General features: G+C 37.2%; 2 protein-coding genes across 4 annotated transcripts; both read right to left on the bottom strand.

The window, feature by feature from the left end:
• Positions 1-41,813: 41,813 nt before the first annotated feature.
• LOC131040009 (phytochrome-associated serine/threonine-protein phosphatase) lies at positions 41,814-111,286 on the bottom strand. 3 transcript variants are annotated; one of them, XM_057972878.2, is made up of 11 exons: positions 110,863-111,001; positions 65,068-65,144; positions 64,810-64,956; positions 64,606-64,673; positions 48,801-48,858; positions 43,237-43,347; positions 42,916-42,966; positions 42,676-42,819; positions 42,408-42,503; positions 42,206-42,277; positions 41,814-42,093 (listed from the first exon to the last, which is right to left on the bottom strand). In XM_057972878.2, exons 3-11 carry the CDS (start codon positions 64,861-64,863, stop codon positions 42,010-42,012), a joined length of 738 nt encoding a protein of 245 aa, XP_057828861.1. In that variant the 5' UTR covers positions 64,864-64,956; positions 65,068-65,144; positions 110,863-111,001; the 3' UTR covers positions 41,814-42,009. The 3 variants fall into 3 exon arrangements, with proteins under 3 accessions (XP_057828861.1, XP_057828859.1, XP_057828860.1); XM_057972876.2 differs by lacking the exon at positions 65,068-65,144 and having other exon boundaries at positions 110,863-111,286; XM_057972877.2 differs by lacking the exons at positions 65,068-65,144; positions 110,863-111,001 and adding an exon at positions 86,148-86,257.
• LOC131857063 (uncharacterized) lies at positions 86,355-88,750 on the bottom strand. Its single transcript, XM_059209096.1, has 2 exons — positions 87,383-88,750; positions 86,355-87,013 (listed from the first exon to the last, which is right to left on the bottom strand). Exons 1-2 carry the CDS (start codon positions 87,687-87,689, stop codon positions 86,847-86,849), a joined length of 474 nt encoding a protein of 157 aa, XP_059065079.1. The 5' UTR covers positions 87,690-88,750; the 3' UTR covers positions 86,355-86,846.
• Positions 111,287-136,162: the final 24,876 nt, after the last annotated feature.

Raw genomic sequence — 136,162 nt, forward strand, 5'->3', positions numbered from 1 at the left:
TGGGGGGGAGAATGTATTACCCCTCCTCGTTTGAACTTATTAGACTCATATTTTATTATTGTTTACTCTTAGTGGATACATTACCATGATGTGTTATTCAGACTTATATGACATTATTTCATGCTTTATCTGGATATGTGATGCATATTTTATTTGCAGTATTTTAGTACTTGTGATTTATGGCATTTTATGGATTATTTCTATGTACTAACACTTTACTTTATCTATGCAATGTGAAATTATATGTTGTGTGTCTGCGAGTGTATTGGATGCAAGGGGACAATTTTCCTTCACTCACTCCGGTGAGACAAGGAACATCGTGATTCTCCTTAATCGGTGAGCATGTCGTGTTTTCTATATTGTATATATGTATGTGTTGTTCGGTGATGTAGGATATTGCAGGCACAAGTACCAACTAGGTACGGGGTATCGTCTCCACCTGGCTTCACAGGTCTGAGTGTGCCTTATATTTGTCTGATGGAAGTGGAGGAGGTAGTAGTTGACGCTATTTTACCCAGTTACACTCTTGTGAGTGTCGTCAGTTGGTCATCTTGTAAGTTTGTTCGACCTTTGTATTTTTTCGTTTGACCTTTTTATGAGTCTTTGCTTGGGGTTTGCTTAGTTTATGTGTTTAGTGGATTTAATTAATTAATTAAATTTATGGAGTTATCTCATAGTTGGTATTTTTGGAATTATGTATTTTATGCATTGAGATTTTAAATTTAATTAATTAAAAGAAATTATTAAATTAGATTGCAAGTTGCATTGTATTCGAATTATATCTTATTTAAATTTTAGTGAAAATTAAATTAGATTAATTTCAGTTATTGTTTCCTAGAATTTTAAATAAATGAATGAATAAAAGATTAAATTAGAATTAAAGTATTGCTTTATTTTTTTTGTTTAGAAAATTAATTAATTTGCATGAGAAAATAAAAGAAAAAAAATGATTTTTGCTTATCGCATGTTAATTTATCCCTTTGTTAGGAATTAGAAAAGAAAATAAAATTGCTTTTATTACTAAAGTTAAATATTAGGTTTTTGTGAAAAATATGTGCAACCTAAAATTTTAGGTTAAAAAGAATAGATCTTTCTCTTTTTGGTACGCAAGAAGGAGGCAAAGATTTTGGAAGCAATATTTTGTTGAAGAAGAAATTATCAGAGGATTGTTGGAAGAGGGGTTGGCTTGGAAAACCAGTGCAGGACTAAGCTCTTCCATGTGAATCTTCCAAGAAAGCTATATAGGTTGGGTGGCCTCTTCTAGTTGTTTTTAAAGAAAATATTTTATTTCTTCCCTCTTTTTGAATGATGTGTGTTAAAAATATTTTTCAAATCCAAAACCCTTTCTGGTTATTTCATGTTCTTAGCTAAAATTTCATGAGTGTTTGTAGATTAAATTTTGTGAGGATTTTGGAAAAGTTATTTTGGCAAATTTTGCCAAGATGTTTTACTATGCATAAAAGTTGCAAGTTTTGGTAGAAAACGGGATTTACCAGAGAAAATATTCTCTCTTGTTTGGTATTGGTTTCGATATTTGGCTATAGTTATGCTCTCGATATTTGTACATCTTTGTGTAATTATTTGGTTACTATAGTAATAAATTTAATTTTAATTAAATTTATTGGGTTATTAAAAATTATGGGGAAATTGCTTTATTTAATTATTTTGGGGAAAATTGTATTAAATAAATTCTAGGAAAATAAATTTGATTGAAAACTGAAATTTATAATTTTAATGCTATGGAATTTTTAAATATATATATATATATAAAATTCGGTAGTTCCTACCGATGATAGTACAGCTACCGGGAGTAGCAGTACTACTGGCGGTAGCAGTGCTACCTACAGTAGTACCTGCTACCGTGCGGTAGCAGTGAGTTAATAAGGTTCACTTGTCCCTGGGTTTTATTTTGTATTCCAAAATGTGGTACAATCAGGTTTCGTGCCCAGTGTCATATAATTCGGTTTTTTTTAATTAATTTATTATATATGATCGATATATATATATATATATTCATAAATAAGTTTTTAAAATTTTGGGTATTATATCATTTAAGTATTATTTAATTTTGTACAAATCAATTCATGTTTTAATATATATATATATTTTTTGTAATATGAATATAGGTATATGATATATATACGATGAATATATATATATATATTCATATATTTATATTATATATATATATATATAATTAATTCAGAATTTGGTTATTTCCAAAAAAGGTTATATTTTTTAGATTCTATATTTATTCTTGGAAGTAGATTAGAAGATTAATTTTTATGTGCTTAATTTAGCCTTCTTATTCAAATGACAATTCTGCTTTTCTTTTATCAATGAGGTGTATTTTTTGCTTTTTTGAAATATTCGTATTTGCAAGTAATTAATGCTTTTTACTGTTTTAAAAAGATTGCCTATTATAGGATCTTTTCAATAAAGGGTATTCTCTGGTAAAAGCATATTTTGTTGTAAATTTGATTTGAGTTATTGTCTTGTTACTAAGGTTGTTTTTACCTCTTGTCAGGAGTTGTTGTGTAACCTTGTTGATATGAGCCATTGTGTGTTTTGTTCCAAATGGTCAATCCTGGGTTAGTGATTGTGTATCCTTCGCCTGTGGTTTTTCAAGATTAGATATGGCTGCCAGTTTCACCATAGAGTTCTCATAGAGAGACCTTTCCTGTTAGTGTCCTATGAGAGAGAGTGGCTTTTGAGTGGGGGCCGCGCCCGAAGTTGATGGCGGGATAACCCCTCGAAAGTCAGTTAAGAAGTGATAACCTAATAATTGATTAGGGGGTGGGTAGATTAAATATTAATTAAGATAATTTGCCTCGCACATGGTTGAGTTCTTATATAGGCTCAAGATGTGGTGAGAAGGCCTGGAAGGGCAAACCTATCACCTTGTCTTCACAAAAGAATTGGTAGGGTCCGCATGAGGCTTATATGGAGCCGGAGGTTCGGGAGAGGTTACAAGGATAACCCAAGATGGGGGCTAGGACCTATGGAGGCCAACCAGGGTAACCACCTTAAGCCATGAGATGAAACTCTCTCCTTAGAGTCACTAGTGTTTGTGAGTTGAGTCACATGGATGTTTGTGAAGTCATGTAGTTCTATTGTACTTGTCTTATTTTGCTTGCTTGAGGGTCTTCTACTATCTCCTAGCACGGTGGGGTGGTTCCATTTCGGGATCACATGGTCGGGTGGTAGTGCCACTTCCCATCGGATGTTCTGGATTGTATCTTCAGGCGAGGAAAAGCTTTGCTGGTGTTACTTGGTTTGTGTTTCATGTACTAGCACTTGTTCATGATCATTTTTCAGTTGAGACCTTGTGGTCATTGTATCAAACTTTTATGTAACCTTTATATTGTAACTTTTGGATTCCGTGGTATTTTTGGAAGCCATGTATTTATGGATACTGTAATATTATATCAATGTAAAGTATGTTAATTCAGTTGCTTTAATCTTTTGTATAAATGATCTATAGAAAAATAAATGCATTGGAATACTTGGATTCTTTCATTATGGAAATTAGATGTATGAGTATGCTTTTATTTAAGCATTTAATTTTCCTAATTAGATGAACAATTGGATTAACCATGGTGTTAATATAATGCGCGAATTAATCTTCGTTGGTAACCCTTAGGAAATCATGTGTTATACTTTCGTTGTGTTATTAAACATTCTATTGTTAAAATTAATGCACTTAATCTTTTAAAAAAAAATATTTCACCCTTTAGTTGCCTAGTTGTGTTTTTTTCCTTTAGGGTTCCTAGCGAGGCATTAGATATTCCTACATCTTGTAAACTTACCTTATTGGGCTCCTGGGATACTAGTTGTGAGTTTCCATGGACAATTCTAGTTCTGGTTATATTACCCTTGAGAAACCAAGGAGTGGTGTTCCTTGAGATATTTTATGATAGATCCAGTCAAGTACAAGTCTTATGTACCTTTGGATTTACAATGCTATAAGACCTATTCCAAGGTGGTGTATTTAATGTAGAATTTCTTTTATGTTATAGGAGGCCAATATAAAATAACAACCAAAGGATAATTTTTTTGTTTTGTTGCATTTAAGGTTTTCATACTTATTTCCATTCTAAGACTAGTCCCTTTTTGAAATGCTTTAGTATTATAGAGTTTGTGTCCTCTATATCCTTTGAGATGGATTTAGTACTAATAAAAAAGTTTGTTTTTCCTATTGTTTGTAGGTTACATATTCATTGTTACATCAAGGCCTGGTGAATTAATTCATTCAAATGGACTCAAATTTGGTATATATTGTGATGCTGGCATGCAGTCCTAGGATCATTGTAGCTTCCATATAATATTTATTGTCTATGACTATCTTTATGTTTCTTGCAATCATCTCCATATCATCATAATCCAATGGAGATGCACTTCTTACTTGTTACGATAATCATCATTGCCTTGATGGTGTATTCTTCATCTTGAATTCTATCTTTCTAATGATATGACTTGTATTCGAATGTGTTGGCTAATGGTATGGAAGAAGTTACTTCTTCTTGATGAATCATTTATTAATCTCTTTACTCCTTAGTGTGATGGATATATTCAAGGCCTTGTCTTTAAGATCTTCCTTCCTTTAGGCATTCCTTAATATGATGGAGACAGATGATATTTTGTCTTGGTGGTGATCATCTTTGGGGTTCAACCCTTATTTACCTTAAGAAACCATCTTATTTATAAGACTCGATAGTTTCCTCAGTTATTATTATCTTACTAATATTTAGTTATAGTTACTAACTCCTAAATGCTAATGGTGTCCAAGGACTATCACTCCTTGTCCACAAATGTACCTTAATGCTTTAGTGGGAATAGTTTAAGAATGGAGACATTACACAGCTCTTTTATTTCACATGGAATTTCATTTAATGCATCAAAATCATATAGTTTACCTACATCCCATATATATAGGGAAGTCAACCTACATAAAAAAAATTGCTACATTTTTTTTTTAAATGTTGGGGAATGTCGGAATTTCGATGAACACCACAAGACAACCGACGAGGTTTCCATACCTATGGAATTCTTGTCATCGCATTTTTCATCGTCTTTCCGACACACACAACCATTTATGTGATGAGGATACCATAGCTATGATGACAAAAATATCGTAGGATGCAGCCTCGTCAGTGGTCGTAGTCATCAAAATTCCAACCTCTCCTCATCGAAAAAAGATGAGTGTTTCCTATGTCTCATCGTCACACATGCATCAAAATTCAAACATCTCCTCATCAAAAAAAGAGGAGCGTGTCCTACATCTCATCATCGCACACACATCGGAATTTTAGCATCTCGTCGTCGAAAAAAGAGAGGTGTCTTCTACGTCTCATCATCGTATACACGTCAGAATTCCAACGTCTCCTCATCAAAAAAAGAGGAGCATGTCCTATGTCTCATCGTCACACACTACACGTCGTAATTCCAACGTCTCCTCATCAAAAAAAGAGGGGTGTGTCCTACATCTCATCATCGTACATACATCAGAATTCTAATGTCTCCTCATTGAAAAAACATGACACTACTCCATAGAAATTTCTGGCATAGAGAATTCAGATTTCTGACATGCAGACCATTGTCGGAATTTTCGACCAAAAAAAGCGACGAGGATTTTCTCCTGATTTTGTCATAATTCTGATGTTTTGTTGTCTAAACTTCGACAAACGCTCGTCAAAAAATGGCCCCAAATGTACTAGTGGTAGTGACCCTCTTGAACCTTCATCCCCATCTTCTTCTTCTTCTTCATCCTCTTCATCTTCTTCTTCTTCCCCCAAGAAGAAACAACCTGTACAGTCCAAATCTAACTCACCTTTGTTGAAACTTGATGTAAAATGTGAATTGTCAGCCTATAATGGAGAACTAGATGTAGAGAAACTTGATAATTGGATAAAACAAGTTGAAGTTTATTGCAGGATTCAAAAGTTTACTGATGATGCTTCAAAGATCCAGGTAGCCACTCTTCGCCTAGGAGGCACAACCTTAATCTAGTGGGAGAGTAGAACTCAAGAAGATCTTAGCCGATATGGTAAAATCATTTCTTCTTGATTTGAGTTTGCAATTGCACTTATGAACAATTTTATCCATTAGGTCACATGCAAAAATTAGTAATGAATTAGCAATCATTAAGGAAAGAGAAAGGACAAAGTGTGTAGGAATATACACAAGAGTTTCAAAAAAGAGCTTTAATTTTGGGCATTCTTTTATACACGCAATAAACTTTGTTAAATTATATAGGGGGATTACATGATAATTTGAGGCATACAATACTTATGTTTAAGATAACTAACCTTGATGAAGTTAGTGTGCAAGTCATTCATCTTGAAACAAGCTCGGGGAATAGCCATGATAGTCTCTTAATGGAATCCGGTAAGCACAAAGGGAGCAAGAAAGGGAAGGAGAAAATGCAGCGAACAGCTTCCGTGAAGAAAGAGTAGGAGAAGCCTTACTTCTCACACTGTAAAAGGAAAGGGCACGAAGATGAAAAATGTTGGAAACTACATCCTGATCAGAAGCCAAAGTGGTTCAAAGATCGAAAGGGTAAGTAGAAGAATGCAACTATCGTACAAGATCTCGGATCAAATTCTGATGATGAAACCAAGATAACAGTTGTGGGTATAAAAGATATTGTTCATGTTGCTAGTACTAGGTCTCATGCTTCTTTTATAAAGTGTAATGAGGTCCCTGTTGAAAGTAAAAGGAGTGAATTGTTTCATATAAGGGTTATTGCAAAACTAAGTAAAATTGATACACTCATAGATAGTGGATCACAAGTGAACTTAATCTCTGAACAAGTTGTTAAGCAATTGGGATTAAAAACAACACCTCATCCTAAACCATATATCCATTGGGTTAGGCGTATGATAATACTCTATTACATGTATCAAGACAATGTAAACTCTGATTCACAATCACATCCAAGTTTGGAGATGAGGTAGAGTTAGATGTAATTCCTCTTGACATATGTGGGATGGCTCTAGGAAGTCCTTATTTGTATGATAGAAAGTCTATTTATTACAAGGAACATAACAGGTATCATTTGTTTAAAGATGGAATTGAATTCATTGTGAAAGATCATCACATGAAGAATTATAGATCTGTTGTAAACACAAGGCATTTGAAGATGATTGTAAATGTAATCAATGCTTTAACCCTCACATCTATAACAGCTAGTGATAATAAGAATAAAGATTATATTCATGACAAGGCATCACAGATAGCACAATGTGAGGAGAAGTTGCAAGAACTTTTAAGCCTTCAGCCTAAGGTGGTAAAAGAGGGTTTGAATGATTCATTTTCTAATGATGTTCATGTTCAAGAGATCCAACATGTTGATACATTTTCTTCCATATCGTTTATTCAGTATTGTTGTTTTTTATTCTACTAGTTAGTTCTATGTGGATGGTGGATGCGACAATACATATTAATGATAATAGATGTGAAAGAATGGTTAATTGTATTAGCAATGCTATCTCATTTTTCATCTTGTTTGTGATGAGTTAGATGTTCACAATTTCAATAGGGTGGACAGATGATATCGGGCAAGTGAGGCAACAATGCGTTGGCATTGTATGAAGATTGCATTAGAGAAGTATAGTGTTGTCATTGATGTCAATAGCAACCAGTAATGAAGTAGTATAGCAACCGGTAATTAAGTAGTAAAGCAACCGGTAATGAAGCAAGTGTTGCGACCAGTTATGTTGTAGTGAAGTTCAATCGGTAACCCTAACCGATGGAGCTTGGAGATCGGTTGTGATGATCTATGACCGAATCATGATCGGTGATGAAGATGTCACGTAAGCATGTTGCACGTGATGAGTTTTGAAAAGGTTTTGGCACGTAAAGATAACCGTTTATCTTGGGAATGATAAAATGCATAGTATGAAGTGAAAAACGTGTGATGTGCTACAAGATTCAAAGTGCGATGATCTAGGAGTGGTTGTAGATGCTTAGAAGAATGTAAAGTTGATTGCATATAATCTAACGGTCAATATTGAACCAATGTGTTTGTAATCTCTATGAGATTTGTAGGGTTTGTGTTGTGTTACCGACCTGATGTATTTTCTTATAAGGTCGATGATTTGATTCAATGAAGTGTTGGCAAATTTGGTTGTGTGTAAGTGATTGTTGTCAAACCAAGAGGTGTATCTGCAGAATGATGTGAAGGAAGATAAGAGTAGTAAAGGATTTGATTCAGCAAGGAAGTGTTATTTCCAAATTAGTCAAGAACATGTTGTTCTCTAACCATTACAACAGGAAAATCCCTTAACCGGGTAAGCTTTAACAGGCTTGTTGTTAAAATCCTCTACCTAGGTGATCTATTAGCTTGGATTTGAAATCCTCCACCGAGATTACCTTTAACAAGGTATTACCTTTAACGGGGTATTTATAGTCAATCCCTTAATCGGGTGGTCCTTAACTGGATATGTTCCTAACAAGGCATTATTTTATAAGATTCTAACAAGGCTTGGCTCCTAACAGGGTGAACTTCAAAAGAGCTCAAAATACTTGTGGGTATTCATCCCCACCATGGTTTTTTCCATTTGGGTTTCCACGTGAAAAATCATTATGTCAAGTGGTGAATGATTTTGTGGATGTGTTTTTTAGATGGTTGATATGAATGATTGGTAAATCTGCATAGATATATTTACATGATTGAAAATGATCTGAAACATGTTATGATTGGTATTATTGAAGTGGTTTAAGGTTTTGGTCAAAGGATAATGAAGTTTTAGATCTGTGCATTATATCACTACTAAATTATTAGGTCAATCGGTAAGGTTTAGCAGTATTGTTGCAGATTTGTTAAAGTGTCTAAACCGGTAAACTTTGTTAGTTGTTTTTGAGTTGGAAATAAGTTTGGTGAAAGCCCAGTTAATTTTTTATCTACTGATTCACCCCTCCCCCTCTCAGTATTTGATTGGATCTTTATAGTTTCATCATATTATCACAACACCCTCACTCAAATTCTATGTTAAAACAGACCTTTTGGTGGTCCAAAAGCTTCTCAATTGAGAGGAATGATCCGGGAGGATCCAAAAAATGTGGCACCACTCATCTCTCCTCCAGTTTAATGGCATGTTCATTCAAAAGCTACTTGGAGTGATTTGAACCCCCAACCACTCAATTCCTATTCTCAAGCACAACCGCTAAACCAACCGCCTTTCTCAACAATGTATGTGGGGCGGATTCATTTTGTTTACTGCTTTTGGTGGCAAATTATTTAAAAAAGGGTTGGACGGTTTCAACCCCCGACCTTCCAATTTCAATAGTTGCGTGCAACCTCTAATCCATATGCCTAGTTTAGCATATAGCTTGAACAAAATTTGTCTTAATTAAATTCTGAGATGAGTCGTGAAAGAAGGGGCTAGGGAGCTCTCCCATAAGATCTTTTAAATCTTAATATAGCCAGCCCGATTTGTTTTCAAAGATAATAATAAAGGTTCTTGAAACAATAAGAGCCACACATCAAGATTTTGAATGTAAAATAAGGATATACATTGTTATAAGGGCTTAGTTTAGGGGATTTGAAAATATTATTGTTTAAGCCCTTAATTAGCATGTAAAATTTTATATAAGGGAGAGTATTTGGCTTGTAAAAGCAAGGAATTTCTCTTGGGAGATGAATTAGAATTATCTAGAGTGAGAGAATAAGAATCTTGAGGATTCTTGTTGTAAGAACAAAGACATTTCTCAATTGGTAATACTCTTAAGTGTAATTGGGTTAAGAGGCAATTGAAGCCTAACCTAAGAAGGAGAGAATGTGGGTGTCTTTAGGTGCAAGAGGAGATTGTGAGAGAACTTTTGTTGCGGGTTAAAAGCTTTGATGATGTAATAAGGCGATTAATGCTTGGCATAATCAATAAAGTGGTCCTACATTTAGAAGCAGACCCAAAGACATAACTCATATTGAGCGAACTCAGTTACCAAGCTCGTGATCTTCCTTCTTCTCTTCTATCTTCTAGTTCTCTTTTGTTATTTTCATATTTGATTCCTTCTTTGAGATTTAATTATGAAAAATTGAATCAATTAGTTAATGTCATAAAGTTGCAATTGATTAAGTGAACCTAACTCTGTATTTCAATAGTTAAAGACATGGCCACGCAATTCTATTTGTGATCGGGATAAATTTGTAAGTTGAGTGAAGTGCAAATTTAATCTATAAGCCTTAATTACAGATCATCAACCATGAGAATATATCCACCATGAAGAAGTAAAATAGACCCCACATATATTTATGTTGCACTTTCACTTATATCATTGAAGATTCATTCCTCTATTCCTCTTTCACTGTGCAAAGCTTCACCAAAGTTTTTAATTTCTCCACGTGAACTATGGAGTTTATAAAATTTACAAAGTAACTTATAATTTATAAAACCATTTGATAGCTGCCCTAAAATCAATTTTTAAAATTGCACTATCTAAACTATAGACAAACTATAAAATATTCAATTTCTCTGATAGCCAATCTATGGTAATTCTACGCTGCCGACAAATCAGGCATCCTAAGAGCCACGAAAACTCTATCATAATTTAAATGAAATAATGTAGCAAGAAAATGTGAACTTTAAAATAATATATCAAAAGGATTTAGATTTTGACAAAATCAAATCTGGAGACTCTTAAGACCATACCAAGAGCCATGACGTTCTTTGATTTTTGAATTTTGCACATTTGAATGCCAAATCTAGTTTGAGAGAAGTCAAGAAACAATTTAAAAGCCTATCAAAAATCCTTCGGCCTCCATGAAATTGAAAAGGCATGCAATCATATGTACCAAGAAACTTTCTACCACATGAAATCCCAATATCATTTTTGTCTTTCAAAATTTTAATTGTCAAACTTGGTGACTAAAGTGTTTCAGCAACTTGCACATGTCAGAAATCATTTGAACCTTGCCAATTTCATGGTTTGAAAAAATATCAAACTTCATTCTGGGGAGTTTTCACTTGGTGAGTGAATTCATTAAGGTACAATGAACATATTTTTAAAGGAAAATTTCATAATTCAACTTTCTATGCAAGATATCAATGATCAAAGTAACCCTTGTAAAACTTTCAAGCAATAAACCTCTATAAACTCTCTTTATTTTTAGCTTTGAAAAAATACCAAATTGTATGTCGGAGTTCTGAAATTAAGCTAGGGAATATATGAGCATTGTGGGAATCACAAGAAGCAATCCATTTCACTTGACAATCAACCAGATTTAAAATATTGATTCTCAAAAGTAGGTCCTCTGATAGACCTTACAACAAATTTCAATAAATTCAATTTTCTTTGGGATTGTGAAAAATAGAAAATGAAGTGTTGTGGTTGTTAAAATGGACATAGTAGTATATGAATATGAGCGGAATATCAAGAACCAACCCATTCAACATGATAGTCAAATGGTAGTGAAATATTCATCCTCATAGAAGGCCACTCTGGCAAATCAACCAATGTGCAAACAACAGAACTTTCTCTAAACCCATCAACTGAAGGCATCAAAAATATATCAAACCTAATCATAGGATTTTGTGACTTAGTACAAATGTTCTTTGTTATGACATGTGAACATATGCTCCAAGATATTTTGCATGACAATCAATAAATTCCAAATTATTACCCTTCAAAGTAGGTCACTTGAGAAGATTAAGCAAGGGTGTCCAAGAGTGTGTTGACGCAAACTGAAGACAAAACAACACTTCAAATTGAAAAAAATTGAAGGTGCCAACAGGTCCCAAAGTTATTTGGCCTTGTGGACGTTATTTAAAACATTCATTCATTCATGACCCAAAAATCTCCACATCCTTTTAAGATCGCTAAGGCAATAATGAGCCACTCCTATGCCCCTTGTTTGGTAAATAATCACATCTTAATGTCTGGATCTTAAAATTATTTATTCTTGTACATTAGTTAGAAAAAAAATATGTTCATTTGAAATTAATAATTTTGTACAAAAACATTTACATTTCCCTGGAGCTTGAGAGAACATCCATACATTGTAATGATAACTATGTCCAGTTGATTCTCTCTATTAAATATTCAATAGTCATCTCCAAGAAACAACAAAATCTAAAACAAGGTTGAGTTGGTTTCATTCATGAAGCTTACAAGTTTTATGTCTTGCACTGGAGCTCCCAATTGTTCATTTTCCTTTTATGAGACTGTTAGCAAGAAATCTGAGGGATGAAAACTAGAATTTTGTACCCTAAGGATTTCTATCCTTGTAGTCTTCTACCTCGGACTCAATTCTATTGAAGCAAACAAGGAAAGATATCTAGACCTAAACTTAGTTGTAAATTAGGATAACAACATCATATAGTAATATTGGGAAAATAGGTATTTGCTAATTTAGCTATGTTACAAAGAAGGAATGAGTCTACTTCCAATACTAATTGCATTCAAGGAGCAATGAAATCAATAGATTCGACCTCAAAGAGTGAATGTTGATTGATTTTTGTTTCTCCTTTTGTTTGAGTTGAAAATGAGTTATGGAAAGATGTGAATTGAATGCTAGATGCAGGCCTAAAGGTGTAAAATTGGCATAAATCAACATACATAAGTAGCTTTAGATTTGATGTGCAGACATGTGTACAAACCGGGAATAAGGAAACTAAGAAGAACCTATGTTTAAAATTTGGGCCTTTAAGTGTGGGACAATGGTGCTCCGGACAACCTTGTCCTTAGAGTGTCTCATGCGAGCAATAGGTATATTTCCCAGATCAAAATACAATTCTGAGTGTTTTCCTAGAGTTTCACCCAAAAGTTATCAAACATAGGTGTGTGGGGTGACCTTGTCCTCCAATTTTTGCCTCTAGAAAAGTTGAATCTAGTTGTATTTGTCTTCTCTTTCCAAATCTACAACTATTTCTTCATATCTTTCCACTGGTACATGCAAAACAGAGAAAATAGTGTTGTGGATAGGGTTTTTCTAGGGCAAACCTCAGGTGTGGAATTAACCCTTGAGTTAAATTGAAAATGCTAAAGTAAAATGTTGAATTTTATACCTCAACCTTGTTGAAGTTGATGAAGGTTGATGATGCAATTCTCTTTGATTGTGATCACAAGTGTTGATGCAATAACATGACATGACATAAGTGACTCAATCATAAACACATGCTTGCGTGAAGATTGATGTAATTTGTTACTCCATAATGTCCAGATCTTGAATAATGCTTAAGGATATGGTGGGATGAAATTTTGCCTTGATGCTTAATGAATGCTTGTGGATGTAGGTGGATGATCATCAATTATAGATACTTGTAATTGATTAATTGTGTTTAAAGTTGATTGATGTGTATATGTAACTCAAAAATCTATTGATCTACCTCTAGGAGTGTATTAGGTATCTGAATGTTCTTGAATGTAGACAATGCTTGAAACATCTTGATTTCTTCTAATCGAGCTGCCAAAGAAACAGTTTCTACAAAATCAATGCCTTCCACTTGCGCATAGCCTTATTTCTAATCAGTTTTCCAATCTTCATTCAATTTATTTTAAAATTGGGTACCTAAGTGTCCTTGAGGAAATTTTGGGCCTCCTAGAGTATTCTAGTAATGTGGGATAATTGTAGGCTAGCAAACTCTCTTAGTTGTTGAAATATTTTTGGGGATTTACCCCTTTGTCCCTAGACTTTCTAGTAGTGATCATAAATATCCTCGATTGCTACTCTTTGGTTTCCATCCAGATTGTTTAGGGCATCATAGTTTCTTGAGGTGTGGAGCACCTAGAGTTCCACGTTGTCCATTTGAGTCTTAATAGGGCCTACAATGGTTGGTCATTGCAAATAGTCTTGGTATAATTGATTGATTTCTATCTATGTGCTCTTTTCTATACTGATTTGAGCTTCAAGGGTAGACAAGGTTATAGAACAATATTTCCTTTCTTAATCCATCTTTGATGTTTGAAACTCTATATGTGCTTCTTGTTTAAGATTTTCCTTCTACAAGGTTGGATCCTATAACAATTCATCCACCAGTATTTTTAACTATGTTGGATCTGGTTGACAAGGATCCCCTTTGAGGTAAGGGTATTTATTCTCTATCTCCTAAATTGCTTCCTCTATTCATTGTTTAGTCTACACATGTTGCTTTAGCAAATCATTTTGGTTCGTTTGGTGAAATATACACCCTAATTAAAATTTCTATAAAGGAGATATGCTCCCTATAGCTACTTCATTTCTAGTTACCAATAGTTGGAACAACCACGATGATGCCATCAGTTGTATTTCTTGTTGTTGGGAAAGGAAATTTTGCATGTGCTCCATTGTAGAGGATGTGGATATATAGATTCTATTGATGTTGTAGATTCTATGTTAGTCTAGGGAGGTGGAGGTACAACTTCTTTATGTTTTTTTTCTTCTTTACATAATTGATTGTATACTTTGGTAGTCACCTCCATTATCTCCAATTGCACACATTGTATTACCTATGATTATTCCAACATAAGATTGTCTACCCTTTGTTTTTTCCTAGAGCTCTTTGTTCTATGTTTCTTTAAGCTTTTGTAGTTTGGGAGGTGTCATAGCCTAGGCCACCAATTGAATAGCTATATCCTTCAACTTCTCCTCTTCCTGGGTTGCTTTTATTTTCCACATCTTTAGTGTAGCAATCTTTCCATGAAGTCCTCCGAGGTATAATTATTTGCTGACATGTATCGGATTAGTTCTATCTCTATAACCTTCTTTTTAGATGGTGACATAGCAAGGTACTCCTCTAGTGCCTTTGTAAAAAGTCTTTGGTCATATAAGGCACTATATAATTGGTCTTCATGCGACAAAGGGATTTCTTTTGATTTAGATGTGCTCTCTAGTCTAGCAATCTCCTCTTCAATGATTTCAATCTCCTCCTCAATATCATCTGACTGATTCAAATTTTCTTTGTTCTTGTTATTTCTTCCTTCATTTCTTGTTTGCACTCATCAAAAGTATGGCTTTTGTTGCCTCTTGTTCTGATGACCCTTCTCTCTTCAATGTGGTTGATAGCTTTCTTTTTACCGGTTGGTTGCTTTTGTCTTTTGCAGGTTTTCTTAGGGAAGTTCCCATGTGTAATCTTACAGACCTCCTTCTAGAGGTGAGCACGTTTTCCACTTTGTGCTCTTATTCTTCCTTAAGGGTATTTTCCTTTTACTCATGTGCTTTTCCTTTCTTCTTTTCTACCTTTCCTATTTTTTACTCCTTAGCTAGTGAGTCAAAGAATTCCTTGGTTGTAAGGTTCCTTTTTGCTTCTGGATCTTTTGGCAATCTGAGCAATCCTTATGCATAGGATTCCACTTTTGCATCTGATACCTCATAGGGTAGTGGGAGTATCCATGAGGTTTGTATCTCCAATGCATCCCTTATTGTGAAGTCTTTGTCAACCTGAAATACTATTTTATGGACTATGGAATGTGACATCCTCAACTAGTCTTGCATCCTCTTATAGAAACCCTTAAAGTATCCATCTAAAAATTTTACATAAGTGTTGGGAGTGGTAAAATTTATTGCATGTTCTAAAACTAGGGTGGCTATTTGTTTATTTGTGGCTCACATCATTCTTTTATACTATGGTCGCTCATGCATAAAGTAAAAAGCTAAGCAAATCAATAGAGTTTCATATTGAATTGGTATCTTGATTTCTTCATTCAAGATGTGTTCTCCAAGATCTCCATTCTTAGGAATTCACGTACATTTAAATCCTTTCCCTCAATTACCATCTAATGTGCCATGTACATTGCAATTGTTATAGTAGAGCCCTCCTATTTTGTTAAGTAGACTTTGTAGGATATGACCTTGGTGGCATATAACACTGCTTTGTTTATGATATTGTTAATGTTCAAGCTTCTGCCATCAAAAGTAGGTGTAGTCAAATTCTCCACTTATGTATTTTTTATCCCTTTTTTAGGTGGGATTTCCCCTATCACCACTAATCTAGTGACTACCTAGATGACTTCCTTAGTAAAGAAATGTGGATTTTTGAGATAGATATATTCATCATATAGATGGTTCAACACCAACTAGACATGTTGAATTGGTTGAAAGGACTGGAATAATGAGACGGGGGTGAATCGGTATTCCCACAATAACTAAAAAATTTATTGATGTACCAATTTCATCAATTAAGCTTATCAACATGAAATAGCAAATGCAAAATAAATAACATAACCACAAATGGAACACTAGATTTTATAAGTAGAAAACCCAAATGGGAAAAAACATGGAGATAATATAACTAGTTATATGGTGTTCACAAAATGGGGTGGCTCACAACCGATTGGCTCACTACCAAATACAAAAAGTGTCTCACTGACAGAATGCTCACTGCAATATAAAGGAATTAAACTGAGAGAAATTGCTTCTCCTAATGCATGAGGTCAGTTCCAGATTAAGTTCAAATAACAACTCACAAAACTAACAGGAGATCCAGTAAGGGATCATTGTTCTATTGTCCATAATCACTTGCAAAAAATCTAGTAAGGGATTACTGCACCACTTTGCCAAACCAATCACTTGCATCAAATCCAATAAAGGATTACTGCAACACTATCTTCACTCTAACTCTTCTATATGTATTCCTTCGCTACTTCTCTTATTATAACTGCTTCGCTATCCACAACTTGCACTTCTCTGACTCTGCTAAATTATACGCATGTTGCACTTACATCCACCATACCACACCTTACATCTACTAAATGCATATATGTATATATATACCGGAAAGCTCATACACTGAGATAATGTTGGCCAAGCACAAATGATTTACATAGTAATATACTACTCGGATCAACACATTATCCAAAAAGCCTTAACCAAAAAGAACATGATAACAAAGTCAACCTTCACTTGATCTTCCACACACTTCCTTCACATATTTCATTTATGGACGCATACACCTTAATTACCAGAATAGAACAGGGATCTACCAAACCCATAGATATGAACCCATAAGCACAAAATTCCAACTCCTACCTCCAAAATGCAGATACCACAAATGTCAGATCATGAGCCATGATGGATACAATTGCATACAACTGATATAATTGATACGGAAACTCACACAGTTGATACTGGAATAGGATAAAAACCAAAATAAGCACAACTCAAGATTTCGAAGATGAGGATCTTCCAGAAATAACTCCAATAGATCAATTATGCTTTACTGCTTCATATCACATTGATGCTTGGCTACAAAAACCAAAATTTCTTCCAACAACATACACCATCCAGTCCTAACTGGATAACCAAGTTTGTCATCAATGACAACAATGACAATATTCACACAAGTCTAACAGGACCCACTTATCCTTTGTGAAGTCTAGGATATTTTTCTAGACATCAAGATTATTTTCTCCCACCAAGCATACTCCAGTGAATATTGGTTAGTGCCTTTTCAGTAATAAATCTGGACATAGCTCCTCAAAAGTTGTGTGGTCAGTCTCCTCCAAATGTGAGTGAATGTACTTCCTCGTGTCCTCTATGTATGACATCAGAGGGAACCCTTGAAAACACCCTATTCGAGTCTATCTCAACTACCTTATAGGGGAAACATTTTCACTCTAGTTGAGGCTTCTTTGTAGCAAAGACAAATTTTGGGGTGACCATGATTGTGAGCTAAACTTTGAGCTAGAGAATGATAGATAGGGTTTTGCATAGGTAATTGAATGCATGAGAATATGATTGTTATGAGAGCACAAATGAGATAAAAGTGAGTGAGTGTGAGGATAGGGACTTGGGTCTCTTATAGTGTTTTCTAGGTGGAGGTAATTTATTAGTATGGTCATTTCTTGTCTTTTCCCAATAGTTTCTACTCGTTTCTTTTTTACAGCTAACCTTTTCTAGCTTTTACTTTTCCTACTTTGTTTTATAATACGGGTATGTGCAAGATCATGGGGAGCCAAAAAGTGGCAATCGAAAAAAATGTGTTTTAAACCTTTCCAAACACATCAAAATCCGCTTTGACTTTTTGTTTGGGTCGGCCAAAATTTGAATTTGGTTTGGTAATACCAAACCAAATCGAATATTCGATTTGTGATGTCACTATTGTGATGTCGCCATCATGATGTCACTATTGTGATGTCATACTTTTCCAAATCGGATATCCATTTTTCTCAACATAAAAAATATAGTTTAGTAAAATGGGCATAATGTTTGCGTTCCTTATCGAAATTTTGATTTTTTACAGGTGTTGGAAAGGTAATTCAGAGACCTATCAAATGCATGAGGTAGTTTGATGATATTATATAACAAAAATTAATTATAATCATTTCAAGTTATTCCTTCAATTTTAAAACTTTAAATACTCACAAATTTTGCATACAATGTCTCATTTTTTTCTTATCACCTCCTTTACCTATCACTTGTCTATCTATACTTATATAATATATTTTATCTATCTCTTTCTTTTCTACTTATGTCACTTATTTTTTCATCCCATCTAGATAAATAAATTCCCAAGTTACATGCATCTTTGCATATATCTCCATCTTTCTATTCCTATCTCTCTCTCTCCCACTCCATCATTGTCACTCCTTATTTATATACTTCTCTCTAATAATCTCTCTTCTCTCTATTTATCTACCTCCTCTACCTTATCCTACCTATACTTATATATTACTTTTCTCTATCACCTCCTTTCTCTCCCTATCTTGTCCCCTCTATCTCTATATCCCTATACATCTGTCTTCATGTATATTTATATATCATTATCTCTAAATCTCACTTATTCACTCCATCTCTCCCTCCATTTGTCTTACTCTCTCTTTCACTTTCTATCCATATCTATCTTTGTCTCCATCTTCACATCTTTATCTTTTTCCCTATCAATCTCTATTTTTACATGTTCCTCTATCTTTATATGTCTTCCTCTATACATGATTAATCTACTTCTCTATCTCTTCCTCTATCGCCCTCTTGAAGTATCTTTCCCTTTCTCTACCTTTATCTCTTTATTTTCTCCATCTTTATATATATCTGGCTCTCTCCCCACATCCTTCTCTATAGTGTCTTTATATATCTCTATATCTTCCTCTTTCTCTCTCTCCCTCTCTATCTATCCCTATCTATAATCTCTATCTCTCTTTCTCACTCTCTTGCACTATCTACATCTCTATAGCTATAGATATTTCTCTTCCTTTATATCTCTCTATCTCTTTCATTTTTATCTCTCTCTTTACCCCTCTCTATCCATTTTTCTCCATCTCTTCATATATTTATCTTTGTCTTTACCTCTCTCTTTCTCTATATCTATTCATCTCCCTTTATCTTCATTTTTTTATGTCTATCTTCCTCTCTCCTTTTTAATATCTAGATATGTCTACCTCTTTCTATCCATCCTTGTCCTTTAGTTTTTCTCCCTCTCACTTCATACTCCTTAATATCTATATCTCTATTTATGTCCTTGTCCTTTAGTTCTTTTCCCTCTCTTTAGTTTCTTCATCTCTCTTCACCCTTATATCTCTCCTTATTTGAAACTTAGTATATATGGTTTCCTAATGGGTTATATTGTGTCCTAAGGGGTCATAGAACATCATATGAGCCCATAGGACACAATATGACCCCTAACGACACCATATGGTCACCTAAGGGGTCATATGGTGTCTTAAGGGGTCATAACACACCATATGACCCCTTAAGACAAAATAAGACCCCTAATGACACCATATGGTGTCCTAAGGGGTCCTAAGACACCAAGTTACCCCTTAGGACACCATACGACCCCTAATGACACAATGTGGAATCCTAAAGGGTCATATGGTGTCCTAAGGGGTCATAGGACACCATATGACCCCTTAGGACACCATACGACCCATAGCACCATATAGTGTCCCAAGGGGTCATATGGTGTCCTAAGGGGTCATAGAACGCCATATGACCCATTAGGACACAATACGACCCATGACGACACCCAAGGGGTCATAGGACACCATATGACCCCTTAGAACACCATACAACACCATATGGTGTTCTAAGGGGTCATATAACACCATATGACCCCTTATAACACAAGAAGACCCATAACAACATGATATGGTGTCCTAAGGGGTCATATGGTGTCAGGATACACCATATGACCCCTTAGAACACAATATGACCCTTAACGATACCTAAGGGGTCATATGGTGTTCTAAGGGGTCATATGGTGTCAGGATACACCATATGACCCCTTAGAACACAATATGACCCCTAACAATACCTAAGGGGTCATATGGTGTCCTAAGGGGTTATATGATGTCCTAGGAACCTTTAGGACATAATATGATCCCTTAGCACATCATACAACCCCTAACGACACCATATGGTGTCCTAAGGGGTCGTAGGACACCATATGACCCGTTAGGACACAATATGGCCCCTAACAACACCTAAGGGGTCATATTGTGACCTAAGGGGTCATAGGACACCATATGACCCCTAACGACACTACATGGTGTCTTAAGGGGTCATATTGTGTCCTAAGGGGTCATAGCACACCATATGACCCCTAACAATGCAAAATGACACCTAACGATGCCTAAGGGGTCATATGGTGTTCTAAGGGGTCATAGGACACCATATGACCCCTTAGCACACCATATGACCCTTAATGACACCATATGGTGTCCTAAGGGGTCATATGGTGTGCTAAGGGGTCATAGAACACCATATGACCCCTTAGGACACCATATGATGCATAATGACACTATATGGTGTCCTAAGCGGTCATAGGACACCATATGACCCCTTAGAGGACCATACAACCCATAAAAACATAATATGGTGTCTTAGAGGGTCATAGAGCACCATATGACCCCTTAGAACACCATACGACCCATAACGACACCATGTGGTGTTTTAAGGGCTCATAAGACACAATATTACCCCTTAGGACATAATATGACCCCTAACAACATCATATAGTGTCTTAAGGGGTCATAGGACACCATATGACCCCTTAGGACACCATACGATCCCTTATGACACCATACCACCCTTTATGACACTATATGGTTTCCTAAGGGGTCATATGGTATCCTAAGGGGTCATATAACACCATATGACCCCTTAGAACACAAGAAGACCCATAATGACATGATATGGTGTCCTGATGGGTCATATGGTGTCATAAGACACCATTCGACTCCTTAGGACACAATATGACCCCTAATGATACCTAAGGGGTCATATGGTGTCCTAAGGGGTTATATGATGTCATATGAACCTTTAGAACACAATATGACCCCTTATCACACCATACAACCCCTAACGACACCATATGGTGTCCTAAGGGGTCGTAGGACACCATATAACTCGTTAGGACACAATACATGACCCCTAACAACACCTAAGGGGTCATATTATGTCCTAAGGGGTCATAGGACACCATATGACCCCTAAGGACACTATGTGGTGTACTAAGGGGTCATATTGTGTCCTAAGGGGTCATAAGACACCATATAACCCTTTAGCACACAATACAACCCTAACAACACTGTATGGTATCCTAAGGGATCATATGGTGTCTGAAGGGTCATATAACACCATATGACCCCTTAGGACACCATACGACACATAATGACACCATATGGTATCCTAAGGGGTTATAGGACAACATATGACCCCTTAGGAGATCATACAACCCATAACAACATAATATGGTGTCCTAGAGGGTCATAGAACATCATACGACCCATAACGACACTATGTGGTGTCTGACAATATGACCCCGTAGGACATAATATGACCCCTAACGATGTCATATAGTGTCTTAAGGGGTCATACAAAACCATATGACCCCATAGAACACCATATGGCCCCTTAGAACACCATACGACCCTTTGCAACACCATATGGTGTCCTAAGGGGTCATATGGTGTCCTAAGGGGTCATATGGTATCCTAAGGGGTCATATAAAACCATATGACCCCTTAGAACACCATATGACCCCTTAGAACACAAGAAGACCCATAACGACATGATATGGTGTCCTAAGGGGTCATATGGTGTCACAAGACACCATATGACCCCTTAGGACACAATATGACCCCTTAGGACACAATATGACCCCTTAGAACACCATATGACGCCTTAGAACACAAGAAGACCCATAATGACACGATATGGTGTCCTAAGGGGTCATATGGTGTCACAAGATGCTATATGACCCCTTAGGACACAATATGACCCCTAACGACATATAAGGGGTCATATGGTGTCCTGAGAGGTTATATGATGTCCTAGGAATCGTTAGGACACAATATGACCCCTTAGCGCACCATACAACCCCGAACGACACCATATGGTGTCCTAAGGGGTTGTAGGACACTATATGACCCGTTAGGACACAATATGACCCCTTAGCGCACCATACAACCCCGAACGACACCATATGGTGTCCTAAGGGGTTGTAGGACACTATATGACCCGTTAGGACACAATATGACCCCTAACGGCACCTAAGGGGTCATATTGTGTCCTAAGAGGTCATAATACACCATATGATGCCTAACAACACTGTACGGTGTCCTAAGGGGTCATAGGACACCATATGACCCCTAACGACACAAAATGTTGTCTAACGATACCTAAGGGGTCATATGACACCATATGACCCCTTAGCACACCATACAACCCTTAATGACACCATATGGTGTCCTAAGGGGTCATAGAACACCATATGATCCCTTAGGACACCATATGACCCCTTAGGAGACCATACGACCCATAACAACATAAAAATGGTGTCTTAAGGGGTCATAGAGAACCATATGACCCCTTAGAACACCATACGACCCATCATGACACCATGTGGTGTCCTAAGGGGTCATAAGACACAATATGACCCCTTAGGACATAATATGACCCCTAACGATGTCATATAGTGTCCTAAGGGGTCATAGGACACCATATGACCCCTTAGGACACAATACGACCCCTTAGGACACAAAATAAACCCTAACAAAACCTAAGGGCCAATATAGTTTCCTAAGGGGTCATAGGACACCATATTACTCCTTAGCACACTATACGACCCCTAACGACACCATATGGTGTCCTAAGGGGTCATAAAACACCATATGACCCCTTAGGACACCATACAATGCATAACAACACCAAATGGTGTCCTAAGAGGTCATATCGTGTCCTAAGGGGTCATAGAACACCATTTGACCCCTTAGGACACAAAATAAACCCTAACAACACCTAAGGGGTCATATAGTTTTCTAAGGGGCCATAGGACACCATATGACTTCTTAGCACGCCATACTACCCCTAATGACACCATATGGTGTCCTAATGGGTCATACGGTGTCCTAAGGGGTCATAGAACACCATATGACCCCTTAAGACACCATACAAAACATAACGACACCAAATGGTGTCCTAAGGGGTCGTATGGTGTCCTCAAGGGGTCATAGGACACCATATGACCCCTTAGGAGACCATATGACCCATAACAACACCATATGGTGTCCTAAGGGGTCATAGAACACCATATGACCCCTTAGGATGCCATATGACCCATAATGATACCATATGGTGTCCTAAGGGATCATAAGACACCATATGACCCCTTAGAACACAATATGACCCCTAACGACATCATATAGTGTCCTAAGGGGTCATAAGACACCATATGACCCCTTGTGACACAATATGACCCCTAACAGCATCATATAGTGTCCTAAGGGGTCATATAGTGTCCTGAGGGGTTGTAGAACACCATGTAACCCCTTAGGACACCATATAATGTCCTAAGGGGTCATATGGTGTCCTAAAGGGTCACGAGAGACCATATGACCTCTTAGGACATAGTATGACCCCTAACAAAACCTAATGGATCATATGGTGTCTAAAGGGTCATGCGATGTCTTATGACCCCTTAGGACATAATATGACCCCTTAGCACACCATACAACCCCCAACGACATCATATGGTGTCCTAAGGGGTCATAGGACACCATATGACCCGTTCGGACACAATATGACCCCTAAAAATACCTAAGGGGTCATATGGTGTCCTAAGGGGTCATAGGATACCATATAACCCCTTAACACACCATACAACACCACATGGTGTCCTAAAGGCTCATAGAACACCATATGACCCGTTAGGATACCATAAGACTTATAACAACATCATATGGTGTCATATAGTGTCCTAAAGGTTCATGAGACACCATATGACCCTTTAGGACACAATATGACCCCTAACGACATCTGAGGGGTCATATGGTGTCCTAATGAGTCATATGATGTCCTATCACCCTTTAAGATACAATATGACCCCTTAGCACACCATATAACCCCTAACGATGCCATATGGTATCTTAAGGGGTTATAAGATGCCATATGGTATCCAAAGGTGTTATAAGATACCATATGACCCCTAACAACACCTAAGGGGTCATAGGACACCATATGAACCCTTAGGACACAATATAACTCCTAACGACACCTAATGGGTCATATGGTGTCCTAAGTGGTCATATGACATCCTACGACCCCTTAAGACACAATATGACCCCTTAGCACACCATACAACCCCTAACAATGCTATATGGTGTCCTAAGGGGTCATAGGACATTACATGACCCTTTAGAACATAATATGACCCCAAATGACACCTAAATGATCATATATTGTCCTAAGGGGTCATAGGACACGATATGATCCTTTAGGACACCATATAATCCATGATGACACCATATGGTATCCTAAGGGGTCATATGACACCATACATGACCCCTTAGGACACAATATGACCCCTAAAGACACCTTAGGGGTCATATGGTGTCCTCAGTGGTCATATGATATCTTATGACCCCTTAGCACACCATACGAACCCTAACGACACCATATGGTGTGCTAAGGGGTCATAGGATACCATATGACCCCTTAGGACACCATACGACCCATAACAACACCATATAGTGTTTTAAGGAGTCATATGGTGTCCTATGTACGACCCATAACAACACCATATAGTGTTTTAAGGAGTCATATGGTTTCCTATGTACGACCCATAACAACACCATATAGTGTTTTAAGGAGTCATATGGTGTCCTAAGAGGTCATAGGACACCATATGACTCCTTAAAACACTATATGGTGTTGTTATGGGTCGTATGGTGTCCTAAGGGACCCTTTAAGATATAATATGAACCCTTAGCACACCATATGACCCCTAACAATATCATATGGTGTCCTAAGAGTTCATAGGACACCATATGACTCATATGGACACAATATGACCCCTAACAACACCTAAGGGGTCATATGGTAAAGTTAGAGGTAAGGATAGGTATGACAAAGAGATGAAATTTGGGGAAGAGAGAATTATAGAGAGTTGGGGGTAATTAGATGTTGGGAGGAGAGGGGGGGTGGGAAAGTATCAACAAAGGGAGAGAGGGAGAGATGAGGAGAGAGGTTCAAAGAGAGAGGTCTACAGAGAAGGTAATTAGGGGAAGGAGAGGAGGGAGAGAGAGGGAGGGAGTATCAACAAAGAAAGAGGGGGGAGAGATGGGGAGAGAGCCCCCTGATTACCCTCTCTCTAGTCCATCTCTTTGGTAATACTTCCCCCTTCCCCTCTACTCCCGCTAATTATCCTCTCTCTATCACTCTCTTCACCTCTTTGCACATCTCTCCCTCTCTCCTTTTGTTGATACTTACTCTTCTCCCTCTCTTCTTATCTGATAATTACACCCAACTCTCTCTCACATTATTTATTTCCCTCAATTACCCTTGATCACCTCTCTCCTCCTATGGGTTTATAGATACTTCCCTCTCCCCCTCTCCCCACCCCCTAATTAATCTATATGTCTCTCTTCAGCTTTGTCCCCATCTCTCTTCTCTCTTTGTTGATACTTTTCCCCCTCCCCCTCTCCTCCTACCCCCTAATAATCTGAAACTCTCCCTCTCATTCTCTCTTCACCCCAATCACCCCCTCCCTCTCTCTCTTCGCCTTCCACCTAATTAACTATAGCTCTCTCTCTCTCTCTCACTCTCTCTTCCCCCCAATTAATATCTCCTTCTCTCCTCTCTCCCCCTCTCCTTTTTTTGATACTTCCCTACCCCTCTCCTTGTCCCCTCTGAATTTTGTTGCTAGAGATGAGAAGGAAATGCAGAGAGACTAGTCTAGATCTTAGGGAAGAGAGAGTGACATAGAGGAGGAAATTATGAAGAGGTAGAAATATAAGCACCTTATAGAGATTGAGAGATTGAATGGGGTATTCATTGACAGTTAGAGATATAGGTATAGAGAGAGATGTATAAATATGGACAAAAGAGAGGGAGGAAGAAACAAATAGGTGGAGCGATAGGTTTAGGAGAGAGAGGTGGAGAAAGGAACAAAAATAGATAACATGGTTTATCAAAATTTATCGAACTCAATAAAATTCATAAATTTTCTATTATTAATTAATTACACATTTAGTTTATTTTGAGATGATTGTTACAAAAATTCATGCAATAGGGAAATCATATGAATAAGTCATGAGTTTTTTATGTTTTAAAAATGAAGGATGAATTTAAATGAATTATAATTATTTTTTAAAACAAATAATTGAAAGTATACCTATTCCATATCCTAGAGCTCTTAATTACCTTTCCAACGCCTATAAAAAATCAAAATTTTGATATAAAACGCAAAAGTTATGCCCAAATTATTATAAAAAAAAATTGTTTTTCAAAAACGGATATCCGATTTTAAAACATAAATTTTTCCCTCCATCTTTTGGTTCGGGTTTTCTTTGGGATTTGGCTTGGAAGTGACAAGCCTGGAAAGTCAACTAAAAAAACGTGTTTTTCAGTATTCCTTGATTTTCCAGACTTTACACTGGTGGCTAACGACTTTTTTTATAGCCAAAATTGATAAAACGAAAAGGGTTTTTTAAGGACGTTCTCAACTTTCCAACAATATAAGGCTTGTCTTATTTCAACTTTAATAAATATTTATTATCTATTTTCTAATTGCATTCTGACAAAAGTCTTGATTGATAGACTGATTGAAAAATACTCATAACTTTCAAATCGCATAACATTTTTTGAATCTGAAACATGCGTCACATCCTATGTTCATCTACTATAGGAAAAAATTAAAAACAAAATGAATTTCATAAGTTTTTGACCAAATTAAGGTGGTCAGACGTAGGAGTTTCTGAATTTCTAAAAAGATGTAGTAAAAAATTCATAAATAATTATTTACTTTATAAAAAATTATTAAAAAAAATGTGTCACATCCAGACATGAGTCTACTACTTATATTATAAATCTTATAAAAAAAATTATGATTTGATTGTGATTAGGGTGATCAGACATACACCTACTTCTTATCTTTTTCCTGAAATTTTTGTACAAATTTGAGATTTTCATCAAATAGGATTTTTTTTTCAAAAAAAAACTAATAGCTTAGAAGCTACATTCAATTTTCGATAGATTCTCTTCTTACATATTTTAAAAATAATGTTCATAACTTATTCAATTTTCTATGTCAAGTTGCATAACTCTGATTTTTTTAAATTTCATTGCCACTTAAGGGCCTGTTTTGGCACACCATGATCCTGCACATACCCATACACTATAATATGAGTATTTCACATGTAAATGTGCTTATGGTAGGTGATGGTTATCATATTTTCTCTTAATGCCATGTTAGATTTGTAACCAGTGTTAGGATTATAGTTCTTATGTTACATATTTTCATCCAAAATAGTCTCCTTATACTTCTATGTTGATCAAATGTCTATTTTCTTATCATAAGTACCCTTATAACCATTTTACCTCTTAGCCAAAATTGCCAAGGTCTAGTCTATTTTTGCTTTGTGATTTTACATTTGTGTTTCACCTGTAGCCTTCCAACTATTTGTTGGTATTCTAGGGTGCTTTGTCCTAGTTTTAGTATTTTTGTGTATCAAGAAGGCTCCCTGAAATCCTAAACTCTCTAAAATGCCAATTCCAGTTCACTTTTCATCCATGCTTCAAGACTCATCATTCTCAATGTTGCAATTATCACTATCTAATTAAAGTTCTTCTACACTATTTAGATTTTCTTCTTCCTCTGTATTTGAAAGTTTAAAGAATGACTATAGATTTTTTATATCTTCCCCTTCATTATCATGTGCTACTTCTACAGGTGAATTATCCTCTTGTTCTCCTAATGGGACATGAACAACTCTATTATTGTCTGCAAATGAAATCTACTCCTTTCAAGAGTCTATAGTCATTAGATTTAATATACCATCTTAGGCCTAATAGGGTTCTAAACGTATTAAAAGGATCCTTTGTAATAGCCTGCCCCTATTTGGCAAATCTAGCTTCCCAATCAGCCTTGTAGAGTTTTGTCAAACAGTTGATGTACAAAAACCTGTGAACTAAATTCTTGCTCTTACTATATTGTTTAATGGTTTCGTTGTCACCCAGTGCGTTTGTTGTTTTTTGGAAGTTTCATTCATATACATTTGCCAATATTTCATATATTAACTTGAACAAACAATACATTTGCATTTGCATTGAACTGAATAATTACAACGAATATTAAGCATGTGTTTTTTTTTCTAACTTGCATATACTCCTCACACAACAAACTTATAAGGTATTACAACCTGTAATTTGACAATTCAATCAAGGAAATAGAGTCACACAGTGGAACCTGTTGGAGGTCATCTGCACTCCACATTCCTGACTGGCAGCTACAATAATTTCTGCAACATCCTAATCTCCCCGCCCAGGAAGATTGTCACCAACCAAGCCCTCGGCCCCTGTTAATTTCCACCCACCCAGCTCTCACACACACAACAAATATAGAACCACGCCCAAGTGTTTGAACACGGCCAGCAAGAAGAAATACCACGCCTGCCAGTATATAGATAGTTCACGCACAACAAAGGATGGTATTCACGCCAAACAAGGTCCTTTTCACGCCCAGCCAAATGGTTATGTTCACACCCAGCAAATGCATTATTCACGCCCAGCTAGATTAGTGTTTTCGCCCAGCCAAAGTAGAAACCTTACGCACAGCTGGGAAGAGTTTTTTCTTTGACTCTCAGCCACGAGATTGTGCCACGTCCATCAGAGGAAACTATCGCAAACAACAGAAATGGTGACCAAGCTGCCCCACGATGGCACAAGAAATGAACTCATTTCCACCCCAAACTTGTCGCATAAGTTTTTATTCGCGCCCAATAGAAATTTTGCAATACACGTCTGGGCTGTGTAATGCAGCTAATCGAATCTCCTGTGTGTTCCCAAAAGGAGTGAACTCTAGTATGTCAGTAAATCTCCCCTTCCATTACACCCAGTTGTAATCTCAGAGTTGCATTCAAAGCTTCTATGTCTCTAAACCCTGTGAATTTACTCTTCCTGGCCATATTGTCTTCTACTTGAAATTTATAATTTTCTATAGCAGACAAGAATTCCCTTACCAATTAATTTCATCACTGTTATTCCTCCATGGACGACCTTCAGCCTGCTAATTCAAAATGCCATAAGTCCCTGCAATTTTATTTAAAAAGATTTCTTAAATTTGGTCTTCCACAAACGTGGGAAATGTTGTCAATGAGGGTGTACATCCCCAAAAGCCAAGAAATTTCCATATTTCTCCATAAAACACAAACTTCAATAACATTGTTTCCACGATGATCTCCTTCAGCATTAAATGCACTTATTTATGAGTGAGAGGCCCAGTAGGGGGCCGGCATTAGCCTGTTAATTAATCAGTTCATTAATGCGCTCCATAGGGCGAGCCATTCATTAATGCGCCCCATAGAATTGTAGGGCGAGCGGCGAGCAGCTCGCTAGGCCTTTCCCTACAATTCTATGGGGGCATAACCGGGCTGCTAGATTAAGCTAGAATACGCTAGATTAGATAATCGCCCATAGAGCCATAGAACTCTAGCTTGGGGGGGATAGGGGGGCCCTCCAGTCAACACTCAATAGTTGCTCAAATAGTTATAGAATTGAGCATGCAGGAACTAGAGTTTCCCACCCACCCAACAACTATTCTAAAGCAGGGGGGGGGGAGGGGTTATATTGCCTCCCACCCACCCCTGCGGGACCGACATAAGTAGCATAGGCAGTTCGACAGCCAATTCCAGATCTTCCAGCGGCCCACTGCCATCTTGCCCAGCATCCTTGCCCGGTCCATGCATTCCTTTGCCCGGCCCCATATCCCGCCCTCAATCAGTTGGGAAGCGACCCTGTCGAAGACAAACAAACATCAGTTGTTAGGTAGAAATCGATACGCCCATAGAATAGTAGGGGCCCACCCCAGTTTTCGGAAAAGATTCTATACGTAACATGCCCAAGCCTACCTACCATTTAATGGGGTGGGGGGGCGAGGGATAGTTGTCTCGCGGACATGACTGTGCCCTACTATTCGGCTGGGGACCCGAGCCCCACCTCCAGGGGAGGGAGGGGAGAGGTAATTGACTCGAATGAATTGATAAAAAGTTTAGGTCATATGGGTCTTTAGACACTTGACTGCGTCTATATCTCCCACCCAACCCCGGGGTGGGAGGGAGCCCTTTAGCCCCCCACCCATCCCCACACACGAGCACACTTTCCAAGGCAAGGCCAATGTGAGATAAATGAAAAATAGAATAAAATATTATTATCCCCTTATGTCTCCACGAGGGGTACTTTTAATTTTTCAGTTTTAACATTAGCTTCAACATTAAATAACTATTAAAGTTAAATAATTAATTTTTTAGGAACTTTTAATTTATTGCTCAAATAAATAATGGTTCATTAAATTAGCAATCGGTATGAAGAAATTAATGCACCAAATTACTGACAACCAAAATTGCTACCAAAAATCACTAGACACTACTGACTTGCTATGAATAGTAAGTATCTAAATAACCCAACAAAACACCTCCGATTGGCCTGAAATTGAAAATGCCTACTCCAAATCCTCCACCGATCCCTGTAAAGTCTTGGTTAGCCCTCGAGGCCATGGCAAAATGGGCTAATGGCAAATCACCTCGTAACTGCTAAAAAAGGGACATTATAGTCCGCCCCCTTGAAATTGCTTGTCCTCAAGAAATCTCAACTCTAGATGTTGCAAAACATACTCACCCTCCCAAGTAGCATCCTCAACCGACAATTTTTTTCATTTAACCAAATACTCCCGGATGACCTATCTCCGTAAAGTATGATACCTGGTATCAAGAATTGTCTCAGGAACCAAGATAAGTTTCCTCTCATCATCAAGAGGAGGTAGCTCTGTTGAAGGTACCACATTATGACCCAACGCCTTTTTAAGACGAGATACATGAAACACATTATGCACCTTACTATCTGTCGGCAACTCAAGCTCATAAGCCACCTCTCCAACCTTTCTAATAACTCTAAAAGGCCCATAATAGTGTCGCTTCAACTTCTCTGCACCACTCCTTTTGAGAGTGGACTGTCGGTAAGGCTACAGTAGAAGATAAACCATGTCACGAACCTCAAAACATCTCTCCACTTTGTGCTGGTATGCATATTGCTTTTGCTAATTCTGAGCTTTTTGCATATTCTCCTTCAAGGACCTCATTATATCCTAGCTCTCTTATAAGAGATCCTTAGCCTTAGGTACCCAGCTGTCACCAAACAAGTCCAAAAAGTTTGGAGCCTCATAGCCATAGAGAGCCATAAAAGGTAACATCTGAATAGATATATTATAAGTGGTGTTATAACAGTACTCACCTAAATGCAACCACTTCACCCATGCCTTATGCTGCCCTACAATATAATTATGGAGGTATCCTTCCACCCACTTGTTCACAATCTTAGACTGCCCATCTGTCTATGAGTGATAGTTAGTGCTCAGTGTAAGCTCTATCCCACACAACCTGAAAAGATCCTACCCAAAATTGCCCATGAACCTGGTGTCCCTGTCACTGACAATGCTTCGTTGCAACCTATGCAACCTGAATACCTCTCTAAAAAATATCTTTGTTGTTTGAACCATTGTATAGGTGGATGAAATAGTAAAGAAATGTGCAAACTTTGTTAACCAATCCACCACAACATATATGCAATCCCTACCTTGGACCTTAGGTAGGCCCGAAATAAAATCCATTGACACACTGTCCCACTTCCTCTCAGGAATGGGAAGGGGTTGCAATAATCCACCAGGAAAAGAGTACTCATGCTTATTTTGCTGACACACATGGCACTCCCTCACATACTATAATAGCTCAATCTTGAGCCCTTTCCATGTGAAGCGCTCTCTCACCTGCCTGTAAGTTTTGAAAAACCCTAGATGTCATGTTGTGGGTGAGTCGTGGGAAGCTCTCAATATCTTATGCTTCATAGCAGATCCAAGCACTAAGAAGTTCCTCTACTTGTAAATGATCAAGTCATTTATCACTATGTACCTATCATCCTGAATAGTGTCATCAATGATTCCAATAGCCCACTTGTCCTTTGCATACTCTGCATAAATCAACTCCCTCCAATCATCCTCCAATACTCCCAAAGCACACAACTGAGGTCTCTTGGATAAAGCGTTAGCAACTATTCTTTTCTTGCCTTTGACAGAAACTATGTCAAAATCATATGCCTGTAGCTTGCTGACCCACTTCTACTACCTATCATTCAAATCCTTCTGCCCCAAGAAATGTCTCAAACTATTATGATCCATCTTGACTATAAACTTACTACCAACCAAGTATTGTCTGAATTTAGCCAAGGCATGCATTATCGCCAACATCTCATTGTCATATATATTGTAACTCCTCTCAACACCCCTCAACTTCCTACTTTCAAATGCAATGGGGTGTTTATCCTACATAAATACCGCACCAAGGCCTTCGCCCGAAGCATCATAATGCAACTTGAAAGATCTACTAAAATTAGGAATGGCCAAAACTAGGCATGTGCTCATCAACTCCTTGAATCTGTCAAAACATTGTTGAGATTTGTCTAACCATTTGAATTCATCTTTCTGAGTCAAATTTGTAAGGGGCGCAACAGTCTGATAAAAACCCCTCACAAAATGACAGTAGAATCCACACAAACCAAGGAATCCCTTCAGCTGAGAAATATTCTTCGAAGGCGGCCAATCCATAATAGCCCTGATCTTCTCCAGATCCACACGAACACCCTCAACACTGATGATGTGCCCCAAATACAACAACTTTGTCATCCCAAAAGTACATTTAGACATCTTTGCGTACAAGGATTCACGTTCAAGTATACTCAACACAATGTCTATGTATTTCAAATGCTCCTCCCAAGTCTTATTGTAAATCAGTATGTCATCAAAAATATCAGCACAAATCTCCTCAACTGATCTCTGAATGTCTTGTTCATACAGGACTGGAAGGTAGTCGGTGCATTAGTCAAACGAATAGGCATGACTAAGAACTCAAAGTCTCCATAATGACACCTGAAAGTTGTCTTCTCCCCATCATCCTCCCTAACCCGAATCTGATGGTAGCCTGATCTCAAGTCTATCTTGGAGAAGCAACGAGCGCCATGTAACTCATCAATGAGTTCATCAATACGGGGCATCAGATATCTATTCTTAATTGTTTTCTTATTCTACTCTCGGTAATCAATACACATCCTGAAAGTCACATCCTTCTTTTTAACCAGCACAACTAATGAAGCAAACAGACTCTTTCTAGGCCTGACGTGTCCCATCTCAAGAAGCTCTCTATAGCCTTCTCGATCTCACCCTTATACCTTTTCCGATGCCTGTAGGGTGTAGTAATAATAGGTTTATCTCCCTTCTCTAATTATATAACATGCTCAATGCCCCTATCAGGAGGTCTACCTAGAGGTATATCACCAAACACTTTGGAGCATTCGGTCAACAACGACTAAACCTATGAAGGATACTCCTACTTTTGTTGTCATATCACCTCTAGCATCACTAAAATCCCAGCAGCCCACTACACCTAGTCATGATGAATCAATCGTTCCATCTGCCTAAGTGATACCACTCTAAGTCCACCATCTAATAAACCACGAATTACCACTTTCCTGCCTTGATGCTCAAATCTCATTTCTACCTTCTCCAAATTAAATGTAAACTCCACTAGAGAAGTCATCCAATTCATGCCTAGTATGACATCATAATCTCCCATGTTAACTACATAGAAATCATCAACTAATTCATAATCACCAATCCTCATATGCAAATTAGAAATTTTCTACGTACATAGGAGTTTGTGTCCACTAGCCACCATAACTCTGAATCCCTCATGCTCTTCTGTCTCTAACCCCCATTTTGCCACAACCTAAGCATCAATGAAATTATGAGTAGCACCAGTGTCAATCAAAGATATTACTCACTGCCTCTATGTCACACCATGCACCTTAAAGGTAATTGACTTATGGGTCCCTATCAAAAATGCTATCACCCTATCATCACCACTGTCCCCTCCAACTGCTAGTTTACTATCGTTGTCCTCAGAAGTAGATGAATTTTTTGAACTCTCGGAGGTTGTCTCCTCAGCTGAAAATTACTCAATCTTCTTGGCCTTATCCTTAAGAGGACATTTATGAGATGGATCACATCGCTCCCTATAGTGAAAACACAGTTTCTTCCTCCTAAGTTCATGCAACTGGTCACTATCCAATTTCTTAGTACCCTCACGTGGCTAATGTGAATCCTCTTGGAATGTTTTCTTATCTTTGTCCTTCCTGAAATGAGAATCCTTAGACTAGAATTTACTCTTGTAGGATGATGGTTCCAAGTCCTTAGCCTTTTTAATAGCCTCCTATAATGTCAAAGGATCATGTCCCTTGACCCAACCATGTAATGGATCTGAAAGACCATCCATGAATAAAACAACAAGCCTCCTCTCTGAGATATCAATCACTAACAAAGCAATCCTCTGGAATTCTGCAATATATGTATCTACTGACCCCAATTGTCTAAGTTGTGCTAGCTCCTTGAAATGCAACTTGGAATCCTTAGTGTCAAACCTCTCAATCAATCATTCTATAAACTCAACATAAGAAGTAATTTGTCCATGTCATGGTGTCACCACTCATGTGCAACTCCATCAAGGTGTATAGAAGCATATTTAATGGCTTCTTCTTTAGGCATAGGATTTAGCTAAAGGTAAGTATCCACCTTTTGGAGCCAAGCTCATGTTGTAGTTTTTTCAGAAGCATCAAAATATGGTAAAGACAACTTCCCTACTTTCTTCCTTAACTCATAGTTTCGATTCTTGTCTCCTGCACAAGGCATGTGTCTCATCCTCATGTCAATGTAGTCCCGTAGAGTTATAGCTGCCTGAAAAATCATGTCTTCTACTCTCCCAATCTCTCTGAAACTGATCATGTTAATCTACAATATGTGGCTCAATAGTTGGTTGTACTAGAACTCTAGGTGGAAAAGTGGGTATGAGAGTTCTAGAGCTCGTTGTCCTAGTGGGTTGCATTGCATAACCAAAATTATCAACCACCCGACCTCCTCCATTTCTGTTGTGCCCCCCATTGTTACCTCCATTCTGTCTATTATTACCCCCTTGTTGGTTATTATTACCCCCCTATTGATTGTTACCGGCATTACCACCACCTAAGTTATTCACATTAATACCCATCTATCGTGTTATCATCTGTGTCAACAAGTCCAACCATTAATTCTGTTGTTGTGCCCTTTGTTCTACTAATTGTTGCCCTTGTACCAGTGTGTCTTAACAGCTTTATAAACATTTCCTCACATGGGTCTCTTCTCTCACCCATATTTCTAGCTAGAAAGGGATCACTGATTTCTTCAATTACAGGTGGATCTTCTAGCCCTGCTCCGGTTTGATTATTGAGGTTATTGTTGGATTTATTTCTCCTCAAATAATACTAATGATGAATGAGTTTTAGACCTTCATGTTGGCAGAATTTTCTGCTCTGATACCACTGAAATAGGCTCCCCCTATTTGGCCAATCTAGCTTCTCGATCAGCCTTGTAGAATTTTGTCAAACAGTGGATGTGCAAAAACCTATGAACTAAATTATTTCTCCGACTATATTGTTTAATGGTTTTGTTGTCACCTGGTGCGTTTGTTGTTTTTTAGAAGTTTCATTCATATACATTTGCCAATAATGCATATATTAACTAGAACAAACAATACATTTGCATTCACATCGAATTGAAGAATTACAACGAATATTAAGCATGTGTTTGTTTTTCAATTTGCATATACTCACACAGCAAAATCATAAGGTATTACAGCTTATAATTTGATGATTCAATCAAGGAAATAGAGTCACAGAGTGGAACTTGTTGGAGGTCATTTGCACTCCATGTTCCCGATTGGCAGCTACAATAATGTCTGCAACCTCCTAATCTCCCTGCCTAGGCAAACTGTCACCAACCAAGCCCTCGGCCCCTGTTAATTTCCACCCACCCAGCTCACACACACACACAACAAATATAGAACCATGCCCAAGTGTTTGAACATAGCTAGCAAGAAGAAATGCCATGCCTGCCAATAGTAGATAGTTCACGCACAGCAAAGGATGGTATTCACGCCAAACAAAATCCTTTTCATGCCCAACCAAATGGTTATGTTCAAGCCCAACAAATGTATTATTCACACCTAGCTAGATTAGTGTTTTAGCCCAGCCAAAGTAGAAACCTTACGCACAACTGGGAAGAGTTTTTTCTTTGATGCCTAGCCACGAGATTGTGCCACGCCCATTAGAGGAAACTATAACAAACAACAGAAATGGTGACCAAGCAGCCCCACGATGGCACAAGCAATGAACTCATTTCCACCCCAAACTTAGTCGCAAAAGTATTTATTTGTGCCCAACAGAAATTTTGGAATTGTACATGTCATTAGATATCCAGCAATAGACGTCTAGGTTCTGTAATCTAGCTAATCGAATCTCTCATGTGTGTTCCCAAAAGGAGTCGGCTCTAGTATGTCAGTAAATATCCCCTTCCATTACGCCCAGTTGTAATCTCAGAGTTGCATTCAAAGCTTCTATGTCTCTAAACCCTGTGAATTTACTCTTTCTGAGCCATATTGTCTTCTACTTGAAATTTATAATTTTCTACAACAGACAAGAATTCCTTTACCAATCAATTTCATCACTGTTATTCCTCCATGGATGACCTTCAGCCTGCTAATTCAATATGCCATGTCCCTACAATTTTATTTAAAAAGATTTCCCAGATTTGGTCTTCCACAAATGTGAGAAATGTTGCCAATGAGGGTGTACATCCCCAAAAGCCAAGAAAAATCCAAATTTCTCCAGAAAACACAAACTTCAATAACATTGTTTCCAAGATGATCTCCTTCAGCATTAAATGCACTTATTTATGACTTCTTTTGGGCACACTTCCCAAGGCACCACCAATGTGGGATAAATGAAAGGTAGAATAAAATATAATTATCCCCTTATGTCTCCACAAGGAAGGGGTACTTTTATTTTTTTCCTTTTAACATTAGCTTTAGCATTAAATAACCACTAAAGTAATTAAATTTAACTTTAGGAACTTTTAATTTATTGCTCAATTAAATTAGCAATCCGAATGAATAAATTAATGCACCAAAATACTGACAACCAAAATTTCTACAAAAATCACTAGACACTGAGTCATAACTGACTTACTATAAATAGTAAGTATCTGGATAACCCAACAAAACACCTCCGATTGGCCTGAAACTGAAAATGCCTAGGCAAAATCCTCCACCAATCCTTATAAAGTCCTGGTTAGCCCTCAGGACCATGGAAAAATGGGCTAACAACAAATCACCTCGTAACTGCTAAAAAGGGGACATTACATCCTTCATCTCAACCACCTCAAAAACAACACATTGTTTTATTCCCTATACATTGACCTCCACAGTCTTCCATGTCCCTAAGGTCTCCATTCTAGAACCATTAGCAAGGCTTATGTTCATCAATGTTTTAATCAATTTAAGCTTTCCTAATTTCTCCCAAGTAGTTGATAGATGATATTCAAATATACTCATAAATTCACCATAACATATTTTACATTTCGATCATTAAATGTACATTTAGCAGCAAAGGTTTGTTCTTCCAATTTTGGACTTATAGAAGTTGGTTAGCTTGTTTTTGTTTATTCCAATATTTTCCCCATTGTTTATATTTAACCACTAAATCCTTTTGTCTTCCAAGGGATGTTATGTCTTTCAGCATTCTAACTTCTTCAATAAAACATCCCACTTCTTGTTGTTGTTGTATGATTGTTTATTTACTTGCTATACAATTTTCTCATGCTAACTTTTGTTATAATGGAAGGATTCTAATTCTTCTTCTTCTTCCTTTAGGTTGTATTCATTATACCCATCTAACAACTCCTTTTGTTTGTTTCTACTAGTATCAGTTCCCTTTTTAGTTGCCACATTTGCTTTCTTCTTTCCTCTAGATTACTTTTGCTTCTTATTCTCAACTACTAGCTCTTCTCCAAAATGTTCCTCTATTGAAGATTTTGAGGTCCACACGTCTATTCAATGACAACCTCTGATTCCTTGTTGTGGTACTCTCTGGATTATCCTTGCTTCACTTTGTAGCTCATCACTCTGGGAAGGTTGACTAGCATTCTGATAAAATATTCTAGCATTCTTACACTTGAAAATAACATGAGTATCTTGTCCACAAAATGCATTTTTTTGTTTCTTTTTAGTCTAGCATTCTAAGGCATAATGTCCCACTTTCCCACAATTAAAAACAATTTGCATCATTTCCCCTCTTAGCGTTCCTACCTCTTCCTCTACCTCCTCTATAGTTTGATTGTCTATTATCACCTTGATACCCCTATTTTTTATTATTGTGCATGGTACATACGTTTTGGTTATCATTCTAGGGTGGTATATGCTATTTGACATCATTCTTCTCATCTACATTGCAACTATGACTACAACAGCATTGATTTCCTTGATTTCCTTGGTTTCTCAGACTAGAGGTTTATTATCTAGGCAGTCACGTGTCAAATGAGCATCCCATTCCTTGTAGAATGCATAGTACATAGAATTAGGTCTCACTGATTTGACTGCAACTACTCTTTTCTCTTCTTCGTCCTTAAGGCATTCATTTCAAATGTGCCCTTCTCTGTTACAATAAATCCACCAAATTTATTTAAGCTTCTTAGGCTTACTAGCCCTAAACTCCAACTATACTACTAAACTTTGCACTTTCAATTGTAGATCTTCTAGTTGCTTCTAGAATTCTATCTTTCTCTAGCCTTCTCCATGGTTGTGCTTCAATTTGGTATGTCATGGCTGTTAGGTCAATGTATTTATCAAAGATTCTTCCATCCAATCCCACTCTAATGTCTTTATGTAATCCAAAAATGAGCCATTTTATATATGCTTCTTTGCTAGTTGTTCTTCCAACCTTCTACAGATATCTTTGAATCTTTTATCATAGCCTTTTACTGATTTTGTTTCTCCTTGTACTAGATTTCTCATTTGGCTTACACTCTCGATTGGAATTTTTGGAGTTGCAAAATTTGCCAAGAATTCTTTTTTAACTTCCTCCTAAATGGCTGCAAGTTAGGGATAATTTTTCATGTACAATTCCAATTCTTCTTTTCTCAGTGATCCAACAAAATCCAATAATATGTCCTTATCTATATCACATATCGATTCCAAAAGGAATACAAGTTCTAAGGTTTCTATAGTATCTATCTTAAAGATTGGAAGTTTGATTGATGTATCCATAGTGTTTGAGTTTTGTCCCAATTTAATATTTTTTGTCTTGGGCTTTTGGTACAATTTCCTTTTCAATTTGGGTGTAGCTAGCTTCGTTTTTTTATTTGTGTTAATCTTAGGCTTGGTTTCTTTGTCTTTAACTCTCTCAAGTTTAATATCAAAATACTCCTAGCCTAATATCTCACTCCAAGGGATATCCTTCTCTTGTTTCTTTTTTCTTTAGCTTCTCTTCTTTCTCCTCTTTGTGGTAATACTTCTACAACTCTCTTGCTTTTAGACCTTAAGGGGGATGGATCCTAGTCTAGAAGTTACGACTTTTCATAACTTATTTTCATCTTTTTGTTTGTAATTGAAATTTGATTAGTTAACAGCCTCACTTCTTCACCCAAGGTTAACTCCTTTCTCCTTCTCTTTTTGTTCCTTTAATTTACTTATACTTTTGATAACCATTCTCTCTAAATAATCATCACTCAAGGAAAGGACCTTAGCTAGGGTTTGTAGGAACTCTTTAAACCTGGCATCTAACATAATTGTTATGTTAATTAAATCAAATTTTTGCTTAGGGTTTGTGGAAGGTTCTAAAAAAGAAAGAGCTCTATGCTACAACTTTCCTCTATCGACAAGCTTTTAGGTTCTTGATTATGTATGATCTTTTTGAAACTACTTGATAGCCTTACGATTTCTTTCAATGATAAACTTATATTTTCCAAGGTCTTCTCCTTCTTTCTTCTTTCTTTTCCTCTTTTTCCAATAGCAAACATGTCGATAGGCTTAGCAAAACCCCCAATGGTGCACTCTAACCTCAATTTTGTGGTCAATTTCATTATTTTCTAGTGTTTATCATCTCTTTCCATCAATTGTCTTTGTCTTCTCTCTTGACCGATTGGGCTAGCCATTGTTCCTTGCCTTTCTAAGACAATTTGCTCTTTGATTTCCCATGAATTTCTTGTCTCCTTTGGCCATGGATGTTTTTGGTTTGGAATTGCATCTCCTTTATTTTTTCCTATGGTCGTTATCCAATAGTTTCCTCAACAGTCACATCTCTTCATAGGTCTCTTCGAACCTTTTCCCCCTTTCCATTTCACATCCTCTTGGCACCTAACACGTCTCACAAAGTTGATGTTAAGAGAATAGAATTATACTTTATCAAATCTAGTTCATCATCTGCTTTATGCTTCTTGATCTAGTGTGAGTTTTATATTTGAAATTTTTTCTAGTAAACCTCAACAAAACCTAACTAGGGTCCGGGCAACGGAACCAATGTTAGCTAGAAATCTAAGAGATGCAGGTCAGAATTTTGTACCCTAAGGATTTCTGGTGTTATAGTCTTCCACCCTAGACTCAGTCCTATTGAGGCAAACAAGGAAAGATATCTAGACCTAAGATTAGTTGTAAGTTGGAATAATAACATCATATACGTACAATAGATCAGAATTCAAAATTGCATTCATTATATCAATAAATATTCATTACATTCCTTATATCTCATCTACTATATCATGCATACTTCTTCATACAGTTGGTGAATATATCTTTCTATCCACTTATATTTACAATAGGGGATGTGGCCCTTAGATAACATCCCTAGACTATATTCTATCTTACAAAGCTTTTGTTCTGGATTCTTCTTTCTGGTAAGATATGTCAGCTTCTCCGTATCAGTATTTGTACTCTGTTTTCTGGCCAATAGAGATATCAAAGGACAAACATAAAAATATATACCAAAAGTTAATGAAGGTTACAGCTTAGAGGGGCCAATTATGCTCTTTTGCATTCTTAATGCCAAAGCAAGTACATCAAAGGCAGCTCTTAATTAGCATTTTAGTAGAAGAATTCAGTTGCATACGTGACTTGTTCCACTTGATTGGGCTCTCTATTAAATGAAGCTGGTTAGTAATTTTTTTAACAGACTTAGCATTCTGGATAGTTTCTCTTTCAGTATTTTAACAAATTTGGATTTTCTAACTATTGATGCTCTAAACTATCAAAATTGATGTTTCAACTGACCATTAAAATGAATTGTTAATGTAGTCTCCCATTTAAGCTTTCAATATGAGAATGGTTAAACAAAAAATAAGGCTCATCTAGTTGTCACTTTGTGAAATATAACAAACACAATCAGATTCAAAACAAATACTTGAGCAATGGGCGTGAAGAGAACATGAGCCAATACACCAGAATTTGCTCCCCTCTACAATGCAAGCAATATTTTACCAGCATTGATTGGAATCACAATGTGAATTTGAAAAAAGTCAATATGGATGACATTTATGAGCAAAACCAGTCTCCCAAAACAAATGTACACTAAAATACAACCATTTAGTTACCAGTCACTTCAATATCTCAATGATTAGCCTCTTTTATTTGAGGTGAGACTGAATGGCCTCAGCCTAACTGTCACCTCTTCAAGCTGTAGAAAGGTATAAATTGATTCTACAAAAAATATGGAACCCCACTTCTTGGGCCCATCATGGCATTGTTCTCCTGAGTTTCAGTGAAATAATTTACATCCCTTTCCTGCATTCATAGACTGCAAATTAATTGGCAACCAATAATAATAGTATTCAAGAGTCTAAATACAAAGTTGAAGGAAATGTGTATGTCCACGACAGTACACACCCTAACATACCATGTTTTCATTAAAGCTCAAAATTGAGGCAACATTTCCACAACGATAACAATAGTTTGGTGCAGACCATACCTGTCATTTCTCCAAATGGTATGGTTATGTATCACAATTAAATATCGGATGAAAGCTAGCAAAAATGAAGCTTCAAAATTTTCATTATTCTATGCAGAAAAAAATTAATAGTGGTAATGCAACAACACACCGTCACTAAACTCTTGTCCTGAAACATATATTTAAGACCTTCCTGAACCAGTTGATGTGCTCGGCAAATAAGTTCTAGGTTATTGATATGATTGAACTGCAGACAAAATCGATTTGTGAATATTTAATCAAATAATTGGCTCTTGCATTTCTCCATTCTTGCCAAACCCTCAATCTGACAACAATAAAGAACTAGATATGCCATCTTCAGACTCAAATTGGACTGAAGTAATATAAGAATAACATTGATCAGTTCAATTTTTTCTTACTTCAGATGTAACTCGAGATCCAAAAAGCCACCCAGCACCACGAGGACTGACTGCCCAAGTTTCAATTTCTTCTGGATCACTCCACATTAGATCACAGAAGGGACCTTCATGTGGTATTTCACAATTCCTCTCAATGAGTCTCATCTGGAAAATGTAATAAGAAAATAAATCAAAAAAGAAAATTATCAACCATGCTTCAAAAAATGTACTAATGACTTTCAATCGGTTTTTCTCACTGACCTGATCAATTGTTCGTACATCGGGAGAAAGCCCTCCATGCACGCAAAGTACCTACATTTCATGGAAACTATTTGTATTGAATTCAAATTAAAATGTTTAATCTACATGATTTTGAAACTCAAAAATTGAGAAGTCCAAGCGAAGGGTTTGTCAACTTGAACTGAAACTCTATATCAAACTTTATATTTATGAAATTTATTCATGTCACTTCATCTTTCTGTGCACCAAACATTATCATCCTTTTACCTACATTTCATATTTGCATGTCTAAATAGTAAATAAGATAGAGAGTGCATTGAGCTTATTAGTATTCTACCTTACCCTTGCATCAATTATTGCAGAGAGAGTGAGATAATCAAATACATCCGTGCAATAACGCCATGCATTTGCATTCCCATATTTACGCTGGCACTCATCATAGAACCCATAGACCTGAAAAGCCATAGCTTAGTTTCGTGACAAATATAATAGCTTATAACATAAATAATCTACATTTCTGTATTTGTGAAGGAAAGTTTAATAAGGAATGGATATTTACTTTTATTCTAGTAGAATCTTAGCTTTAAAGGCACAATATTTGATTACACTCAATAAAATGTAGTTACGATAATATTTCTGAACAGAAGCCATATTATATATACCAATGTGTATGTGTATATGACATATGAAGCTGCAGAATTGATCCCAAAAACCATCTTATTGATGACATTGTTAGAAATTAGAATCATTTTTTTTTTTGCAGAGAAGAAAAAAACTGAATTTTTAAATACAAAGGGAATACATAAAAAAGGTAAATGGAAGACACGGAAAGCTGGCGGCCATGAAGTATCCCGGTATGTATGTGTATATGACATATTATATATACCCATGTGTATGTGTATATGACATATAAAGCTGCAGAATTGTTCCCAAAAACCATCTTATTGATGACATTGTTAGTGTAAATGATATTCAAATTTATGTTCAAGTCTGATTTTATATATATTATTATTTTCTTTACTGATATTTTCTGTTTCTTATGTCATAGGTTGCTCAAGATAAAATTAATTATTTCGATGCATCTTCAGCACTTCATTTGTATATACTTATAGTTCTATGCTTCACCAATCAACGCATGCCTTGATCGGGCATGTCTTTTTGTCTTGATCAGTGCATAGACACCGTTTCAGTTTAATATAACCACTTACCATGTGTTATGCCGATAACTATCGGTCATGTCATTTCTCTTTATCGTGTGTTATACCAATAACTATCGGTCACGTCATTTAACGTGCTTATGCCGATAACTATTAATAATCGGGGCAACGTGAAGTAATATAGTTACCCGATAAATGACCGGGATAAGTCAATCATAATCAACAAATAAATGATCAGTATTAACATGCATTTTAGGATGATAACTATTATAGTTATCATATGATAGCATCAATCGATGCTATCATATGATAGCTATGGTAGTTATAATTCTGGTCTGATCACAGCATGAGTAATATTATCGATTATGCATATAAGATGATTATAACAAGTTCATTTATTTAATCATGACGTCTAAACTTATATTGTAGTTATATCGATAAGGTAGATGATTGAATGAGAGATAAATGAAGTCTCTCATTCAATCATTTATCTTACCGAAGCTACTAAGTTTCAACAGTTAGAAATTAAAATCATTTTCTTTTTGCAGAGAAGAAAAAAATCTGAATTTTTAAATACAAAGGGAATACATAAAAAAGGTAAATGGAAGAAACAGAAAGCTGGCAGCCATGGACTATCCTGTTATGGATGCTCTCATGCCATATAACTGTGCACTGTAAGGTTTTGTGTGATCAACTTCCAAAGCAAAAAATAAATCAAACAAACAAACGTCATTTGTATCCAATTAATGTTTTGGTATGCTCATACTAGGAAAGTAAAGGTCACAACCATAAGGTTTTGTGTGGCCAATTTCCAAAGTAAAATATAAATAGAAGCAAACAAAAGCAATTCATATGCGATTATCTTTTGGTATGCTCACAAGTAAAGGTCACAAGGCTTCAAGAATAGTAGCATATTCACACTAGGAAGGTAAGGGCCACAAGGCGTCATGGATATGTATTTTCATCTGTCTCCATGATCATTGAATTTTTACTTTCATCAGTGAATTGAAATTCCTTATTCTATTAATTTAAGACAACTGACCAAGCCACCATTTTCTTTCAATCATCCCGGCATTTGATTTCCTGTATGAAGGATTGGTCCTCTTGATTTGTGGTGCAATCTATTAAGATTGACTCCATCAGCTGGACTGAAACTACATAGTTCTCAGCCAATCATTCTCCAGTGTGGACAGTGTCTCTCTTGTGATTTGATTTGATTGTTCACTTCCTTTAAACTTAATACTTCAAACATTTGAGCTCAGCAACCCATTTAAGCACTTTAGTTTCTCTATGTTTCTAGCCCAACCATCAGTTTCCATCCATGGTGAGCATTAGTTCCCACTACCTGGTGTTCTGCTGCTACTTTATTTCCATCTACTAAGCAAAGAGAACAAGAATACTCATGTTAACTTTCTAGATGTTCAATGTTTGTTATATCTAAACTTATGCTACAAGTTCTTAATCTAGATTAAGGCCCCATCCTCATCTTGCCAAAGGCATATGGCCTTATACTTCCACTATTCTAAAATTATCACTTAGACTGCTTCTACCGTGGCTTGCACATCTGCTCTAGCACATATTCAATTCATGCTACCAATAACTCCTCTCCTCTATCACTGATGCTATTGCCCAGGTTTTTGTTTTCATCCTCAAACTCCTACAACTTTTCCGTTCCACTTGGGTCCTTCAAGTTCAGGCCCCCAATCTAACTGTTGCTTTTTTGCTGGACCCAGAAAATTCTTGGTTTTGATTGAATATGCTCTCCAACAACTTCAGAATGTATTTAGTAAACAGCCAAATATTCCTCATTAAGTAATAGTAAATACGGAGCAAAGATTACAAAGCTAGAGTTCAAGATCGATTGCATGTTCCATAAACTGGACACTTTGCCTAGTGCAAATGACTTTAATTTCCTTAAATTACCATCAATGTGCTTCATGATATTTCAGTATGGTTAGCATTCTTTACCTACCACTTACCAGCACCATCCAGACAAATTTCAATATTCATTTATCATTCACAACCAGAAGCTACAATCGTATAGCAGAATATCCAGCAATTGTGCATCTGATGTACTTTTATCAGCAATTTCAGACCCACCCTTTTGCTCAAAAACATGGAAAAAAAATCAATACTTTCAACAGCTCATTCACCAGAAATCCCACTATAATCATAAGTTGTAAATGATTATCACAATCTGGATATTGTGTCCTCACTGGAAGCTTTGGGATTCCATGTAGTCAGGAAGTTTGTCTGATTCAGTTTTAACAGTGTTTCATGTGGAGCCCGCACAGGGAGCGGAGTTGGCTTGGGCCATGGGTTTGCTCCCTATTGGTCTTGGGTTTGACTCTGGGGCCTGGAATCACCCAATGCACCTGGCTTGCGGGCGGCTTGGTACATCCCCAGGGGATTAGTCTCACCCCAGCTCGCCCCTTCTTGAACCCCAACTTCGCAATATGTAAGCCCAAGGTAAGGCAGGTTGGGCGCTTGGCTGGGTCGCAGGGATACCCCTGTGGCAACAAAAAAAGTGTTTCATATGGACACATCCACAGAGTCCAAGAGATGTTCAAAACATCCCCGATGTCCTGGGGACATGGACAACTGGAAGAGATATCCTCCTTTTTCAGAATCTGACAGCCTCTTACTTTTGGTGCTTAAAATTATAAGAAGGTAACTGTAGACATCTAAAAATGGTCAACGCTTGCGGAGTCATACTTTAACATTTGCGCATTGCCTAATTTTAGGGTTTTTGCGTCGCATTAACATTTCTTCTATGTTGTGCACTTGGTCTTTATCATTTGCGAGCATCGAGTCCTTCTTCTGCATTCTTCATTTTTCTCGCTTTCAAATTTGGTCTTGTCGATAACAATCTTCAGTCATGATTTTGGTCGATCTTATCCTATCGCATCAATGTGTGTTCTCATTTGTCATATTTTGACATCGTCAATTCGATTTCATTTTGGACATCGTCAATCCTAATCGATGATAGAATTAGGGTTGTGTCCTCTTGTCAATCTTGTCATCTTGCGATCGATTCGTCATCGATCCTCGTCCTTGTCAATCTTGTTATTTTGCGATCGATTCGTCATTGATCCTTATCTTCTTGTCAATCTTGTCATTTTGCGATCGATTCGTCATCGATCGTTGTCCTTTTCAATCGTGTCAGTTTGGATCAATTAGTCATTGTTCCTCGTCAATTGGTGCCTATCAATTTGATCTCCTTGTCAATCTTGGTCAATTTGTCATTGATTTTTGTCAATCAATCTCAATCAATCAGCATTGGTCCTTTGTCAATCAAAATCAGAATCATGATCGACATCAATTATCTTTTGTCAAAACCTAATTGTCGTCCTTGCATTTCTAATTCATCTTCTAGGGTTTTATGATTTGTTCATTTAATCTTGTTTGTCATTTTCTCTCTAGGTTAAATAATTTATTTATTTATCCTAAGTCTTCTTGTCACAATTAAACATTTATTTAATTGGCTAATTAATTCCCCCTCTTTTTGTGAATTAATTAATGAATGAAAAATTATTGATTAATTTACCTAATTTTCATCAATTTCTAATTTCCTAATTTCCAATTCATCATTTCTAACCTAATTTTCTATTTTCTCCTATTTTTTTAATATTTCCCCTAATTTCATGGGAATGACATGGCAATCTTGTCAATTTTGTCATAATTTGTCAATCAATCAATTTTGCATGTCAATCTTGTCATAATTTGTCATATTTGTCATTCTTGATTTGAAATTTCCTTTCAAATCTCTTCATGCTAATCTTGTCATCTCTCCAATTTGTCTATAAATTGGATGAGTTTCTTCAATCAAGGGATCAATTAATCACATTATCAATTAATCACATTATCGAATCTAATCACATTTTCAGAGAAATCAATCACGCTTCTAGTATCCTTATGCTGCCATTTCATCTTGTCAATCTTGCTTTCATGCTATGCCTTTGCATTTGTAGGTGAGATCCACAAACAAAGCAATTTGAAGGAGAAAGAAGGACAATGGAGAATTATGGAGGAGATATTCGCGTTTGTAATGGTTTGCATTTGGTTTGATTGTCTTGTCTTCATATCTCTTTTGGATGTTTTTAGGATTTCCTATCATTGCAATCTAGTTTTTGTGATTGAGCTAGTTTAATATCTATTGCTTTGATGATTTCCAAATTCCTATCAACAGTAACTTTTTAGGAAAAAATGCTAAAACCCTCTTTAATAACCCTCTTTAATAGGTTAAAGAGGGAGGATTGCTGCCATTGCAAATTCAGCATATTGCATTTACTTTTTAAAATTTTAGCTTCTCTTAGCTTGTTTAATTTATTACGTAGCCCTCTCCCGGCCACCCCAGAAATTTACCAGAATTCTCGGCATCCCCAAAACCGTGTCCACATGTCCTTGCATTCCCCCATTCCATAAATTTGGAGAAACGTTGGTTTTACATGTTTTTATGACAATTCTTTTAGTATTTAAGCAATCTCTCAGCACATTAAGGACTATACCTTAAGGTTTCAAACTTTTGATTTCTGCCAATGTCATTTTTGAGTGTTTGGAAAGGCATGTTGAAATCAGTGTCAGTTTATCTTTCATTTTGGAGCTTTTCCATCTCCTGCAGATCTCTCTAAAGGTCTCAAATTTGTAACAATTTTTACCATACAATAGAACTTACTGATAGAAAGAAGAAAAGGATGCAAAGCATGCATGCATTCTGAAAAATTTTAGGCCATTGATATGGAAGGATACCTGTGTGATTTGCCTGCTCTCATGATTACCTCGGAGAAGAGTTATATGTGCTGGATACCTGGACAAGGAATTTGCAAACAAGAGTAGAAATCAATCAAAATTCAATATTGGAGGATATAATGTGAATCAATTTAGGTAAAACTACTAAAAAGAATCACATGATAGAACGCCTCAATAAACTGACTATTAATAGAATTAAAATGATATGTTTTGGTAGTCCTTTGACTGCAAATTTTCTTCTTGATAATTGATGAACCACGCAGTTTCAAATATTGGTTAACACAATGACATTAAAAAAGGGATTTGCATTAAACTTCTGCATCTAAAGTGCAACAAAGAATGTAATACAGACATTACTCCAGTGTCCAGCTTTTCAAAGCATTCCAGAAAAATATGAAATTCCAAAGGCATTCTCAGTATTGATAGTCGAGAAACTAAATAAGCTAGTAAGGTTTAAAACATAAATCTTGGGTTATATAATTAGGAAGAACTAAAAGAGAAGCCCCTCCCCTCACTGCCCCCAAATAGAGAGATAAAAAGACCCCCCAAAGTAGAGAGAGAAAGGAAGAACTAGGTAGTCCATCCCCACACCCTCTTCCCCCTCACCCCCTCCCCCTCAAAAAAAGTAGCCCCCTATACCCCTAACAAAGTTCAAAAATTTAAGAAACTTGCTTTTTGTAAAGGATTTGATGAAGATGTCAGCAATCTGCTAAAAGAATCAATGAGTATCAGAGATCAATGACTTGTCCATGAATAAGCTCCCAAATATAATGCATATGAACCTCTATGTGCTTAGTCTGCTAATGGTAGACCCAGTTTTGATAATTCTAAATAGCACTCTGGTTGTCACAAAAATAATAGCTGGCCTTGTAAACTAGATATCAAACCTAGTGAAAATGTGTTGAAGCCAAATGGCCTCAATGGCAACATTCATAGTCCCCAATACTAAGCCTCAATGGAAGATCAAGCAATAGCATGTTCCTTCTTGCTCAACCAACATATAAAGCCTGAACCAAGTGAGAAATTTTAGATTAAACTGGACTTAGAATCTAGAGAATCACGTACCAACTCTAAATCAGCATACCCTACAATGTCAATATCATACTGTTGATGTGTTTTTAGGCACATGCAAACACAGAATAAAATACCCAAAAGTATCTTAGCCTCTCTTGAACAAAGTTACTCAAATGCTGAAGATTAGCTTAAGGATCACTTGAGATAACTCCAAGGTTCTTATATGTCGGGCCACGACATGTGGATGAGCTCGTTGGTTTGATGTGATTATGCTGGAATCACAAGGGGACTTACATAGAATACTTGAATTGGAGTGAATTTCGCTCCTACTAGGGAGCACTTGAAGTAATTTTCGCTCCTACTGAGGAGCCCTTGAAGTAATTTGAAAATGCATCTTTTGAGTTGAATCTCATCATTTATATCTTAGTTTATGCTCCTATATACCAAAAGACCTCAAAACTCACCTTGGATGTGGCTTCACCTTCTACCTGACTCATTAGAAGTGAAACTCGCTCTGAGAGAGGGGCACTTGAAGTGAATTTCGCTCCAGAAGAGGAGCACTTGAAGCATCCTTAACTATCAATCTGTCTTCACTCCTTGGTTGAATTCATGATAAACTTCACTTCTTCTATGATCAAAATGTTGTTAAAGGCTTATAAAATCACTCATTTCCCTCAAATGCTGCTCAAGAAGTCTACATCACTCCCAACAATGAGCAATGGAAGCAGATTTCACTGCAAACTAGGGAGCACTTGAAGTTGCCTACATACTTGACCTGATCCAAGGTTATTGATTTTGCATCGCATTCCTTGTCCGAATTGAGACATTGCACAATGATTAGAGGCATCTTGAGTGATTTGGAGAGCTTGGAAAGGATTTCCCTCCTACTGAGGAGCAATAGAAGCAAAATTCGCTCCTACTAGGGAGCAATTGAAATTTTTATATACTCAGTCAAATTTTTGCTCCTGAAAGTCACCTCTCACTCGGATGCATATAAGTCACTCGGATGACCGAAGAAACATTAGCATTATTGATTAGACTTGTTCTTTGAAGGTTCCTCCATCAAACCTCTTTCTTTGTGTGCTCAATTTGACCTTTTCACCATTTTGCTATTGTAAACCTTAAGCAATCGAGCCAATGACCCTCCTTACCACTCACTCACTCATCTTACATCACTTCATTTCACACCTCACAAAGGGCTATTCACCTGACTCTTGGCTTCTTGACGAACTATACCTCTCCAATGCAAAGGTTAATAGCAAAAGACTCGACAACAACCAACAACTAAGCTAAGACAACTAACCTAGAAAGCGAAAAAAAAGTGGGGGTCCCCATTTGCAATGGGGCGATGTGTGAAAACATCAGAACATCTAGCGCCACCTCGAATAAATGTTCCTAAACATTTCAAAGATAAAGACTCAATCCATACCTGAACCTCCGAAAAATTCAACCCGACCTATCAAGAGACTAGGAAACATACTCAGAAAGGAAGAAGAATCCCAGACCGGATCAAGGTTCTTTGTCTTTGATTATCCATGTGTGTGCAAATGTATTCATTCCCCTCAACAAGAACAATATGACTTCCAAGTTCCATCGTGATTAGCTATGTAATTTGTCTAAACTTCATAAGCATCCTAGATAGAGCCTCACTGCCAGTCGGACGTCTATAGCCCCGACGAGGTTATCGCTGTAATCTCACAAATATTGCTCCATTGCCAGCCGGGCATCCATAGCCTCGATGGAGTTACTCGCATGTTCCCATAGCCAGTTTTGATATTTCATTTCATTCTACTTTTCTTTTTCTCTTGATTTTTCTTTATCAACTTCTCATTTTCTCTCTTTTGATATTGCTTTCTTTTCTTTTATTCTGTCAATTCCTTTGGCTCGTAAGCAATGAAGCTCACTTGGGTTTGATGATTACAGTGGCACTTAAGCTAGACTTTGGATTTTTCACTAATCATAGCTTCGCCTGAAAACCATAATGACTCGGAGTTTATTAGTGTGTAAAGATATTGTAATCAAAAGATGTAGGTATCAAGACATAGAAAGTGATTCTCTTCCAAGTAAAGTACAAGTCCTAACTAAATGATAAAGCTAGCGATGAATAACCTCGGATTCAAAGAACTTAATTAATAGATATCTAAGAAATGAACCAAACATAAGATCCAAAATGTTGCTAGTGCATGAGCAAACAACGCAAACTCCCTTCTCACAAATGGAGGTTCCCACTTAGGACATCAAAACTAAGCAAAACGACTGACTCTAAGGAAAACCGACACAGGCAAACTAAGCTAAGACACACAAAAGCAAACTACACTAAGGCAAACCAAAAGGAAACTAAACTAAAGAAAGCAAACAATTAACTACTTGAGCCACTTAAGAATCATGAGTCAAATGACTCAAGGCAAATTAAGAATAAGGCTCAATAAGACCCCTAATTTTAAACACGTGAAAAGAAACCTACTCTAAGCTATATACAAGGCTCCTAGACTTGACACGACTCGAATAAGCAACATATGTACATGACTTTACATGATTTATCAGAGTATGCAACATGAGCATGGAAAAAGTGATAGTTCGCAGTCGAGCAAATTCATATTTAAATATGGAAAAGCAAGCTCTCACCATGCATCTCTCATATTCAAGCAAGGTTTCATGTAGGATAATCAATTGAGGCAACTGATTAGGACCGTGATCAATCCAGATGCAAGTTGTTTTTCCTAACCCCCTATAATCAAAATTAAGATAACTTTCAAATTTGAGAGCAAGGAAAGAGACGACCTGGTGTCATTTGTGCTCGAATGGAAGTGTTTACTTGCCATTCAGTACATTGTCGGAAGCAAGATCATCAGCTGCTTCAAGAGGTTGCCATTGGTGATGTACCATTCCACGTTGATCCTCACTTGCAAGCTCTTCTTGAAATAAGCTTAGCGCCCCTTCGAATGGCTCAATTTTCTTTACTTTCATCATGACATCTTGCTCATCTCTATGCATAAACCACGCATCCTCGTGAAACTTTGTAAGCATATATTCGAAAATGAGAGTCTCCTTGAGTGATTGATCTTCAAAAATTTCTTCTAGCGGTTGTTCAAATGCAAACATTGATGGAAACACCAACTCAAAGTGTCTTTCACTTTCTAGCTCCATTTGTTCACCTTCAAGGATGCTTGAAAGTTCTTTCTTTAGGATGACTTGACATTCTTCATTTGATTCTCCTTCTTGTAGTGAGGATGGATGCTCACCAAGGATTTCATCATCTTGAATGGTATAACACTCAATTCCTTGTTCTTGGGATGGTGAAACATCAAATGCGTGATAATCTCTCAAGTCATCTATGCCTCTTGCATCATTTTTATTCTGGCAAGAGTTTGAGTGGAAACATAGACAAGGCTCGTGAACTATGTGCAGATTCAAATACAGTTGGTTGGTGTGAAACTCATCCTATTATACCCGTGGCCTGAATGTCTTGGTGGATGGACAGGATCCGTGAACTATTTGACAGAATGCCTCGAAGAAATGTTGTGCCACGAACTGCATTAATTGGAGGAAATGGATTTGTTAGTAAGGATTTAGATACAAGAAGAAGTGGGTCAGAGAGAAGAACAAGAATAGTTAAAAAAATAAACCCTTAGTAAAAGACCAGCGTCGTACCTGGAGGCTAGGAGGAGTGTTGAGTGTGAGAGGAGATAAGATACCAGGCGTAGAGGAACAAAAAGAAAGGTCTCATCGGCATAGGGAGAGACATAGTCAATTGTGTTTGGCTCGAGTGTGCAGACCCAAGTAGGGGTTAAAATATGTAAAGCAAGAACAGAGCTTTCAAGCAAAGACAAATGCTTAAAATAGAGCACATAGCAAGGTGAAGTAAAATACTACACAAGGAAAGGAACTTGATCATGTGTTGTAAAGAAAGGCCAAGACAAGAAAACTACAACTACGTAGGAAGCAATTGGAAAGAACTTGTAAAGGAGAGAATGAAATTGAGAACCATTTTACATTCGATAAAGTTTAAAAGGTTTTCTCTTTAACCAATTTTGTTGATTATAAGTTGATTTTATTATCTAAACTTCAAATTTCTACAATTTTACTCTGTTTGGAAAACTCAGTATGATGCTCCTGCATCACCTTACCATGATTCAAGTGTTAAGTACGAGAAACTTCAAAAGTCATTCACGCAATATAAGCTACAAAGCTAATTAATCACATTTACAAAATCTTTCCTGAATTCTTCTATATCAAATGCCAAACTATATTCTCCTTATCAATTTGATGAATCCCCTCTTAGACATTCTCTATAGCTCTGTTTACGACTCAATGGTAGTTTTTCTCAGACTTATTGGCTGTGAAGGAGGTTCACTTGGAGATCATTTTCAGTACCTAGTTCTCAGTCAGAGATGCTGTCACTCAAACAATAGATAGAGGTATTCAATTCACCTTTCATTTTTCCAACATTTGTAAAAACTATTCAAACTTAAGACAGAAACAAAGTGAAGCAGAACAATCCCACAATCCCTATTGTTTTCAATAACAAAGTAGACATTCAAAAAGACATTTACCAGCATACTCCCAACCAGTTCCAAAAATGAAAGCTTAGAACAATCTATAAATGATTATCAAAGGAGGGTAAAGGAATCTCATAGGATTGTGTCATTAGCGAACATAACAGTAGAATGTCACAATCACTTACCTTAGGCGACCAAGCCCTGCGTCAATCCAAAAGATGGAAATAGCTAAAAGCAATTTAAAGGCCACATAAGTACAATCTGTCAGGAAACTGGAAAAATATAGGCATTGTTAGCCTTGATGTATACATTGGCGGTGACTAAGGAAGCGACAACAAACAGCGAGGCATGCATTTACTGAAAACTCTTCTGAAAGATCAAATAAAATCTTCCTACCAATCTACAGCTGGAGATGATAAATGGTAGCCATCAATGAAACTAATCCAACGATACTGCATTTATTGCAAACATAAAAATCTGATTTACCCCAACTGAAAATATTTTTTAATCCTTGAAAGTTGTTTAATGGAATTTCTAATCGTTCGGAGCTTGTTTTCTAGGCAATTTACAGGATAGGAGGGTTTTGCAGCGTGAGATAGGTTTCGACTGAAACCTCACACTATATAGCCCATTGGCTAACAAGTGTTGTTTATAATTAGGGCCTGGCAGATTCCAATTGCCTTGGGCAACATTGGAATCCGCCTAAGGGGGCCAGCCCCTTCTCCAATACATAGGGCCAGGCCCTATACCTTTCGGCTACTCCAAAAGGTCCCCACGCTACACCTTGATAGGGCCGACCCTATCCTCTGCGCACAAAAGAAATTAAATAAATTAATTGACAAAATTAAAAGGTTCAAGCCGACTTGATTAGAAGTGTTTGCTCTCCTATAAATAAGGCATATACTTCTCAAAATATCATCAATGCAGTTTCAAGTAAATGCGAAATATATTCTCAGGTAGCGAACTCCTTTGTAAGCAACAAATCACAGCGAACTTCATTCATATGCACCAGATTATCAGTTAGGTCACAGCAAACTCCATTTATGTGCAGCAGATCACCAATTAGATCACACCGAACTTCATTAAGACAGCAAGTTATCATCAAAGACAGTGATCTCCATTGAAGGCTCAAGCAAAGGACTGCGAACTAGTTGAAAGGTGCAGTTAACCCTTGTTATGCACAGCAAGACAAGTTAGAAGGACTGCAAATCATGATCACTGCCAACAAGCTAGTTGTGTAGTCTTCTATATCATCTTCCTTGTGACTGCAACTTCTATACTCCAGATAAGTGTGTAATTGTCAATTGAATCTAAAACCATAATCAGATCTGAGGATCTTTTCTGGCTGGGTTTTTCCTCCTGGGAGGTTTTCCCAAGGTAACTTTGTCTTGTCCTTTTGCATTCATTTCTTACTATGCTTAAATTTGGAAAAACAATAAATCTAATTAACCTAGTTAGAAACAAATTCTAATTTTCTGAGTTTCATCTAATCTGAAAGTACTAAAACTAACATGGTATCAAAGCTATAGGCTAGATCAAACTTTCAGATTTAAAATTCAGTACTCCTTTATTTTCAGATTGTTGTCGCATTTGCAAGTTAGGTCAATGGGGCTGAAAGTTGAAGATAGGCTTGATGGGAATCTCAGTTTTACTGCATGGAAAGTTCGAATCAAGTTGGCTCTAGAGGAAGAAGATCTTCTCCAATTCATAGAAGCGAAAGAGCTAACTGCGCCTACGGATGCAGCCGAGTTAAAACAATTCAAAAGGGATGCTATCAAGGCCAAGAAGATTCTCATTGATTCAGTCAAAGACCACCTAGTCACCTCTATTACCTCATTTATCACTGCAAGGGAAATGTTCAGCCATCTACAAGGTACATATGAAGTTAACAATCTCAGTAGGGCAATTACTTTAAGATAGCAACTACTTAATATCAAAATGGCAAAAGAAGATTCTGTTATTTCCTACTTTATGAGAATTTCAGAACTAAAGAATTAGCTAAGTTTAATTGGCCATAACATGGAAGACAAAGACCTTGTCATGATTGCCCTAAATGGTCTACCTCACTCATGGGAGTCATTTATCCAAACCATAAGTGGCAGGACTAAGTTACCTACCCTTGATCACCTTAAGAATGATTGCATCCAAGAAGAGTCTCGCCTCATCACAAGAGGGCAAACCAAAAGTCCCCATGTAGATGATCATCACATGCTTGTTGATCAATGCAAGAAAGGGGGAAATTGGAAGAAGCCTTATCCAAAAAGAAATAGGGAATTCAGACCATTTAGTTCCCAACACCCTTGGAAGAAACCAAAAGATACCTCACGTGTCTGATGCTTTAGATGTGACAAATTTGGTCACTATGCTAAAGAATGTCAGAATAACCCTAACCAAAGTGAAGCCAACCTAAATGAAGTCTAAGAACAAAATGATGACTTCTTATTCATCTCCGCCCTGTCTAGCAGTGTTCCTTCAGATAGCAATACGTGGTTGATTGACAGTGGTGCCTCCAGACACATCACAGGCTACTGTGATCACCTTTCAAGCTTAGTAGAAAAGGATACCAGCCTTCACGTGGTAATTGGTGATGACGCTCGTTATTCGGTAAGAGGTTCTGGCTCTACTTCTCTAAATTTAGACTCTGATATTTCCTTGCACCTCAGTGATATCTTGTTTGTTCCTGGAATTAAAAGAAACCTAATTTCCATTTCTGCTCTAGAAGATAAAGGTTATCAAATTGCATTTTCTAAGGGAAAAGTTCTTGCTTGGCCTAAGAAAGCTAGTTTTAAATCTGCTCGTATAATTGGTCATAGATATGATAGTCTTTATAAGCTCTCTACTAATCCTATTCAAGCCCTCATTAATGAGGCTCCTGAATTCTGTGAGTTATGGCATAGAAGACTTGGACACTTGCATTATCAAGCTCTTCCATCCCTTGAAAAGTTAGTCAAAGGTATGCCTAAACTCAGTCAAATCCATGATAACACTTGTAAAGGTTGTGCTATAGGTAAAAATGTTAAAAGTCCTTTTCATAAAAGTGAAAATAGAGCTAAAGACAAACTAGAACTTGTTCACTCTGATTTATGTGGTCCTATGTCTATAGCATCTCCTAGTGGATTTCTTTATTACGTAATCTTTATAGATGATTTCTCTAGGAAAACTTGGATCTACTTCTTGAAATCTAAAGAATCTGATGAAGTCTTAAATAAATATAAAGAGTTTAAAGCATTAACTAAAAACTCCTCTGGTAAAAGAATTAAATGTTTAAGATCTGACAATGGAGGTGAGTACACCTCCGGTAGCTTTTATGATTTTTGTGTTGAGTCAAGAATTAAGAGGGAGTTTTGTGTTCCATACAATCCTCAACAAATGGTGTTGCTAAAAGAAAGAGTAGGACTATTGTGGAGGTTGCAAAGGCTATGATTCACGATCAAGACTTGCAGACCTTCCTATGGGCTGAGGCTTCTAGAACAGCAGTGTATATCCAGAATAGATGTCCTCATCGTGTTCTAAAGAACATAACCCCGAAAGAAGCCTTCATAGGATCCAAACCTGACATTAGTCACCTCAGAATTTTTGGAAGTCCCGTTTATGTTCATGTGCCCAAGGAAAAGCGATCAAAGTTGGAACCCTCCGGAAAGAAAGGCATACTAGTCGACTACAGTGAATCCTCAAAGGCATTCAGGATATACATCCTGGGTCAAAGGTATGTTGAGGTAAGTAGGGATGTTACATTTGAAGAAGACATTGCTTTTAAGAAATCAAAAGGTTCTTGTGTTATTGATGAAGCTAATGACAAACAAGATATAAATGTCGATACTAACCCTGAGATTCAGAGGGAGCAAGTTGAACCTCCACCTCAAGATGAACATGATGATTCACCAGAGCCCATGAATCCCACTAATATTCCTAGTGACATTGTCATTACCAAAAAGAGGCCTCTTTGGGTAAGAAACACCATTCAAGAAGTTGAAAGATTTGCTGCTCCCAGTGGCACCTTCCGTGAAACTAAGAGACCTCAGGTATTCTCCAACTACATTGCTTTGATGTGCAATCTCATTGAAACCGAACCTTGCAATGTTGAAGAAGCCTTGATTCATCATGCCTGGAAGCTTGCTATGGATGAAGAGTATCAGTCTATCATCAAGAATGATGTGTGGGACATTGTGCCCAAGACCCAAAGGTAAATCTGTTGTTTCCTCTAAATGGTTATTTAAAATTAAACATAATGTTGATGGTAGTATTGAAAAATATAAGGCTAGATTTGTAGCTTGTGGTTTTTCTCAAAAGGAAGGCATAGACTATGAAGAAACATTTGCTCCTATTGCTAGATATACTTCTATTAGAACGATAATAGCTATTGTTGCTGCTAGGGGTTGGAAACTACATCAGATGGATGTTAAGACTGCCTTCCTCAATGGTGTCATTGAGGAAGAGGTCTATATTGAGCAACCTGAGGGTTATGAGATTCAGGATAGATTAACCCATGTGTGCAGGTTAAAGAAAGCTCTGTATGGCCTTAAACAAGCTCCTCGTGCTTGGTATGAAAGAATTGATAAATACTTGCTAAGTCTAGGCTTTTGTAAAAATGATGCTAACTCTAACATATACCTTAAGGTAGCCAATGATGAAATGCTAATTCTAGTTCTTTATGTGGATGACTTATTCCTTACTGGTAAAGATGAACTTATTATTAGATGCAAGAAAGAACTAGCTTCAGAATTTGAAATGAAAGATTTAGGTCTTATGCATTATTCTCTAGGTCTAGAAGTATGGCAAAGATCTAACGAAAATTCTCTAAGTCAAGGAAAGTATACTATTGACATTTTGAAAAGATTTAGAATGATGGATTATAAACCCATGTCTACTCCTATGGAATCTAACTTAAAGAAGTTAAGTGTTTCTGCAACTAACTCTGATTTTGCAGATCCATCCGAGTACCGGCAGTTGATTGGATCACTGATATATCTAGTTAACACTAGACCAGACATATGTTTTGCTGTGAATGCTCTCAGCCAGTTTATGAGCATGCCCAAACATGTTCATCTTGTTGCAGCCAAGCATATCCTAAGATACTTGTGAGGCACAGTTGGTTTTGGACTGAAGTATCCCCTTAACACTTCAATAACCTTGGAAGGTTATTCAGATGCAGACTGGGCTAGAAGCGTCAAAGACAGGAAAAGCACCTTTGGTATTTGTTTTAGCTTGGGATCTGCAGTGATCTCTTGGGCTTGCAGAAAACAATCCTCAGTGGCATTGAGTATTGTTGAAGCTGAGTATATTGTAGCAAGTGTAGCTTCCAAAGAAGCAATGTGGCTTCGTAAGCTTCTTGCTGGGCTGTTTGGTTAGCCATGGGATCCTACAGTTATTCACTATGATAACCAGAGTTGTATTAAAATGTCTATCAATCCAGTGTTTCATGACAGGTCAAAACATGTGGAAACCCACTATCATTTCATTCAGGATATGGTGCAAAGAGGTGCTATTCAGCTGAAATATGTCAGCACTGATGAGCAGGTTGCAGATATTCTTACCAAGCCTCTATCCAAAGTGAAGTTTGTGTACTTCAGGGGCAGACTTGGTATTATGGAAAATGAAACCCTAATTGAGAGGGAGTCTCAATCTCTGTGATACATTGTGTTGTATCAAACCACCCTCTGCGGGCAATGTAAGGTGGTATTGTAAACTTCTCAGGGAGAAGTATAATTACTAACCATCCTCTGCGGGCAATGTAAGATGGTATTGTAAATGTTAACCATCCTCTGCGGGCAATGTAAGATGGTATTGTAAATCTTCTCAAGGAGAAGCGTAACTGTTAAGCCATCCTCTGCGGGCAATGTAAGATGGTATTAGTGTAATTGTTGACCATCCTCTGCGGGCAATGTAAGATGGTAGAAAAGATCCTCTCCACCCTCTGCGGGCAATGCAAGGTGGATCCAGTCTATGCTCGTGTGCAAGCTGGAAAATTATGATTATGTAGTTCCATACTTTGCTTGTGTGCAAGATGGAAGATTATGTTTATGATTCTTTGCCCTAATTAAGAGGGAGTGTTGTTTATAATTAGGGCCTGGCGAATTCCAATTGCCTTGGGCAACATTGGAATCCGCCTAAGGGGGCCAACCCCTTCTCCAATACATAGGGCCAGGCCCTATACCTTTCGGCTACTCCAAAAGGTCCCCACACTACACCTTGATAGGGCTGACCCTATCCTCTACGCACAAAAGAAATTAAATAAATTAATTGACAAAATTAAAAGGTTCAAGCCAACTTGATTAGAAGTGTTTGCTCTCCTATAAATAAGGCATATACTTCTCACAATATCATCAATGCAGTTTCAAGTAAATGCGAAATATATTCTCAGGTAGCGAACTCCTTGTAAGCAGCAGATCACAGCGAACTTCATTCATATGCAACAGATTATCAGTTAGGTCACAGCGAACTCCATTTATGTGTAGTAGATCACCAATTAGATCACACCGAACTTCATTAAGACAGCAAGTTATCATCAAAGACAGTGATCTCCATTGAAGGCTCAAGCAAAGGACTGCGAACTAGTTGAAAGGTGCAGTTAACCCTTGTTATGCACAGCAAGACAAGTTAGAAGGACTGCAAATCATGATCACTGCCAACAAGCTAGTTGTGTAGTCTTCTATATCATCTTCCTTGTGACTGCAACTTCTATACTCCAGATAAGTGTGTAATTGTCAATTGAATCTAAAACCATAATCAGATCTGAGGATCTTTTCTGGCTGGGTTTTTCCTCCTAGGAGGTTTTCCCAGGGTAACTTTGTCTTGTCTTTTTGCATTCATTTCTTACTATGCTTAAATCTGGAAAAACGATAAATCTAATTAACCTAGTTAGAAACAAATTCTGATTTTCTGAGTTTCATCTAATCTGAAAGTACTAAAACTAACAAGAAGCATCTAGTTCTTGAGTTTTATTAGTGGCCTGCTACATCAAAGCCTTTGAATGTCACATTGTCACGTATGTTGATGATTTAGGGTTTATAATACTATCATTGATTTGTGGCATTTCAATTATGTTCTACATTTGATTTTTGTGTGTACTCTATTTGGCATTTTTCTTATCTATCTCTAGGGATGCACAAGTAGACTGTTCTTCAGTGGACTCTCTATCCTCAGCTACACAGCATATAGGCAAGTTTTTAACCTGCCACAATGAAAAAGGCCTCTCTATCATCAATTTAATTGTAACTAGGCCAAGTTTGATGGGATTGAAGACCATATGTGGGAGCCCAACAGCCACTTGATTAACCCTCTACTCTAGGGGGGCATGGACTCCCTTGAGAAGCCTTGTCAAAATAAAGCGTCTTACAAATAATGTCCAGGACTATCCATTAAATCCAATACATCTAGCAAGCTTCACTACTGGCCCCATTGTTTGAGAGAACAAAACCAATACCTTGTTCCTCTACTATTTAATCACAAAGAAAAGGCATAACCTTGTCCTTAAATATTTATGCCTTAATTACAATTCTCTGTCTAGGTAGAGAATGACAACGCTAGTCTCCAAATGACAAAAAAGGGAAAGAGATAAAAAACAGAATATTGAACACAAGGAAATGAATATGCATGACTCAATATGTAACTTTTGATAGATATACCCGCCAAGTGCAATATGTGGCAATACCATGAAACTATTTGGATTAGCATGCAAAAGTAACAAACAGGATATCAAACTATATGGGAGAGAAGCCAACATCTGTGAAGCAAAAGAGTGTAAGCTACTATCTAGTCAAGAAAAACCACAAACATGTGAAGCAAAGAATGAAAAAATAATTGCTTAAAACAAAGTGGTTCAAATCAACTTATATCAGCTTCTAACAACTTGACAATAGATGAGACAATCTGCACCCAAAAAGTGTCTTCTCAATTGAATGGCATTATGTGGTCTTTCCCTTACTACATTGTTATTTCTAAAGATAGCATGTCTCTAATATTAGATGTATGTACCACTAGATATTAGACTGCAAAGAAGGGAAACAGTTTGAAGAGAATCTACGATCTGCTACTTATACTGCTAGAAATTGCTTTGGTTGCACTAGGTTGGTCTTCTAAAAGGAAGAACACCAACCAGCTCAAAAGTAGAGGAAAAAAGGATTCTGAAGAACTATACAAATACCCACCGGAAAGAATGATCAAAATTTAGTTTATTACCAAGGCATCAACCATCATTCTATTTATACCAAAAGATAGGAGGAAGTAAGAGCTGGAACTAGCCATCAAATATAAAATTCAAAGCAAAATAAATATTAGGAACTATCCTTGGTAATTGTTATATTGTGTCCTTATCCTCAAATTTTCATTATAAAAGTCACACATTTGTCTAGTCCCTAAAGGCCCCAAAAGGTGGTGTAACAGCATTGTGTGTGAAAAAACCACAGCATAACATGTCAGTGGACCAACATAGAAAGGTATAGTATAAGCACGCACTTATCTAACGTGAGCAAAACTTAAATAAAATTGGAATTTGATTTCCAAACCAGAAATGTCTGTTTTTGAAAGTGAAGATGACCTATTTGACTTTAATGGGAAATTTGGATTAAATGGTTATATTGAAAGTTGTTTTGACACACCACCAGTCCGCCTAATAAAAATTGATTGTCCAAATAAAGTCCACTAATTGATCAAGATCTCACTCATACAATTTCATCATGACTAAGTCTTGACCAAAATTAGCTTAGTGTTCTCGTGAATAAGCCCCATAACTCGGCATCATTCCAAAAAAACCTTTTCACTTAGTCTCAAACTAGAAGTATGAACTTGTAATGTTACAGATAAAGTTAAAGAGAAAAGAGATGAAGCCACAAAAAATAAATGAAGAAAATAAGAAAAATTAGGTAAGAATTGAGAAGCACATGTGGTAGATAATTGAGAAAGAAAAAACAAAAGGATCTGTGAAATCATTCATACAAGCATAGGACATAGGATCTGTTGCTTGGGGATTACTCCCATTTAATAATTCATTCTGAAAAGGATAAATGTACAAATTTAATAATCCATTCCCATAATGCAAGGATATGGCCATAAATGCAATCTATGTTTGTTGATACCGATCTAGGGGGATATGTCTAATGGACATGTATGTTAATAATTAATGTAATGTACTAATAACTATATCTATATTTATTTAGATATGTATAATAAGATATGCCTTGAGAGAAATGTTGAATGATTTCTAACTAATTTTGAACGTCAGATTTTAATACTCTTACTAGAGATGAAGACCTTTCAGAACTGAGTTCTGCAAAATCATTATCTTGTCCTGATTTTCATGTTTCATCAACTTAAGGTTTGGTGTATCTCTATGACCTCTTAGTTTCCATTGCCTTTATTTCAAGGCATGGGTATAAGCGATTATCACCAGTTTTACTTTTCTCTCAATTTCTGGAGATTCACTGGTCTTGGGTGTTGATTTTGAGGTAATTATCCTACTTCCTGCTAGAATTGTCAACCTGCCCTGCCCCCATTAGCCCAGGAAAATCTCCTCTAAAAAGTATCAGATCCTCCATCGATCCTTTTATGGTGGTGGATGACAACCCTGCAGTTTTTCTATCTATACTGTTGAGTCCGCTTCTGCTCCAGATGTTGATATAGACATGTGAAAGCATAGTGTTGCAGCCTTCAGCTTCAACATAGACCTCCTTTTAATCCCTCCCTCCCTTTTGTTCTCCTCCCTTCACATGGCTAATTATTATTGTAACTGTACATTATGGCTAATTTTTAAATCATTCCATTTACATTCTATAATTTTGCTTTCAATGTTTTGTTCTATTTTTTAGTTCTTGGTACATTTTTCAGGTTCATGGGTTCCTTTTTAGCCTGGAACCTTTTTACTCTACTTGGATGTATCACAAGTTCCATTGACCACCTCTTGTCACTCATGGAAATTGATATAATTTCTCTCTTTTTTTCCTTCTTTATATATAAATTATTGGCTAGATGAACTATCAAATACTTGATTACAACTGTCCAATTAAAATAGTTTATGTGTCACTGGATGATGGTACACTTTCAGATAAGTTATCTCATCAGCATGCTCCATAGATTCTGATGAGCTTTTGGTTTACATATAGAAAATTCCTTCCAGTTCCAAAATTGAAACTAAAAGATTTTGGTTTACTGTCTGAGACTGAGAATACATAAAGAATAAGGGTCATTTTCCCAGAGAATCGAGACTAAGTAGGCTGTTAAAAAAATTCATATGTGAACAGAGGGCAGTTAAACCCCAAAAAATGTCCATATAGAAATCCATTTATGGTTCAATGTACCTTGCTTTTAATAACAAAAGAATACTAAATACTTCAAGACTGTTGTAGCCTCGATCAACAAAATCCCCCTGTTAAACATTCAAACAAATTAAGTTAATGCAAATGTGAATGACAAAGATGAAGCCAAAGCAACTAACAAGAAATAATCATCTATTCTTATTTTTCTTAACATTCTAACAGTTTCATATAATGGGGATAACTTGCCATAAAAATATAGTTGGTTTCTGGCACATGACCCCCTGTCTTGAAAAGCTTCATTAAATCATGGAACTGGCCATGGATATCTCCACAAACAGTCACTGGACTATTCACAGGCTGTACATTTGATTCTTCCACAAGTATTTCTTTGACCTGGGTGATGTAAAATCATAGAGATCATATTCAGATATTATATCCTGTAAAATAATTAGATATATTAAATACTTGTAAACGTCAAAAACATACAACAGAATTGGAGCTTACGTGTTGTGGTCAAGGCCCAATTGTATTGACAAAGGATTATCAGTGTTATAAGAGTGTATTCACAAGTTACACAGACTCTGCTGAGAAATAAGCTATAATTATTGTCTTGTTTGTAGAATTGGTCTTAGCAAATAAAAAGAAATTGATTATATCAATATGCCTACATGGACATAGTTGTTACTCCCAGATTACATAGGACATTACTGCAAGTAAACTTACTATGATTGCAACTCCAACAATACTTAGTTCAAAGCAACAATATTTCTGCAAGACATTCTATTAGGATGAAATCTGTGGAAAGGCCACAACAATTTTGTATACTAAAATCTATCAATAGATAAAAGTTGCTTCAACTTGGATACTTATATGTTAAATTATCTCTTTGATCTGATATTTGTGCAGTTGCCATTAGAAAAAATTATAGATAATTAATGTTGCTTCAGCTTGGATGACCGCTAGGCTAAATGATTTCTTTGGTCTGATATCTGTGAAGTTGCTAATAGAGAAAAAACAGATAGTTAAATGATGCTTCAACTTGGATAATTATTAGGTTAAATTATATCTCAAAATTATGTAATGTCCCCTTTCTGGACCACTCTCTATTGTGCCCTAAATTCACAAAACCAAATGAAACGAAGCATATGATATAGTTAGGGGTACATTTTTGAGTTAAAAATACGATGAGTTAAGCCTGTTCTGGAAACCTGCAATCAAGTTAGGTAACATTGCAAACACAGTTAATGAACTAAATCTATTATTAGAGCAAGGAAATCATATATTGATCAATATGCAGCATGTCTGATTAGTATGTGAATCTGAGTCATAGAGGATAAAAAATGAGGCATGGAAGACTTCCTTAAGACAGCCGTTCTCTCCCTTCATGCAACCCCCCTCCATTCTTCCATGGCTGGAGAATCTTTAGGTTCATCAACAGTCCCTCAACATAGGGGTTGGAAGAGAAATTGCAATAGGGTGCCCTTAGCCGATCTCTCCCTTTCAGTGTAATAGGGTGCCCTAATAGTTGTTCTCTCCATACTTGCCACTGTAGCAGGGTGCCCTAAGTTTTTCTCCCTTAATGCAGATTTCCTTCCTTTCCTTTGGTGACAGACTATTGCAGTGCCATATGTATCGTCTGAATCTGCAATGTTTATTAGATCCAATGCTTATCTTGTCTACGATGATCACTTGATTCATATCATATATATACTTACTAATTCAAGGCTGCCAGCCATGAATCAGATTTCTGTTTATATGTATTCTATTTCCAGATTCTAATTCAAATGTTTATTTTATTCAGGTCAGATATATTTATTGATCCTTCATGGGATGCCTTTTCCAAGTGATTTGCCCTTCCTCTTATACATTCAAATGAAGAGAAGACACACCTTTTCATTGAGTCTATTGCCTTTGCAAGGGTTGCAACCCTTCATACTTAATCGTTGTTTATTTTCTTTTTATCAAATTGTTAAACTTTCTAACAAACTCTATCGCTGCCCTTTTTTCCTTAACATATTCGCTGCTTTTTCCTGCACATATTTTGTCTTATATTAATTTTGTTCTATATGGATTTTGTCTTATATGACTTGTCTTCTATCTCCACCTTTTTCCATTTAATCATTTATCTACAAGAAATAAATCGCTACCTTTTATAAAGGTAATTTCTCTTCTGTAATTTTCTGCCATTAAATATAATCTTTGTTTATTATATGATAGTTACTGTTCATTGCTTCTGCTCCTTGGCGATTATCATAATTTCAATCTGAGAAAAGATATCTTTCAAATCTGTATTGATGATTTACTGTGAGAAAAGGTCTTTGTAAAAGCATACTGTGTGTAGTTGCAACTAGATACAGAGTTTCCCATGATATCTTTGATTTATTCCATGCAGGTTAGACAAACACCATCATATTTGTTCTCTGTTTAGGCGAGGACATGACATATTACTATTAGAGAAAGAGTAGATGGTTCTATATTACTTCAATTTGAATAATTATATGGTTAAATGATTTCTATTGATATTGCACCAGGATTAGACTAATCCTCTGAATTGTTTCTCAAACGATATGCGCTTCTGTGGAATGGCCCCTGTAGCTCATAGCATTCCAGTGATCAGAATGTAAGGAGTGACTTTTTTGGCTGGAAAGGTCTGGTTGTACTTGAACAAAGGAGAAATTATGCATATGATCAAGGGACATTTCCCACATCCTACAAATTCCGGGATACCCTAAATACAATCAGGTTTGTTTTTTCACCAAGCAATAAACATAAGTTGCCAAGAAGGTTGACTAAATGTAACCAGCCTAAACCACTCTCCATGGTTCGTTTGAAACTAATCCTAACCCAACCCATAAACACAAAAAAGAAGAGTCTGAAGTTGAAGAACAGATGAGAAGACTGAGTTACATGTTTGAGAAGGAAAAGGACCAATTCAAAGAAAGCACCTATAACAGATGATAATTAGTAACATCAGAGGAAAACATCCAACTTGAAGGCAGATATCTCATCTCTTCTTTTCTTCCCATACTTCATATTTATTTATACCCTTTTTTCTTGCTCTTCAAACATCCATCAAAAAAGTTTCAAAGGTAAGAAACTCAAATACTGGAAACCTCTATTACCAGTTCGCTCAGAAAAAACTCCAGATCCTAGTCCAGTTTGTTCTAGGTTTTGGTTAGCAATCCAGTCTGATATGAGTTTGAGCAGGCAATAGATTTCGGGGCCCAAATTCACTAGGGCACATCAACCAGAAAAACCCCCAGATCCAGGTTTACTTTGTTCTTGACCCAGGCAGATCCAGGTCCAAATCCCATGCCAAGAGGAAACCTTCTGTGAACAACAGCCTTTTTGTTTTACTTGTGTCTTTTGTTTTTGCTTTTTTTATTTGCACTGTAATATTTGTTTTTATCATCAATTTCACAGAAAGAATAAATAAAATGGTTGACAGGAGGGAACTTGTACAGGTAGCTCCATGACAGTTAGGAAGCCAAGAAGAATGTTGTAGGAAAGCCATCATTCCCATGCCAAGAGGAAACCTTCTGTGAACAACAGCCTTTTTGTTTTTACTTGTGTCTTTTGTTTTTGCTTTTTTTATTTGCACTGTAATATTTGTTTTTATCATCAATTTCACAGAAAGAATAAATAAAATTGTTGACAGGAGGGAATTTGTACAGGTAGCTCCATGACAGTTAGGAAGCCAAGAAGAATGTTGTAGGAAAGCCATCATTCCCTGAGGCTTCTACTTCTATTTACTTCTCCATCCAATGATGACAAATGAGTATGTGCATAAAAATGGTGGTGTTTTGGTGGTAGTGTTATTATTGTTGTTGCCGCTGCTATTTTAAGTTTGTATGCTACACTTTTCACTTTTTTTCTTTTTTATTTATTTCAGTTTTGAAGATTTGTACAGCTGTTGGAGAATTTTATGGTTTGTCTTTAACAGTAACCATTTATGCATTACCATAGTTCCACGAAGTTTCCTGACGGGGGGATGGGGGGATAGGGGGACAGGTTTCAGTGATGGAGGGACCAAGGGCCTAAGGTTGGGGATGGTTGTGGCGCAGATATACATATAGTACTTGAAAAAATAGTTGTAAAAAGATGTATCAGATTTCAATTTTAAATTTTCAAATGAAACTTGGGCACATTGGTAAAATACTAAATACTATATACTGAAAACTTGAATACTATTAAAATTTGAAGTGGGCATTCAACAATAATAATGTATCATTGAAGTTTGAACAATGAAAATGTCAAATTCGAAATTAGTATTATATTTGAGATTTCATAAAGAAGATTACAATGAGTACAATGATGTCAAAATAGCAAAATGTAATGAAGTGAGGCCTCTAATCATCCCCAAACTCCTTATCACTAGAGCTAGCAGACTCCACATGGTCAAGCTCCGCTAAACTAATACCAACCAGCCCTGCCTTTGTAACTGCAGAATCCTCATCAACTTGTGCTGGCTCCTCTAGCTCTACATCCCACCATGCTATTGGACTCTTTGTACAAAAGTGTCTTGCAGTCAATGAGACACAAAGCAATATGTACAACCAAACGCTTTGCTGCTCTCCTAAAGGTAAGTTTGTTCCTCTTAAGAGAGTGGATGAAGCTATAAGTAGACCAATTTCTCTCAAAAGCTGAAGAACTACAAAATTGAGATAGCAATCGAATGGCTAGAGTGGTAGTCAAAGAAATCGGTTCATGGCAACTCTACCACAAAATTGGGTCCTCATGCACCATAGTTGCCATATCCATCTTGGCCACCTTAGAATAACCCCTAAGAGTGGAAAATTTTGTCCACTCAGTACGAATGATGCTAGCCTATATAGGATCATACATCTTTTCAATGGCCCTAAAGAACCCTGCCTCCTCCTCAGCATTCCATATGGGTGTAATTCTACTAGACCTATACTTGTACCACTTGGGGTTCAATGCATAGGCAGCCATGTGCAAGGGATTGTTGAGCTTCTCCCATCTCTAATGAATTCTTGGTTGAATGTGCTCATTGTAGAATGCTAAATGTGGGGTCCTCTCACACGGCAGCCCTCATTTGGTCAAGCATACTATCAATGCACTCATACACCTCTCCAAGTTTAGGTGCATTGGAATCCCCATATCTAATGACTTGGAAAACTAGAGTAATTATGGAGATTGTATATTTTACATCACCCCAAAACAACATCACTCTTCACTACGTCCTTCACCCTCCTCCCCTACTTTGTCTTGGACTCAGTCCACCGATTCCATTTTGCTATCATAACCATTAGTTTCAACACCTCTTGCAACTCAAGCATTCTCTTCAAGAAAATTAAACAAGATGCATGTCTAGTCTCAACAGGTTTCAAGAAATCCTTCTTAGAGAAGCTTCTAAAAAGTGCAAGTGAAATGTGGTGGTTGTAGATAAACATTTGCACATCTCTAGCATCATTGACTGGTAATTTGATCCAATCAATCTTTCCCATGTCCTTGAGTGCATTTTTCATAGCATGCACACAGCAAGGAGTTTACCAAATATGTCTATATGTTGCCTCAATCAATTTCCCGACTGCTTTGCACAACTGGGCTACATCTGTCACTACTTGGACCACATTTTGTGGTCCAACCTTCTCAATAGCCTCTTCGGGATCTGAAACTAAAAATAAGCATCTTTGCGATGCCAAGAACAATCAATTGCCTTAAGAAAATATGGGCCCTCTGTACATGTAATCATGGTATTGATGAGTGGACAATGTCTAATATCCGTCCATCCATCCACGACCATACTACATCATGTTGCCCCCCAACATTCCTTCATTTTCTCCATTAACACATTTCTCTTGAAATAGTTCTTATCCAAGATTGTGGTCCTCAATTTTGTCTCCCCTGCTGGCAAATATAATGGTCCTCCCCTTGCTACCATCGCCATTATCTCCTTATAATAAGGAGAACAAGACACATGGAATGGAATGCCATCGGCAGAGAAGAATTTGTCAATGGCATCATCTATATCATCTTTCAATTGCACAATGAATAATTCAACTATCCAGTTAGAAGCTGAACTTATCAACATGTGTTTGCCCTAGCCTCTATTGCATGGGCTCCTGAAAAACCTGGCATATGTGCAACTTGCCTCTGCAAAGTAGAAGTAGAACCGTGTGGCTGATCCTGATGACCCTGTGGCCTCTAAGTCAAAGAAGCATATATAAGTGCAGCTAAATTGTCTTCATTGACACCCCATAGCTTATATATCTCCACTTTGTAATTCAGGTTTGACGTTCTTCCTATAAATGTACATGCTTCCACAATTTTTCCTTAGATATGAAGGAGGTGGGCATTAACTCTAGTCATGTTGCCAAAAAATTTAAGCACACAAAAGTGGCACTACCACAACCTTGTGCCCCCATATGTCCCAAGCCTGCTCACTAATGTTTTTGCAAACTATTTTAAAGGAGACTTACAAACAAAAGGACCCTTGGAATACTCTACCAATAATGTGGAGGGGCAATTAATAGAACTTGCGGTTGCACCCACCATGGAAATAGTGGTTGGGATTTCATCCTCATGGTCATCCCTTGCAGTCTCAACCTCATATGCATAATTAGATTCAATACTTTCACTATGAACCTCAATCTCATCCTCACTATTGTTATGAGAACTCATTGTGACACTGCAATTAACAATATAAGGTTTATAAATTTATAATTTTAAAATTAAAATTCAAACTATGCATCCAAGTTGCAACAACATAATGCAAAGGATTAAGACACAAAGATTTTGTTTTTATTTTTGTTTTGAGTTCATGAGAGGAAGAAGAGAGAGAGAACATGAATACACACTTTGGTGATCCATGAGAAGAAAGGCGAACAAAAGGAACCATGGACATCTCACCCCTAGAATTAGGTGATCCATGGAGAAAAGAGGACATGGAAAACTAGCCCCCAAATTTTGTCTAGGTGATCCATGTAAGGGAGGAGGACGAGAACACCGTTAGTTCCACTCAACCTCATGCGCGTGTGTGCAAAAGAGGTTCGAAGCACCTCATAGGAGTCTATGCCGAGTATGCTACAACCTGTATAAGATGTATAGTACAAATGTCAAGAAAGTGGCGACATCTCGCTCTTAGAGTGCCCTCTGGTTCCGAGAATAACCCACTGTATAAAAGAAAAGTGGTGACATCTCGTTCTAAGAATGACCCACTGTATAAGGGAAAAGTGGCGACATCTTGTTCTAAGAATGACCCACTGTATAAGGGATACAATGCACGAGAGAAATATAATACAAAAGGAGCAGTGTGGGTGCCCCCCCCTTAAGATGTCAACATAGTTTAATGTTGATATCTTAAGAAAAGTAGAACAAGGATACCTACCTTCAACAGAAAGAAGATATCCATCATGCAACAATGTCATAGATCCAAGCAAGAGAGGGAATACTCTTCAAGTAAGGATAAGATAGTTGAAAAGAGATATCTTGCTATAAGTGTAAAGGAGATCATTAGAGAAGAAGAGATCTTTGTTCAAAAGACATGTACCCCCAAGAGGAGTTGTTTTAGACAAATATAACATCTTCTAGAATAAAGCAAAGAAGAGAGCAAGAATTCAATCCTTGCTCCTATTGCTAAGTGAAAGGGATTCTTGATGAAGGATAACTCACTTTTATCCCAATGGGGATGGGTGAATTTATTATAGATGTACATTACCAAGTGTGAAAGAGATTATAGTCAAGGACTTGTATAAGAGAGAACCCTTGCATGAACAACAACAATTCCATCAAGTGATAAAACTCACACCATCCACAACATAGGAAAGAGTGGATCCTTAGAGAAAGAGAGAGGGAGAGAGATCATTGCCCCCCGAGTGTAGGACAATGAGAAGAATTACACAACTTCTAGAGAGAGACTACTCATAAGAGACGTACCTTTTCAAGCAAGAAATACATCCTAACCAAGGAACATACATGCGCTCGCATGAAGGATAACTCCATTCAAGAAAGGACATCAAATTCTAAATAACACAATAGAAGAGGTAGTTTGCAAAGAGAGAAAGAAAAAGATTCACAAATGTTCTCTAAGGAGAGATTGTTCATAATAGACGTATTGTTTCAAGCAAGGAGAAGATCCCACTCACGGAACAAACATGCGCTCGCATGAAGGAGAACTCCATGCAAGAAAGGACATCAAGTTTATGAATAATGTACTCCATAAAGAAAATAGCGAAACCTTAGAAAGAGGAAAAGGAATATTCTTGTCCCCCAAGCATAGAGGCGAGTATAAATAAACTATTACGTTGCTCACTAAGTATGTTTGCACCTGAAAATGTACCACCATGAATGACACGGAGCCCCCAATAGGTAGGCTAACTATGTCACATAGTGAGGAGCAACATAATAGGAACTTGAATGTTATTTTAAATGATCATGATGAATATGCCATTCATTGTCAGATGTTATTTTTAACATGCCTGAATCAATGTAATGTTGTATTTTTGTTTTCAAAGCTTGACACTCATTAGTAGAATGGCCATGGGTATGATGATATTTACAAACAGAAGAATTTTGAGAATGTTGTTTATGTTTTCTTCTTCATTTAGGACAAAGAGGAGATATTAATTTGGAATTTACAAGATTGGTCAACACATTTTCTTGTTGTACCTCAAAATTAGAATGAGAAGGTATCGATTTACGGGACAATGGAGAAAAAAAAAGTTGACAAAGGAAAGTGTGATTTATCATAACTTTGTTGCTCACATTCAAGCATTTGTCCATTGCATCCATGTGTATGTTCAAAAGAAGTTCACTCTTAGGGGGAAATTGGATTGAAGTTTAAAGAGGCCCAATCAATGTCAAGATTTGTGTTAAGAGAAAAATTTGGAATATGAAATTCAGGCATCTTAAACTTTCTACAAAAGGGAAGGAATGAAATCTAAGGACCCCCAATCATAAGAGTTCTTATTTAGGAACTTCTTTGGTAGGAGATGGTGTATTTGAGTGAATTGAAGAGAGGATTGTAGGAACTAAGACAGATTTGAATTACAATTTTGAAATAGAAATCAGATCTGAAACAAGCAACCAAAATGCTATACTGCACAAGCTTAATTTCCTCAAAATGAAAAATTAGGGTTTTTATGCAATTAACCTCTAAATTTTGCAAAAAGATCAAACTTGGAAATAAGAAATCAGAATTAAGATGGAGGACATCGGGTTCACCAAAATGTAAAGTGGAAAATTGAACCCTAGTGATTCCCAACCTAGGAGAAAGAAAGGAAATCACTACGATGATTTTCACTTGGGAGATACTTTACATTCAAAAGAGGGGTTGAATCCACTAGATCCAAATCCAAGGGAAACAAGAATGTGAATTCTAAGTGGATTGCAAGTGTTGGAATGTAATTTGCCCTCTTTTGTAAGTAGAAGAGTTGACTTGTTGACCATGCTGAAAATGAAGACAAAATGGGTGAAATAAGGAGCTACCGATTTGAGATCGTGTTGTAACTTCGGATCTGAGGTATTTAGATTGATATGGACCTGCCCTGCAAATTTGGAGAAAAATTGTCAGGACCGGGTTGAAGTTGCACCCGGTCCTCTGAAAAATCCATGAGTCAAAAAGGGTTTTTCCGTCTCTGCAAATGAAGCCTAAATCTGCAATTACAATTGCGCACCTGCAACCTCCACACAGAAAAGAAGAGAAGAAGGGTTGTGGGAAGGGGTTTGCCTTAGTCAAACCTTGGTTGAGGAATCAACCTTCAAAGAAAGTAATTGCAAATGCTTAAATGTAAATAATGGAAATGTATACCTTGTAGATCTGCAATTTGTTGATGATGGTTGCTTTGCTTCTTGAATGTAATCACAAGTGTTGCATGAAATGGCATGTAACATGACAAAACCCTACCACACACACATGCTTGCAAATGAATGTTGTAATGTTGCTCCAATGGATGGATGAAGAAGACACATGAAGAAGGAGACGTTTGAAGACTTGAACAATTGAACACTTGACGACGATAATGAAGGCCTCCTCCTGAATTTTCGCTTATATACCTTGCTTATCTAATTTCTACTTATGCAAATGAGAGGACTAAATCCCTTTTTTATACTTGCCTTGGAGGATTAATTTTTATCTCACTGAAGGCAGACATAGGAGAATTTAAGTCTCCGGGGAGCAAATTAGGTCCAAGGGTCAAATGGACCCATCTTAGGGCCACCCTAAAAGGAAGGACAGGGGCACCACGCCCCTATCCTGCCCTACTTTGGGGCCTAGACAGGGTCTCAAGGTGATGCAGGGGCTGGAACAGGAGAAGATTTGGAATTATGATGCAGAGAGGGGTCCCAATTGAGTAGGAAGATGCAGTCGCTAGGGTGAGGACCTAAAATGTGGTCAAAATTGCAAGGGTCGCAATTTTATGACGCTACAGGTAGATAGTCTTATAAAAAAATTATGGTTGTTTTGTTTATTATATATATGTTATGTGGACATTATACTTAATTTCTGGTTTTAGGCTAAATAATGTATATATTTATGAGTTTTTTTGTTAATTGTACAGACGCACCCAAAACTTTTCCAACTCCTCTAAAAAAATGTCATACAAGCATACCATAATCCAAACCAAACTGAAACTAGTAACTTAGCTAGAAATATTTAATGCATTACAACATACAAAAGCGAATCTTCAAGGAGGCAACCATGAGCCACTTATAATTTGATGTAAAGAAACAACTTGCACAATAGAAGAATATAGTAGGAAATTAGCTTCAAATACTTGATAATACTAAGCCACTTTGGGGGGAAAAACCTCCAAAAGTCTCCAAGAACATAATTCACAATATGATGATAATAAACTAACAACTATCTCCTATATATACCCTACTTATGCCTTGGATGTCATCTAAGCTGACATAGATACCTAACTCTAGCATTTAAGATGGCCTAATTATCTAAATTAGAATATAATAATGATCATATAACTTAATTATGAGGTAAAGTAGCCATAAGCCAACTCTTCTAACCCTATGAACACAATACGATTATTGGCATAGCATGCCTCCCTCTTTAGAGAAGCATTGTCCTCAATGCTTATCGATTATGAATGCTTATGCACAAAATTTTCATCTTCCCATGTGGAATCTTCAACTGAGAAAATTTTCCACTAAATGAGAAACTTGATGATTATCCTAATCCTCAACTTCTTTGTGCATTTTTGGAGAATTAACTTTGAAACCAAGATGATTGTTCCTTCTTCATCTAGCTTTGGTAACATTGTCTATGTAGGGTCCTATTGACCAATAACCTTCTTTAAACAACATAAAAAAATAGATGTATCTTTGTTGTTAAGGTAACTCAAGCTTTGTCGGCTACATTGCCTATCTTCTACATCTAATATGGACCATAATATTTTGGTGATAGCTTGCTATTCTTTATTTGTTGTTTCAAGGGATTTTCTTATAAGGTTGCAATCTCAAGAAAACCCAATTGCCTACTTAAAATTTCCTTTCTCTACAATGTTGGTCAACCTGTTGTTTCATTGTATTTTGTGTGATAGCCAAATGTTCCTCAAGTCCTAAAAGTACCTATTGTTGAAGATTCATGTGGTCTTCCATAACTTAAACTCTTGGTGTCATCTTCAATGATGATGTGATGGATGGAGGATAGTATCCACCATAAATGGAGACATTTTTGAAGAAATATGTAATGAAGTGTTATACCACTATTATGCGAGTGGTAGCCACTCCACCCATTGAGAATATTTATCTGAAGTGAAACAACATATATATCCTTCCAAGAACTTATTGTCAGCCTTAGTTTGCGCATCTAATTGAGGATGGTATGAAGAGCTACAAGCCAACTGAGTACCTTGTATAGAATTTACTAGTAAAGCTAGGATTAAAATCACTAAAAATAACCCTTGGGATAGCATGTAACTTTTGTATATTCTCCTAAGTTGCAAGGTTTGCCCCCCTAGACCCCTGGTACTGGTCTGGTTCGGTCCTGGTCTGGGGTCCTGGTCTAGTCTGCCTATGGTCCGGACAGGGTCCATGATTCACAAGCTTGGTTCGAACCAGGTTGAACCCAAGAGGACACAAGTCAAACCCAAGGGTCCGATGGCCCAAAAATGGTGTTTTTTTTTAAATCCACCACATAAAAAATTAAAATATAATCCTAAAAGTGAGTTTTAAAACATAAACTTGGCTCATTTCACACAAGCAACATGACTACAAGCAAGGGGAAACGAAGATGTGGGATATAGAGCCAGAGCATACTGATTTGGATGCTTTCACTTCTCAACTTGTTGCATTTGATGACTCGGATAGCGAGCAAACTTATAGTGCAAGTGCAAGTGTAAGTGGCATTTGGCATTGGTTCATCTAATGCCAATGTCAATGTCAATGATGAGGAGAATGAGGATGATGAATTAGGGAATCCATTTGATAATTAAACTTAAAATTGTTGAAAGTTGAAACAATGATACTTGAATATTTTGTCATTTTGATATTAAGCTTTATGTATATGATGTTGTTATGGTATGTTAATGATGCTATGTAACATGCTAATCTTAATTCATGCTTATAGGCTGCATACACACACACACACACACACATATATATGTGTGTGTGTGTATGTATGTATATATCTACATGTGTATATATATATCTATGTATGTATATATATGTATACATATATACATACATACATAGATATACATACATACATACATACATACATACACATATATGCATGTATGTATGTATGTATGTGTATATATATATGTATGTATGTATATGTATATATGTATGTATGTATATTGACGAACCCAAACCCCTTTTCAAAATTTTGCCGTACCGACATACCGGTTCTTCGAACCTGAACCGATGCCCGAACCCAAACCGGCAACTTAGATATTCTCCATAAATGTTTTTTCCATTGTACTTGCTATAAAAGGATAGATTAATGTAATAAAATGGGTGTATTTGGTGAGGCAATCCACTAGTACCATGATAATACCCTTTCGATCTTGGAAGGCTTCCAATAAAATCCATAAAAGCCTCTTCCCATTGCTAACTAGGAATAACAAAGGGCTGCAAAAGCGGTTTCAGGTCCCCTCAAAACCTGTTTTTGCTTAATCAAAAACAAAGGGCTGCAAAGGACCAAGTTTCTTAACTATCTCCCCATTATTTCTTTCACATATCAAACATTCTACCACAAAAATTTTAACGTCACCTTTAAGCCCTTCCTAAAAGAAATCTTGATTAATAAAACAATGTCTTCAAAAATCCTCAATGAGCCCTAACTGGAGAACCACAAAGCTCTTCAAGAATCTTGTATTTGAGGATGGAATACTTGCATAGATAAAATCTCTCCTTGCACCACAAAGACTCTCCTTTCCAACAAAACTTATCTAAACTACTAGGATCATTTTGCAACTGTTGAATGAGATTCCTTGTAGCAACATCATTTTGCCACTTGACTTTGGCTTCTTAAACCTAATCTGCTTGTAATATTGAAATGGCAAACAATAATGCCTCGTCATTCTCATCCTTCCTTGATAAGCATTGACCATAATATTCTCCTACCCTTTGTTATAGATAGTCTTAATTACATAACCGAACATCTTAGTGACCCATTTTTTGTCACATTGTAGAGGATAATTGCTGCTCCAAAAAAAAAATTTAGGCTATCATGATTTATCTAACTCATCAGATATGACCTCCATTGTTTCATTGCATGAAGAATAGTTAATGTTTCCTTCTCATAAATGGGTTTGAGTTGATTTTTACCCCTCAATTAATGACTTTCAAAAGTAATGGTTTGACCTACCTACTTGAGAACTACACATGCAGCATTTCTTGAAGCATCACACTCCACAATAAAATCTTTGGTGAAGTTGGCTAAACTAGAGTAGTACATATAGCCTACTTCAATCTCTCAAAAATCATTCCATTGAAAAGCATCCTTCTTCAACAAAATTGTGAGGGTTGTTGCTATGTGGCCATAGTTACTACAAATCTTCTATAGTATGCAATGCATCCTAGAAAACTGCTCAAGTTCTTAATAATTTTAGGAATAAGACACTCCATTATACACTTGATTTTGTTCAAATCAACCTTTACTCCATGAGACACTGTGACTCAAATATTCCACCTCTTTGAGACCAAAGCACACTTGGAAGGTTTAGCATAAAGTTGTTGTTGTTTGAGAGCTTGTGATGCTTGATTTACATGGAACAAATGGTTTTCCCATGTCTTGCTATATATCTATGTATAATCCAAGAACACCAACACAAACTTTTTTTTATAATGGAGTTCATCAAAAATCGAAATGCAAAAGAACTATTAGCAAGACAATGTGACATCACTAGAAACTCATAATGAATCTTGGAGTCCTAAATGTTGTCATGGGAATATCTTCTTCCTTAATTTAAATTTGGTGATAACCCGATCTTAGTTCTATTAGTTCATCTAGTAAATCATAAATGACTAGGATAAGAAACTTATCTTGGTGTATTTGTTGCACTCTCTAGTCTAGGCACATAAGCAAAGTGTCATCCTTCTTGTGTATCATCATCATTGTAGAGGAGGAGGCAATCCATATATGTCTAATAATGCTTGCCTCTAGCATCCCCTAAACCATCTTCTCAATCTCAGTTTTTTTACATAGGGGTACCTGTAGGGCCTTAGGCACTTGGCTCCCTATTAGTAGCTAAAAGGCATGATCTTGATCCCTTTTTAGATGCAATCTTTTTGGCATATTTCCAAAAACTACTAAATACTTATCTACAACTACTTGTAAGTCTAGTGGTGTAGAAGCCTTTGATTGATATGCTTCTAATGAAAATAGTTGGGCCACAAAACCATTTTCTCCCTTGTTAAGCATCTTTCACATTTGGTCAGAACTTCATATGTGGAGACTTTGCACGCAACACTCGTAGTTCTATTGTCCTCCCTTCTAAATGAAAGTGCATAAATAGCTCATGGAAGTTCATCTCAATTGCCCCAATGTAGTAGTCCATTGTAGTCCCAAAACAATATCTATAGCACCCATGGAGCTAACAAACATAGGACAATAAATTTTGTATTCTCCCATGGAAAACTTAATTGTACAGTATTTCCCTATACAACTAATAGTGTCCCATATGCAATCATGACCTAAAATTCTACAGCTAGATGGATAAACAATTCAAGTAAGCATACACACACACACACACACAAGACCACCCCCAAAGTTGCTATTAGTGCCTCAAGGCGTGGAATTGTCAAGTCTTGATAAATGTGCACATCTTCTCATGAATTGTCCACGCTCTCTAACCTACTCAGGATAGCGGAGCCAAGTCTTCCATAAATTTACAAGCTGAAGTGAAGATGTCCTCTACCCATTCCTTAGAGCACTGAGCCCTTTTCCTTATTTCTTCAATCCCATCCATGGATTCCTTCGGAAGAGAAGAGGGAGGAACAAAAGTCTAATCTTCCTCTCTGAATGGATGCATCAAGCGCTGCACATATTCACATAAGGCTTTGTTTTCTCTCTTCAACTTCGTGTTTTTCTCTTTTACTCCTTTCATCTGCTCCTTCAATGCTAAGGAAGACTCATCAAAATCTTCAACCACTTGTGCCTTGGAGACACGCCCTAAGTCGACTGTTGTAATATCATACTCATCAGGAGTAATCTCATTCCTGTCTTTGTCAACTCTGGGTACAACTAGGTGTAACGTCCTAGATCCAAATTCATCCCTTGTAACCTTGGAGAATTTCTTTGTTGCCTTCTTCGGTTGGCTTGCCTATCCTGTTCAGAAGTTCTTCAAGTTCTAGCGTAGGATCCATCTCTTCATCTAGCTCTTTCCTCATTCTATCCTTCAACCAATCTGAAGCGGCTGCTTGTTGATCCTGCATTCCCAATTATACTTGTTCCTATGAAACTTCCTTAAAAGTTCCTAAGTCTCCCACGTCTGTTTCCCTAAAACAATTCTGAACCTGTTGTTCTGGATTCGGAGGAAGTTCCTATCTTTGACTCCTCTACTGAACAAGTCTCTGGGAGGCGCTGACACTGAGAATATCCTATGCTTGTGAAATGTCATGATCATCCTCTTGTGGCTGATTTCCTGCAACTTCTTCTATGAACATTTCAACTTCATGCATGCTGGAAGAGCTAACAAGTGACTGTGCTTCTTCTATCATTGGCTTCTTTTGTTGTGGTTCTTCCTGCTAAACTTCCTTTCTCTTCCTTGCTTGTGAATTCCAAGGAACACTTTTCTCCTTCCCACGTTCTACTCTTTCCTGTGGAATTTCCTCTTCCCTGTCCTGGGCTCCTGATGACCCTTTGGTTGCTTCGTCATGGGACTCCAAGTCTCCCATTAGATTGTAAGTCAAGTGGTTATTCTTTGCTTTCAGCTTTGCGATATGCCATTCAACCCAATGCCTAGTGAACTTCAGAATTGGCCTACTTAGGACATCTAAATTATCAACTTCTGGTTCTAACCAATTTGGCACCTGAATAGGCCTATCCTTCTCCTTTTCATGCTCTGGCAAAATAGTATTTGCATCCTCTTCAATTTGATCCGACAGTTGTATAGCTTCATAGATTCTTATCAGCTTGAGAGGCAATCTGGAGAACATCCTCCTTCTGACTTCAAAGTCATCCTTGGCATTCGCCCAATAATCTTCCAACTGAAACTTATGTTTGTGCCTTACGCCAACAACCATCCTTATTTTATCATATGGATCAAACAATGTCCTTGAGGTATGAGGTGCCAGGTGGTAAAATATTAATTCATCTGCTGACTTTTCTGTTGCCGCCAATGATGGACACATTTCCTCATAATCTCCCACTACAATTGGAAATTGAAGTCCCAACTTCTTCTTCTTTTGGACTTTGCAATAAGCGGTCAACTATCTAGTAACCTCTAATAGCACCATTTTGTCCATTGGATATCTTGGAAGCTTATATGGCTGGGCAAAAAATCCTTGGATCCAAATATAAGTAAATTTTGGAAATTGAATGTACCAGGTTCCATACTTCTTTACTAACTTCCTTGCCTCCTACGGCAACCTCGTGTGAAGTCCTCCTTGCAAAGACCTAGTGATGTGCATAGTGAAAGTGTCGCTTTCTTGAAAGAAGTAGGATCATATAAGTGCAACTGTGGATAGCACTCATGGACTTTCAGTTGTCCTAGTCTGCATCACATGGGCCCTTTGCCTGGTAACCCACTGAATTTGCCCATTCTTGCCAACATGTAGACAACATACGAGCTCATGTAGAAAGATTGAGATTGCTTTAAATCCCTCAATTGCTAGTCTAGGTTGTGGCTAATTATTCTTGCCCAGTCTACCACCTTTATGCCTTCCATTACTTCGCCAATGAAGTAAAACATCCAAGATTCAACAAGATTCAAATATGTAAGCCTGAGGACATCCCATGAACCGGCTCATCATCAGCACAAGATCAGCATATTCCTGCTTGAAATCCATGCTGGCAATCTGCTTGGGTAACTTTGAAATATGAGGCTTTGGCTTCTGCATCCACACCTTATTGATTATTCGAGCACATCTCTCAAAGCCAGAATCATAAATCAACGTTGCTCTTTCCTTGGTCTTATATGTCATGGACTGAAATGTAGGAATTCCAAAAGTCTCCTCAATTGCTTCAACTATAAGATTGGCCAAGAGTTTGCCATCGAGTGCTAGAATCGCCCTTCTTTCAATGTTGTAATGCTTCGCACATTCCAAAATCAACTTCGGGCATTGGATGGTAGGAGGGAAGCCGACAGCTGCTACAATTCCACTTTTGACTATTTTACTAGCAATGGTTGATGGAGGACACTCGTTTGTTCCAAATGCTCTCTTTTTGAACTCTCCCAACTTGAAAGTTCCCAAGTTGGTATCGCTGACTTCTCTCCATTTTGAAATGATTTTTGTCTTCGGGAGAAATCCTCTTTGTTTGTTGTTGATAAGTGCCTGCTAGGAAGTATTTGCCACCTTGCTGGATTCCGCCATTCCTGCAAAATAAATTAATTAACATTAAATTCCTAATAAGAGAATTCTAGAAATCCATCAAGGGAAGAATCCCGTGCTATCAAATTCCAAACTTCGAATAAATAAAAACCTCCAAAATAAGAACTTCTAGAAAATGATAAAAAAACTTCACTCTAACTTTCTTCACTTTGATCTTGCTTCCAATTCTTCAAAAAACGTTGTGAAGAATGAATTTCCAAATCTTTGCTTAAATAGCAATCATCCACTAAGTTGCTAAGTTGGCGAGGGGATAAATTTAGCAGTTGCATTAATTATTTTCAATCATGCGTCATGTTTCCTTAGACGACTTGCCATTCTAGTGGACCCCACCATTATCTTTGAGTTCAAAAATAGGAACTTCTATAATTTTCCAAGTTGTGCTTCATTAATATGGAATATTCTTTTTACATGTCGCCAACTCATCCTTTACAAGATTCTTTCTATCCTGGGCATACAAGGAAGATTTTGGAAGTTTTTCTTGCCTTGGAGAAATTTTAATAATCTTTTCCATTTTTAAGGAATTCTTGAACGCCTGTTAATCTTGGAGAGAGAAAATTTTCCCTAGTGGAATTTTGCCTTGAAGGAATCTTTTAGATGCGCGTGTATACTCTATCCTAAAGGGATATTTTTCAAACAACCAACCATTTTTTTCATGCCCAAGGAATTTCATTCTGTCTGGAGTCTGGAGGAGAGAAATTCTCAACACTTAGCCAATTTTTCTTGTTCTGGAGCTTTGCCAACTTGGGCGTATTTTGGCCCTGAGGAAAGAATTTTGCTGAGGAGGAAAAATCCTCCATGATATGGAATCCACACTCTCTCCTCTATCCTGGGTGCAAATGAGGGGTAGTGGAGGAATTTCCTTGGATTCCTCCTTCACTTGATTTTGGTGCCCATACACTGTCCTTGAGCGCCATTTAGAGGAGGTGGAGGAATTTCTTCCCCAAGGAATAATCCTCCTTGACTTGGTTCTTGCGCCCTGGAGCCTAACTTGGGTGCATTTCTGGGGGGGTGAAGGAATTCCTTGGAGAGGAAAATTCCTCCTTAACATGGTTTTGGCACCCTAGAGTCCTCCTTGAGCGCATTTTTCCTATGAGGAAGGAATTTTTTGAAAGTTGAACATTCCTCCTTGACCTTGGTTTTGTTAATTTTAAGTAATCAAATGTTAAACAAACCAATTGACTATAATCAGACCGTGAATAAACAGTAATAGTAATAGAACACAAGACACCAATACCCTGGGAAGACCTCCCTCTTGGAGGTGAAAAACCCAGCCTTAAATTATGATATGTATTATCTCAATGATAGGCAATTACAACATAGCAGACTTATCTCTGATTGCTGTCCAAACAGCAAGTTGGCAAGATGATAAAGGATGCAGCCCTAATCAGCAGTAGATGACCAAAGGAGCAGATCAACAGAAGATGACTACAATAGGCTTGAGCAGAATCGCAAAAGATCTTGACAACTTCGCACAACAATGTCCTTGACTGAGTTTGCACAAGTGAAGAGTTTGCTAAAGAGCAGATCCCATTGCTAGTAAGTATGGTTGCATGAATGACTTCATCTTGAAATTGATTATATATCATCCTTTTGGTGGTAGACATCCTTAAGTCAGCTTGCAACATTATTTAATTAATCATACATTCTTCTCACGTTAGGTATTTGGGTCCATCCCAATAGCCTTTCACGTTACATTTAAGCCTAGCTCAAATCATAGTTAATTGTTTCCCCACATTACATTTGGGTCCAGCCTAGTAACAAATAAATTGAGCATTGATTGAGATAATACATATAACTTTTGATTGTCATTTGACAACATCGAAAATTCGATAATCAGATATCCAAACTTAGCTAACATTTTCAACACTCCCTCTTAGCTAGGGAGGATAATTGCCACATGTCATGATCCATTCATGACTTTCATCTTGCATTGCCCGCAAGAGTGAATGTATAAGCTTCATAGAGTATACCTACAGTAAAACACATAAATATCATGAACTCATTTCATGATGTCCATCTTACATTGCCCGCAGAGGATGGACCCACCTTGCATTGCCCATAGAGGGTGAAAGAGGTCTTACACCTCATCCTTCTCCCAGAGAAGGACACACTGTCACCTTGCATTGCCCGCAGAGGGTGGAAGATGCAAACTGAATTGCATCACTAAGATTGAGACTCCCTCTCAATCAATGTTGTGTTCTCCACCATTCCAAGCTTCTCTCTGAAGTACTCAAACTTCACCCGAGCTAGAGGATTGGTGAGAACATCAGAAACCTGTTCATCAGTGCTGATATATTTCAGTTGAATAGCACCTCTTTGTGCCATATCACGAATATAGTGATAATGAGTTTCCACATGTTTTGACCTATCATGAAACATGGGATTGTTAGACATTTTAATACAACTCTGATTATCACAATAAATAACAGTGGATTCCCAAGGTTGTCCAAACAACCTAGCAAGAAACTTGCGAAGCCAAACTGCTTCTCTAGTTGCCACACTTGAGGCAATGTATTCAGCTTATGCAATACTTAATGCAACTGAGGACTGTTTCCTACTGGCCCAAGAGATCATAGCGGAACCCAAGCTGAAACAGATTCATGAAGTGTTTTTCCTATCAGATACACTTCCAGACCAGTCAAAATCAGAGTAGCCTTCCAAGTTGATTGTTGTGTTGATTGGATACTTCAGCCCATAGCCAATTGTTCCACGCAAGTATCTCAGGATGTGCTTGGTTGCCACCAAGTAAACATGCTTTGGCTGGTTCATGAATTGGCTAAGTGCACTCACTGCATAGCAAATATCTGGTCTAGTGTTGACTAGATACATCAAGGATCCAATCAATTGCCTGTACTCTGAGGGATCTGCAAAATCAGAGTTAGCTGCAGAAATACTCAACTTCTTCAAGTTAGTTTCCATAGGAGTAGACATAGGTTTACAATCCATCATACCAAATCTTTTCAATATATCAATAATATATTTACCTTGACTTAGAATAATTTCATTAGATTTTTGCCACACTTCTAACCCTCGAAAGTAATGCATTAGACCTAGATCCTTCATTTCAAATTCAAAAGCTAATTCTTTCTTACACCTAATGATGAGACTATCTTCACCAGTTAGAAATAAATCATCAACATATAAAACCAGAATTAGCATTTCACCATTAAATACTTTAAAGTAAATGTTAGGGTCAGCATCATTCTTATAAAATCCTAAACTAACTAAGTACTTATCAATTCTTTCATACCAAGCTCTAGGAGCTTGCTTGAGGCCATAGAGAGCTTTCTTCAATCTGCACACATGAGTCTCTCTATTATGAATCTCATAACCTTCAAGTTGTTCAATATAGACTTCTTCCTCAATAACACCATTAAGGAAGGCAGTCTTTACATCCATTTGATGTAGTTTCCAACTTTTGGCTGCAGCAATAGCTATGATAGTTCTAATAGAAGTATATTTAGCAACAGAAGCAAATGTTTCTTCATAATCTATGCCTTCTTTTTGAAAAAAACCACATACTACAAATCTAGCTTTATATTTCTCTATACTACCATCAGCAGCATGTTTAATTTTAAAAAACCATCTGGAAGAAACAACAGACTTACCTTTAGGTCTAGGCACAACATCCCAAACATCATTCTTGATGATGGATTGATACTCTTCGTCCATAGCTAACTTCCCTGCTTGTTGGTTCATAGCTTCTTCTATGCTGGATGGTTCAGCCTCAATGATGTTGCACATCATTGCAACATAGTTAAGGAGCTTCCGAGGTCTCTTACTTTATCTAAAAGTGCCACTAGGAGCTGCAAATTTTTTGCATCTTGAATTGTGCTTCTAACCCAAAGGGGTCTTTTCTTGCTAGCTGCAATATCTCTAAGTCCATCAGTTGGAACTAGAGGCTTAGGAGGATCATTATGCTCAATAGGTTCAGGAGGCACAATAGTCTCCCTCTGAATCTCAGGGTTAGTATCAATATCCATATCTTGATAATCATTAACTTCTTTATCATTATCAATAAGAGAACCTTTAGATTTCTTGAAAGCAATATTTTCTTCAAAGGTGACATCTCTACTTACCTCAATGTACCTTTGACCAGGAATGTAGATGCGAAATGCCTTGGAAGATTCACTATATCCAACAAGGATACCCTTCTTCCTAGAAGGCTCTAACTTAGTCCTCTTTTCCTTTGGCACATGAACATAGACAGGACTTCCAAAGATCCTTAGGTGGCTGATATCTGGTTTGACTCCTGTGAAAGTTTCCTCGGGAGTTATGTTCTTCAGGATACGGTGAGGACATCTATTCTAAATGTACACAGTAGTCTTGGATGTTTCAGCCCATAAGAAGATCTGCAAGTCTTGATCGTGAATCATAGCTTTAGCAGCTTCAACGATGGTTCTATTCTTTCGTTCAGCTACACCATTCTGCTGAGGATTGTAGGGAACGCAGAACTCCCTCTTAATTCCTGTTTCTGCACAAAAGTCATTGAAGCTACTTGAGGTGTATTCAACTCCATTGTCAGATCTTAACACTTTAATCCTTTTACCAGACATATTTTCAGCTAGAGCTTTAAATTCTTTAAACCTACTTAACACTTCATCAGATTCTTTAGATTTTAGAAAGTAAATCCAAGTCTTTCTAGAAAAATCATCTATAAATGTAACATAGTATAGAAATCTGCTAGGTGAAGTAACAAACATAGGTCCACATAGATCAGAATGAAAAAGTGCTAGTTTTTCTTTAGCTCTACTTTCACTTTTATGAAATGGACTTTTAGTGTTCTTACCTAATGCACAACCTTTGCAAGCATCATCATGAGAATGATTAAGTTTAGGCATACCTTTAACCATCCTTTCAAGTGAAGGAAGTGCCTGATAGTGAAGATGACCGAGCCTTCTATGCCATAGCTCACTAGATTCAGGAGCTTCATGAATGAGTGCTCGAATGGGGTTAGCTAAAAGCTTATACAAACTATCATATCTATTTCCAATAGCACGAACAGATTTAATACCAAATTTCGTAGGCCATGCAAGTACTTTACCCTCAGAAAATGTTATTTGATAACCTTTATCTTCTAGGGCAGAAATAGAAATTAAATTCCTCTTAATTCCAGGGACAAATAAAATATTACTAAGATGCAAGGACATACCAGATTCAAAATTAAATAAGTACTACCAAAGCCTCTTACCGAATATTGTGCATCATCACCAATTACCACAAGAAGATTGGACTCTTTCTCCATCAAGTCTGAGAGATGCTCTCGATATCCCGTGATGTGTCTAGATGCACCACTGTCGATCAACCAAGTGTTGCTATCAGTTGGCACATTGCTGGACAAAGCAGAAATGAAGAGAGAGTCTTCATTATCCTCTGAGTTTGTAACTTCATTCAGGTTGGCCTCCCCTTGCATGGGCGAATTCTGACATTCTTTGGCATAATGTCCAAACTTGTCACATCTGAAGCAACGGACATGTGAAAGATCCCTTGGCTTCTTCCTTGAATCAAAAGCTAGAGGTCTAAAGTCTCTATCTCTTTTGAAGTTGTTCTTCTTCCAATGGCCTCCCTTCCTTCTAACATGTTGAGATGCAAGCACATGTTGATCTCCTCCATGAGAGCCTTTATGCATTTCTCTGGCAGCTAGGCGAGACTCCTCTTGAATGCAATCTGACCGGAGGCGATCGAAGGAAGATAATTCAGCTCTTCCACTTATGCTTTGAATCAAGGAATCCCAAGAGTCAAGAAGACCATTCAACGCAATCATGACAATATCCTTGTCCACAACCTCGTTTCCAATGGCGCTGAGTTGGTCCTTCAATTCTGAAATCTTCATGCAAAAGGACATGATTGAATCTCCTTTGCACATTCTGACTTGAAGAAGTTGTTGCCTCAGTGTGAGTGTCCGGCTGATGTTGTTGATCTCATATATCCCTTCTAGGTGTTTGAACATCTCTCGGGCTGTCTTCAATTTGGAGATGACTGGAACAAGATGATCCTTCACGGAATCAATAAGGAACTTCTTTGCTTTGAGGGCATTCTTCTTGAATTGCTTTAGCTCTTCCGGATCCAAAGGTTCAGTCAGATCCGTATCTTCCACAAACTGTAATAGCTCTAATTCTTCAAGAGCAAGGAGGACACGAACCTTCCATGATGTGAAATTTAGGGCACCTCCAAGTCTATCCTCTACTTTCAGACATCTAACCATCTTGCAAAACTAAAACAGCAAACTGAAAGTGAAAAGCAACTAATAATCTAATTATTTGAATGAACCTAAAGCTCTGATACCATGTTAATTTTAAGTACTCAGATGTTAAACAAACCAATTGACTATAATCAGACTATGAATAAACAGTAACAATAATAAAACACAAAACACCAATACCCTGGGAAAACCTCCCTCTTGGAGATGAAAAACCCAGCCTTAAATTATGATATGTATTATCTCAATGATAGGCAATTACAACATAGCAGACTTATCTCTGATTGCTGTCCAAACAGCAAGTTGGCAAGATGATAAAGGATGCAGCCCTAATCAGCAGTAGATGACCAAAGGAGCAGATCAGCAGAAGATGACTACAATAGGCTAGAGCAGAATTGCAAAAGATCTTGACAACTTCGCACAACAATGTCCTTGACTGAGTTTGCACAAGTGAAGAGTTCGCTAAAGAGCAGATCGCATTGCTAGTAAGTATGATTGCGTGAATGACTTCATCTTGAAGTTGATTATATATCATCCTTTTGGCGGTAGACATCCTTAAGTCGGCTTGCAACATTATTTAATTAATCACACATTCTTCTTCACGTTAGGTATTTGGGTCCAGCCCAATGGCCTTTCACGTTACATTTAAGCCTAGCTCAAATCATAGTTAATTGTTTCCCCACGTTACATTTGGGTCCAGCCCAATAACAAATAAATTGAGCATTGATTGAGATAATACATATAACTTTTGATTGTCATTTGACAACATCAAAAATTCGATTATCAGATATCCGAACTTAGCTAACATTTTCAACAGGTTTTGCACCCTCTCTCTGTCCTCTCTCTTTGTCCTTAGGCGCCAATTTGAGGAGGTGGAGGAATTTTGAGAATTTTGGAAAATCCTCCGTGCTAGGTGAAATGCGCCCACCTTCCTGTCTTGATCGCCATTTTGTGGTAGAGGAGGAATTTTGAGTGAAAGATGAATTCTTCCATGCCTTAGAATAGATTTTCATGGGTTTGCCATTTCAAGAAAGAATTCCAAGACTTAGCCACAAATTTTATCGTCCACCAACTTTTTCAACTTTTCCGGATTTAGAACTTGGATTTTCAAGAATGTTCTGCCATCAGTGTCCTGTCAATTGCTAGAGATAGACTTGCCAAAAATACACTTACTAAAAATAGTAAGTTCTTCCAAACATCAAATTAGGGCAAACTAGGGCACGGGGACACTAAAAATAGTAAGTTTGTTTAAATGCAAAATTAGGCCAAACCAGGATGCAGTGAAACTTACTAAAAATAGTAAGTCCTCAAAATTTGCTCAAATTTCATTGGTAGCTTCCTTGAAGGGTTCTCACTTCATTGCTTCATTCAAATTTCTCAAAACCCTAAGCTATTGACCTCAATTCTAAGTCTGAAGGGTAAAAACCCTAAAATAGACAATACAAGCTCCAGAATTAGCCAAATTCACTCAAAAGACTTGCAGACAACCAAAATTTGCCAAAACACTTGGGGACTCGGGGAGATCGAAGAAATTGTTGCCAAACAACCCAAAAAGCCACAACCAAAAGACCAAGTGGGCCAAAGTGTAGGGGGTCCTCTTGTGACCATTTCACACATCGCCCCATTAGAATGGGGACCCCCTCTTGTTCGCTTTTGTTTTGCTTGTTCTTTTCTCTGTTTTTAGGGTTTTTGAGTGAGTGAGTTGTCTGCCTGGGCTAGGGCTAAACCTTAGGGGTTTCTTTCGGGTGTTATTCAAGCTGAGTCCAGTCAAATTTTGAAGGTTATTAAGTGTCCTCCCAAAGAGTTGAGACGATTGAAGTAAGGTAAGCCTTTCAGGGGAGTCAAGTAGGTCTTAGGTTAGGTCTAATCAAGGTTTTTTTAGGGTAAAAATCCAAATTTTGACTAAGTGTTAGCATTTTGAAGGTGAAATTGTGTGTTCTTGCCTAGGTAAGTTTTGATTAAATTTTGGAAGTAAGATGATGCCTGAAATAGAGAAATCGCTCCTGACCCTTGCTGAGGGCACAGGGCGAAATTTATCCTGAGTGCAATTTCTTCTTTTTGATAGGCTTGCTAACTGGTTCCTGACCTTGAAAATGACCTGACTCTGCCTTGTGAAGTGATTGGAGACTTAAATTTTGAATAGTTTAGCCAAAAAGGGCAAAATCGCTTCTGACCCTTGCTGGGGGTCCAGGGCGAAAATGTTATTTGAGGCATATTTGTCACTGACTTTTCTAATTTGTTTTGTGCAGGGTCTCCAGGAGGGATGATTGGACGTAGTTTGATGCTTTTGAGGATTTGAAGGCATATAAAATGATGAATTTTGAAGGTTAAGGGAAAAATCGCTCCTGACCCTCTCTGGAGGCCCAGGGCGAAATTTTGATTTCCCTCATCTTGCAGTGAAAAGGAACCAAGTGTTGGACATGAATGGAAAGTGAATAACTTTCTCCACCTGCCTGAAGCAGTTTTAACTCGAGATGATAAAGGATTTTGTTGGAATCATCAAAATCGCTCCTGACCCTCTCTGAAGGTCCAGGGCGAAAAAATTTATTAGTCATTCCTGACCTTGTTTGGTCAAATTGAGATATCAAAGGCGTGGTGGAGGACGAAATGAGCATGATGAAGCATCCAGACTTGATCGAAGATAATGAAATGATGGAGTTTTGCCCAAGAAGGGTAATTTCGCTCCTGACCCTCTCTCAAGGTCCAGAGCGAAATTCTTTATATGCACATTTTTTAGACCTTTCTTGGACTTGAACTTCTTCATAGTGTGAAACAAGATGAAATCTTCCCTAGCAAAGACATTTCATGGTGAAAAGTAAAGTATTTTGGTCTAGAAGGCAAAATTCGCTCCTGACCCTCTCTGAAGGTCCAGAGCGAAATTTTCAAAAGGCACATTTCTTGCTAGATCAAAGTGATTTTTTATGATTGGAATAGATAAAGGCAAGTGTGTTTTACCCATTGAATGTAATTTGGACGATCAACAAGGAGGCAATCAAGCCAGGTTTGAAAAATCGCTCCTGACCCTCTCTAGGGGTCCAGGGCGAAAAACCTAATATCCAGCCTTTTCCTCCAAAATTAAATGAAGCTAAGCCTGGACACAAGTTTGAAACGATGTTTGAAATGCCTTGAGGTGGAATTGAGATGCTAAGATTGCAAATGTTGAGGACAATAAAGAAAATCGCTGCTGACCCTCTCCAAGGGTCCAGGGCAAAATTTCCAAGTATGCCCACTTTCCTTGCATTTCGAGATGATATTTTTGTTTCCGAGACTCAAAAGGGAGTGGAGAATGATGTTCTACGCCTTAAGAGTAATTTGAAGTTGGAATGATCAAGAATTTGTGCAAAAGACTCAAATTCGCTCCTGACCCTCACTGAAGGTCCAGGGCGATTTTTACAAAACCAACAACTTCCCTTCAAGATTACGCTAAGGCAAGGTTGTGCAAAGGTGGAAAAGGTCTTCTAAAGCATGGTGAACAAAGATTTGACTTTAAAACTTGATAATCCTAGGCTAAAATACAAAAGTCGCGCCTGACCCTCACTGGAGGCCTAGGGCGAAAATCTTTGAAGTCCTTATTTTTGCATTGCAAAAGCAAATCAAGCATGCATGGAACGAGTGAAGGAGATCATCGCTTATCCCACAAGGAGAGTTGGCAATTAAAGGATGAAGGATTGAGAGCAAAAGTGAAAAATCGCTCCTGACCCTTGCCAAGGGTCCAGGGCGAAAAAGTCCTAATAGTACTTTCCTCCTAGAGATCAAATGAAATCAAATTCAAAACTCCAATTAGAAATGCCATTTAAATGCCTAGATGAAGTTTTGGACAAGAAAAATGAGGAATGCAAGAGCAAAATTGAAAGTTCGCTCCTGACCCTTGCTAAGGGTCCAGGGCGAAGTTAATAGCATTCTTTATTTTTACCATATTTGAGCATTAATATCCTCCAAACTGTATTAAATGCCAAAATTGCTAACTTCGAAGCATTTGAAAAAATTAAATTAAATTGGCATTTAATAAAGGACATATTGACATTTAATAAATTAATTTTGAGCCTTAAAAAATCGAACTTTTATTGTTAAGGCATTTAAAATTAATTTTTATGAAATTAAAATTAAATATGGAGCGCTTAAGGTCTTATTTTTATTTATTTTATCAAGTCGGCCCCTCCTTTTTGCTATTTTTTAACCTCTTTTTGCCAAGTCGGCCTAGAGGGAGCAAAGGGGTGGGCGCTCTATATATTGGAGGTGTTTTTTCATCATTCAAATCATTCACTCATTGCTTCAAGTGCGAATTTGGAGAGCAAGAAGGAGGTGCGAAATCTGGTCTATTTGGAGCGAATTTATTTCAAGTGTTGGAGACTAGAAGGAAGTGGAATTGATTCTTGTGAAGACTAAAGGAGGCGCATTTTATTCAAGGGAGAGCTTTGATCTACATTTTGCCTAGCAAAATTCACCTATTTTTTGCATCATTTCTTAGAGTTAGTACTCAAGAGGAGGTATGGCGAAATCACCTAACACCATTGTTGAAGATTTGAATTTTTAACTTTGTTTTGAAAATTCTAAGTTTGGCTTAGTTAATTAGGAAATGATAACTCAAGATTTATCATGAAGTTTCCTAATTAAAATCCTAAATCTTCCTTTCTACTCTATATTTCTACGCTTCAAGGTATATTACTAATTGTGAAATGTTGTGTAGGTGTCAAGATGGCGACTCCAAAGGCAGGAGCATCTACTAGTCGCCCGGCTCTCATGAAGGAAGATCAAAAGAATGAAGAATTGGAGACCAGGATCGTGTCCAAATGGAGCAATATCGGAGATACCAACTTGGGAATCTTCAGTATGAAGAAGTTTCGAGAGGTCCCCTACATTGGCAAGCCATCACCTGTCGCGAAGAGAATAATTGAAAGTGGCATCATCAAGGCGGTCGGTTTCCCTCCAGCAGTCCAGTGTCATGAGCTGATGATCGAGTGTGCCCGCCATTATGACTCACAATCAAGATCGATCGTATCCAAGGAAGGAAACACTTTGGCTTACCTTTCAGAGGAGGCTATAAGTGAGGCTCTCCATCTTCCAGAGCATAAAGATATGATTTACAAAAGTTTAGAAGGAGCCAAGTCAATGTATGAGGATGATCCCGACACTTGCCTGAATCTCATCAATAAGAATTGGTTGCTCAAAAGTCGTCCTCGCCTGAGCAAGACTCCTAACACACCACATAGGATCGACTTCCACGAGGAGTACAGAGATTTGATAACTTTGTTCAATCGAGTTACAGGGGCTCCCCAAGCCTTCTACTTCAAAAAGTGGATGTTCCACTTCATCCAAGTGATAGTCCAAGGAAAAGGAACGATTCATTGGGCTAGAATTATTAGCCATTGTCTAGATGTGCAGTTGAGAAGGCCAAGACTTACTAAATCATTCCACATGAGCTCATATGTCATGTATGCCTTGATCAGGAGTTTCGAATATGCAGGGCTACCTCACAGAGGAGTGATCGGAAGAGGACCCGGAGAAGTGAGAGTTTGTGACTCTTATGTTCATTTGCATCATCCTCCCAGAGGTGACTACAAGTTAGTCAATGACACCTTCACGATGAACATCACTAGGATATTGCAAGGTGGGATTCATAATAGACTATCTCTGGATGCACAAGAACTTGTGAAGAAGTATGGTGCATGGTTCATCCAGTTTCAAAAGTTTACATATATCAGAATTCATGGGTGTCCTTCACCTCCCTACATGTTGCCGAGGTATCCGACAGACAGGATAGTGCTACTTGAGGTGACTAGACAGTTGGCAGCTTATGCAAAGGCATTCAGACACAAGCATGGAAATGGAATTCCCGTGCCCATCATATTGGGGAATTCAGTTGAGGTATGTCCTAATACTCAGGCCTTGGAGGATGCAGAGAAGGAATTGGCCTTATATTCATTCACATTCTTTGCCTCGAGGGAGAATTTTGATCCTCATGGTTATATGGAGGAGACAGTTGGTAAGAAGTACAAACACGAATTTCAGGTAGAGGACTTTTGGATGAATCTCTCAAGTGATTTAGAGGTTAAAAGAAAGATGCATTCCAGGCTACCCTTAGATCTTATCAGGAAATGCAAAGTTTATAGGGTAGCAAATCAGGCACAGGATAGCGGTAGACATCTCCAGTCATCTTATGACAGAGAAGACAAAGCAATGAAGATAGATTGGAATGAACCTGAGGTTTTGGACTTGAGAGCTTTGATGGCTCCAGTTTTGTCATGTACTCGCAGATGGGTGGATGTACAACATCAGAAGCTAAGAGAGCAGAGCATACCAATGACTTTTACTTTGGAGGAAAGACCAGAAGAAGGAGGAGCAAGCGTAAGTGAAGATAATTCTCATCCTAGAGGCGCAAAGAGGAAAGAAAGACCTGAGAAAAGAGAACCCTCCAAGAAGAAGCAAGAGGCCAATCGAGATCGCTCATCAGGCACATCTTCTCGACATGGAAAGAAGGCAAGTCAAGCTTAAGGACAAGAGAAGACCGTGCCTGAGGTTGATGAATCTATGGAGTCCATGGTACAGAATGATAAGCCTGAAAAGGGGCAGACACCTCAGCATTCATCAAGTCAATCTCCCCAAGTTGATGAGCTACCTGAAGGGAAGAATGATGATGAAGCGACATCTCCTCTCCGAGAAGATGAACCATTGCCTAAAGAAATACAAGAGAGACGAGATCTGCCATTCCAGATTGGTTAAAGGAGAGACTGACGAGGGTGATTGTGGTTGAAGATGAAGATGCTGTAATTGACTTAGAGAGCCTTATAGGAAATTCTCAAGAAGTAACGGAGAAGAAGGCCACCAAGATGTCCAAGGTGATCAGAGATGAGACAGGATCCAGGAAATTGCAGATAGCTACACCAGTAGTGGACAAATGTGAAGGTGAAATCCTTGCAGATGAGTATGATGTAGAAACATTTGAGCTTGGTCCGCTCACTACTGAACAGGCACTGGATGAGGCAACCGATTCATTTGAAGCACTTAAAGACAAGCTTAAAGAAGAAATGGAAAAGAATAGAAAGCTTGAGAGAGAAGTCGGTGCATGGAGAGGCTACTTTACCCATCTCAATCAGCCCTTGGGACGTCAGGATCCGGCAGTATCTCCTATGCAAGCACTTCCCCTCGAATCAGTTGGCGAGGCAGAAAGAGTCAAGAGCTTGGTTCAGCTTATGAGCTCTTGGATTGACAAATCCCACATGGTAGCTGTTGAATTTACAACAAGAATGATGAAAACAATCCACCGAGCTATCCAGGTCCTTGAGATCGTCCACAATCTAATGATAACTGTAGCCGCTTTCGCTCACACTAGAGATGTTATCATTCTTGTTCTCCAAGTAATCAGGCAAACACCAAGGAAGATCCTAGCACAAGAAAAGATAATGGATGGAGGAGCTCATAACCTACTTCAGTGGTCAACTCTACTCCAGATGAAAGAGGTTCTCTTCGAGGACATCAGCACCAAATGCAATCAAGTTGAGGGCGTCATCCATCCAATTCAGGATAAGGTGTTTGAAGTGTTATGTACCATTCTCGGCAGGAGGATCGAAGTTGAGACGGATGTGAACCTCCAAGAGTTGGATGAGAGAGTCAAGATCATCTTTTGCAAAGATGAGAATGTCATCACAGATGAGCAACGGGATCTAATGTTCACTACTATGCTCCTGATTGAGAAGATCAAGGAACTCGAACCTGGATGGGAAGCTGCTCTTCTCACTGCCTTTGATCAGGTTATCCACTTGGAGGAACGCATGAGGAATCTTCCCGAGATTCCTATTGCTGAAATTGAAGGAATTGTGTCCAAATTCGTTGCATATGCTAGGAAAGAACATTGGAAAGGGAATAAGGTTCTAGAAGAAAGGTTGTTATAAAATGATGTGGCATCTTAATTATCATTGGTCTATGTTCCCTCGACTTTTGTGCCAATTAAATATTTGGCTATGCATTTAATAATGTTCATCTAAAAAGGGAACTTTTGTAACAAACCCTAATTAGGGTTTAGGTGTCAGAATCTCAGCCGTCGATCTTCTTTTGATCTAGGCCGTTCATTGTAATTGAGGATGCTATATATACCCTCACTCATTTTCATTTTGTCATTAGGAATTAGATGTGAAGGAGATAGATAATAGGTAGAGCTTTGGAGAGAAGAAAGTTATTTTGTAGCAAGATTGAGTAGTGAAGAAAGAATTTCGAACAATTGTTGTCTATTTTGGCTTTGAGATCAATAAAATATTGAGGTTATGGTGTTTTATTGCAATTCTTGTGGCTATTTTCATGGTTGTTTACTTTCTTGAATCATTCTCAGTCGAAGTAGTATTTAAGTTCGAAGGACTAAGTGTTGCGCTTGATCTTTGGTGAGATTCACGTTCCAAACCACAAGCTTCTTACTGATTGTAAGGACGCCTTGTGTGGTCAACTGGAGATATTGAGATTGTTTGAACCTTCAATCATTATTGAAATATTGATATGTATATTTATGGTAGTATATATAATTCTTGATGATTTGAAAATCACTAATCACCTTAGAAGATCGCATCAATTTCAATGGAGTTGTAATTCCTTGGCAATATTGAAATTGGTAGAATCTTACCAAGTCTAGCCTACATTGAGTCATTCTTAGGATTAGATTAGTATCCATCTTTTGAAACCCTATCTTTTGCTATTTTTTGAGAACCTGTTAGCTTTAGGAAAATCCTGTTCCTGCAGATCGAAAACGTAAGGCCCCTTGAAGAAACAGCATTCACAACTACCACAGAGAGCTTATCCACACGTAGAGATCCTACAACGAAGAACCTTGAAGTCACCCTGATTGATCCTTTTTCGCAATATCTTCAGCATTCAGAGGCTTTACTCAAGAGAGGATAAGGTACCCTTGGGTATTTTATTCTGTGTTTGATAGTGTACAAAAAACACGTCAACAGGTCCCCATTTGGAATGGGGTGATGTGTGATTAGGTCACAACAAGATGGACCTAAGGGTACCACATGGTTGGATGGCATTGCAAACCACCATTGGGGACCAATGGACTTGGATTGTGATTGGCTGAGAGTGATATACCACCATCCTCAACACTTGTTCCTTCTCATTTTATCTTCCTTGTAGGATTGTAATAATATGTATATCATATCAAGTATTGTAAGCATTGATTATATATGTATTGAACACTCCAAGAAAAGATGGATGTATTTGTAACATATTGTATTGGTATCGGTATCCTTACATGCTATGGTGTTGAAGTCGAGCATGACCTATGCTCTTGTATGTTCTTCATTTCTTCATGCTTCATGGATATGTTGTAGTTACACTTCTATTGGTGCTCTAAAATGAACGTAGAAGTGATTGGTGTAGTGGTGGAGGTTGATTTGATCATCTCCAATTGTGGTCATGAGATCTTGACCAGTCTAGTGTGGTTTAGAGCATTTCAAAGCCATTTTGGGCTCAACCAGGACTACCCATGGGGTGTCTCAACCTTGTTTCTTGGTGGATTAGGCATCCCTGAGTATTGTGAAATCAGTTTTGGGAAGTTATGGGTGCAATGAGTATGTTTTGAGTTCACCCGATCCCCGACTAGTCTTGTAGGTGTCACCCGGTGACTTGATGGCATCGTTCTTGACTCATTTTCTCACCTTTTTGCCCAATTCTCTCAATTCAAGGATCATATGGGTATTTTGACTTCACCTAGGGGTTTTAGGTGTTTGGCACATCAAACTGTCCAACCAAAAGCTCACTGGTCCAGACAAACACGTGTCTTAGAGGACGAAAATGTAGGTCCACCAGTCCCAGGGGCACCAACGTGTCTCAAGGACACTAGCACATCTCAGGGACACCAATGCGAGTGGAGGACACTAGCACACCACATGAGTGTCCACCTAGCATGCAAATGTCCTCTTAGGTGGCTTGGGTCAGGTCCGCAAGCCTATGTTCATGCATTCAGTCTAGGAATGAATCTAAGAGCTAGGGATGTCAAATTGACCCTGTTTCGGATGCATTACGGAAGTAGCGATGTCAAGGAACCCTCAGAGGTGGTTTGAGTAGGTTTTGAGTTGGTTTGGATGGTGTTGGGGGCGTCCATTTGTGACTAGGGTTTTCTCGAAGCTCATCCGTCACACCTAGGACCTAGTGGTTGGTCCTGTTCGCCGTTTCGAGTTTTGCAACTTTGGGGGTGGTCTTGTGTGGTCCTAATCACCTCTTGGACACTTCCTAAGGTTAGGGAGACCTATTCCCATGTTCATTTGGAGTTTCCAGGTGTTTAGTCTTTTGCATGTGCATTGTTGATTATCGATAGTTTGATCTAATCTTGATCTTTGAGCGTGATACTCGTATATGTTATGCAAGATGACACTTAATTGCTTCAAAAAAAATATTTCCATGCATTATATGTGTATTTTGCTCATATCATCTATGGTTCCTTGGTGGGGCGTTACATGATGATTCACCTTTGTCAGAAGCTTTACCAGTAGAGTAGGAATTCTTGCCTCCACTCTAGTTTGTGGTCTACTCATATAGTGCAAAATTTATTTATATTTTTGTTGACCAAAACTTGACCAAACGATTTAAGAAAAATTCAGCCCCAAAATTAAAGTTTCAACAATATGCCCCTAATAATTTTTTCCAATCATTCCAAAAATGTTTAAAAGTCTGAAAATTTCCATGAATTGCAGCCTATAGAGAAAATTTATTAGGAGACCTAAAATTGAAAAAACTACAAACAATTTTAGGTGCCTTCAAATCAAGACTATTAGTGGAACGATGTGCCCTTGTTCGACCAACTAGAATTTAAGAAAAAATCACTGATTTGCAGCCCTAGCAATGAATTTGTGGAAACCCTAATTTTGCAATAACTTCTTGAATTCTGCTCCAGATAACCTCAAATCTAGCTTCAATATGGCCTTGAAATAACCTTTAAAAATCAACAAAAAATTCACCAAAATTAGCGAGGAACTTGCCAAAATGACCTCCAAAATCCAAAAAAAAAAGCACTTTGTTTATTGCCTTCACAGTGCCCATATATCCTTTGATACCAGTTGTAATGAAACAACTTGCACAATCGATGAATATAATAGGAAATATGCTGCAAATACTTGACAATAATAAGCCAGTTTGAGGAACACAATTCACAATATGATGATACTAAATTAACCACTATCTCCTATATATACTCCACAAATGCCTTGGATGTCACCCAAACTGACTTAGGTACCTAAATATAATTCCTAAGACGACCTAATCATCTAAATAAGAATATAATAATGATCACATAAATTAATTAATGGTGAAAGTAGCCACAAGTCGACTACTCATAACCCTATGCACACTATAGGATTAAAGGCATGGCATTTGAGCTTTACACTTATGTCTAAACCTTCAATTTTGCTATTTTTTCATTTTTAATTTTCATTATTAAAAAGAAATTTGATAATTCAACCAATATAGCATGTCTAATTTGTCTTGGATACATATTTGGTAAATTCAGTAGTTATACAAATACAACAACACTTTGAATAATATTTAACCTCTATATTATAGGAAGAATCCTTTAACATTTCCTAAATACATTCTCTCAACACCCCCAAACAACCCTCCCACTAACATTCCTAAATCTTGGGGTTGAAAACTAAAATGTTTTCTAATTTGTAAATGATTCCATCATACCGGTGATCTTCCATCAGATGCTATGGATGAGTCAAAATCATGCAAAAAAACAGAAAAATTGAAATGATTAAAAAATATGTACAAGAATCATACATATAAACATCAAATGGTTTGCATACAACCAAAGTCAAAACTCACTCAAGACTGAAGAGCTAGCTACCTAAAGAAGTCTTGAAAAAGGTGAAGTTGACTTATCTGATATCTTGAAAAAGAAGGCATAGCTTCAAAAAAATTATCAAAGCATGTAGAAGAAATGTATTTGGTCAGATAGAAAATGCATATAACAAGAAGGGTTGATAGATTGAGATAAGCTAAATGTTAAGAATGTAACACTCGACATCTAAGTGATCATCTTACCAACATATGATATTAAACTTATGGTAATATAAGTGATCAAAGGAACAAAAATTGGCATTAGAGAGTTAAGTCATGAGGGGTGATTAAAACTTAAGACATACCATTTACATATTATAAGAACCAGACTGTAAGGTGGGTGCATTCACAATAAGATACCAAGCAAAGAAAACTTAAAAAATATTATCTTATTCAACACACAGACAAACCAATCTGACTTATACAAGGCATCTGTACTCACCAGCCAATCCCTGGATATGGGTTAGGGAAAGTAACCAATTAAAGATGATTTTTCACACAAATCAATGACCACTATAAGTTTCAGGTGATGCCTCTTTAGTTAATCAATGCTCGGGTTTCTTTTCACAATGGGTCATATATTCCATTCTTATTGAGGAAATTCATTCATATTTTGTCAGTGGCAATCTAATTTACTAAGAGTCCATGGAAAAGCACTATATGAGAATTGTTTCAGAACCAATTTGTAGTTAAACTTTCTGAGTGAAGAGTCAATGTGTTATTTTGCAAAAACTAAGCTTCCGTACTGTTGATGTGTCTTTTATACACGACCAAACACAGAATAAAATACCTAAAGGTACCTTATCCTCTCTTGAACAAAGTTTCCCGACTGCTGAAGATCTTGCCGAAGGATCAGTCGGAGTAACTCCAAGGTTCTGATATGTAGGTTCTCTATGTGTGGATAAGCTCTTTGCGGTACGATGTGATTTTGCTGGAATCACAAGGGGACTTACTCTCGACGACCTGAACGTCTGATTTGCTTTGGATATTACTGGAACATGGAATTTCACCGGCCCTTGATTTTGAAAAAAGGAAAAAAGGATAAGGGTTGGAACGGGATCTATTCCTAACACTAAGAACGTAAGAGCAATGAATGACCTTTGATGAAATTCTAACTAAGTCTTGCTTTGACATCCTAGGATCATCTCCACAAGATTAGTGCGATCTTCTGAGGAAAGCTTTATGATGTTTAGATCACCGCTACAAGCATGGACACCGTCAGGTTGATGCATATCAATGAAGAAGCGATAATTGAAGTTAAGCTTAAGCTAAATGATTCCAGTTGACTACGCAAGGAAAGTCTGCAATCAACAAACCACTAGTAGTATGGATATACGAATTTCACCGTTGATCATACAAATTTCTTCCATTCACCTAATAACATGAAATTAAATTTGAGAAGTATAGAGACCATGCAAATTGTTGGATCAACCCATAGAATTCACCATTTCTTCAATGAAATTTACAAGTCTTTTGCAACAATGTCTTGGCAACAATCTTTGCCTTCTCTTTCTACTCTACTCTAAAATGCTATCTACTATTGAGCTACTAATTATTGACTATCTCTCTAACTATTTTCTATTCTCTGACTATTAACCATTAACTAACTATTAACTATTAACCCTTACAAATGAGGAGCTAGGGCTTTATATAGAGAACCCTTTACAAACAAACGGCTCTGATTGTCTTAGAATCAATGGCTAGGATTACAAGATAGAAACCCTAATTAGGGTTTGTTACAACAAACTTCCTCTAGCCAATGAGAAAATTACATTCCAAGAGTGAGGACCAATAGGAAGCATGGGTAGGTACATTGAAGTTTGTGCCACCTCCGATAGATTAGATACATTGAATCTGGTCCTACTGAGGTAGACCAATCCGACCAGAGGAATGATGACTGGGATGCCACCTTGTCTAACGCTTGTGACTTGGTTGATCCTCCTCTGTCTCTGACATGATAAATGATGTACTTCCTTTACTCCCATGCTTGATGAGGTTTCCTTATTGTCAAGTCTTCTTGCTCCGGTAGCATATCTCGCCTTGAAGTGCTGGCAAAGCCTTTCTTTGTCATCTTGTGGTTCCTTAGTGTGGCGAAATGAAGGTTTTGGAGATGGCTGGAAACTTCTTGAACACCTGAAGTCTTCCAACGCTTCAAAACACCTTGAGTCCACCTTTATGCCTTAGGAATGTCCTTGATGATGATGGACTGGAATAGGTCATCCTTGTCCTGGCTTGGTCTCCTCCTATCTGCAAAATAAATCAAAGGATGATTAAGTACATATGACATATTCATTTCAACATAGCATTTTTCACCTTAAATCATTAATGAGAAGACATCAAAATGGAATTTCACTCAATATCTTCTCCAGGGACAGGCCCTATTAGAATTTCGCTTTGGACCCTTTGGAAGGGTCAGGAGCGAAATTTACATTTTAGCTTAAATTGCATCATTTCTTCACTCCAAAATGCCTCCAAGACAAGCATATGCTAGCTTTCTCTTTCTAAAGCCTAGGAATCCACAACTTGGCCTTCATCATGAGCAAATTAGGTGAAGTTGAGAATTTTGCTCTGGACCCTTTGGAAGGGTCAAGAGCGAAATTCTTGACTTGCTTGTTTTCCTTCACCTAAGTCTACTCTTTTCACTTTTCATACCTGGACTTCCACTTTTGAATCCCTCTCTCAACATGGCAAAACTTGCTTGACCCTCAAAATGGCTAGAAAGGAGAATTTCACTAAGAATCATGGCTAGGGACAAGACCTATTTAGGATTTTCGCCCTGGACCCTTTGGAAGGGTCAGGAGCGAAATCCTAGTTTAAGCTCAAAATCTTGATCATTAGTGGCCACAATCAATTCAAAGGCATGCCTAGGGGTCCTTCCAAGCTCAATCTACCTTGATCCACACTTAGCTTGACACAAAAATGGAAGGAAAAGAGGGATTTTGGGAATTTTGCTCTGGACCCTTTGGAAGGGTCAAGAGCGAAATTCTAGTTTTGAGCACATTTCTTCATTTTTTCAACCCCAATCCACCTCAAAAGGCAAGGACACATCAACTCACTTCCATCCACGCCATAAAAACCAAGGATTTGACCTTCTCCAAGGGAAACATAGGTGTTTGCAACAATTTCGCTCTAGACCCTTTGGAAGGGTCAGGAGCAAAATTCAAGATTTAGGCTTGATTCTTCATTCCCTTCGCCCTCATTCACTTCCTAAGGCAAAAACATGTTGATTTACTTCCAAATACGCCCAAGGGACTAAGATCTTGGTCCAAACAAGGAAGAAATGGGTGTCTTCTAGGAATTTTGCTCTAGACCCTTTGGAAGGGTCAGGAGCGAAATTTGCATTTTAGGACAAATTCTATCACGTCTCTCACTTCAACTCACCTCAAAGGTCAAGGAAACGTTGCTCCAGTCTTCCCTAAGCCATACAAACCAAAAGTTTGACTTGATTTGCAAGGGAAATAGGTGATCTTAGGAATTTCGCTCTGGACCCTTTGGAAGGGTCAAGAGCGAAATCCTAGTTTTTACTCAATTCCTTCAAATTTATTGATCACTAGCAACTCAAAGTCATTCCTAAGGACATATCCAATCCTATCTCACCCTGACCCACACTTGACTTGGCACAAAACTGGGAGAAAAGAGTGGTTTTGTGGAATTTCGCTCTGGACCCTTTGGAAGGGTCAGGAGCGAAATTCCTACTCTAGGCTTGACTCTTCATCTCTTCAACTCCAATCTTCTCTGGAAGGCAAAAATACATCACTCTCCACCCAAGGAACAAGGTTTGTAGCCTAAGCAAGGGAGCAAATGAGGTTTATAATGAATTTCGCTCTGGACTCTTTGGAAGGGTCAGGAGCGAATTTCATCCTTTAGGCAAAATCTTCATCTTCCAATGCTTTCAACCACCTCTCAAGGCAAGAACACGTCAATCCACCTTCCAACATGCCTTAGAAACCAACACTTGGCCAAAACTAGGAAGGAAATGAGAGTTATGGGGATTTTCGCTCTGGACCCTTTGGAAGGGTCAGGAGCGAAATTCTCATTCTTGGTTGATTTTCCACTTCATTGATCCAATTCTCTCTCAAACTTGATCAATTTCAAGGTCCTTTCATCATAATCAAGGCAATCCACCATCAAACTAGCTCCAGACAAGGCTAACCTAGGGCCTAAGGCAAAAAAGAAGGTCAAATGGAGGATTTCGCTCTGGACCCTTTGGAAGGGTCAAGAGCAAAATTCTCCTTCCAGGTTGATTTCCATCATTTCATCGCCTCAAATCTCCTCTCCAAGGAATATGAATTTCGCTCTGACCCTTTGGAAGGGTTAGGAGCGAAATCCTAGTCTTAGGTCAAAATCTTCATTCCTCAATGCTTTCAATCACTTCCTGAGGCAAGAACATATCAATCTACCCCCACCATGTCCAAGGAACAAGGATGTTAGCCCAAACAAGGGAGAAAATAGTGTCTAGGGAGAATTTCGCTCTGGACCCTTTAGAAGGGTCAAGAGCGAAATTCACATTTAGGCTCAAATCTTGACTTCATTTCTCACATTTCTTCATCCAAACAAGTGTTTTGCCCTCAATAATGCCTGGGAATGAGTTAGTTCTAAGTTTGGGTCAAAGTAGAATGTCTTATGGAGAATTTCGCTCTGGACCCTTTAGAAGGGTCAGGAGCGAAATTGAAATTTGCTTTGGACCCTTTGGAAGGGTCAGGAGCGAAATTTGACATTTTGGTCTCTCCGTCAAGATTCATATATGGAATATAACATTTAAGTTCTTATACTTTAAGTTATATTCCATATATACTGTCAGGATGTTTGAGAGTGGTTTCGGACCTCCAGGAGTTATAATGCAAAATCTAGTTTTTGGAGGATTCTTCAATTTTCCAGACTTAGTCAAATTTCAGGATCAGGATGACATTCCAGACAACGAAATTTCAGGACATTTGAAGATCAGGATGACATTCCAAACTTTATCACTCACCAATTTGACCTAACTCAAACCTTCAAAGATGATATTCACTCATCAAGCTTCATTGACCTCCTCAAACTCAAACAAGACACAATTAGCAACAAGAGCATAACCTTGTCCTAAGGAAGACTTTCAAAGATGACCCTAACCCGGAGCATCCACTGACTCACCTTTAGCAAAAACAGAGCCTGCTCTCTTAGTGATCCCTCTGGCAACACTCAACATGCAAAAGGCTAATAGACAAAACCCTAAAAGACCTAGAAACAAACCCCAGAAAGCGAAAAAGGAGGGGTCCCCATTTGCAATGGGGCGATGTGTGAATACGTCACAACACGTACCTAGGCATATTATCAGTGAGGAATGAGTAAAAGTTGTTCAAAGTTCAAACAATGATCCTTCTCATTCTTGACTTGCCCACACACAAGAACCACCTCAATTGAAGGGGCTATGTTTTCAGGATTCTAGATAGCTATGATATGAAATGCATTATAGATTTTGATGGCACTGCTCACTGATTCGACCAAAAGGACCCAATTCAAATGGACAAAGAAAGCAGAGGCTGCATTTCAAACCTAAGTCACAGGATACGGCGATTTTCATGGATGAGGTTCGAATTTAATCGAATTTCAAACTTCTATAAAAAAAAATCAAATTTAATCGAATTTCCTCTATAAAGCACTGCTATCCACCTCTAAGCACAACTCAGCTGGTCGTGGGTATTCTTTGTATATGTTTTGTATCTATTGGGTCATGGGTGTCTGCAACTGCTGGGTCGCCCTCGGATTTTCTCCAACAAGGGTCGCTATTCTGATAATTTATTAGAAGTATACATATATTTAAAAATAAACAAAATTATAGAAGGCGAATTTTATCCGAATTTTTTTTCGAATTTTTCCCTTGTTGAATTTCATCCGAATTTCATGGCTGTCGAATTCGAATTCGAATTCGAACCTTGTGACTTAGTTTCAAACCATGAATATGGTAACGGCATTAGCCCTTGTACTCACACTCACCGAGTTTTCACAGCCATTTGTCAGAGAATGTCATGCACAAGCCATGGATGTAGGGGCTTTTCTGATGCAAAATCAGTGACCAAATACCTTTTAAGAGCAGAAAACTCAATGATACAAAGATATTATGTATTTATGACAGCGAAATGTTGGAATAACACTTATTCATCTGCACTGATTGCCAAAGCTTGAAGTATTTCTTATCCAACAGACCTTCACAAAACAACAAGCAAAGTTGGTAAGCAAGCTACAGGGATTTGACTTTGAAATACATTATTCCTTGTCTCAAACACCCTTGGATATAAGCAATTTCTACAGCTAAACCAGTATAGAAAGAAGAGACTAAGATATTAAAGGAATATGCCAGGCATGATAAATCTCTACTGAACAAAGTCAAAATGCAAGAAGTGGACAGAAAATATTTATTTTCAGGTGACATGATTTTCTACAGCAACTGTATATATGGTGTCAGATTCTGGATTGAAACAAAAGATTTTATCTGACTGTCATTATGCCCAACACTAATGACATAATTTTTCCAAAATCAATTTCGAACAAATAAGGTATTATTCTGGGAAGGACTCAAATCAGATGTTGAAAACTTTGTTGCAACATGTGAGACTTGCTACAGAAACAAGACAAAGATTGTGAAATGCTCTAGCCTGCTCAACATTACCATATTCCTCAAAAACAATTTAGTGATCCATCAAAATGAATGTTCTTACATAAAAAGAGAGACTAGAGAAAACTCCAATTTTGCTTTGGTTGATCAATTGACTAAATATGCCCACATTATTGCCATCAATTTCAATGATGACCTCACAACATCTGTTGTTCATGCAGCATATGTGGAGAGTACATGGGCTTAACGAGTGTTGTTCATTATAGATATCCAAAGATTATAAGGATCTTTTGGAAAAATCTATTTAAACTTGTGATAGCCACTATAAAACCGAGCACCATGAATCATCCTCGAAACTGATGGGAAATCAGGTATTGCGTATAAAAGTCTAGATTGCTACTTGTTATATTATGTTACAAATCAACAAATGTCACAGCGAAAATAACTATACTTGGGAATGCACATTTACATTAAGAGATCATTATTTAATGCTCTTTACAATAATGAGCCCCCTGTGTCAATTCATGAGACAAATTAAGAGACCTGTGTACAAACAATAAGATATTTCCTTGAATAAAATCAGAAAAAATTAAAGAAACTGAAAAAACATCAAAAGAGTGTTTCAAGATAGGATGAAGGCTCTGCAAGATGATAAACATATTGAAAGCGAGTTACAAGTTAGTGATAATGATTTTCATAACGCCACAAACACATACACAAATATTCCTTGGAGGAAAAGCAGTGCAAAATCATGGACCAAAGTATCACAGACCTTATGATTCGCCAAAAAGAGGAAAAATTGCATGCACTCTTTAACTTTCAGCAATTGCCTGTGTACATGATCTATTTCAGATCTTATGTTTGAAGAAAGTAATAAGACAAAGGGTTGAAATCTCAAAGACTCTGACACATATAAATAATGAAGGACATCTCACTTAATCCTTGAACAAGTTCCAACCACAATAGATAAGAAACAGGGAAACAAAATATTGTTTGAGCACCTTGATCGCTAGAAAAGGAAGCTACATGGGAGGAGCCACAAAAAATTAACCACCCGGCATTAAAATTGCTTTGTGACAAAGCAATTCAAGGAGCGGGAAACCATTGGGATACCCATTATAAGTTAGAAGACCAACTCACCCTCTAGTCAGTGGGTCAGCACACCGTTTTAAATGGTAGTTTAGTCCACTCAGTCTTTCGGTAGGTTCAATGTCATATTGCAGACCATACTGTAGGGTTTGGAAAGGATGAGATGAATAAATATCTCATGGTAAAGTCTTTAAGAAAATTGCTTATCCTAATGCAATGTTTAGTCATGTCTGCGGGAGTCTTTGCTTTTTGCCTTTGGCAGTCTTGACGACTGGAACTCCAAATAGCTGACCTGTGTTGGAAATCAAATCCTCTCTATATATTGATAATTTGACACTCTGCTTTTAGCATGTTTTGTCAATGTATTTTATGTATTTATGACATGGAAATGTTGGCCCTTACACAATTTAAACTTTAAGATAAAGCCTCCATTTCTATGAATATATTAACACTCAATAATTTCATGTGTATCAGTTTCAACTGTTGTAAGTTAAGGTTTGAATTCTTCTTTTCTTTTCAAGTTATAGCTTCACTTTTCAGTTGGTTTAATAGAAAGAGTCAATTTAGTCAATGTAGCTACAATCCTTTTCCCAGATGAGCAATTACGTCCATTATTTGATGTTTAAGTGTAGTTATGCCTCTTATGGACATAGGTACAATACAGAAAGTCCATCTAAAAGCTAGCCCAACATGGAACTAGATGCAACACTACAGAAACGATGTGACTGTCAAGAGAAAACAAAAAGAAAGTAACTCCTAAATTGGTTTCTGTGAATGACGGCTGTTAAGTCAGTTCCATGAAAAGATCCAAATCTCATCATAGTTGTATCAAAGGCCTGAATATTTGGTCACATATGAGCCTAAACCACCCCTTTTAACCATTTTGGAACATGTGCATCAAAATTCTGAAACAAGCAAAATAGAAGATGGAACGTGCCTACTGAAAGAAAATTTTCTAAGGCACATGTGCAGCATTAAAATCTTTCTGTTTACGTTCAATGTTCCAGTACACATACATGGAGATAGAAGCTTGCTAAGGGAATGTTACCTGGAAAAACATTTTAGCATCATTGGAAACAGTAACCATAATATGAGGTATTCTCAATTTTTTCCTCAACATTACAGTACACAAATACAGAGATGAGATTTTGTACAAGAAATGTTGTCATGCATGTTCTTGGTCCCAGGTAACAAACATGTAGTGAGTTCTTCAATCATATACAAGTTTCTTTGAGCTTGAATGTTAGGAAAGCTTCTCATTCTAAACAGTGGGAATGATTTGTGGCCACCAAGCACGACCAAGCAATGCCCTATCTGTCTAGGCTGTTCTCAGATTTTCTTCACCATTGAATTTGACTTCCCGCCTCAAGAGACATATACGACCAGCCGTGTCCACTGGACATAGCAATTCCTTCCCAGTTTTGCATCACTATTGATTGGACATATACTTTTCTACTCTTGTATTTAAGCATTTATATTTTGCTTGTGGAGCTACCATCTGGTTTTGGTTTCTCCTGGTTTAAATTTTTCTAATCTATGTGTACCTCAGTACAATTGACCTGCTTAGGTCATCTGCAAGCACTATTATAACATCAAAATCAAATTCATTTTCAGTTATGCTACTATGTGACGTGCACCATCTACTGAAAGACTTGACACTGCTCCATTGAAGAAAGCCGCAAAACCAATTTAACAGTTGTTTTCCCAAGCACCATCATGACCCATCAACATCAGCAAGTCACTTGAAAACTTATTGCAAGATCTCACCCTTCCCTGCATTAGTTTATTATACCATTCATTTCACTTAAAATTCTATTCTGCCGCCGCTGTAAATGCATAGAGAATTCACACTTCATCTACATTTGATCCCACTTACCATACGCGTGGCATGCATCCTCCGATAATATTCGACTCCCACTGAGCTAGTGCGTCCTTACGGTGGTGATTGCAGGGTTGATTATCTTTATTTAATGATCAACTCACTGCCATCATGCCAGCCCAATGTAGGAATTGAGATTCTTTAAAACTAAAAATTATGGTATAAATACCCTATGTAGGAATTGAGATTCTAAAAAGCTAAAAAACTTGGGTACTACACATGGGAGATGAATTGTAAGTAAAGACCATATCTAAACATGTCTGTTTTCCTTGAATTCATGAGGATGAGAATTTCTGTTAGTCAAAATTTTGATTCATGGGCAGATTCATGAAATCCCTTCTGCCCTGCCAAAATTCGAGTTTAGTAGAAACTATTAGACCTTTTTCCAGTTATCAAGCAATTGGCAACGCAACTTTTTTGTAGATGTCAAATTTTCATGAATAATTACAGGCAGAGTTAGTGTATCCAATCCTTCAACAATCCATGTTTTGAGTAATCTTATCTTCTATGACCAATCTCTTGTGGGTTAAGTAGCCCACTTGGTGGGCATTGCATAAGCAAATGCGAAGCAATGGGATTGAAATTAACAAACCCAGCAATTGCATATGATAGCAAATGATCCATCGTTAGTTCGCGGTAAATAAGGAGATCTGGAAGAGAAGAAAAAAACAGGGGAGCGAAGGGCAAAATTCATCTGGGTTAATCTGGAAAGACACGAGAAAGGTAAGGAAAAATACTCACATATTCACAGAGGAGTTTGAGCTGGTCTTCCATGAGATGCTGTCCTTCCTTGACCTTGACAATCCATTCATCCAGATCCATGGAGCTTCACTGCTATTATTATTAATTCTAATAATAGATGGATCTGCAAGAGGATTCTAGAGGAGGCCTCAGAGACATGAGAATGGAAAAGCTTGCAATGTATAGATTCCAGAAGAGGCACAAAGCTTTTGCTTTCAGTTGGAAATACCACTAAAATATTGTTGATTCCTTGCCAAGGATATTTTTCACGTACCCACTTTATTTCAAGTCCATTCATATTAGGAAAGTCATCGATTGGACGGCTTATCTTTTCGAAGTGCCTGAATTGGCCCAAATAACTGTTGTACAAGGAGGGTTTAGATACTCCAACTGTTTGGAACGAATAAAATACCGTTTATTGTTGAAGATATATAAGCTCTCGTTTTTTTGTTCTTCAGCCATAACCAAGACGTCTTTACATTTTCTTTTATCTCCTGCGAGTGACCGGGAAATTTTGAGCTTTTCTGAATGTAGAAGTCAAAACAATTGAATTCAACATAATTGCATCATTATATATATATATTTTGTTATTTTGAGCTGTAATTACATTTTAGATGTAGCTTTTAAAGTATCATTCATATAGTATTAAATTTAAATTTGGAATTGTCTCTGAAATTTATTTTTTTTTAAATTAAATCTAAAAGTAATTGTAGATTCAAGTTGACTTGTTTGTAACTTTTTTTAATTGAAAATGCAAATTGCAAAAGAATTGTCCCAAAAACTTGCAACAAAAACTAACCAACAATTATGAAACTAGAATGTAGACATAGGAGTTACATGCTTGAATAAGCACAAGCCAATGAACCTATTTGTAATTAGTTAATATCCTTTGATTTAAGAAAAAATATTAAAATTGACATGTTAGAGCGTTGTATTAAAAATTAAATTTCAATTCATTTTAGATCATCTAATCATCATCTCATAACATTATTCTTCAATCATATAGTCTATGTTGCATCAATATCTAGAATCATAAGGGCAAACATAAAAATGTGCATTTTTTTGTGTGAGTCTACAACCTTGTTCAAGTCATTAAATCAATCAAGGGGTGGCTAAGGTATAAAGTGAAAATCTACTTGACTTCCCTTCCCTAGCATAGAAAGTTCTTGTTCTTTTAAGCACATATCAAATAACATAAGAAAATAAGAATTTAATTTAGAGACTCGAAGTGTAAGAAGGTTACTTGTGTGAGATTGGACCAAAAGGAGGCGAAGGTAAATTTCTAGTATGTTGAAATCTAACAATCACAAATCCGATAGAAAAAAAAATAGAGTCGGATCATAAAACACGCACTAAAATAAATTATCCACTTGTCACACATAGACCTAAGTACAATTATCTTTATTTCTTTTTTTCTATTGATATTAATATGTTGAGAAATTACTTAGTTATCCAGATTAGTCAATGTATTGGTTATTTAATTAATTAGCTTGGATATTTTTTAAATTAGCATTTGATTTTCTTTCATTTTGATGAATGTTAGCAAGAAATTTGGGACACGAGCTGGAGCACTTAACCCTAATGACTTTCTAGTGTTGTAGTCTTATACCCTGGACTCAATCCTATTAAAGGAACAAGGAATTAGATCAGGATAAAACATTATATATTTAACAGAATATTAGGAACATACACAACACATCGTATGGAGACCCAAAAGCATTTGTATTATTGATATTCATTTAATACATTATATAAACCCATATAAATCCTTATATACTCTCATACATTCATATCATATACATTTGTTCTTCATATTCTATCTTTTTTTATATATCTATTATACCTCTCTATTATATCCTTTATGTTAGTGATCACATCCTATAATATATTTGTATCTACAAGATGAGACATGACTTGTACTTAGTGTCCCTAATCTACATATTATTTCCAACTCCTAAGCTTTGTAGGCTTGATGTAGAAAGATGAAACCTGTTATCCATATGTTTGTTCGGCTACTCTTTCCTTGTCAACATCATCCCCCTTCTAAACTATGACTTGCCCTTAAGTCATCTTTGTCACATCAAAAGTATATCATTATGTATCTCCTAAAGGTTGTCAAAATTGTTGTCCCATCGATTATTTTCCAACCATAGTTGTTGTGTGGGCACTTGGAGTTGTACCAAATGATTTTTTGTTTTCAAACTATGGGGGGTATTTGGATGTTTTGGTATAAGTGTTGTGCCTCCTGAAGGATGCCAATTTAATATGATCCAACCTCAAATTAACAACCTCTCTCGATTGATGAAACTAGTGTCAGGTCTTATTCCTTTGATCTTGTCATTCTTGATATTGGGCATGCAAGGATTCTATGCCTACCCGGTCTTGACCATCTAGATCATTCATTACATCATAATCACTTGATCTTTTAATTATTTGAAGCTCCAAGTTTTCCATCTCATCTTTGAGTGACCTTTGCATCCTTTATGGCCTTCTTTGGTGGAATGTCCCCTTGTTCATATAGCCCAGTTATTGCTTGAATCACTTCCTTAGTGATCATGCAAAGTTTGTCTAGTTAGAGATATTTATCGTGTAACCAACTAAAGACCATGCAGACCCATTTCTCCTATGTTGTAAATTCTAGGAACTCCTTCTAGGAATTCAACTTCTACTTTTCTATTTGGCCATATTGTGGCAAGTAGTTTCTTGTGTTGGGTTGCAACATAGTTACCCTAAGCTCTTCAGATTTCATGTGGTCAATCTCTACCATTTTAGTGTGAATATAACATTGAACATCCTGTGTGTATACGGTGTCTCTAAGAACCTTAGAGAATGTGTCAACTAAGTTGACCTTCATTGCTTTTATAGGGGAACCTTTTATACTTAGGGTGGAGTTTTTGTGAAGAATCTACAAGGATAGGTGTGGCCATGTCGGTAGTCTTGAAGTAGAGTAATGAAGGAGCAAATTGTAGCTATGGTTTGGATGGGAAAAGCTAAGTTCAAAAAATTAAGATGATAGAAACAATAAGTATAGAGTGAGAGTGTGATATTAAGGGTTGATATTTATAAGTTTATCCAAAGGTGATGCATTTATTGTGATAGTCATTTTCTTCCTTTTTCAGTCATTTTCTACCTGTTATTCTTGCTAGGCTTCTATTTTCTGGCACTTTATTCCTTATATCTACTTTATAGTACATTATGATACAAATATATGCATTTGGTTAAACTTAAGTAAAGTTAGGTTTAGTACTCGTTTTCCTATAATCAAATCATATTAAGGTTGGTATGCAAGAGTAGGATTTTATTCTTTAATTATCCTAGAATCCCCTTGTACTATATCCTTGTAACTAAATAATGTTTATAGGATTTTCCCTTGGTGATTATGATTGTGATGCAGAGGCAACAAACTAGAAGGATAACCTTGAACCAACCAACCTCTAAGGATCGCAAACTCAACCAAAACCCTACTACCAAAGGGTCCTTACACAACACCAAGTCAAGCAATGGTTCAATGACACTAAGAAATGCCTTAGGAGACTCAAGAGCTCCAATATGTCCACTTAAAAACAACTAACACTCTCAAGTCTTGTGTGACTACACACAGCATTGCATACATGAGTGGGCTACCACTAGGCTTTAGGGGTTTGAATGGCCCACTTGACTAATTCAAAACAACCCTTCTAGGGGTGTTCTCACAAAACCTTAACATAAATGAAACTGGATTTCATGGTTTAGACCCACCAGAACATCAGTTTTGACTCACTTGCCCACAAATAGAACCAGTTGTAATTAGGCCTCCATTTGAAGGAATCGGGTGATAACTTTTGACACCCTGAGGATCTAGGCAAACAAATTATATTTTCAGATACCCTTTTGGGATTTCTCAACAATATCTTTGTTTCCAGTACCAAACCAACTTGCAGATATCCCAACCAATACTGCACTAACAAACCTAATAGGGCTATTAGGCCTATTTCACTGAACACCTGTCACAAACTTGATTGGTTCTCCTAAGAGATGACAATCCCTGACCATGAAATATTGTCTCAACCTCCAAAATACTCCTCTATCACATTAAATCCCCTTTCCAGTGCTCTACCACTCAATTCTCTCGCACTGCACTCATCAAATCAGTCTATCACATAGAGATGCTAGACCTAGGGTTAGTTCTCCATCCTCTTCGTCCTATTGTGTCCTCTTAATAGCTCTTGGAATTGACATATGATACAGTGGCCTATCATCTCCTATAATGGCAGAGTCTTCAGTTAAGGATTGATAGGCCAAAACCCATTATTACAATCAAACCCTAGGGGTTTGAGGGTTTTAGGCTACCCGATAGAGATTTGCTTGTAGAATGGGGCAGTGATATCTTCAAGGCTTCAAACCAAATGAAAAACAAAGGTAAAACAATATAGTTTCAAGATCTATGTGATGATCATTCTTGCCAATCCACCTTCAATATGCAATCAATAGAAATTAGACGATTTCCTGCATTTCTAACAGTTTTGATGCTTCAATTTCCTTCTCAAAACAATCAAATCAACACACACTTACATCTTTCAGGGTTTGAGGTCCTTAAAGGTGTCACCCCAAATGAACACAACCTCCTCCAATCATTTTTCAAGCTAATTTGACCATTGGAGAATCATGACTTACAAAAAGTGCAAAATTGTCATGACAACAAATTGACAATATGACAATTTTTGCATTACTCAACCAACTTAGACTCCAAACTATCATAGTCCCCCAAAATGATTGGGTTACTTTCAATATTTTTCTAAACCATGACCTTAAACACATTGAAATATGTCCAAATAGACATGAAAGGAGTCTCGTTGGAACCAACTTTTACATTATTACATCAATTTGACCCATTTTGACTCATTTGCACAATATTGGCCAAATTAGGACCATCTAAACAACTTAATTGCATTAATGGTAAAATGACCTTATTACAATGCTATTGGTCTCATTAGACCTTATTTGACACAAGAAACCATCTAGAACTCAAAATGTTCATATTTGACCCCATATAGGTCATTGGAATCAGGAGGTACACTTGGTTCACTCGATGTTCCTACACCATACTCCCCTCCTTGAAAAATCCTCATGTCCCATGAGGGAACATCAACTCCAGCCTTCTAAAAACCTACAAGAAACTGATAAAAACCAGAATACAAAAACCAATTAGTCCACAAAGGAACTCCAACCACCATAGTACTTGGTGGAGACCAAGAATCTTCAATAGGTGCTTGCCCTTGCACCTTCTTCTCCACTTCCCCAACCTTTGTTTGTTGTACCTGCTCCTTCTTACCTGCAACATCAAATTTATCCTTCACCGTGTCCTGTACAAATGGACATAAAACTAAACCAACCATTATACCTTCACACAAATTGTCATTTCCAACCCTTTTTATCTGTGACCTGGCTACCAACTCTTCATCCTCAAGCAATGTCTTCTTCCCAAACATGACTATTTTGTTCTTACCCTTGACACCATCATTCATTGACCATAAAGTATACTTAACCCCATCCTTTTCAATAGTATAAGTGTTTCTTCTACCATCATAACTAGTATGGTTGTCATATTGCCAAGGTCTACCAAGTAAAATATGGCTACATTCCATGGGTAAAATGTCACATAGAACACTCTCCTTATATTGACCAATCTGAAAATCAACCCTTGCATGTTCCTTAACCAATAGACTAACATCGTCATTGACCTAAGAAACTCTATAAGGATTATTATGAGGCAATCTTTCCAAATGTAACTTGTCAACCATTTCAATAGAAACCATGTTATCAGTGGAACCAGAATCAACAACAAGAGTACACACTTTACCTTTACATTGACACCTTGTTCTAAAGAGGCTTCTTCTTTGTATGGATTCATGTACTAGTGAGATCTTCAAAGTAGTCTTCTTAATCATCAAACTTTCACCAACCTCTGAATTGCATACAACCTCTCTTGGACTACTATCAACCTCCTCCTCCTCTTGAGAAAATTCAACCCTCTTGTCAACCTTAGATGATGATTATGTTATCTTTTCAGGACACTTAAAAGAAGGATGACCATATTCATTACAATTATAACATCGTCCTGAAAATTGATTAGAACCTCTACCAAATATGCCTCTATTATTACCAAATCCACCTCTAAAATCATAAAAAGATTGATCTTTACCTTTTTTTGTATCACCTTGTTCATCATTGGTTTGCTTATGTGAATGAAATGTACCTTTTCCTCTATTATTGTTGCTACCTCTTCCTCTTGTGGATTTCTCTTACCTTCTTTTGACTTTCTCCTCAGCCCTGAGTGCCAATTGAAAATATTCTTCCACACTTTTGGGGTTAGCAATTACCAACTCATCTTGAATATTGAATCTAAGACCACCAAGGTGCCTAGCCACCTTTTCAACTTCATCTTCATCCCTTCCTACTCTTATACTCAACTTATAAAACTCATCAGTATATGCCTTCACATCTAAATCCTTATGTTTTAAACTTTGCAATTTCTTAAACATTTGAACTTCATAGTCTTTAGGAAGAAGTTTACCTTTAAGTTTTGCAACCATCTTGTCCCAAGATATGATCTTGGCTTTGCCTTTCTTTCTTCTTTCTGCCTGTTCATAATCCCACCATAGGAGAGCATGTCCTTTCAACTTTATCTTTGCCACTTTGACCTTCTGATCCTCTGGCACATCTTCACTCTCAAAATAAGTATCCATGTCTACTACCGAATCAAGCAACTCTTTTTCATTTAGATTCCCACCATACATAGGTAGGTCAACTCTTGCCTTGTACTGATCACCTTTTACTGCCTTTAACAATCTGAGTGTCCACTGCTCCTCAGGATCTACTTGTTCTTCCTCCTGTGCTTCTTGGAACTCTTCTTCTTCTTCCTCTTCATCACTCACATCTCCTATATCAACATTCCTTCTTTGATTGGACTCTAAGGTTTCAATCCTTGCCATCACCGCATTATAGGATTCTTGCAACCTTGCATTCTTCTCCTTCAACTCTTGTAACTCTCTAGTAGTACCCACACTCTTATGAGGCATATTGACTTCAACCTCTTAGTTACCCTTTTCTCAAAACCCAACCATCTTCTTTGGGGACCTACTTCCTTGCTTTGATACCAATATGATGCAGAGGCAACGGATTGGAAGGATAATCTTGAACCAACCAACTTCTAAGGCTCGTAAACTCAAGCAAAACCCTACTACCAAAGGGTCCTTACACAACACCAAGTCAAGAAATGGTTCAATGACACTAGAAAATGCCTCATGAGACTCAAGGTCTCTAATATGTCCACTTACAAACAACTAACACTCTCAAGTTTTGTGTGACTACACACACCCTTGCATACATGAGTGGGCTACTGCTAGGCTTTAGGGGTTTGAATAGCCCACTTGACCAATTCAAAACAATAACCCTTGGATTGGTGTTCTCACAACACCTTAACACAAATAAAACTGGAATTCATGGTTTAGACCCACCAGAACATCAATTTTGACTCACTTGCCCACAAACAGAACCAGTTGCAATTAGGCCTCCATTTGAAGGAATCAGGTGATAACTTTTGACACCTTGAGGATCTAGGCAAACAAACTATATTTTTAGATTCCCTTTTGGGAGTTCTCAAGAATATCTTTGTTTCTAGTACCAGACCAACTTGCAAATATCCCAACCAATACTGCACTAACAGACCTAATAGGGAGCTATTAGGCCTATTTGACTAAACACTTGTCACAAACTTGCTTGGTTCTCCTAAAAGATGACTATCCCTGACCATGAATTGTTGTCTCAACCTCCAAAATACTCTTCTATCACATTCAAATGACTTTCCAGTGCTCTACCACTCAACTATCTCGCACTGCACTCATCAAACCGGTATGTCACATAGATATGCCAGACCTAGGGTTAGTTCTCCATCCTCTTCACCCTATTGTGTCCTATTAATGGCTCTTGGAATTGACATATGATATAGTGGCCTATCATCTCCTATAACGATAGAGTCTTTAGTTAAGGATCGATAGGCCAAAACCCATTATTACAATCAAACCCTATGGGTTTGAGGGTTTTAGGCTACCCGTTAGATATTTGCTTGTAGAATGGGGCAGCGATAACTTCAAGCCTTCACACCAAATGAAAAACAAAGGTAAAACAATCTAGTTTCAGGATCTATGTGATGATCATTCTTTCCAATGCACCTTCAGTATGCAATCAATGGAAATTAGACGATTTCTTGCGTTTCCAATGGTTTTGATGCTTCAATTTCCTTCTCAAAACATTCAAATCAACACACACTTACATCTTTCAGGGTTCGGGGTCCTTAAAGGTGTCACCCCAAATGAACACAACCTCTTCCAACCATTTTTCAAACTGAACTGACCGTTGGAGAATCACAACTTATAAAAAGTGCAAAGTTGTCATGACAACAAATTGACAATATGACAATTTTTGCATTACCCAACCAACTTAGACTCCAGACTATCATAGTCCCCCAAAATGATTGGCTTACTTTCAACATTTTTCTAAACCATGACCTTAAACACATTGAAATATGTCCAAATAGACATGAAAGGACTGTTGGAACCAACTTTTACATTATTACATCAATTTGACCCATTTTGACTCATTTGCACAATATTGGCCAATTCAGGACCATCTAGACAACTTGATTACATGAATGGTCAAATGACCTTATTGCAATGCTATTGGTCTCATTAGACCTTATTTGACACAAGAAACCATCTAGAACTCAAAATGTTCATATTTGACCCCATATAGGTCATTGGAATCAGGAGGTACACTTGGTTCACTCGGTGCTCCTGGAGTTCCTTGAGAGATTCTTTAGTTTCATCCTTTTTTGAATTTGTAACTGGAGTTCCTTGATAGATTCTTTAGTTTCATCATTTTTTGGCTTCCTCCAAGGTTGTGCTTCAATATGGTAAGTCATTGTAATAAGGCTTGTATAAGAGTCAAAGACTATGGCATTCAAAGCCATTCTAATATATTTTTGTAATCTAGATGTAAACCATTCATTTTTTTGCCTCTCTAATAGTGGTTCTTCCAATTTGTAGCAAACCTCTTTGAACCTTTTATCATAGGCCTTAACTAATGCATTCTCCCTTTGTTTCAACTCTCTCATTTTTCTTACACTTCAGTACAGATGGTTGGAGTATCAATATTTTGTTAGAATGAAGGTGCCATCTACCTTGTAAATCTTATGAGAAGGTTCCAACACCCTTGGAAAGTGTCCTAAGGCACTTACAATGTATTTGTATTGGAAAAATAATTTTTAATATTTAATTTTCACCATTATTTATAATACATTCATAATGGGTGATAGGGTCCCCTAGTAGTGGTTAGATTGGGTTGTGAACGCAATTATTTTTTATTGTTTTCCCCACTTATGTATGTGTAGAATAAGATATTTAATAACTTAAGAAAGTGAAAAAAGAGTAACATGTGGGCTTCTCCAAGTGGGGGAATCCAAGAGGCAACAACTGTCTTTTGGTTTCTAATCATTTACTTTATTTTATTTAATGTTTATCTTGTGATTATAGGTGTCCATGTTGGAGGGAAGGTATTGGAAGCTAAACCAATGTCTTTTTGAGTTTTATGGAGGAATTCTAAGGATTGTGGTCATGAGGAAGGAAAAGTCTTCTTTGGGAACTTTTATTGGTGGTTTTGGAGCTCTTGTCATTCTATAAGGAGGCTATTCACATGTGTATAGGTGATACTATGGTGGAGGAAAAGAGGAGAATGAAAGTTATTGTATTGTAAGCACTTTTATCGTTGTTAATGCAAGCTTGTCCTCTCTTCTTGGTGGAGTTTTTCTCACAAGGGTTTCTCCATGTAAATCTTGTGTTATATGAAAAAAATTGTTGTTGATTTATTTTGTATTGCTTCTATGTTATGCTAACATTAATCATTATCTATTTCTTTTATAATTTCACATAATATAAGTTTATTAAGCATGGTTAACAAGTTGATTTTTGACATTATAAAGAAGAAAGATCTAATCATGGGTTTTCCACAATTAAGGCAGCTTAATTTTTCAGATTTGCATATGAGTTTAAAATTTTCATGTTGTTGTTATCCAAGCCTTTAATCTCATAATTTTATTAGTTTATTGGATAGAGTTTAATTTTCACAATATTTGGTATTGAACCTATTCATTTTCCAACATTTGGTATTAGAGTTGCAGGTTACTAGTTCTAGGTATTCCTCTAGTTTTGGTTTCTTAGTATGGAAAGCTTGTGGAAATAATTAAAGGTTGTTGGAAGGATTTTAAAGCTATAATGAATGGCCTGTGAGTTAACTTTTTTTCGCAAATTTGTCAGATTGGAAACTGTTGGACATTTGAAGGTCATGTTTGTGGATCGTGATCATGGATACTAGAAAGACTTGGGTGAGGCTATGAGATCTCATTTTTTTTGGATCACGTGTTGATATGGTTACTCTTAGATGAGGATTTCAATAAAAAGACCAAGGAGCCTACACCTAGTTATGGATGTGAATCTATTATGGAGCTGATGAGAATATTATCATTTATTATTAGATTTATTGCTTGGTATTGTGAGCTTGTGACAATCTTGTTTCTCACTCTTGGTTTACTTGGAAAGTGAATTATCTGAGAGGTATTGTCCACCTGCTTATTAGGTGCATTCTTTATTTTGTATCTTATTTTTTCATGTGAATAATTCTTGAATATAGAAGTTTTAAGGACTTGTTGAGAAGAAGATGCATGGTTTCACATGTTTTTGTTGTTCTCCTTGTTGATGGTCTTAAGCTATGGATATGGTTTTGAGTACTTATTTGGAGAGGTACGAGAAAAGGTTTGTGGCTTTAGGCATTATTCCCTTTGTTGTGGGAGTGGATGGTTTGTTTTATCTACCTTTGGTATGAGAGTTTATCTATTGTTGTCATGTTTCATTTGATTGAATGTTAGATGTTGATATCCTTTTAGTTTGTGAATGATGAAGGAGATCTTACATTACACAGCCTAATACATGTTAGTGTGGAACAAGGATGTGGTTTGATTTGCACATTCCTTCTTTGGTCTTATTTTTACTCTTGGATGTTTGTATACACATGTTTGAGTGTGAATAACTTGGGAGAGCCATGGAGACTGATAGTGAGAGAGGTATTGCAACATTTTTAGTTGCAGGATTTGCAGATCAATTATGTTTCCTTAACACCATGATAGAGGAGTCAACCACATATTTTATATAAAATATTATAGATAGACTTCATATGCTTTTATCTATTTTCAGATTAGATACTACTCGTGTAGTGGGAGATTTTGGATATATGCTTGGTTATCATTGGTAATATCTTGGTTTGTTGATTACTGATGGGATGACGAAATTGTATGTTTCACTGGATTTAGATCTATGAGTTATACAAATTATGGACTAGCTACCCATTTTCTTGTAGTGGGATGACTCATATGTGGATTATCTTTATCCACAAGATTGTTTTAGTGGTGATGTATACTTTATTAGTTGGCCTTGTCTATGGTCATTTGTGCATTGGTATGTTTCTTTGAGATGGGAAGATGGATATATAGTGACTTGATTATAGGTTTAAAGTTGATATATTGACAACATGAAGTTATATATTCGCAATATTTAGTATTAACCTTGTTTGTTTCCCAATAGATTTACTAAGAAATAGTCCTTAACCTCATCACAACTACTACTATGTTAAGGATAGGTCTCCATACAAAAATCTAGTTCATCTTTTCTTAGAGAGGACACAAAGCCTAGTAATCTCTATCTATATTCTTAAATACAACTTTTCTCTCCCATAGGAACTCTAATAGAACACATATTCTACAACTTCAGTGTTGCCTTGACTGAAGACTAGTGTCTTGATTAAAGCTTCAATCCCATATGTTTTCTTCTTGAGTTTAGGTTTCTGCATTTGGGGACTTACTTTTTCTCATTCTTAAAATTGTGAACTATCTAGGGCTTATCTTCTCTAATCTTATTTTTGTTTAATTTAATATATCAAATAACTCACTTCCCAATATCTCTTCCCAAACAACCTCTTGTGATAATTTTCCTTCTTTCTTTTGTAGTATCTCTTCCACTCAAATTATCCTACTCTTAAATGGGTGTGGGGATGAATCCTGGTCAAGGGGTTGTGACTCCTCAAAATAACCTTTCATCATTTTATTTGCAAGTGACATATGATTAGTTAGTGACCTTAACTCTTCATCCAAATCAAATTTAACGTCTTCTTCTTTATCATTTTCATCTTTTCTTAATTCTTGGAGTAATTAAGATACTTTATCTAATTATTTATTAATTTTTCCTTAATTAATCTATTACTTATGCTAAACTTAGGTGATTTTTTGTTATCTAGAGTTTCCTTTTCTAGATGTAGTTGAGCCTAATTTAGTTCCTACTTTAGATTGCTTTAGTTCTCCTAATTTTAGCATTAGGTTTTTCACCTAGGGTTTCATTCATCCTTTATAAGGATTCATTCATTCATTGTGATTATATCTCTAATATTGATTTTTGCAATAATATAGAATTCTCTGGTTGTTATAGAGCATGCAATCTTTGCTTGATTTCTTTTGTGTGATAGGTGTTTTGCTTGCATATGAATTTTGGCTTCAATGGTTGATCGTCAACTTCTACATTGTAGTAAAGCAGATCTATCAAGTTCCTATCCATGTGCTAGAGAGATCCAACCTGGGGTTATTTTTTTGTGCACATTGGGCTCAAACGAAGGTTGCAATTGCGTTTGCAATGTCCCAAAACTCTAAGATCAAATGTCATTTCATCAAAAATTGAGTAGTTGAAATTTTGGGTCAATTTGGCTAAGGGCACAAAATTTGAGGCAAGAACCAAGGGTAGATAAAAAATAAAGTCACCTTGGAGTGAAACAGATGTTGCCATCACGCTCAAAAGGCCCAAAAATCCTAAAATTGCTTGTTCGTTTGTCAAAATCAAAGATAGTGAAATTTAGGGCAAAACATCTCAAGGTGAAATCCATATGGATTGTACAAATCTATATGACAGTACCATTTTTGTAATAGGCCAGGTTCAAAAATCCACTAGCATGAGTTGGAAAAGAAAAATTATGCAAAAATTTTCAAAAAAATCACTTTTTTGAGGTGTGTTTAAAAAGGTCAAAAAGAGGTGCGTTTTTCTTTGTAAGGGAAAATAGTACAACCTTTTTTGCAACCATTAATTAGATCAAACAAGTATGTACCTATTTGCTACAGTTCTAACATTAGATCTGTTATCACTGTTTAAAAAATGGGTATTCTTTTCCCATAATTGGTTGAGTTTTTGAGGTGTTGAGTCAGGTATGCCCTTGTTGCTTCAAAACTGTTTTAAGTCCAAAGGGGTTTAGGGTTTAGGTTTTAATCACTTTAATGTCTAATAAAAACCCTTTGGCTTCTAATTTTGTGTTACTTTATTCACTTAAGTGATGGGTCCCTTAGTCGTACGAGTGTCCCCCCATTGTTATTTGCCTAGGCGGTCATTAAATACTTGTAAAATTTTACGCCTATCTCGTATGCCTTTTCCTAATGTGTGTCGGGCCCTGTAAGTATCACGCAACTCTCAAATAAATCTATGACTTTTACTGTTTCGTTGGGCGGAGTTGCTAGTGTGTTAGCCTCTGCGAAATAGCAAAAGGCATAAGCGAGCCTGACTGGGTGCACTGGCAGCCAGCTCAATGAGACTCCATCTCATTTTGAATCCAACGGCTCGCATTGATTCGCGGTCGAAATAAGCACACAAGTTACCTATCGCGAAGTAGCGAAAAGGTTTGGCGGGACCTAGCGGTGAGGACTTCTCCCTAGGCTAAGAGGTGATCAGGTTTGAAAGAGATCAACTGCCCACGTTGATTCACGGTCGGGAGATGCTCGCGGTTTATTAATTGCAAAGTAGTGAAAAGGTGGCGGGTCCCGCTAAAGGTGGCAGTGAAGATGGTAGGTCCACCTGGTGATGATAGAGCAGTGACGAGGTGCTCAGTTGGCGGTTCGTAGTAGGCCTGGGCAAGGTTGTCATAAAAGGAATAAACAACGAGCAAGTTCTTGAGATCTGACGGCTCGCGTGGATTCGCGAAGGTAAGATGCTAGTGAATTAAAGCCTACGAAATGGCGAAAAGGCTGGTGGGCCCAAAGGATAGGCAAGGCACGAAGTTAAAAGTCGATCAACTTTGTTTTGATCCAACGGTTCATGGTTTCGTGGCCACAAGCTGAACGAAGATTAATGTTCACAAAATGACGAAAGACAGGTGGAAATCACATGAAGGCATGATGTGGCATGACAGCTGGTGCATTTCGTAGGGTTTGATAGTGATGTGTTGAATGCCACGTGGTTCTGAAGGGTAGTTGAGGGCCCGCCTAGGCGTAACCGGTAGTTATGTGGGAATAATGAAGTAAGACACGTGGCTGACTCATAACTGAACCCGAAGGAGCTTCCAGAGCTAATGGTCGACTGCCATGTGGCATTTGTTAATCAGAGAACAAGTAGGGTAAGTGATTTCCGAATAAAGGGCCCACTTAAAAGGTTTGAAGGTTGTTAAAAGGTATCCATCTCAAGGTCAATCCAATAGTTTTCGTTGTTTCATGCCCCAAAGATGCCCGCGGCTTAACCTCTGTGAAATGGCGAAAACTGCTAGCTGTCAAGATGAAGCGCGGTTAATTAGTGAGGTTGACAGTCCTGGTTATAGTTAAAGACAGGGTGATTTGAGCTCGATCTAATGGTTCGCACGGTTTCATGAAAGAAAAGTGTTCGAGGGTTAAAGCCCGTGAAGTGGCGAAAAGGAGGTAGGGCCTGACACTAACGTAGTGAGATCAAGCCAAGATAAAGACTGATCAAGTTCCATCCGATTGGATGGCTAGCATGGCTTCGCTGGGTTAAAGTGCACGTTGGCTACTGTCTGTGAAATAGCTAAAGGATTTCTAGCCCATTGTCGGATGAGGAAAGGTAAAAGGGTAAAGGCAGTGCAAGTTTTATTTGATCTAGCGGTTGGCGTGACTTCGCTAGATGAACATGCAAGGGTGTTATGCTCTGCGAAATGGTGAAAGAGCAAAAAGAAAATACACAGACATGTTATGACCCGTTGGAGCCAAATTTTTGAATTCTTCCATGAATTCAATTCTGAAGGCACGACCGAAGCATGCGATATCAATTTCGCAGTTAAGAGCCCGATTACCGTATATGGTCTCACATCAATTGAATGTAGGCATCATTTCGAAGAGCTGTTGCGAAAAGGTGGGTGCAGAGCATATTTCTTCAAGCCAAGAACAAGTTTTCTTGTATTTTTGCTTAACAATTACTTGACAGTTTGTTTGAATTGGGGTTTTGTTCTGTTATAGAATTGTTATGGTTAGTAATTAAGTTACTTGCATAGTATTATTGAGATGGAACCTAAAAGAGAGTTCTCAGGGAAAGTTAATTACCATGAGAGGGCAATCTGTGACGATTTCCTAGAACAGTTAACCATGTCAACTAGCGTGGCAGCTAAGGTTAAAGAGTTGGTGCCAAAAGCTCCTCGCCTGAGAATAGGAGAAGGATTGTACGACAAAGGCAATTGGATGAGAGACCCACAGATAGGGTTGTCTGGGTTGGGTTTATTCAAGGTCGGATTCAGTATGAGACACTCCCCAGCCCCAATGAACAGTATTTGGGAGTTGGATGTAGGCAAATTGGTGGTCCCTGGAGTGTTCATGGATGTGGATCTCCTAGCTCAGATTGCACACAACTATGACCCCATTACAAAGAGTGTTAGGGACATAAATGGAAAAGCCCTCATTGAAATAAATGATGAGGTGTTCAGAGATGTATTTGGGCTCAGTGAAGTGTCCAATTACTTGGAACCCATCAATTTTAAATCATTGGCTCAGGTTTACAATTCACAGAGGAATCATCTTAGAAATGGGCCTCTTAAAGAGTTCTTTGTTAAAGTAGGCAGATTAACTGTTGTAGGACCTAATACCATGGAGCCTTTCTCCTTAAATCTATTCACTCTTAGAGCCAAGGGATTATACTGGTCACTCTGCCCGATTTTTGGAGAGGATGCTGAAGCAAACATGCCAACTCATTACATGTTAATGATTGCTCAAATTTTAAATCCTTCTCTGGCAGTGACATTTGAGTATGCCCCCTATATTATTGATGCCATCCATGAAAGCTTGATAGGGATAAAGAATGGAAAAGTGGATAGGCCTTTTGGATGGTATTCCCTCCTCATGCACCTGTTTCTATTCAAGGGTGGTGATTACTTTGCAAATGGAATGGATCTAGTGAAAGAAAAGGATGGAGAGAAGATGTCAGTTCAGTTATGGAGCATAGTGATGTCATGGGACAGAGAAGATGCTAGCTACTTGAGGTTTGATAAGTGCTTTGCATCCAAGATCAGGACTCTTTTATGGTCAGAGAATCCAAGAGTCCCTAAAGCTCTTTTGGAGTTCCTTAGGCCAAAGGAGTTTGCTGAAGATATCAAAATTGTCCACAATTGGGGTGATATGTACTTATACCTCATTTCCATAGTTTTTAGAGTGTATGGTTTCAGAGGCACTCCATTTTTGTTGCCATATCAGGTCCCACTAAAAATAGGAATTGCAGAAGTCCTCGGGCAGATTGGAAGTGTGCAAGAGGCAGAGCTAATAGGTAGAGGTAAAGGGACCATTTTCCCTACGATAACTATAGCACATCAGTTTGTAATAACTAAAGGGGGTTGGAAGTGCTTTGAAGATTTCCTTCAACCTTACCATTTATCAACTGTAGTATCAAGGTGTGCCGACCCTAAAGATTTCTTCAACGACATGTTCAGAAAAAGGGCAGTATGCAGAGGCAGACCTCACCAATTCCAATTCCCTGAAGACCTCATCAGGAATGAGTTCGATTTGGATGAGCAAGAGCTAAGGAAAGAAAAGTGGGTGGCCTACAAGAAGGCCCTAGATTTTGTGCACCAATTTGACACCAACTATGACCCTTTGTCCAGTTTCCACCCCTTTGAAGAAAAGGCAAAATTCTTAATTCTTTGTTTTGAAGATGTAATGCAAACATTGAAAGAGAAGAGGGAGGCAGTGATTAAAAATAACCTTGAGAAGGCAAGATTAGTTTTAACTAGGTCTACATCTACCAAAGCAATCCCTCCAGGTGATTATGTGTTACATAAAAAGTCCAAATATAGTGTGCTAGTGCCAACAACAGGGGAGCCTTCTACTTCAAGAGGGAAGAGGAAAATACAAGATGTCATTGACATTCAGGACTCCCCAAAGAAGAAAAGGGTGGGAAAGGAAGTGCAATCTGATGAGCCCTTGTATTCCCCATCTCAATCCCCTATTCATATAAGAGATGAATAGGCAACAACTGAGAAACTATTACAATTAGGCAGTCTTGGGGAGATAGCCTACACCTATGATGAAGTAGAAGAGGGAATGCCGGAAGAGCCCCTTAATGCTGAGATGAACATAACCACTAATGAGTTCAAAGGCCAGGAGTTGGATCCTGATATTAAACAAGCCAGTGAGGATTTCTTGGCTGATAGCAACTTTTTCACATCAGGAGCTTTCATGCAATTCATGTGGAAGCAAAATATTGATCAGTTTAATACTAGATGTGAGAAGAGGAAGAATGAGCAGCCCCACAAGGATCCAGCTGTGCTGGAGGAAGAAATAAAGCAAGAAATGATGGCTGAATTCAAAGCCATCACTCCTGAGGCTAGAAGGGAAATGGTTTCAAAAGCCGATGTACTCATTCTCCTTGAATGGGATATAGCAGATGCCTTGGTTTTAGAGGCAGTAAGGAAGGAGACCAAGCCTATGGAAGGAGTCACCTTCAACAAGGATAACGCTGCCCTGGTCATGTGGTCTCTGAAAAGATGAAAATAGAAAGAAAAAGGACACCCCAGGGTTAAGCTACCTTGGAGGTATGATAGTGAAAAGAGTACAAAGCACTAGGGTGGTAGAGGCTGCTAGCATAGTCCTAGAGACTTCAAAGTTTAGTGTTGCAGTGGCAGAGAAAGAAGCAAAGGAAAAGGCAGATCTCCAAGCTAAGTTGGAGACAGTTTTAAAAGCCTACAACAATGCCAAGGAGGAGGTAATGGGTAAAGATGGCATCATTGCCAAGTTGAAAAGCCAGTTGGCAGGACAGTACCATCAAGGTGAGTCCTCAACATTGATGATCGCCTCTTCTCCTACATGGCCTCCACCTACTAGCCCTATCATTGAATTCCCACCATCTCCAGCACCTTCCAGTTCCCAATTGGTTGAGATCACTCCCCATGAGTTGGAGAAGCTAAAACAGGCCCAAGCCCTGTTTGCAAAGAAATATGAAGAGAGAGTGAGGGCTACAATTTTGAGTTTTGCTGACACCATAGGGTCCTCATTAATGTACAACAACATGAGCAAAATTTTGGACATGTGGAATGAGCTCAATGGAGACAAGGTTGTTCTAATGCCTATTTTTGACAAGTGGAAACCCAAAGAGCAGGATCTAGAACTTATTTGTGTATCTTATGATGAGGTAGGGACTGATCCCATTATCAAATCCACTTGTGACATAACAAAGGATCTAGCAAAGTTAGCAGAAGGAGTAGATAATGCAAATAGAAAGATCAACCTGTACAAGAAAGAGTACACTGATCAAGTATTTGAACTACTCCCAAGGGGTTTTGCCAGTCCAACTCAATTGAAGGACAAACAAATATGGCTTAATGAATTAGAAGCCAACCTATCATTAAGAATAAAAGGAATCATTAATACAGATGATACTTCCCTATTTGTCAAAACAATTGAGGAGATAGAGAAAATCAAATCACACTATGGTTTTCTAAATTCAAAGGTCAACAAAATGAGGAACTCTTGGAAAATATTAGCTAAGACGAAGGGAAAAGTGATTAACTTCTCGTGGCCTACTGACGATGTATACCAAGAGTGGATAAGAAAGTACACGGTGCTGGATGTAGAGCAGTTAGAAGAGGTTGCAGCAGAACAACAAGCAGAGAAATCCGTAGATGCTGAAAAGGACTTGTAACCACTTCTTGGAAAAGACGGTTGTTTGTAGCAAGCTTTCTTTTGAAAGGTCCAAAGCTTGTATGCATCCATGCTATTATAAATGGATACCAGGACTTCTAAAAAAATGATCGCAAGTAATTGTAAGAAAATGCTGCATAAATTTATCTGAGCTTTCTTTAAGTTTTATGGAGAACATTTAAGTGTCTTGTAATATTTTCTGAATTAATATCAATACACAGACCATCAACTTTGAGCCTAGAATCTGTGTTGTCTTCAAGTGTGCTTGCAAATATTTGTTGTTTTCAATTTGAGTGATCTAGGGTTATTCATTTGAATATGGATTGTAAGGCAATCTTAAATAGATGCGTTTCTTAGCTTTTCTCTTCAGTAGGGGAATTAAATATGCAGGAATCATTTCTATTAGTAAATTCCTTGTGGGAGACTTTGAATTTGATGAATGCTATCTAGTTGTGATGAGGGTAAATTCTTATGTATGTCAGGCATATGTGGGGTTTTATATAAGCCGAAGTGATGGGATGAATGGAGATGTTTAATTGTGAGATTATTGTTTGAACTTAGATGACTCTGTGGCCTGGATAAGGCACTGATATCTATTTGTGGTTATCTTTTACATATCTTGTAGGTCGATACTGAATATGAGCATAAGTTTTATTTTCTTTGTTTCAGTTAATTTTGAGGCGATAAGATCCACTGGTTTTTTGGACAATGGTTACTGTGGATTTTGTTTAAAAGTGTGAAAGAATTCACCTAAGGTATACCCGCCTGAAACTTTCGATAAGTTCAAAGTGTAGAAGGTTATAAAACCTTGTCATATGTTGTTCTGAAGTTTCCTTCTCTTTGATTTCTCTTCTATAGACTAAGTTTATTGTTTTATTATAAGGGTTTTTAAGGGGAATCAAAATTTGAGAACAACAAGATCAACACATCATTCTTTTTTTGGTGGCCTCCACTAAAATAGGCACTCTCCTAAATTTAGCAAGGTTCCACTAATTTTAGCTCAAAACCTTAAAAAAGCTTTAGTCTCAGTTTTTTGCTCATAACTTCGTCATATGGAATCAAATCAGGCAAACAATATATCATCAAATATTTGATTATGGCATCAACATAAATCTAGTGGTGGTTTTTTTAGATGTGGCACCAATTTTGTGTACCACGCCTCCAAATTCAACCTTCATTTTTATTCTTCTAAGGCCATATCTTGCACTTTCGAACTCTGTTTTTCAAAAACTAGATATTGTCAAAAATCTCTTAGAGTCTCCTATCTTGATCTTAGGCTTAGTTTTCCATATTTTTTCCCAGACATATTTTATTTAGTTTTCTATGTTTTCTCTATCTGCTCAATTACTTGGATGCTTTGGCACTTGAGATGGATCTATTTTTTGAAGAGGGTTGTATTTTATGTGCTCTATATGTGCTGAGATATTTGGGGTCTAATAATTTCATTTGAGGAAGTATCATGGGTTTTTTTAATTCATCCTTCAATTATCTACCTAGCAAAGGGCAATTATGAGTCTTGGCAACATGACATCCTAACACATCTCAGGTGGATAGATATGTTGGCGTATTTGTATGAACTCATACCTGAACCAACTACTTCAAGAGGTAAATCAACTTGGGGTAATCTCATTGACCATGTTGTAGGTGTGATTGGTTTTAGTGTTGATTTTGACATATGTGTGCTATATCAAACCTTGATTGTCCCTGCACACTTTGGACTCGCCTCTAGGAGATCTTTAGATACCCTCATATCTCTTCATTCCCAATGGATCCTACAATAGATTGTCTTCTTCCTCTTGCACATGCATATTTCATACCCTTTGATGATGATACTGTAAAAGATCTTGAGTATATCTAAGGTCTTGCATGTTGTGCTAGATCAAAGGCCTATCTTCATGTTCCTACTCCTCACATTGAGATCCCATCTCAATCATCTTCATATTCTATTGTTCCTTATCAGGTTAGCATTAGATCGTGCATATCCCTCCTTAATTCAATGTAATAGGACATTGTTCTTCCAAATATGGCTACTTGGGACTCATATATTATCAATATATCATCATTGTTTATGGAGTCTCATATTTTAGATCTGGAGAATTATTTTGAGGATATCCATCTTCTCTTTGTTGATAGCAACATAATTGTTGTCAGCTCATCTTCATCGCCCATGGATATTGTTCTTCATTAGTTTTTGTAGAGTCCTAATTTGTCACCTCCTACATTAATTGGGCATGTACCCAATTGGTTTGTGGCATTATCATGTATCATGGACATAGCAATATTTGAGCAGTTTCCAAAGGCACATGTAGTTTGGATTTGGATTCCTACATCTTCTAGTTTATGAGAGTGGCTTCTCCTATTTCCTATGAATTTGTTTCTTCCTAAGGGGAGAAATGTTCTTTGTAGATAGTGGATCATGTTTTGTCTTTAGGCATTCACCATTGACACAGTCTTGAGCTACTTCTTCATTGGGGGGATTCATATCCTCATTTTCTATTTGTCATGGGGGGATATTTAGTATACTATTGTGACAGAAGAAGCCCTTGGGGAGTCACACTAAGTACTTCTTATTTCACTCTTTCTCTAGTACATCTATTGTATTTTCTCTCTTTTGGAGAGGAGTTTTTTCTCATTGGGTTTTTCTCCTTTTCTCTATTTGTGAGAGCCGTATTAGTTTAAGTTGCATTTATTTACATTGGTTTGTACACGAGTACCTGATTAGGCCTAGTTGTTGGGACTCATTCATGCATGCTTTCATAATAGCGCTTTAGCTTATCCCAAAGTTAATCTTAATGGGTGATGTTGAAATAATTAGGGACACTTTATCTAATTATTTATTAATTAAGTCCTTAATTACTTTTTCACTTAAGATAAACTTAGGCACTTTTTAGTTATCTAGAGTTCCCTTTTCTAGACATAGTTGAGCTTAATTTAACTCCTACTTTGCATTGCTTTAGTTCTTCAAATTTTAGCATTAGGGTTTTGCACCTAGGGTTTCATTCATCTTTTATAAGGATTCATTCATTATAATTTATATTCATTCATTCATTATAATTGTATCTCCAATATTGATTTGTGCAATAATACAAAATTCGCTGGTTGTTATAGAGCATACAATCTTTGCTTGATCTCTTTTGTGTGATAGGTGTTTTGCGTGTAGGTGAATCTTGTCTCTTGTGGTTAATCATCAAATTTTGCATTAATTTAATTCTAATATTGTTAACTAATTCCTCCAAATATGCTTCATTTAAGGGTAAGACCTTTTCTAGAGTTCATAAAATTTTTATTAATATGTTATTTAATTTGATTTTTTATATTTGAGAAGTCCAATTTAATTTTATGATTTTTAGAATGTTATAGTAGGGTAGGAGTCTCCATTTCCCCTAATAAAAACCTTTTAGATCTTTCCTATTCATCAAGAGTCATCTCCAAACTATTTAATAATTGGTCTATTTTATTCCAACCTTAATTTAATCTTTTTATGGTCTTTTTCTCCTTTCCTCTATTTTCTTTCTTCTTTTCCTTGACAACATCCACATTGGCACACTCTAATATAATATTTATCCATCTTCTTGCAGTGTCTTTCTTCTCTTCCCATCATCCATTTTGTCTTCTTCTCTCTCTATTTGGGCTTTTATTGTCACTTCCTTTCCCAAGTCAATTTTCTCCTTTATTTCTCTTGTATTATATTTGTCTCTTGTTTCCATGTGTGTTTATATTTTAGGATTACATTACTCCTTTATTATCTCCCATTGTAGTTATCCAATACTTTTCTTATTGGTCAAATTGTTTCAAGAATCCCTTCAAGACCTCTTCCCCTCTTCCATTCCCCATCCCCTTTTCTCATAACCCCCTCTCACTAGGTAGAAGTTGTTATTTGTGAGGAACTAGTTATTACTGAGAGGGGGAGTGAATTAGTAATAATAATAAACTTTAAAACTTTAACATCCACCAAAAAATTCTTCCAAAAATAACTCATAAATAGTACCGATAATAATTGAAATCATACTACTTAACCAGATTTATCAAATTGCTCATTCTAAGTGTTCATCAACATGCACTCAATAGAAATATATCAACTCAACACATAAGAAATCATGCAACACATGAACACCAGGAGTTTCACATGGAAACCCAAATGGGAAAAACCATGGTGGGAATTGGTACCCACAAGATTTTTGCACTCTTTCAGAATGCACCTTGTTAGGAGCCTAGCCCAGTTAGGAGCAGACCCTGTTAGGAGTCCCCTGGTTAAGGGTTTTACCTAAGCCCTATTAGGAGCTTTACTATGTTAGGAGTAACTTTGTGAAAGGATTTAGAACCCAAGCTAATGAATCACTCGGTGAAGGGATTTATACAATCAAGCCTGTCAGGACCTACCCGGTTAAGGGATTTTGAGTTTGCTGCAACTGTTAGGGAACAAAAGATGAATGATATGAAAATAACACTCTTGCTTGTACATATCCTTTTCTATTCCAATCCACTTCTCTCTTACAAACACACACACTGGTTTGACCACACACTATTCTTTTCATCATTGACACAGTAAATCATCACAGACTTACCCTAAATAGACTTTATAACTTAGTCGGTTATAAAACCCTAAGATTTACATCATAGATCATTACAGATATTTACAACTCATTACAGATAATCATATGGATCATTACAATCAATTAAAAATCAATTGTAGTCATTGAATGATCACTGCAGCTCGATCTGATGCACTTTCAAACCCTTAGCTCATTCCACTAAGCACTTTGCAGCTTCCCAAGAAATTTTCTCTTTGATCGTGCCAAAACATCATTTAAAGACTTCATGCAGTTTTAGCCACATCATCACTAACTTACAAACATAATGTAATACACCGCCAAACTCAAAATCATTACCGGTTATAAGATTTGAATATTGGTTCTTAAACCCTACTAAAACCCTATATAAAATACATCAGTCAATCATAAACATGACTTCCGATAATCAAAACATGATTTGGTTCCGATCATAACCTCATTACAATATTACCAACATATATTCCAAACCTCAACACCAAATTCTTCATCAATCTCAAGATCTAATTACTTAAGCATACACAATTTCACATTTACCGGTTAAAGTCCTATTTTCCAGTTAACTATCAAATCCATTCCATATCTTTCTAGTCAATCATAGATGACTTAGATAACATGATAAAACAATATAACCATAGTTGCCATCAATGAAAACACAAACTGGTCAACCAGTCATCAAACAACATCTCAACTAAATCATCAGCAACAGTCCTTGTACCGATTCATCAATATCATCAATAGTTATGCCAATATGTCAACAGAAGTCAAGATGATAGTATGTCACATTTTCATATCCTTCTTATCATTTCCTTATCTTCTTTATATAGTATATATTTTTGAAGGAAAATTTTCCTTTTTGTTCTCAACAAGACCTAACCAAGGTCCCAACAATGGGAACCAATGTTAGCAAGAAATATGGAGGCACAAACTGGAGTTATAAAGCGTAATGACTTTCTACTTTTGTAGTCTTATACCTTAGACTCAATCCTATTAAGGGAACATGGAATTAGATCTAGCCAAAAGATTGTCTATTTAATAAAATATTAGGAACATACACATCACATCATATTAAGAAACAAAAGTATTTGCATTTTTTATATTCATTTAATACATCATATACACCCTTATAATGTCTTATATACTCTCATATATTCATATCATATACATTTCTTCTTCTTGAGTTTTGTCTTTCTTTATATATCTTTTATACCTCTCTATGATATCCTTACTATTGAAGATCACATCTTACAACATCTAAATGAATCTACAATATGGGATGTGACCTATATTTAACATCTCTAATCTACATACTACTTTCCAACTCGTAAGCTTTGTAGGATTGATGTATGCAGGATGTGCGTATACTTTGAAAGACTTTATAGTTGCTCTTTCCCTATTGTTAATGAACCTAACATGTCTTCCATCCTCTAGGGTTTGGCCTTATAGTTTATCCTTCTAACTTACTATTTTAAAATTTTATGTTTTGATATCATTCATCTTTTCAAATTTTAAATTATTTTATCAATTTAACATTTAAGAAAGGTTTAAGCTATTAGCAATAAATAGTGAAATGTGATGAAATAAACATATTTACAAATAAAATATAAATTTGATACACACACATATAAAGATATATACATATATGTGTGTGTAGGACTCAATAATGATTTTAAGATCTAAAGTTATCATTTAACCATTTTAAATTGAGAATAGT

This window comes from Cryptomeria japonica, chromosome 7 (genome assembly GCF_030272615.1).
Source record: "Cryptomeria japonica chromosome 7, Sugi_1.0, whole genome shotgun sequence".
Taxonomy (NCBI): domain Eukaryota; kingdom Viridiplantae; phylum Streptophyta; class Pinopsida; order Cupressales; family Cupressaceae; genus Cryptomeria; species Cryptomeria japonica.

Excerpts from the sequence above, each read along its gene's own strand:
- LOC131857063 (XM_059209096.1), bottom strand. The coding sequence starts at position 87,689 with ATGTCCTTGCATCTTAGTAATATTTTATTTGTCCCTGGAATTAAGAGG. Across the intron at positions 87,014-87,382 it reads ACTTGAAAGGATGGTTAAAG|AAACAGGAATTAAGAGGGAG; the intron begins GTATGCCTAAAC and ends ACTTTTGTGCAG.
- LOC131040009 (XM_057972876.2), bottom strand. The coding sequence starts at position 110,943 with ATGGATCTGGATGAATGGATTGTCAAGGTCAAGGAAGGACAGCATCTC. Across the intron at positions 48,859-64,605 it reads CTTTTGTTATTAAAAGCAAG|GTATCCAGCACATATAACTC; the intron begins GTACATTGAACC and ends TTCCTTGTCCAG. Across the intron at positions 42,820-42,915 it reads ATGTACGAACAATTGATCAG|ATGAGACTCATTGAGAGGAA; the intron begins GTCAGTGAGAAA and ends TACATTTTCCAG.